At 53.1% G+C, this 121896-nt stretch overlaps 17 protein-coding genes across 17 annotated transcripts in view; 7 read left to right on the top strand and 10 right to left on the bottom strand.

Annotated features, from left to right (window-relative positions):
- Nucleotides 1–6748: 6748 nt before the first annotated feature.
- On the bottom strand, nucleotides 6749–12043 carry AP2VIII6 (AP2 domain transcription factor AP2VIII-6; the record flags this gene model as incomplete). The annotated part of the gene is made up of 1 exon (XM_002365728.1): nucleotides 6749–12043. One exon carries the CDS (start codon nucleotides 12041–12043, stop codon nucleotides 6749–6751), a length of 5295 nt encoding a protein of 1764 aa, XP_002365769.1.
- Nucleotides 12044–12370: 327 nt separating this feature from the next.
- Nucleotides 12371–12817, bottom strand: TGME49_271033 (hypothetical protein; the record flags this gene model as incomplete). Its single annotated transcript, XM_018781600.1, has 2 exons — nucleotides 12371–12538; nucleotides 12680–12817. 2 exons carry the CDS (start codon nucleotides 12815–12817, stop codon nucleotides 12371–12373), a joined length of 306 nt encoding a protein of 101 aa, XP_018636636.1.
- A 305-nt stretch (nucleotides 12818–13122) lies between these two features.
- Nucleotides 13123–14159, bottom strand: TGME49_271037 (hypothetical protein; the record flags this gene model as incomplete). Its single annotated transcript, XM_018781601.1, has 2 exons — nucleotides 13123–13198; nucleotides 13831–14159. 2 exons carry the CDS (start codon nucleotides 14157–14159, stop codon nucleotides 13123–13125), a joined length of 405 nt encoding a protein of 134 aa, XP_018636637.1.
- Nucleotides 14160–15873: 1714 nt separating this feature from the next.
- TGME49_271040 (hypothetical protein) lies at nucleotides 15874–16485 on the bottom strand (the record flags this gene model as incomplete). The annotated part of the gene is made up of 1 exon (XM_002365729.2): nucleotides 15874–16485. One exon carries the CDS (start codon nucleotides 16483–16485, stop codon nucleotides 15874–15876), a length of 612 nt encoding a protein of 203 aa, XP_002365770.1.
- Nucleotides 16486–17966: 1481 nt separating this feature from the next.
- Nucleotides 17967–19755, bottom strand: SRS34A (SAG-related sequence SRS34A). The gene has a single exon (XM_018781602.1). It carries the CDS (start codon nucleotides 19392–19394, stop codon nucleotides 18831–18833), a length of 564 nt encoding a protein of 187 aa, XP_018636638.1. The 5' UTR covers nucleotides 19395–19755; the 3' UTR covers nucleotides 17967–18830.
- Nucleotides 19756–23537: 3782 nt separating this feature from the next.
- Nucleotides 23538–31714, top strand: TGME49_271060 (Sec1 family protein). Its single transcript, XM_002365731.2, has 12 exons — nucleotides 23538–24382; nucleotides 24667–24978; nucleotides 25489–25792; nucleotides 26278–26384; nucleotides 26893–27015; nucleotides 27271–27343; nucleotides 28056–28133; nucleotides 28405–28609; nucleotides 28863–29049; nucleotides 29625–29691; nucleotides 30464–30567; nucleotides 31113–31714. The coding sequence occupies exons 1-12, from the start codon at nucleotides 24227–24229 to the stop codon at nucleotides 31341–31343; spliced, it is 1947 nt and encodes a 648-aa protein (XP_002365772.1). The 5' UTR covers nucleotides 23538–24226; the 3' UTR covers nucleotides 31344–31714.
- Nucleotides 31715–34608: 2894 nt separating this feature from the next.
- Nucleotides 34609–36210, top strand: TGME49_271070 (hypothetical protein; the record flags this gene model as incomplete). Its single annotated transcript, XM_018781603.1, has 4 exons — nucleotides 34609–34764; nucleotides 34942–35226; nucleotides 35372–35494; nucleotides 35731–36210. The coding sequence occupies 4 exons, from the start codon at nucleotides 34609–34611 to the stop codon at nucleotides 36208–36210; spliced, it is 1044 nt and encodes a 347-aa protein (XP_018636639.1).
- On the bottom strand, nucleotides 35868–38282 carry TGME49_271080 (hypothetical protein). The gene is made up of 11 exons (XM_018781604.1): nucleotides 38136–38282; nucleotides 37941–38076; nucleotides 37824–37884; nucleotides 37711–37764; nucleotides 37617–37661; nucleotides 37484–37559; nucleotides 37263–37427; nucleotides 36960–37208; nucleotides 36604–36904; nucleotides 36488–36540; nucleotides 35868–36423 (listed from the first exon to the last, which is right to left on the bottom strand). The coding sequence occupies exons 1-11, from the start codon at nucleotides 38250–38252 to the stop codon at nucleotides 36235–36237; spliced, it is 1446 nt and encodes a 481-aa protein (XP_018636640.1). The 5' UTR covers nucleotides 38253–38282; the 3' UTR covers nucleotides 35868–36234.
- Nucleotides 38283–41467: 3185 nt separating this feature from the next.
- Nucleotides 41468–47626, top strand: TGME49_271090 (hypothetical protein; the record flags this gene model as incomplete). The annotated part of the gene is made up of 4 exons (XM_002365734.2): nucleotides 41468–42428; nucleotides 43350–43576; nucleotides 44172–44408; nucleotides 45233–47626. The coding sequence occupies 4 exons, from the start codon at nucleotides 41468–41470 to the stop codon at nucleotides 47624–47626; spliced, it is 3819 nt and encodes a 1272-aa protein (XP_002365775.2).
- Nucleotides 47627–49866: 2240 nt separating this feature from the next.
- Nucleotides 49867–60255, bottom strand: TGME49_271100 (NUC153 domain-containing protein; the record flags this gene model as incomplete). Its single annotated transcript, XM_002365735.1, has 13 exons — nucleotides 49867–50415; nucleotides 50801–50881; nucleotides 51245–51373; nucleotides 52429–52665; nucleotides 53334–53450; nucleotides 54392–54470; nucleotides 55052–55236; nucleotides 55757–55907; nucleotides 56360–56598; nucleotides 57567–57645; nucleotides 57955–58280; nucleotides 58546–58815; nucleotides 59371–60255. The coding sequence occupies 13 exons, from the start codon at nucleotides 60253–60255 to the stop codon at nucleotides 50206–50208; spliced, it is 2988 nt and encodes a 995-aa protein (XP_002365776.1). The 3' UTR covers nucleotides 49867–50205.
- A 1227-nt stretch (nucleotides 60256–61482) lies between these two features.
- TGME49_271110 (hypothetical protein) lies at nucleotides 61483–76557 on the top strand. Its single transcript, XM_018781605.1, has 18 exons — nucleotides 61483–63452; nucleotides 64043–64176; nucleotides 64822–64918; nucleotides 65539–65664; nucleotides 65951–66196; nucleotides 66588–66686; nucleotides 67126–67230; nucleotides 67765–67950; nucleotides 68398–68558; nucleotides 69462–69573; nucleotides 70108–70230; nucleotides 70819–70971; nucleotides 71697–72524; nucleotides 72681–72806; nucleotides 73282–73537; nucleotides 74164–74807; nucleotides 75343–75794; nucleotides 76146–76557. The coding sequence occupies exons 1-18, from the start codon at nucleotides 61866–61868 to the stop codon at nucleotides 76291–76293; spliced, it is 5583 nt and encodes a 1860-aa protein (XP_018636641.1). The 5' UTR covers nucleotides 61483–61865; the 3' UTR covers nucleotides 76294–76557.
- A 2882-nt stretch (nucleotides 76558–79439) lies between these two features.
- On the top strand, nucleotides 79440–79928 carry TGME49_271115 (hypothetical protein; the record flags this gene model as incomplete). Its single annotated transcript, XM_018781606.1, has 2 exons — nucleotides 79440–79570; nucleotides 79832–79928. The coding sequence occupies 2 exons, from the start codon at nucleotides 79440–79442 to the stop codon at nucleotides 79926–79928; spliced, it is 228 nt and encodes a 75-aa protein (XP_018636642.1).
- A 1536-nt stretch (nucleotides 79929–81464) lies between these two features.
- On the top strand, nucleotides 81465–87881 carry TGME49_271120 (endonuclease/exonuclease/phosphatase family protein; the record flags this gene model as incomplete). The annotated part of the gene is made up of 7 exons (XM_002365737.1): nucleotides 81465–82932; nucleotides 83365–83472; nucleotides 84112–84209; nucleotides 84494–84569; nucleotides 84819–84977; nucleotides 85564–86694; nucleotides 87196–87881. 7 exons carry the CDS (start codon nucleotides 81465–81467, stop codon nucleotides 87879–87881), a joined length of 3726 nt encoding a protein of 1241 aa, XP_002365778.1.
- A 2036-nt stretch (nucleotides 87882–89917) lies between these two features.
- TGME49_271145 (hypothetical protein) lies at nucleotides 89918–114407 on the bottom strand (the record flags this gene model as incomplete). The annotated part of the gene is made up of 16 exons (XM_018781607.1): nucleotides 89918–94886; nucleotides 95011–95486; nucleotides 95971–96080; nucleotides 96684–96852; nucleotides 97520–97927; nucleotides 98219–98543; nucleotides 99726–102649; nucleotides 102926–103377; nucleotides 103654–104471; nucleotides 104834–105620; nucleotides 106217–106549; nucleotides 106946–107680; nucleotides 108285–109890; nucleotides 110251–110649; nucleotides 111358–111760; nucleotides 112387–114407. 16 exons carry the CDS (start codon nucleotides 114405–114407, stop codon nucleotides 89918–89920), a joined length of 16935 nt encoding a protein of 5644 aa, XP_018636643.1.
- Nucleotides 114408–115813: 1406 nt separating this feature from the next.
- On the top strand, nucleotides 115814–118587 carry TGME49_271170 (dolichol kinase; the record flags this gene model as incomplete). Its single annotated transcript, XM_002365742.2, has 3 exons — nucleotides 115814–118117; nucleotides 118304–118363; nucleotides 118495–118587. 3 exons carry the CDS (start codon nucleotides 115814–115816, stop codon nucleotides 118585–118587), a joined length of 2457 nt encoding a protein of 818 aa, XP_002365783.2.
- A 128-nt stretch (nucleotides 118588–118715) lies between these two features.
- On the bottom strand, nucleotides 118716–120336 carry TGME49_271174 (hypothetical protein; the record flags this gene model as incomplete). The annotated part of the gene is made up of 12 exons (XM_018781608.1): nucleotides 118716–119112; nucleotides 119167–119207; nucleotides 119269–119293; nucleotides 119352–119477; nucleotides 119536–119597; nucleotides 119661–119745; nucleotides 119806–119816; nucleotides 119877–119923; nucleotides 119984–119987; nucleotides 120049–120078; nucleotides 120139–120188; nucleotides 120242–120336. The coding sequence occupies 12 exons, from the start codon at nucleotides 120334–120336 to the stop codon at nucleotides 119035–119037; spliced, it is 654 nt and encodes a 217-aa protein (XP_018636644.1). The 3' UTR covers nucleotides 118716–119034.
- A 1284-nt stretch (nucleotides 120337–121620) lies between these two features.
- The window catches only part of TGME49_271178 (hypothetical protein), a gene marked incomplete at both ends in the record, with an annotated part of 399 nt that continues 123 nt past the window's right edge, over nucleotides 121621–121896 (bottom strand). Inside the window, one exon of the mRNA XM_018781609.1 lies at nucleotides 121621–121896. This exon is cut by the window's right edge and continues 123 nt beyond it. Within this exon, the coding sequence (XP_018636645.1) occupies nucleotides 121621–121896 (276 nt within the window).

The raw sequence follows: 121896 nt of genomic DNA, 5'->3' as shown, positions 1-121896 counted from the left end.
GGAGCCTCTTTGTAGGGACGGTACGGCAGTAAGGATGAAGGGCGATATGCCGTTCTCAGTGGCTGAGTCATTGGGAGACCAATAATCCATCGGACGCGGCGGTATCAGTTGCATGTCGCTCACCAGCTTGCCCGGTGCTGTTGAGAACATTCTATTGCAGGACGCCATGGTATGAGACAACAATGGGTTCGCTGTTTCATTTTTCGGGAGCGCAACAGGGAGCAGACCTCCCACCGGCGTCTGAGATCTTAAAATATTATTGCTGTCGTCTCCTTCCTCATAAGGCAAGGAACAACTGGCAGTTGCCGGCGCAGACAATCTGTAAAGCTCTCCGAACGCTGGCCCCGGTAGTGTCGCTGGGGGTGGCTGACTTCTTCGGGCTTCAGGTACACCAGCTTGAGAGAACTCTCTTCGAGGGTCTGACATCTTTCCTCCAGTCACGAGTCGTTGTAAAACCTGCTCGGAATGAGCCTGATTCGGAGACTCTTGCTGATGAAAACCTGACGCGGCAGCTGACAGCCGCGGTCTCAAATCTGAGACCTCTCCAGCGGAGCGGCTAGTCGCGTTTTCTTCCGATATCGTTTCGTTACTAATATTCCGGCACGAGAAAGGCAAGTTCTGTGGAGGAGAACCAGAAAGACGATGCCCACTCGGACAACGCCCTAGAGCCCAATCTGAAATCTCCCCGTCTCTGGTGTGTGTTCCCTTTGGCACGGAGGAAGAGGCCTGTGGATCTTCTACGCTAAGCTGCTGGGCTGATGAGGCCATCTGTTGTTTTGCTGGAGTATGCACATTGCTACAGCTATACCCTGACACCACATCAGGTTGACTGATCATGGCTTCCCCAAGCAGAGGGGAGTGTGGCGGAGGGTAATGGAGAGGCCGCCCTGTTGCGGGATAATTGACTGAAGCTCGTGGAGAGTCACACGGCAATCGGTGTGATCGGAAACGCGGGAGTGGCGATGACTCCCGGGGGGAAATTGCGGCTGAGTCCTGTTCCAGGCACCTGGAAGCTAGCAGACACGATGACTCGTATCCCTGCGTCTCTTGTTGAACTACGGAGTTTTGTCCCGACTGTAAAGTGGGAAATTGTGATGGAACTTGAGGCGAACTAGACCAAGGCGAGGGCGGTACTGAAATCATGGGCGAGCAATCGAAAGCGCTCCCGTACTCTCCGCTTTTTCCGTCCACTGGTGATTCCTCTCGTGTGATGCTTCGACGAAAGGAATGCCTCGCGGTTGGCCCAGTTGATGCCCGGGAGCTTGACGAAGTTTTATATCCCGAACGAGGAGCGACAGGAGACAAAAGAGAGGCAGAACCCATTGGCGTCTTCACCTCCATTTTGCTTTCGAACGGTGCAGGGCCGCAGGGAGTTGAGGATGAAAGGGCCGTTGCACTCCATGCCGACATAGAACGATGCGTTGGCGCAGCGAAGGGAAACATGGATATATCCGTACCACATGTGAATTTCTCAGCTGCGGGCTCCCAGCCTGGCACGTTGTTTCTGTACCCGCTTGAGATCGGATGAAGAGAGGCGCTGGCTGGTGTCCTACTACAAGTAGTGCCTCGCCCACCTTCTGCCCTGGCCTCTGACGGGCAACAGCAATCCATTCTCTGGAAGAGCCTGTGAGATTAAGAACAAAACGTGGCGGACCGAGCAACGCCTTCTCTGAACGCCAAAGTTATCAGATGCAGCGGCATTTGTAGCAACTACCGGTTCTCGCTTTGTTTTTTTTTCGAAAGAGCGAACAAGCTCAAGCTCGTAGAGTGTGGCAAGTAGCAGTTGCTGACACTCGCCAGAGGTCAGACATGTGATCCGGGAAGGACAGTCGTTATATGGCCGTACGTGGAGACGTGGCAGTGTGTCTTCCAAAGTCGTACTGTGAATCAAACAGGGAGGACAGCGTTTCCCGAGTCGTAGCAAAGGATCCGTTGCATATCATATACAGTTCCCTGCTGTCGGACCGCATCTGCGCTGGAGAGAAGCTGTCTGAAACTCGCAGACCAACTTGTTTATAAACAGATTCCATTGAACGACATCGCTCTAAAAGGAGCGGCAATCTATGTGCTATCATCGGTGGCGTAGCATTCTCGGACAAGCGACGAAATAATTCCATAATCATCATGCCTAATTCGCGTATGCCAATATGCACAAGAACGTCTCCTAGCATAGCGCTCACGAGCGCGCTCACCAGAGCGTCTGAAACCACATTCGATTCTTCATGGCCAGTTGCATACCCACACAAGAAGTACATGTAATGGATATCGAGTTAACACCAGCACGCCCGCTCGGACGGTAGATCAGCTACCCATATTTGCAGGCCTTGACGCTTTCTGATAGGCGTAAAACGTCGGATCTGTCTGTCACTGCCAGAAAAATGGCTTTCAAGCATTGCACTGGCAAGCTAGTGGGAAATTGAATTCCAGTTTGGACAATTTTGTGAACGGGAGGTTTTCCCCGATACGGAAGGCTGGAATGACGAAACCTCGCGCTGTGGCTCCGCTATCAGCAGCGGAGAAAGCTGGGGGTCGAGATTTCGATGCCTGAATTGTCAGAGACTCTGTAAAATGTAGTCGGCCGGTGAGCACAGCAACCGTCGCAAACTCACAGACTTATCATTTTGCGGGGGTTCGGGAAATCGCACGATAACAACAAAGGCTCTTTTTTTTCGTCTTTCTGGGCAACTGGCACAACACGCCGTAAAAGGCGGCCTTCAGGGTTCAGTTGCAACTGTTTGCAAATTCACTTGTTGCGAAGACATGGGATGCACTGAGTATCGCATCCTACTTTTCTTTTGAGCCCCAGGCGATCTAAACGGCAGGCGGCCTGTCATCAGTCTGTTTTTCGGTAGGGCAAGGTCAGGAGCAGCCGCAAGACGTGTGGCCTGTGATAGCAGTTTTTGACTTCTTGTTAACGTATCGGGGTTTTATGGCTACTCTGGAAAGAACCTTCTTTCTTTTCAAAAACTCCTGGCTCGTCGATGGACGAAAAAGTAGAGGAAGTCGACTATTGCAAGATATCGAGCAGGTGCGGAAAGACTCGGACACGGTGACTCTTTTTGGCAGACGACGAATGCACAGTCAACTCCGCATCACACCACGTTGCTCTCTATTGTTTTACATAAAATTAAAGCTCTTAATAGAGAGTGATCAGGCAGCGAATGAGCTGGGTTAGTACGCACAGACCTCGTCTCTGCACATTATCCTACCTCCTAAAGGACGGAAGTATGGGCACCCAGACGAATTTTGGAGCATGAAAACCAGGCCATGAAGTGTACAGCCATCACAAAGAATCTGGTTTATATCTCACAAGTGGAGTCATATTCAGTATCTTCCGAACCACGATGTATCTGCCTTAGGATTTAGAACCATCAGGCTAGCTCTTCATGGTCTTGTTTCAATGACCGAGGCAAAGTACTGGATTGTCACAAAGATCATTCTGTTCCTTTTCATTCTAGCGTGTCGACTTACTGCAGAAGCAGCTTGTGCATTTGTTAGCGTTCAGAACCCAGTTCACGAAATACCAGCGGGAGGGGAATTTTCGGATATTGCATGCACTCCAGAATAGCCACTTCCTTATTGTTGTATGTTTTAAAGCACGTGAGTCCAGCATGACACATTCGTAATAATGCAGAAATCCTGTCGCAATGTTACTTCTTGTCAATGTTCCATGAGTGTGCTAAGCTTCTGCTGGAGTTACACTCTCACTTCAGCTTACAACAACAGCCATTCTGTCGCCTGCTCTGTTACTGCCAGTTTTACCTTGGGCCTGTTTCTAACGTAGCAGTGTGTATCTAGAAGGCAACGCGTCTCTTACGAGGTCGAAGCTGATTCATCTGTTCGGATGGTTACGCATTCTTAGAGATTGCTTCTGACTAGAGACGTTCATCCGCGTGCATATTCGATGGCCAGGCCACCTTGACACGTGTAAAATCATCCGCGTGTGTTGTGCACTCTGGCACTGTGAATAAGACAATAAAATCTCGATAAATTGTGTTCTCATGTTTCTCCCCGTCATTGTTAGTACGGCACGCTTTGTCTGGCAAACACTATGGACACCTCAACAGCACCAAAGCGCTTTGATGATCGTAAAAAAAACTTTGAGTACGACATGTAACTTGAGTATGAAACCACAAAATTACCGAATCGCGACTACTATGCGTGACGGGATTGGAAAGAACCGACGGCACGTGCATCCCGAACCAGAAGCACGCAACGCCAACGCTATTCTGGCTTCGCATGTTAACGCAACCGAGCGAACCCAAAATGGCTTGCAGCAGACAGTGGCAGCTGTGCCGTATGCACGTTCACAGAAAAGCGGTTGGTCGCAGCACGCCGTGCCCGAGCTGCAGACGGCGCTGTGTCGAGGAAACTTGCCACAGGAAAATGCACGGCAAATTGTCGCTTCAGGGACCCGCACACGTGTCATTCCTACTGCACCTGTTCCACGCGGCCACCACACCTGCTCGTGCTGGTACCAAAACCCGTCGATTCCCACGGCAACACATTTCGCTGCTTGGATTAACGGAACATCCGAGCGTTATTCTGCCATGACGGGCACGACCGGAATCACGACACGCCACATTCGAAGAAAAAATTACTTGATTCTAGTAAACCACTGTTGTGAGGACCTAGTTCATGGTACCCTGACATTGCAGAGCGCCCCACTGGTCCACTGCGTTCCACAGCCGGCGCCATTGCACTTCCCTGCACGGTCACAGTTCTCTAAGCGGCCACCATCTCCATGTGGTCGATGTCAACCGCAAGGCAAACATGATGTTCTATTTCAGGACGCAGTTATAATCCCCTTCATATACTATGAACCCTGGAATTTCACTTTATCTGCTGACTATACGATTCCAACATTGTTGCGCGGACCCCCATGCCACCCCGAAAACCTCTCCGAAGGTCAACGTGGCTGACATAATCGAAGCACTAGTACCCAGGAACGGATTCATCCAGGCATGGTCTTTTACAAGCATATCGCTCAATTCTGTCAGGTCCCATCTGACGTACGAAGAGAGATGCGATGCCGGCGTTGTCCCGACAGAATCACTCAACATGTGAGACGCTCTGACACCTCTCTAGTCAGCCGTACACACTGCCATGTACCCATCCGCCGACACGCAAGTGAGACTTCGCGGTGTTACGCTTTCATTCTAGCGGCGTGACCAGCAAAAGGAAAATGACCCGCGAGACCACATCATGGAAACGAACATACACCGTAACTACAGTATGCGTGGTTACGTGAAGCAACCGACGAGACATGTCTTCCCACGGAACGTCGGTAGGTGGTGTGAAGGAGCGGATTATCCCCCAAAAAACTGCGAGAATGACGAACAGACAAACCGGTCTGCCACGAAATAGCGAAAAAACGGGTTGGGCCTTGGAGCGCGAAGTAGAAAGAACGGTTTTGTGTGAGTCAAATTGTTCAGAGGTACTTCAGAGCTTGAAAAGAAGTGGGATACCCTGCGATGGCCATGTTGCTGCACACACACTCAGTCCCATGAGGGAAACCTGATCAAAACCACAGATCAGGCTGTAATGTCATATCAGTGCGTGTCAGCGGAATCTATGGAGACCTTCCTCACAGCGACACCGGAACGGCATAGTCGATGAAGCGCCGACAATGTTGTCTGCAGCTGTCGAGTTGTATCTGCGAGTCCACCCGCCCCACAGTCCCGTTGAAAAATCGGGTCTTCCTTTCTCATCGCTGTGCACGCCACAAGAATTGACTGCATGTGGCCTTCACATCCACGTTGCTCACACCATCATACCGTACCACATTAATAACGCTGCTGGATACCCAACCACACTCTCTCCCAAAACTGCTTTCAATCGCTTGTGGCCGACGCATCTGTGGAAGGTCCTTTCGGGTTTGTCTCTTCCCCTCCACAAGATGCCAAGTTCCTCCTCCCACGCCTTGCGCGTTTCTGGAAAAAAGCTTTCCCCCAGACATATATGACTAGCAAGCACACGCCTGCACACACTTCCCTAAATGATGAACATCAAGAACTGCAACGAGCCCCTCTACGAGATCGCCTTCTTCCCGGTCACGTTGCAAGCACGTACGTCATGTTACGGGGCAGTGCCAACTCACGAGGGCACCATAAGAGCGTCGGCAGATACTGTACATCTTAGTAACATCGATTTCTAACTGTTTGTGCGCAGTTTTGGCATCTCTCGACGGAATGCTTGCCACTGAGAAGTAAAACGAACCCCACTAGATCTCCACGGAATCACCACCATAGGAGAGGGTGATCAGGCAACACTACGCTTCGACGTGGGCGACAGTGTGCGGCCACTACTCTACTTATTCATTTGATGAGACACGGGCTTCCTTTCGAACAGTCTCCTCTACAGCTTCCAGGAACATATGAAGCTCGATACTGCCAGCGATTGCCCTCGTTCACTGGGATACTATCCAATTTAAAGGCGCAAGCCAGCGTCTGAGAAGACGTCACTACCGTTCGCACCATCTGGACTCATATGTGAACTTCCAGTCGCCATACGCAAGCACAGACGGCGCGTCAAGCACGGCTGCTTCCCCCGCATCTGCCGACTACGTTCCAGATCGGTGGAAATCGACAGAGGACACAACCACCTCATGACAAACTCTCTAGCCCCCTGATTGACGGTTACACCATGCCCTCCTATCTCGAACCTTGCGTGTCAGATCACTGGGTGCAGCTGTGCCACGATAAAATGCATTCAGCTGTTTTTACTAATGGGGTTCCTCTCCATCTAGCTACTTGGCAGGCGAGACGGGGTTGCTGGTCTTCTCTCCCTTCCTAGCTTCCATCTCGAGCTTGCACTGGACAGCCATGTTCCTCGCTTCCTCGAATCCGTACTGTCGCAGACTGAAGCCTTTCGTTCTTCTCCGTTCTCCCTGCGTGAAGACCACTCGCCACAGGCGTCGACCGCTGTCGAACCAGATGCCTGAAATCTTCTGACCCGATTGATCGTAGAGAACTCGGCCGTCCCCGCCTGCACGCCAGAAGCGTCCGTTGCTTCCCCGCCCGGGAGGACTCGCCGCCTCTTTTTCAGCAGACTGGGTTTCGGTCTTCTCGCTGTCATCGAGAGACACAGGCCCGGCGCCCCCCTTGTCCCCGCTCAACATCCCTTGCTCGTTTCCTTCCCCAGGTTCGGTCTGTCCCTCGGGCGATTCTTCCTGCACGGCTTCCTGCGTCACCCCCCCGACAGGACCGGACAGCCTAGGCGCCAGCTCTTCGCCCTCTCTTACTGCCAACTCGTCGTTCGTGGAGCCCTTGTCTCCGCGTCGTCGCTTCGAGGTCTTCACACCTGGCGACACGCTTCCGGGCCTGCTCGTCGCTCTCGACGGGAAACGGGACGAACCGGTTCTGCGTCGACTGCTGATCACATCTGCACATGCCAGAGTTGACGCCGAACCCTCCGCTGGTTCGATGTTTCCTGACTCCGTGGATTGACGGCCACGAGCCAAAGCGTGGCGGCTCGCCTCCGTCACTAGGTCCCCAGCGTCACGCATGCAAGAGCCGCTCGTCGCGCTTCCGCGGCCTGGTTCCTCAGCTCCTCGGCGTCGCGAACAAGCGAATCCTGGAAGGTCTTGTGAGTTTTCCACAGTCGCACGACGCTCGCCCGCGCCTCCACTGCTTCCCCTCTCGTCGCCACCTAACTCGGACTCTAGCGACCTGGCTGGACTCCCGAACCGGGCTCCACTGTCTACCCCGCGGGGTTCGTTCACCTGACCCACCTCAGCATTCATCCGACTTCTTTCTGGAGAGCTCAGCCATGTTTCCTGCGGAATATGGGCGTCGCCAGAAACCTGTTTCCGAGTGCATCGCTTCCGAGACCGCATTGTCGTCATCTCCACTTTTCCCCTTTCGTCCGCCTCCAGCAACTGCTTCCGGGCCGCGGAGACACCGGGTTTCCCGCCCTCTGAGTCAGGTGGGATTGGCCTCCTCTGCTCGGTGTCACGCCTCTCGCCAGTGGCCACTGCTTGGCGCAAGTGCACGCCGCCGGTGCCGCTTCGCCGCGGATGGCACCGGGTCCCGTCATTGAAACCTCCCATGTCTATGGAACCCTCTGAGGTCCCAGGTCCTCGCCCGGGCATGACCCTCCCAGCTGGTGTGCCCCACGCGCCGGCGTCGCCACGGCTGTCCTTCCGCCCGGCTGTGGCCCGATCGACGCGCCTCCGCTTCGTCACAGCACTTGTCCCCGCAGTTTCCGCGGAGAGGTGCAACTGCTGATCTCGGAGAAACGCGCTGTCCGGCCCGTCCTTTTCGTCGTGGACACTGCTGCGCCCGGATGGACTGCTCGAGTTTGCGACTAGGTAACGGGTTTGACTGCATGGAAGGCCCTCCAGTCTCTCCGCGCTACCCCAGGACCGCTTCTCGGCTTCCCTAGGCTGGACTACGCCCCGCAACTGACCGGGATCCCGTCTGGGGAACGCTGCCTCGCTCAAGGCTTCCGAGCTCGGCCGCGGTCTCAGGGAGGGCAGCGGAGCGGCCGCTGGCGTCATCTGGGGCAACGGGTAATCACAGACTGGCGTTCCCGAATTGCCGTGCTGGTCAGGAGGGCAACCTGTGATGTGAGGGTGGGGCGCATGCGCCGCCAACGCAGCCGACTCAGCTAGGCGTCGCGATACGCCGAGCGCGTGGCCTACGTCCCACCGGAGAGACCGACCGTAAGGCCCCGACCCCGAGAGCATGCCAGCGGGGGGACCCGCTCCTGAAAAGACATCGGCCTGTGCCCGCTCTGCAAGACGCGTGTACTCGAGCGACGAGAAGCGGCACTCGGCTTCCGCTGCGTTGGCCAAAGTCCGGAAAGCTTCAGTCTCCAGCGCCACCTGTTCCTTTACCCCGGGGTTTTCGCGACCTGTCGGTAAGCAGTGCCTGAGAGACTTGGCTGCCTCGCCAAAACGTCCGCCTGCTCGCAATGTAGAATTCGATGCAAGACCTCCACTACAGCCTGCGCGATTCACGCCAGCAGTCTCCATGGCAACTTGTGAATCGGAGGTTTTTCCGGCAGACGCTTGCAAGCAAGCGTCTGCAGCACTCGACAGGGAAGCCCAGTCCCAGGAGTCCCGATACAGTGACGTCTGCGTTGTCGAGCATAGGTGGGTAGCTGCGTTTGCGTCGACTGACCAGGCTCCGGAGGTCGGCACCAGTCCTTGTTTCCACGCTTCTTGGGGGGAATTTGGCTTGCGGCTCGAGTCGGTCTTGGTGGTCTTGTCGAAGCGAAATCCACCTGGAATTGGAAAACGGCCAGCGCAAGCCCACGAATGCCTCGGCACCGACCCCTGTTCAGCCCCTCTGTCGACTTGAGGCGAGGTGAAAGTGTCTCCTTGAAGAGGGGCCATTCCCAAACTGCCAGCTCTCCCAATGATGCCGTCCAACCCAATCAGAGGCCCGCACTCGGTCAATCCTGCACTGGGATCGCCTTCAAGGAAAGACTTCCCCCGCACCACGGACCTACATGCTTGTCGCTGACACTGTGCGAAATGCCGCGCGTGGTGAGTCGCATGCCCTGCAGCTGCCCCTCGGAAGTCAGCTCCCGAGGGGGGGCAAGATGCCAAGAAACCTAGACCGTTAACAAGCATGTCCGAAGTGGAATGCGTTTGAGGTCCTCCTCCAAGGTCCATAATCCCTTGCTTTGTCTCCTGACCTGCTGTGCCACTGAACCAGGCCGCGGCAGTCTCTGGTTCGGCTTCCCCGAACTGCGGTGGAACACACGGGAAGCCCTGTCGGCACCCTGGGTTGAGGTTGAGGTACTGCATGCAAAGCGCGGTTGCACCCACCTCCGATTCGCGCCCGGAGCCCTCAACACCGTCCAACCCTTCCTCGACAGCGGCGCCGTTGCTGAAATGCCTTCGCAAGAGAGCGTCGGCAGGCCCTTCCACATCGGGACTTCTTCCAGCCAACCGATCCGACGCAGGGGCGCAAGATACCGAGACTGTCGCCTGCATGCGATACACACAAAAGCCGCAGTAAATGCTTTCTGCGCACACGCGGCACTGTCCTCGGGGCGTCAAGGCGCCAGACTCTCGCGCATTTGCGCCATTGCGCCTGCCGATAGTCGCCTTGTCCTGCAGCCTCTGAAGGCTCGAATTCGACGCTCCGTACCCCGCTGGCTCTATCCCATGGACGTCGCTCGTTGCGCTGCACTGAGAGCAGAGCAGTCGGCCCCCACAACATGCGCAACAAAACAGCGACGGTTCTTTCTCGCGTTTTCCGCGTTCAACTGGAAGTCGTTTCTTCTCTGCGAAGGCCTCTGTGTCTTCCATTCCTGGGCCTCGAGGCAAGGCCAGGACTGCGTTTCTCTTCTCGCACGCCATCGGCGACACCTCGCCGCGGCGGCTCCCCAAGTTTTGTATGTACACCACGTTCTTCCTCACAACTGCGGCCTTGGATTCTGGGGCGCCATCATCGCTGCTCATTCGTGATTTCTCGCCCGCTCCCATCACGGACGATATCTTCTGCCCCTCCTCCTGTGCCGCTTTACCGTTAAGAGTTTGCGGAATGAGGCGCCTGCCGAATTCCCTCGCTTCAAAGGCGGCACTTCCCGTCCCACAGCAGCTCTGCGGCGTCGATGGCTCCCTCGGGGATTGAAAACCAGCGAATCCGAGTTGCGTAGCCTCCGATACATCGCTGCTGTCCGTCGACAAGCTCGCGCCGGAGATCCGGAGCGCGGTTGGTGTACGTACAGCATCGCAGAAGCTTTCCAGTCGCTCGAATGAAATCAGTTCATCCTCGCTGCCTGGCGCATCTTCCCCGCCGCCATCAATCGACAGGATCAGACCAGAAGCCAGGGAGCGGAACAACTCGGAGGCAGCGCCTGGGCACGGGGCGCTGGGCGAGTCTACTTCATCAACGAAAGGATTCGCCCTCGGTGTGCAGCCATCGATCCCGACAGTGTGTCCGCGTGGAACGGGACCTGGAAACCATTCGCCTTCTCCAACCCCGAAGCGCCTAGCGTTTGCAGGTGTTCCCTCTCCATGCTCTCTATTCTTTCGCATGCAAGTCGTCAGATCCGTTCGCTGAATGGCGCGGATCGGAAGCATCACGGCCTTGGCGCAGACGGCGCCTACAGCTTCGGCACCCCGTTCCACACTGCTCTTTCTGCTGGCGGATCGGCTACTGCGAATCGTCTGACTCGTCGACACAGTGCTCTCCCCAGAATTGTCAGTTGTGTCCAGACTGACGTCGCCCTCGGACGCGTCCGGAGACCCCACGGCCGGAAGTCCCTTCCCTCCATTCGTCCCACTCGATGGGGTGACGGCGCCTGATGTCTGTCTCTCCCAGTGGCTCGAGACCAACTCCGCTCCAGCCTCAGTTGTTGTCGACCGGCTGCTGTCGCTGCACGAGACTCGCACGCTATGCATGGAGCGGCGAAGTCCAGCAGACGCGTTAGGGGAGTCCGTTCGTGGGGCGGCGCCCCCGCCCACCTTCTCCGCTGCTGCGGGTTCCCGTCCTCTTCGCCGGAGCATCCCAGGCTCCTTAGAGCCCTTCCGGGATGTATGAGGAACAGTAAAATGAGGAGAGCTGCTCGCACGCGATTCGTCGCAAGTGCTGTTCGCGGTGTCGCGAGCAATGGACACGCTTGCAGTTTCTGACACTCCTGCTGTCGTGTTTCTTTCTGCGGGCATTTCAGAGGCCATCTTCGCTGGCCCCTCCACGCTGGCAGAACCCCCGCAAGAGGCAGTAGCCTCCTCAGACGTCCCTAGAGGCAACGCAGGCTCGGGGGTAGCGTACGATACCGGCCAGGTTGGGAAGGCATGGGGGGTGGAACAAAGTTCGCGCGGTTGCGTCGAGAAGTCAGAGGCAGCAGAGACCGGAGACGACAAAACCGAAAAGGCCGAGGCGCAACTGGAGGCGCCCGGCGAGGTCAGAGGTGTGGGCGACAGCGAGGGGGATCCCGCGCATGTCGAGTCGCCTGCTTTGGCAAAAGGAGGTGGTTTCCCCAGAGTCGAGAGCTTGGCCTCTGTAGAGTGCCGCGAAGGTGAGAAACACGCAGACGTAAACACGTCGGGAGAAGTCAACACTGGCGGAGCGTTCCGAGCCATGATGACCAAACTCAGGTGTGCCAGAGTGTACAGTCGCGCGGGGACAAAAAGGCTGCCCTTGAAAACAAGATCACTACCGAAGAGCTGACGGGCGCCTATAGAGCCTCTAATGCATGCGCCGACAAAACACCGGGACCGGGGAAGTCGAGACAAAGCGGAAACCTGTCGCGGCTATCCGTAGGCCGGCGGGACATTCACAGAGAGACCCTAACTCCAGCTAAAGTGCGGCATTATGCATTCCACCGTTCCAGTCGAGTACCGGCTGACAGGAACGCTGAGAGGCTTCACTGAGGCGAACAGCTGTTTCTTTTCCACTGCACTTAGTCGCTACGCAAAGACCGGCCGTTGCCTTTTCAGACCCAACGATACCAAAGACCAAGGGCACAATTCCTGTTCTCCGGTGCCATCGGTTCGTTGTAAATCCCAGATAGCACGCGCCTTCCGCATACCACCAAGTCGTAAGCTGTGTCGAAACGTCAGACGCGAAAATTCGTGCTGAGGGGCAGGCAGCACAGGCAACAACACATCATGTCCAGGACGGGAGATGCCCTCACGGGTCATTCGCCTGCCACGAGACGCTGCGTAGACAATCTGAAGGCGTTCTCTTAGTATGGAGACTTAACGTCGGAAGCTCACTAGCAAAAATCTGGCGCACCTCTCTTTGGCGGCTTTCCGCACAAGTGTAAGCCTATCCCAACCGGTGGAGGAAGTGGCGAGGAACGTAGAAAGTCGAAGAAACGCTACAGAAAACGAGCCTTGACGGCTGCCACGCATGGCCGCCTTCGTGGCTGTACCGCCGACCTCACCGGAACACTGAATGCCCGCGGTCACTCTGTCACCATCGATCTCCTGGATATGGAAAATCCGCGATCTAATGTCAAGCGTTGTCGTAAGTCAAAAAGGCACGATCCCGCCCTCAGTGCCGGTCGACAAGCGCCGCATTCTGCACGTCCTCAACGCGTCCAGTATGAGGTCTTCTTCCGTGTGCGGACCCAAGCGACCAGCAGACAAGACGACGGCTGCACCGGAAAGAGCAACTGCCTCCGCCCCGCACATTTGGCACGGAGCCGCCCGAAGCGTCACGAAAGAACCTCGTAGAGTTCACCCGCAGATAGTCTGCGCCAGTCGCCGAAACCGCGTAGGCCAGTTCCCACCCTGAGAAACGGAAAGGAAATCGACAGAAACGACACGAGTTCGGAAATGCTGTGGCATGAACGGAGAAGGCGCAAATCTAGGCGGGTGGGCAGGTGAGCCAGTCGCCTCGTCGCATCCGCGCGGACGGGGTGCTAGGGAAACGTTAACAACACACACTGTACATACACTGCACGGCATTCACCAAGCAAGTCAAGAAAAACAATGCAGAACCACGAACGGGTTTTCCACCGACGGCTGCGTTATGGTAAGCAACCAGCCCCCCAGTCGGTGGCAAGGAAAGCCACGCTGTCCGCCACCGCTTCCTGCTTGTGGAGCACCCGTCCCAGGATGCACCCTAGCGTTTCGCGACCCCTTCCCTCATATCGCGATGGAGATGACGCCGCTTGCTGGCTGCGGTGGTTGTCTCGCTTCTTCCACCCGTACACCCCCCTTTCGTTGCGGGGTGCCGCCGCTCACGCAGCTAGAAAACTGCTAAAATCTGGCGAACCGACACTGGAAACAGCCAACTCCGGTCAGCCCGAGTGCGTCCGAGAACACCACGCGGTGTCGGTATTGCCCTGCGTCCGTTGTGGGTGATTGTGTTCTGCCCAACTGTGGGACACAGGTGACTGTGCGCATATAACAAGGCGCACCTGAAGTAACACCTGAACATTTGGAGACAAAGAGGCGAGGGGGATGGTGCCGTCACTCGAATGCTTGGGGAGCTGCTGTGGCGAATTTCCCCGATACCAGGGAGAGTGCACATTCCAAACAGTGTTAAACTCAAACAGGCCGGAAAGCGATAGCCGAGTGGGGGGACGGGGGTTTTCTCCGTCAGCAGCAACCACGTCGAACGCAGGGATGCGTTCCGGTAAAAAAACTGTCGTTTTTGGCGGCGGTCTGCGACGCACACAGAAAACGAGTCGCTGGCAGTGGCAACGCAAACTGTATATCGTTCAACTGCCCATTGCGACGGTGACATCCCATCCTGCCGTCTTGCGTTGCTCAGCGGCTTACAGACATTTCGTGATGACAGCTACATCGAATTCAACATCATCCAATACGTGCAGGTGGTAAATTCTGAAAATCAGGGAGATACTTTTTCCAGGGTGCCTACATGGATGTTCGGGCATTGGGTGCCCGTCTGTCCAGTGAGTCAATGGCAGGGCACATATGGCATTGTAGGAGGGCGATAAAGGTCGTTGTTAGAAATCCCAGAGTGCTTGGGCGAAAGAACCCGTACATTTAGACATGGTAGATATTTCTCTTGACGCCTCTATCGCGTCCAGTTCTACTTCCCATCCCGAGTTATCGTGGAGGTTCAGTGACGTGGCATGTACGGGAGAGAAGCGACGCTAACGTAGCGCTGCTTTTTTTTTCGGATGCAGCGGTGGTCCAACGTGCAGACAGAGAATTCTTCCATTCATAACTGATCGTCTGTCCGGTAGATCTGCTCGAATTGTGAGCGCTCTGTGATCTGCTAGAGGGAGAACCGTGTGACAAGGGGGAAATTGGCAGTTGCGTTCGAGAGCGCACGTTTGGATACAAACCCACCGATCAGGACCTTGCGGTACTGGCGCCTAGAAAGGGACAGAACGCTGAGTGACTGGCGCTGAATTGCTGCGTAAATGTACCGCGTGTCAGCGAGCGGAAACTACGGGGAACTGCGGAAGACTGCTTTTCTGAGTCACTGCCATCTACATTCAACAACGAGCGGTGATCAGCTCCAGCAACAGTCCCACAAGGTGAAAACTATTTCAACGAACGTTGTAGCAGAAAGTGTTATCCCCTATCCACAAATTATTCCGGCTGTTGGTCAAGCGTGCCCGGTACAAGCTGTGGTGACAGCGACGAAGTTCGTAGATCATAGCAAATAACTGGCCAACGAGACGCAAACACAGCTGAACTGAGTAGTTCTTCCCGCATCAGGACTGTGAGGGAGCACACAAATTGCCCAAGCTGTGGTTATTTCAGTAGGAAGAGTGACTGCGATCTAGTCTCAGACGTGTTTCGAGCATTTTTCAGAAGTAGACCGGAAGTGCATGAACTACGCTCTGTGGACGGACAGACTGAAGCAGTCACAAAGGACATCAGCAGCAGACTGACATTCGCACAGTCTAGTGAGTCCCACTCCGTCTGCTAAGCTATGCGTTGAGGCGGACCTTCACGGAAATTTTTAACGGCGCAAGTTACTCATGTACAAGAAGGGGGAATCCAAGACTGGGGTGGCCAGGCAGTGCACTCGCTCTTGCGTCACCAGTCTGTTTTGTTTAGAGTTTCCTGCAGTAGCCTAGCCCATTCGGAGAGCTTCTGTTCATCGACAGTGGGGTCATTATCTCACAGTTCATCTCACCATACAAAGCACTGCACAGAAACGGTAAGTTGAAGTAGCTTCAGACCAACATTTTCAAATGTCGACTGAGGTGCCGTCCCGTTCACGGGACAATACTAGGAACAGGGACGTCGACACAACAGGTAGGATTCATCCAAAGGTATGGACACTTCGTGACATCTAACGGAACTTACATATCGCCTTCGTGCTTCATGATAATACGGAAATCATGAAACATCTCGATGAGTGAAACCCGATAGGGTGTCAGAAAGATAATCGCCAATCGTAACAGCAGACTGTTAGTTCTTCAAATAGGAGGCACTGGCTGGCCTTAAGCTCACGTTTTGTGTCTGGATAAACTCCTTCAGAAGCAAAGACCTGTCAAAAATGCCAGCCCTACGCTCAGCGACCGGCCAATACTTGCTCCCAAAGCAGCGGCCAGCGTTTTTTGCGGAGCCGTCACGCGGATGAGAATTTTGCAAAGTGTGTCAGTCGGTATTTGACCACGATTTATCGGGTCGTTTTCCCCTACTTCTCCGTGTATACCACTGATCTCGGATGTCGTACACCTGTAACAAAGCTGAACGTCTTCCGCGAGAGTGTCACCGATTTTCAGACTATAAACCGGAGACAGCGTTCGATCTAGGGAGCGTTTTCCGATGTATTGTGCGTCTGCGGGAACCAACTGTGCTCCTGGGATTAGCCTGGCAAGTTCTGTTTTCTCTGTACAGGCTGGTCCTCTGTAAACCATGTTCGACGCAGCCTCTGGCGCCAAGGCCAGCATGAGACCACACTGAAAGTTGGTGGTGCTGTTTGCCGCCACTTGGAGTTCCTCAGTGCCGAAATTGCAAACGTGCGAGTAGTCTGAGCTCGACGCTTTGTCCGGGACGAATGTGAGCGAACCGAGCAAGACAATTTTGAAAGCAATGACAGCCATCAGTGCGGGCGGGCTTCCGCCTTGCTCCCACAAACGCATTGTGGCAAGCGACAAGCGGCACCATAGAAGAGTGCACCAGTACTAGCAAACCTCAAAGCCAGGATCCGAGTACGATCTCAGCTCTTGTTGCCCATCCACCTATCAGCATCATGTAGAGAAGACGCTGGTCAACAGTTGTTCAGACCAAAGAAGTCTCAAAGAGGCTGGGCATGGTGGTTGATAACTTGGACTGGAAGTGTCAGCCCTGTGACGACTCGGACCAGACCTGCATGCACATGTGATTTTGACCCACCTCTTTGGCAGCGATTAATACGCCAGCTGTCCAAGGCAGAAGCGAAAATTGTGGTCGTCGTTCACAGGGTTCTCGAATGATTGTACGTGGTTCCGCGTAAGACGGAGTGCTACCCTTTGCCGGGCCGAAGATCTTCGTGGCACGGTACCCCCCACTTCGACAAGGGTGTTCATTTTGGCTTAAGTAGCACACTGTTTCGGAGTGAGCCATTCCAGCCCTCCTCCACCAACCCTGGAGGCAACACATCTAGCACTCCCTGTATCCTAGAAAAATTTCAGGTCTACGCAAAACTGCTCGAAGGTTTTCTCTCACGGAAACTCTGCTTCCCGTCGTTGGTGAGAGAAAAGGGAATTCTGACTCCACCGCGTCTGAAAGCTTTGACGACGCAACTCTGGTGAACAGTAGGATAGTACAGTTTGCCGTATGTTCTGAAGCACCTATGGAGCGTGGGTGGGTCACCAATACGTTCGAAGCACTACGAAGTACGTGGCCTTCGCAGAGCAAACCTTTCTTATCCATTTCTCCCGAAAACGAGGCGTTTCTTTCCACAGCAGCAAGCCACCTCGTTGTTCATCGTAACTCTTGCGTCCAGGTTCCCATTGATCTTCCACACTAGATTCTGCTACGATGTTGTGTTCATTCTTGCTATGTCTTCTTTGCCAACCGTTGTGACGTTTAGGTAGTTTGCCGATACTCTTCTGAATATGCTGAGCCTGACGTATTAGAGACCGTGGCTCCCCTCCTCACTGAAGGATCAAGCAGATATTAGTAAATTATATCTTAGCACCTTGTTTCGATGGAGTGAACCAAGCTCTCCACATCAAAGCAAGCAACATCTGCTTTCGACATCCACCAGCGATCGATGCTACCTAGGGTGTGGAGGTGGCCAAGGTATCATAGTGTCGGCCGTTGTACTTTTTTCCCTCCCGACAACTGAAATACTAGCTCACGGGAACCTCGTATTTGTGCGAGCATTACCTGATGTATATAGGCAAAATGGCGTCACCAGCCTAAATCCGGTATTTTTCTTCCCTTCTCTTTCTTTCGACTTTTCAAGCAAAGCAACACTGTCAGAAGCAAGCTTCGTCGTGCAGTCTGCAGACTTTCCGGTGCTTCACACCCATCCCTTCACCGTAGAAAGACTATAGCATACCCTATCTAGATATCCAGACGCATTTGTCTCTGTGGGCGCTTGTTTCCCGACATCTTGTCCTGTCCACCTCTTAGCGTAAGTCTCTTACTGTTCTAGTGTAGGGGAAGACTTCTATGTCAACGCAACCCCAAATGTACTACCACGGTGCCGCAGCCACGGATATCACATTTGAGTTGAACATACGTTCACTAGAACATCCATCGCACATGGCTGTAGCCACTACGACGTTTTAGGAAGCTTCTTCAGTATGCTTGAGAGTATGTTGGCTGGGTTGTGGCAAAACTAGGCAGTGCCAGAATGAATTATCTATCAGCGGTATTCAAAGCGTGCATTATCGCGTCTCTATGTGTAGAACGTTTCACGAAGGCACACCCGCCGGAACACTGGTTGTGTCTGGCGGAAAAGCGCAGTACTGCAGCAGTGTGTCGGCAAACAAGTTCCTCTGTCACATAATCGCAGATCCGGAAATACATTTTCTCGCGTTCCTCCCAGGATCTACGCCAAGAACAATCGCAATCCCACCCCTCAACAACGTTTTCTTTGCACGACAATTTCGAAGCGGAGGCATGAAAATTGCAGGGTCGGACCGCTCTCACGAAAAAGACAAAAGCCGCACGGCCCACCTGGAGTCACTTCGGAGAACAGAACTGCGGCAGCCCCGGAGGCACCCATCCACCCCGCTACGGGGAATGATATCCCCGTTTAATTATTCCCGTTACCACCAACTTCGCTCAACCCCCGTCATGCGGAGAAACATTTTCGGAAGATGTATAGGAAGAGCATCTTCAAGCAAAACAACAAAGTGCACCCCTGAGGGCGACCACCGTTCACCGACTTTCGCAACTCTTCTCCGAAAGAAGGCCATTGACCCAAAGACGTCTCTTCAGGGGTGCATATCTTGGTGTGACCTTTTGACTACTTAATCATCAGCCCTTTCTTTTACACAAACGTGATCAACAAACCCGCGAGACCGGGAGCAAGAACCTTGCCCGTGAGAGACACAGGGTCAAACCCAGATGTGACACGGCCATCGGCACCCGGAACGCGAACAATGAGTTTGCAGTCTTTAGGCGTCGGAGCGCTAGAACCACCATCATTATTTCGACCAGCGGGAGCACCTGCTTCGGCAACGCACTTGTAACAGAGAACCTGAGGTTTCTCGGGAGTACCGTCGTAAGACAGTGTGTAGGTAGCAGGACCTTTCGGGGGCTGCTCGACCTTAGCTTTCAAGACCGCACCTGGAAGGACAGTCGTCAACTTCCTCGAGTCTGTGCATTCCTTGCCATAAAAGACATCACCTTCGCCACTGGGACTGATGGTTAGTTTATCCCCACATTGGAAGACAACGGAACCACTGGAGGGTGCCTCAACAGTCTTCGTTGCGCCGGCAGTGCACTCAATGGGCGCTGGCGTCTCGGTGGTGGACGCAAGAGCGAACTTGAACACAACAAACAAGCCCGTGAGCGCTAGCGACGCTAGGCTCGTGGTCTTTGAGAAACTCATAGTTCCGACAAGACAAAGATTGGAACGAGACAGAAGGTGTCACACCGCAATTGTGCACAATCACAACTCAGTTCCTAGAACTGCAACCCGTGAAACAACACACAGAATCGCAAGCAGCGCTCGTTTTCTTCGCAGATGGGTCACTGCAGCAACCTGAAACATTTCTGTTCCCTTTGTGTTCCTGTTCGAGGTGGCACATTCAGCAGTACCACTTCTCCGTACTCCCTTTCAAGACGTCGGCACAGAAAACCCTGGACAACAGTGCACAAAAACAGCACTGTTTGTTGGTATTATCTAGCAGACGGTGGTACTGACTCTCCGGAATTTTCTTCGACGGATGCAACGAAGCGTGCTCACCAGTGGCTGCCATGCCACCCGGGTACCACCACCTCGTCGCTGCCACTTGTAGTTCGGTGTCTGTCATCTGCGCGCTTTACGTAGGAAGCCTCGAATTGCGACGCAGCACGTCCGGCACTCTAAAGTAATCTCGTTCAGAGGCCGAATTGCAGAGCACTGTGCCGCTGCGGGACGAGCTGAACCACCATCACTGGGAGGGTGCCTTGTTGCCTTCCAGGCTGACACACCTTTCAAGAGAAACCTCAACTTCCTGCCAGACGAAGCAAGTCAACTGCTTTCGCGTCCGACAGTCCGTCGTTTGAAAACAGTCCACAATCTTGCAGTATTTTCACCATAAATAGCCACGAGTGCTGCAAGTCCCCGGGGCGTCGGGTACGGGCCACCTCTGTCGAAGGTGACTTCACGGTCTTTGTTACCGGATCCGAGTCCTGTTGTTACTATAGCATTGTTAAGGTGATCCTCGTTGCAGAAGTACCTCTCAGACAGAATAATCACTAGTTTGTTTTGGGGGAATATATAATACGAGCTGGACGACAACCTTAGATCGGAACACTCTTTTTGTACTTGTTCCAGATTGCCGCAGCGAACTTGTAGTTTATTGAAACCTTCAAACTTACATGCATCTACAGTGGACGTAAGCGGGAAGCCTACAGAGAACTCTGCAGAAGACCAAATGGACCGGTTGACTGGGATTGAGTTATGGATGCGGTAGTTCCGTCGAACCAGAAGCCGCAAGGCAACTTCAAACACGACACCTAAACCTGCAGACTAGCTAAAATTGTTTAAATAAGCGTTCTCCCGAAGGTTGTCTCAGTCCAGTGGACTTAGATGTCTAGAGAACGGGTAATCAGCCTCTATGAGCTGGAAGCTAGTCGGCAACTTGCCAGCGGAAAGGAGTTTTGTGAGGCTCCTACAACTCGTTTGCTGGTGAAACTCCCCAGGAGCTTTCGCTGTTTTAGCTGATGCCTGAAGGGCTTCATCCTAGAAGAATACCCGCCCTTGTGAGGCTGAGCAATACGTGAACACCAGCAAGGCGCGGGGGAAGTGCAAACGGCACTTTTTGTATTCGCGCAGTTCCACACATATAATGACGCAAGGAGGTAAACAAAAACAGTGTGCCAGGTTTTCTCCTCAGGTGCTGCGGGGACGACAAGAAAGAATGCCACGCATAAGTACATTTAACTGAACAAAACTCGCTTTCTCCAGACGTTCCTGTAGACTTCAAGCAGCGATACAGCTTTCCATCGGCGGTTGTCGGCCGGTGTTTCCCCAGTCCACCTGCAAGCTCTGGGTGTGCCGCCTGACTTTGACTCTCTTGCTGACTCCGCCGGTATTTTAATGGCTTGTTATGAAGATCTACAATCTCTTAAAATAAGGAGTTGTTAGGTTCAAGGCATGTATATCCTTCGGTGGCGCGCAACATGGCTTTCTTCGGAAGAGAGACTTTTTTTTACCGCCTGGGCAAGGCGATTCAACATTTTTTGAGGCTCTTTCTCCTCAGCTAAAGATGCGCAACTCCTTCAATTGGAAAGCAAGCACGGACACACCAGTGAGTACTGTATTGGGATGTAAGGAAATGATTTAGAGGATCCTTCGCTCTCTTCAAATCGAAGGAACGGGCGTTCAGTCAAACGAATAGTGCTACCAACAGAAAATCCTTGTCTTTTCGTGGAAGGCGCGGGAGGCAAAAACGTTCTCATGGAAATCAACTTATGTTGACCGAAATCACTTGCGTCCTTAACAGAAATACTAATATTCGTGTTGACTTGTAAGCTGTACTCAATAGCTGTGTTGATCCCTTATCAAAAGCGTAGAACCGTTCCGGTGGTAAGGTGTCAGATTGTAGCTAATCTATCATATAAAGTGTATCTTACTTGGGAACCTAGCATTTAATAAAATAATCAGAAAGTTAATGTCGTAGACTACTGAAATACAACAGATTTAGCTGTCCACTGGGGTGGCGGTATATATGACTCATGAAAAACTTGGTTGTCCACTCCGCGCAAGCGGCGTCCCCCCGTCCACTGTGTTTGTCAAGACGTGTCAGGGGATTTGGAGGAAACAACGTCGAGACATCCGTGGCGGCTTTTTACTGCAGTCTGGTTCTTTCGCTCATTTACATCCATAGGATGTGGATTTTTCTAAATCGACAGTAGAAAAGAACTAGAAATTTCGATGATTGCACACACCATCACCGCCTCGAATTTCGATAGAGCACCTCCTACTCTCTTGCAAAAAGATACAACGGGGGAGATTCTTCATGTCCTACATGTGGCAATGAACTCAGTTGCTGGAGTCGAAAGTCATCAACTGAATTGCTTTGAATGGACATGTAGCTATCTGTGTCGAGCTGAAAACAGAAGCATCTGCCTCAGCACAACAGTTTCTCTCCGTTCAACTCACATTCACCGGAGGGGCTTCACAACAGTTTCGTGTGATCACCGTGAAGCAACAGAGGTCAGCCGCTTTCTACCTCCATTTGTCTATCTTTCTCTAACCATCTCTTTTTATCTCCATCTGTCTATCTCCAACAGACTCTCTGTGTGTTCATCTGTCTACCACTGCGTACCTCAATACTGTCTCTCCCAATCCATGACCATCTCATGCTGTTAAGAAACTCCACTCCAGAACTTCCTGCTCAAACCAATTTAGTCAATTCTGTCGACATCTTTATCTAAAAAGCGACATAGTATTGTGTCACGGAGGAGAATCAACCGAGCTTCGTGGGCATCCCTCTTATATCCACGGTCGTTAACTCCTGAGATCAAAACAAAAGTAGTACCCCTTTCTTGAATGACCCATCCAGATTCGTTCTGCGACCGCCAAGATGAATAATCCACCCCTTCCAAGACCGCCTTCACCAATTGATCTTTCAGATGAGAGAGCGCTGGATCAAATAAGTACCACCTCGTAATTTCAGTTTTCCTCCCTCTCGGAAGCCTCCTCTCTGTTGAGGACGTGTGCTTTTTTCTCTCAAAGGACCGTCGGATTTTTCTCAATTCAGAAAGCGCCAATTTTTAGGGTGTTACAACTCGTTTTTCTTTAATTCGGTTTCCCTGTGTGCGGAAAATGGATAGAGCAAAAGGGTAATGCAGAACGCGCCCCGAGACATACATTTTAAGGACCCTAATTTTAGCATCTGGCGGATCTTGTGCATGCACACGGAACACAGCCCACCGTCCTCACCCTCCAGAAAAAGGCTGTTCTCTGTTCTCCACAGAGAAGAGAGTTGCCTCTGTCGCTTCCTCGCAGCTCACTTTGGGACCCTTGGCATTTCAACAGGCGACAGACGATTTCCTTCGAAGAACTTATATGAGTTTCTGTGTCCATAGGAGCGAAAAACTGGGAAAACATGCAAGATTGGGCGTTGATGCTTTTCTCGCGAAAAAAAAGCCAGCATGGTCGCGCATGTCTTGTTCAGCTTCTTGTGTTCTCTGCAGAACGGTATTCTGTTTCACTGGCGAACCATCCCTTTCTTTTTTCTCATTAGTGGCAGCTTTCGTGGAAATCCAATGCCCCTTTGTCGGTGATTCATTTCCCTTTGACCGTGAGGCTTTTTAGGTCTCTGCAAGGACGCAACTGGCCTTCCACGCGAGACTTTGCAGGACAGTCGCTCTACGTTTCCTCTCTTCTTTGCGCTGCTTCGTTTCTTCACTTTTTCGTCTTTTCACTCTCTTGCTGTGAACCCTTCAAGCTTGATAATGTCCTAAATTCGCCAGCGGTGATCCGCCGGTGTGAGCCTTCTCTCTTCTCTCCTGGCCAGAAGCAGGTTGTGTGAAACTTCCTTCTCAGAACGAGGAGCATGGGGCAGAAAGGCGAAATATTCAGGTGTATGCACACTCCACGTCCGTTCCTTCAGCTCTGCGTCTCCTACACGCAAAACCTTCTCTCAACCGGAAGACCGCCTCTACTTGTCTCTTGAAGGCTCCCGCCACTGTCGCACCGTTTGTTGCCTCTTCTGCCCGCTGAACCGGTCGTTTCTATTTTTTCTTTCCGGTCTTCACTCTCACCTTCTCCCTTGTGTCTTGTTCGATTTCTCCCCCAGAAGTGTCTGCTGTGATTCGCTTTCGGTCTTCAGAAATCCATTTTTTCCGCACTGTTGGAAATATCTGAGGAGGGCAGGGTGGAAAGAGTGAGTAGATGTAAAATGACACGAGACATTGAAGCGATAGTAAACTACTGGTTAACTGTCTGCAGATCCAGTTCGAAAGTGCTCGACTGAGCGTTCTTCTGCTGCTCTTCCTCTCGCCCTTCTCATCTTTTCTCTGACTGTCTATGGCATCTCCCTGCCACCGTTAGAGCTTTCCTCGACACTAACGCTCTTCTCTTCCCTCCTTTCTGTCTGTCTGTTCTCCATACGTCATTCGCTCGCTCCGAGTGCTTCTGTCGCTCTGTTCTCTCCGACGCCTTCTGCGTCGCCCGCACGATTCGTTTCTCGGGCCTTTCTGCCGCTGTTTCTCCCTCTCGTCGCCCCCATGGCAGGGATGTGCACAGACCTCGTTTCGCTTGTGAGTCAACACATTCGAGCGATCCTGGAGCGCGTACCGGGAGCCAAAGTTCTTCTTTTGGATCAGGAGACGACAGGCATGGTCTCGACGGCTGTCTCCCAGTCAGACATTCTTCAGAAAGAGGTACGGGCGACTACTTCGCTTGAGAACCGGGTGTCTGTACACCCCAGGCGACGAAGCCAGGAAGCGGGTCACTGCAGCGGGGCGTGCATGCGTCATCGCAGCTCACTTTCGGAGATGCTTCGCTGCGTTCCCCTCCATTTTTTGGATTCCTTGATCCTGCGAAATCCAGCTCGACAAGCAAAACACTCCTATGCATGTATGTACACTTCACCCTAGACCCACAGTCGGTCTGCGCGGAGTGCGGGCGTCAAGTCGATTTTTTCGATCTCTGTGCGGCCTTTTAGGTTTTCCTGGTCGACCGGATCGACGCGCTTCCCCGTGGCCGCTTCGAGCACTTGAGTTGCGTCGGCTTTCTCCGACCGACGAACGAAAACCTTCTGCTGCTCCTGCAGCTGCTGCGTCAACAGAGTCGAAGGCACAGTGCGAGGGATGCTCAGAGGAACGGACTGCCTTTGACAGAAGATCCGCTACGGACACCGCCCGAGCCTGTGGCGCGCTTCAAAGACATTTACCTCTTCTTCACCTCCTCCGTACATCAACAGCCGCAGCTCCTCCGACGCTTGGCAAAGCAAGACGAAGCCGACAAAGTCGTTCAGGTGACGCACGGACTGCTGCTGCTCGCGTGTCGCGTTCTGGGATGAGGGTTTCGGGTGGACTGTCTGGCGTCGATGCCTAGGTCGAGTCTCTGGTGTATCGACAGTCGCTCGGGTGTCGCCGCGAGTCAGTCTTCCCCCTTATTTGCTTTTCGTTGTGAGGAGGGCGTTCCTCTGCCGGAGAAGGCGTTCCTTCGCATCTCTTTCCACTTGCCTATTTGCTGTGCTCGGAAGCTGGTGCAGCGAAGCCTAGTTCCGCTTCTCACCCGGAAGAGTCGCCTGTCGTATTCGCAGCTGTGCCACAACATCAAGACGCAGTCAGTCCGTCAACGCCAATCTACACTCGACGAAAGTCCTTCTTTCTGGGGGCGGGAACTCACTCAATGTGAACGATGCGTGTGTCCGTCGCGGGTCGTTTGTACAGAACGAAGTCGCCGCCTCGTTCGACTCTCGTCTCTCCAATTTCTCCGTTTCCATTGATTCTCGGTCTCTCGCCTTCCCTTCTCTGCGCAGGTGGAGGAGTTCTACGTCGACCTCTTTGCCCTGGATCCCCATGTCTTCACCCTCAACATTCCGGCTGTAACGTCGCTGCAGGTCCAGGACTTGTCTCTGTGGACGCCGTACGAAGAGTCGCTCTTCCAGAGGATGGTTGACGGTGTTTTCTCGTGCATTGCGCTTCTGAGAATCTTCCCTCTTGTGCGTTTCCAAGCAAACAGCGTGGTGAGCAAACGGCTGGCGGCAGCGATGCAAGTGCGTCTTTCGGAGAATGCTGATCTCCTCGACAAACGGCCTCAGACCTCGTTGCCCGGACGTTCTGGTAGGACGCAGGAAGAAAACTCGAGTCAAATTTCCAATCGGACAAGTCGAGTCAAAGTCAAAATAGGGAATTCAGAGTCAAGGCGCAAATAAAACTCTCAGACTCAACTGAGGATAAAAATGGAAGCAAGAATTCGGAACCCAGTTGGGAACCTAATTCCGAGTTCAAGTCATCGAGAAACTGCTTCCTAGCGAGGACTTGCGTCCCGTGTGCCTGTTTTCTACTTGATCGATAAAAGAAACATTGGGATAAGATTGTCAGCGTTTTTAATATTCAAATAACACGCCTCACGACGTGCAAAAACGATTCAGAAAAGAGATTTGAAATGCGTTCCCCACGATGTGAACCTGTGGCAGACCCGCCCCTGCTTGGGCGCTCGCGCAAGCTGCCGGACTGTGTGTACACTTCAGAGAGTTCCCAGGTGCTTTTTCGCGTTCATCGCAGTTGCGGCAACGTTTTTCTGTTTTTCGCTTCTCGCGTTCCAGCAGATGCGTCGGGAGGAAGCTCGAGTGGCGGAAGCAGGCTTGTTCTTCTGATTGTCGATCGCCGTGAAGATCCTGTTACCCCGTTGTTGAATCAGTGGACCTACAGAGTACGTACACCCCATTTCAATGCGGAAGAAATGCATTTGTGTTCCAGCGTTGCTCTTCCTGGGGACAACGGGCTCAGGTGACGACTTCTCGATCTCTCATCTTTCCTTGTTTTTTCGTCTGTCCAGAATCACCGTGTTATCTCACTCGTGCGCTGGAGCTGAACAGGCCGAATTTGTGTCTGTTGGTTTCCCGTTCGGTGATCTGAGGCAAACTGCTTTGCCTTCGTTCCGCGTTTTCCCACTTGTCTTTTCTGGCCTCTTTCCACTTTTGCACCGTCTTGCAAGTGTGCTCTCTCTCGACAGGTAGAGGTCAAGTTGTAGCAGATACTCTTCCGAGAAAACTTTTTAAAACAGTCCTGTCTCAGAGAGTAGGATTCCTGCGGCCCTGATCCTGCTAGCAGTGCCTCTTCAAGGCATCGAATGCTTCCTGTCTATTTCTCAAGGCCGGAGCCTACCTCGCTACTCCTTAAAAGTTTCCCCGGCGTCCTGCGGTGTATGTACACCTCAGGCGATGCTCCACGAACTGATTGGGATTCGCAACAACCGTGTGGATATGCGGCGGATCCCCGGCACAACGGAAGATCTTCTTGACATTGTCATGAGTCCAATGCAAGATAAATTCTACCGGGAAGTGAGTTTTCTCCTTTTCAACTTTTACATTCAGGAAAAGAACTGGGATGCCCGTGTCGCACAGCTGGAGCCCTGTTCAGTTTGAGTCGTTCACTGAAACCTACAAACCTACACTGGTTCCCAGGTTCAGGGCCTCTTGTTTCATAGTCGCGAGTGTTTGCGGAGACATGCGGAAGAACGGAAGACTCCCGAGAGAAGGAGACAAGAGGCTTCGAGCCTCGATGTCTCTCCACACAAAGTGTGTTGCTTTTTTCAGAATCTCGATTCCAATTTCGGAGATCTCGGACTCAACGTGCAGAAATATGTGCGCGAGTACCAATCCAAGGCAAGTTGACAGTAAAGATTGAAAAGATTTCAAAAGTTCCGCAAAGCGACGAAAAAATGTGAAAGCAGGGGTCGAGTAGCCTGGGGACGTAGGGTGTATGTACACCGCAGACGCGTCCAGAAAGTTCAGGGAGTTTTCAGGGGATATTTCTCTCTTGTTTCAAAGAGAAACGAAAACGCAGTCGTCCGATCAGCATGTGAGAATCAAGACTGCGTCGTGGCATTTCAGAGAAGGGAGATGTCGATTGTTTGAAATGGAGCTTCACCATGCATGCGTTAGGCGCTTATTTATGTTTTTCTCCTCTCCACATGTCTCCACCAGGCACGCGCTCAGCTTGCGATTCACCCCGATTTCCATTGATACACGCTTTCACCGATACTCCTATTTCATTCTTTTGAATTCACATATTCTTGCTTTTTTCATATATATATATATATATGTATGTATATATGTATACGCTTGCGCTTATTACACCTATATATATATATATATACAAGGAAATCTGCATCTCTGCAGACGTGTAGACACGCACATATGTTACATGAATATATGTGCATATATATATATATATATATATATATATACCTGCGTGCGTCAATATATCTGCATACAAATTTATGCAAATATGTATGGACATGTGTATTTAAAGATATGTGAAAAACAACGGACACAACAGGAACGATCCTTGGTTTTTATGGTTCTTGGCTTTCAGACAGAGTCGACTGGACAACTCGAGTCCGTGGACGACATGCAGCGCTTCGTTGACGCGTATCCAGAAGTCCGAAAACTCGCAGGTGATTGACGTTTTTTATCCCTATATTTCGTTTCCACTCAAACGAGCAGAAACGTTTTTCCCTCCCCTTTTCATACTTCTACTCTGACAGACACACCACAGCAGCCGTTTTCAAAGACCCTCACTCTCTCACATTTTCCTCTTCACCCGCTTTTCTCCTGTTCTCGCTCTTCGTCTTGTGCTTGCCTTCTTTCTTCCTCTCCTTCGCTTCTCCTGGACTTCTGTCGGATCTTTGTTTCTCAGACACGCTCGCATGTCTGTATGAACTTCAGGAAATGTGTCCAAGCATGTCGCCGTTATCCACGCACTGTCAAAGATCGTGAACGACAGAGCGCTTTTGGACGTGTCTTCTCTCGAGCAAGAAGTTGCATGTCGAGAGTCGAGAAGCGATCACTTTGCTCAGGTGGCTGACATGCTTCGCAACGAGAGAGTCAGCAGCATGGACAAACTTCGTCTAGTACTCCTCATCGCGCTCAGGTACGCGCCTTGTGAAGGGACATGTTTTGGGTGGAATGAAGGAAAAGCCGGGTCAGAGCAGCGGGACGCTTCGTCTGAGTCGCTCGGTTGTTGTACGTACACCTCAGGTCACGCCGCTCCCCAGTGCCGATACACCCGAGAAGTTTTGGGGAAGGACCTTTTTGTTGGAAACAAGATTCACATGGTGTCTTTCTATTTCTCCCTAACCTTTGTCCCCGTCTGTTACTCTCGTCTCGTTTTCCCTCTCCTCCAGATACGAAGGAGATCCTCGAATTCAGGACCTCACAGCGGGCCTGAGACAGGCAGGAATCGACGAAGAAGAAATTCGGCTTGTTCGGGCGATGACTCAGTACGCGGGGAGACACGCGCGAAGTGCGGATCTCTTCTCAAATAGAAACTTCCTCGCTGTGGCCAAAAACACCATTCAGCGGGGCCTCAAAGTACGCAGAACTCTCCGATTGCCGTTCCTGCATTGGTAGATGTGATGTGCAGTTGGCACAGGTCCGTCACACCATCTCGTCTCTGCTCAGCGGGCAGAATCGAAGGCGGATGTGATGGAAACAAAACTCCGAGGCGCATGCTGTTTCTGTGTCAAAAAAAGCCTCGGTGCCACAGCTTCCCCTGTCACTGTCTGAAAAAGAGCACACATCTCGAGGGACTTCTGTGTCGCGCCTCTGTTGCTCGTGTTTTCGCTTTTTTCGTTTTTCCATTTCTTCTTGCGTTTGCTCTGACAGCCTCCGGCCTGTTCGAGAGGGTCCGACGAACCGCACAGGTTTCGTTTCTCACTCGCGTTTCAATCGCGTCTTGCCGAGTTGCGTCTGACCCCTTTCTATCGGGGTTTCGTTCTCGCAGAGAGTTGTGTGCTGCCTCTGCGTCGGAGTATTCTCTCTGTAAGGTGGACGTTTGGGGAGACCCGGCACTGTTTCCAAGAGTCAGGCAGATCCGCCTACACACCTAAATGCTCTTGTGTTACTGCGTTTCGAGTTTTATGTGCTCTCGGCTGTTGTGCTTTTAGGGAACGTCGAACGTTTATACTCAGCACAAATCTCTTCTGTGGTTCACGGTCGAGAGCCTCATCAAAGGTGCGCTGAAAGTGCCTATTCTTTTCATGTAAAGAGATTCCTTTCTTTTAGGAGGGGCTTCGCCAGACGCGTTGTCAAGAAACGTCATTGAATTTTACTTCGAATCTGTGCAAAGAACACGTCCATCGGTACCCGGCAACGGTTTTCCGACCTGAGAGGGAAAGGGCGCTGCGCTTCACATCACATGAGAGTTGGGCGCGTCACAGCTGAGTTTAGGCAGGGCGTTTCGGGAAATAGATAATCTGAGAAACTGCAGCTCAAGTGCATTCTGAAAAGTCGATTAGAAAAGAAAACGTACAGAACTTCGTTCTCCTGGGTTTTCTCGGCTTTTTCCTGACCTTTCTGGATAGGAAGGGGTTCCTCCGGAAGCGCTTTTCCCTGTTCCTTCGTTTCTCTCCCTTTCGGTTATGTCCTCCGTGTCCGGCCTCATCAAATGTGAATGTATACATATACAGATATATCCATGCATGTACACAGATGCGCACATATATACAGATATGTGCATATATATACACGAATATATACATATAGACATATGCATATATATATATATATATATATGTATACACAGCTGCATATATATATATATATATACGTATATATCTGTGTATCGTTAGTGTGTTCGATGTCAAATGCGGGGTTTTCGTGGCGCACAGAATGTGTTTTTCTCGGTCCTCCGTGTTCGGTTTTCTCCGTCCACTTTGCAACCGAGCAGACGCGAGAAGTTCCGCCAAAGCGAGACACCTTTACGTTTTATTTCTCCATCTGTCAGGCCGGCTGTCCACCGAACAGTTTCCGGTGTCGTCGCCTCTCGAATACGGAGCAGCTGCGTCTGCTCCCCACCTCCTTCAGCCGTCTAGGGAGAAGCCTCAGACGGTAGGGCGACGCGTTTCTGAAGTTTTGCGGAAAAAAGCACAGTTCGCATTTTCACGGAGAGCTGCTGAGAAACTTGTCGTTAACGTGTTGATCCTGCGCTAAGTTCTGAGGTTGTCTGCAGAGACAGTTGAGGAGAAACTTCAGCTTTGTACGACAGATGTGGCGGCTTCTTTGTGCGAGTTTGGTTTCCCTTCGAAAGTCGTTGGCTCGAAGGAATGCCGCCTCGTATTTTCTACTGGGACTTCTCCTGGTTGATCCGAAGCAGGCCAGACGTCGCGTGCGTGAGAGAGTCTTTTCCGTGGACGTTGTCGTCTTTGAAGGGAAAAGCAATGGAAGGGGACGTCTGCTGGCCCGGTCGTAAGGCCGTTAAACCACCGTCTTTGAGTCTCCTTCGTTCGCAGATCGCTTGTCGGTACCTCTCTCTGAGGAGGCGGTGCCCCCCGCTTCTCTGTCGTTTTCTTGTCTTCTGCGAGCCCTGTCTGGTTCTCCGCCACGCCTCCACGTGTATGTCGTCTCTGGCTGCGTCGCTGGTGTTTGCTCTGCAGGTGGTTGTGTTCATGGTGGGAGGAGCAACGTTCGAGGAGGCGAGAGACATGGCAGAACTGTCAAAGCAGACAGGCTGCACGATTCTTCTGGGCGGCTCCACCATTCACAATTCACGGTCGTTTCTCGCGGACTTGTCGCAGCTCGTCAAAGAACAGGCAGTCCAAGTTCTCCCCTCTCCTCTGCCGGTTTCTTGGCGCGCGTCGGAGGCCGACCTGCATGCGCGACCATGAGGACGTCGGAGGAGTCGAGAAAACGCGCGAGATCTGCGCCGCAAAGGGAAAACGACTGTCGATCACGGGATGCAGCACAACCATCCGAACACCGGTTAACTCAGCGAGAGAAAGGAAGAAAATACACGAGGAATGAAGGAAACAGAAAACGAGAACTGTCGCGTGTGTATGGATGTAGGAAGCACTGCACATGCAGAAAGAAGGAAGGGCCGACCGAGATCGCGTTTTTCTCTCTTTTAGGTCTTCTGTCACCTTCATCAGGGGTGTACATACGCAGGAAACCAGCAAATGAGGAATCACGTGCATGCTGTTGCAATTCTGGGGGAGTGAAGGGGAGAAAGGGGAGAAAGGGAAGAGGATAAAGGCGTCACAGGCTGTGGACTTTTTTTTCCGTCCGGGTGGAATTCTAAGCGGGTAGGCGTGACGAAAGAGGTCGGCTGTATTTACACGCAAACTTTCATGTAAACAGGAGAATCAGTGGTTCTCAAAAAGCGAAACGCCGCTCTCGTTTGTATGCCTTGGCCAGGCGAGAGTGTAATTCTAGGGACGTCTATTCTTGTGAAAGGGAACACGCCTTCAGATGTACAGAGAAAGGAGACACACAGAGTGAGAGAAGGCCTGCAAAATTCGACGGGTACGAGGCAGGACACATGCGGTGGAGGCGTTTGTTCTTTCACTTTTTTTTGCCAAAAAGCGTTTGTTCAGGCCCGTGTAGTACACGGCTTTAGCGGACTTGTTTCTCTTTGTTTTGCAAGAAGCGCCGAAGAAGTGTGGCGACACTCGAAACGTCCTGCGAAAACGACAGAAGACTTCCGCACCCTGAATTCGGTTGTTTCCATTCACCCCTTCGTGGGCGTGAAACCTGCACAACTCAGAGGCGTTCTCCAGTTTTGCGGCACAGACAACTCAGTTCTTTATAACTGCAAGCAATGCTTGTCATGTTGCTTGGATCTGCTTAGCTCCTTGTGCACTTAGGATCAGACCAACCGCACTTTACAGCCTGTAAACAGATGGTGGCTTTTCACGTGCACGCCGCGTACTGCCGCTGGTCGGTGCCTTCTAGTTTGTCGTTTTCCGCGAGCTTTGTAGCAGACAGAACATTGAAGATTTCCAGAACCTGGCATAGATCAGGGCCTACTGACGAGAAGCAGAAACTCGCAAGCAACTCTGACCCAACACTGTACATCGCTACACGCCTTCAAACAAGCCTGTGCAACTGTCGGATCCTGAAATCCAGCACGGCAGCTGTGACACGAATAGAGTCAGAGATAGAGATAAATTACTGTGCGTTCCCCAGTCCACGCTATTACAAGAGAACCTGGATCCTAACAGGCCTTCAATAGCTGCTCAACGGACCTCAGGATCTAGCCGGAAGTCCACCTTTTCTGCCACTTTGTGCGTCAAGGTACAAGGAAGTGGAAGAGTGCCTAACAAACCGGATAGAGAATAATGGTCAAAGTCTCCATAAGCTCTCCAGTAGGCATATAGTACATAGCGTTCAACAAGTCAGAGGCAGTGAGATATTCCTCATCATGCCAACGCTCGACACACAAGTGAGAAGACGACACATGCTCTAGAAAGTCCTGCCGTAAAAAACGTTTTCTTTGTGTGCTTTCTGGGCAATCCTGAAAAGAATGATGTTTGAACTGCGTCCGAGGTGGATTCTTCTTGTTGATTTGCAACGTCAACGGCCGTGATTTCAGATGAATCGATTCGGGATGAAGGCGCTGTTGCTTCAAGCAGCTGAACAGAGAGTTCCATCACAAGCTTGTGTTGCAGTTGAGTCGAACCAGAAAAAACTGAACGGGACTTGGATTCCAGTAGACCCCGACCAGCGGGACAAAGGCCACTTGTACTCTCTAGAAGAAAGAGACACATCGATATCTGTAGGCACTAGGAAACTTTGGCAGGCAGTTGATCAATTCAGGGTTTTGAACTGCGGCACTAGTTGCAGCAGCAAGAAGCCACTTGGCAGTGAGAGATCCCTTGTTGGAGTTTCGAGTTCCAAACGAATGACGGAAAAACAAGATTTCTTGCCGTTCTGCTGGAATACGAGTTTCAAGAGGGATGAGTAGGCAAGTCACGATGAGACATCGGCAAGTCAGTGCTTGCTCGTGCGTCACTCACATGAGGTATTTGTGCGACGACTGTTAATACATGACCACTTAAAACACGTCGCACCTTTATGCTTTTCGACATCACAACTATCCATTTAGACTGCACTTGAATGGACTTTCGTAACATGTGCGGTTTTACAAGTAATGTCATCCAAAACCCGTGCCAAACATATGCATATCGCTTTCTTCAACAGCGTTACACTCTGTAGAACCGTTACGTTGACGGGGAAAGGAATTATGTTAGTGGGAACCACACACTCATGTTATGTCGTTTATTGTTCTAGATCAAATAAATCCTGGTTGACCTCTGTGCTTCAGACGAATCTGTAATGAATGTGTGAGCTATCAGCTGCCCTTTGGCCTCTGTCGTCGATTCGAGCGCTCCAGACTCTACTCAAGGAAGCATCTCGCTTCACATATTTTAATCAGAACCTTGTCCCGTGTCGGAACCATATTTTTTAAAGTCGTTATGAATTGCGTCAGGACCAAGGGTGAGAAAAAAGAAGGCTTTGACCCAACATCGTGGGACGAATACGTAAAAAGTCCGCGTTAGACAAAATGCAAAGAATACCAACGATAGGTGTCTCGTAATTTCTGAGAGGTCGACAAGTCCCACGAGCGACAGTAGTAGGGGGGAACCGCGGCACCAAACAACCAATGCAGTATTCCTTTTCTTTGGCATCTCTGTTTCTTCCGAAGTGACAAAGTCCACAAAAGAATTCAATTTCCTGGAAGAGCTGTTTAGATGGCATGCGCTTCTGCCCGCTCGCTGGCTGGACGTCTGCCGTCTCCGCTATAGGGTCTGTCGCTCGTGTCTCCGTCGATGACGGCATGCGGTGAATCTTTTTCTTCCGCTCGTGTGACCCTTGTGTTCGTTCATTATAGAGCGTGGACTGAACCTATGTGTTTTTATGGTGAATTTCAGTTTTTTCAAAGCCTGATAGTCGCAGTACAGCGTCGTCAGGCACCATTTCTCCGTCGCGAATCGCACCTGAGTGACCATGGCACGAGAGATCTGCGTGGCGAACAGCTCCGTTTTTGTGAATACTCGCTTTACCACAAACCTTTCCGCGGCAACTTAGCAACTTTTCACTTCCTCTACGTGTTAGAAAGATCTCAGAGGGCAGTAGCCATGATGCTCGGATCTGATGGCTGGAGTTCCCGAACCTAGGATTCTCTGCGACACGATGAGATATCTTGTCACTGTCTTGGCGATTTTCTTCTTCCAAAAGTGTGCAGCTCTGCAGCCTCATCTTCCACCTCAGAGCCTGCGACTCTTCGTCGGACACGCTCTTATGCCACAGGTACGGACGTAAAGGTACACGCCGTCTATGTACAAGCATTGACCAGCGCTGATTGTGCCTCCACATCAGGCCTGCAATAATGCCGTTTTCCTGCAGAAACGGGGTGGAAACTACTTTCCCATGATCTTCTGAGTAATAAACGAAACGTTTAATGCCATGTTTTTTGTCTTTGTCCAGATGTTTCAATGGCAGCCTGAAACCTATGGATGGAAATCCTCCCCTAGAAAAACCGTCCGTGGACCGCATAAACAGAACAGGGTATTTTTTTCAGGCTCGTCCTCCGAGTTCGATACCTTGCAGATGGTCCGCCAGTACAGTTCTCGAGATTACGTGTCCAATGCTGTCTTGCGGAGGCTTTCCCGTAGCAGCCAAGGTGATACCGATTTGGATGAGTCTGACAACAGTCTCCTACCTGGATGCTTGGAAGTTCGGGACATGCCCTACTGCGTGAAAGCTAGAGAGGTGAGTGTTGTCGTTTCAGAATTGTAGCAAGCGCGCGCTACGATGAGTTGATTTTCGTTTTTTTTTGAAATCGACAACATAAAAGACGTGCGTGTCGACGTAACTATGTTGGTTCTGCCTGAAAATGCGTGTTTATCCGACTCAGGTACCCGGCGATGGCGCCTGCCTCTTCGTGTCAGTGGCTGCAAGCTTGTGGTGGAACGCCTTCGAGACGCATGCAGACCTTAATGATCCTGCATTCGTGGACATGGTCGGCTCTCTTCGACAGGTGAGCTGCGCTGGACAAGACAACGGACGTGATTTCTGCGGTGTTAAAAGTAAATCTATCCAAAACCGGTCCTCATAATCATTTCTATGTTACACCAGATACTTAGTTTCCTCTACGGATCCATGGTATGATGAGCTGAATATTGGTAGCACGTATCAGACTCCACGGATCCAACATAGACGTACAAGCTGCGCTCGTAGATGCTCTCCCCTTTCGCGTATGACTGTGTGCTTCAGCTGGCGGTCGACACGCTGCAGGACACAAATGCTACACCGCTTGCCCTAGAAGGCGACGAGGTGTTGTCACGGCGCACTCTTGTCACTATGGCTGCGGCGGATTACAATATGACTCCCGCTGCGTACTGTGAGAGAATGCGCCTGCCGGGCACTTGGGGTGGAGGCCCGGAGATCGTTGCTATGAGCCATGCACTCCGACGAGTTATCGTTGTCTATGAGAAGCACAGTCCGAGTATGCAGAGCGGAGACTCTCAAAGCGGCTCCGCTTTTGACACCCACCCCCACCGTCTTAGTCGTCCTCCCGCGACCGATAGTCCTTCCGACAGCGGACAGAACCCAATTAAATTAAAGGTGGTTGCTTGTTTGGGGTTTCCAGAAAACGTTGCGGAAGAACCCCTTCATATTCTGTTTACCAGCTCTGCGGGAGATGGCCAAGCAGCGGATCATTTTCTCCCTCTGTTCCCTGTTGTGTCACAGTAACAGTAGGGGAACAGTGTCCCGTCACTAGGTATTGTTTTTCGGAAACATGAAACTGGTTATTCTTGCTTGCCCCTCTGGCACTGAACATCTACTAGACAGTGACTGTTTCTGTGACACCGTCACGGACTGGTGGCGTTTTGTCGCCGCCTGTCCTTTGCCACTTGCCGCAGTTCGTGCCCGCTTTCGTTGTTGCTGCACCTCCCGCTTCCGAGCCTAAGGCGGCAGACAGGGGGGTTCCTAATAAGATACGCATCACGAACAGAAAGAACCCTCTTACTTGTCTTGAAAGGAACGGACGCTGCTTGGGATGCTCTTCGGCACTGAAGCGATCTACGCGAAATTTCAGGAAATCACTTCGTAAAATGTGGCTGTTGGCTAACTCGGGCTCCTTACACTGCTCAAAAGCTCTGAAGGCTTCCGTGGGGGCCGTATCTTTGTCGAATTCGCTGAAATCGAGATCGTCGACTTCGTTTTGTTCCGGCCAGTGCACGTGGTGGGGCGCAGCTGTCGCAGTGGCATTTTTGGTTTCACAGGGGGTACTAGTCGTGCAGGCCGAAGGGCGGATGTCAGAGTGACTCTCTCCGGGCCTACAAATCCCAGTGTAGATCCCAAGTGGCGTTGCATTTGTCGGTATCGGCGGCGGGGCCGAATTTGAAGCGTGTTGGGGAACAGGGGAACGTCGCCAGAATCGTACCTGCATGGAAGATTCTAGCACATTATGCATTTCCAAAAGTACCTCCATTCCGAACCTCATGTGGTGGACACGGAAACGTAAACGGAGGCAGGTTGAAGGATGGGTGAATTTCCGGGTTCGGCGCAGCGCTGGTGACCCTCTGGCTTTCTGTCTGACACTCAAATGGGCGGTGAGCGTGGCAGAGAATTTTCCCGGGCGAATCTGCTGGGGTGCAAAAAGAGATTTTAGGGTGTGTCAGAGAACGGATGGGCTTATGCGGTTGAGCCGCGGCTGCCTGCAGAGGGCCCAATTCCATCTCCAGCGCCTGGAGCGCTTCTGGTAAACCTTTGACGAAGACAATGGCGGCATTCTCCCGTACCTTTATCTCCTGCCGTAGGGTTTCATTTCTTTCGCGGAGAGTTTGCGCTTGGCGCCGGTGCTGCTCTGTTCTTGAAGCAGCGTCATGCCTCTGATGGAGTGAGCGGAGTTCGAGCTGAAGCTGGTGCTTCTCCCTTTTGACAGTTGTTGCAGTTTTGTGCAACGTCTGGAAGTGGTATAATCGATGGCGGGACTGATGAAATTTGAGGTCATGAGGCTGACCGCTGCTCTCTTTGTAAGGTCATCTCTCTCTTGGTTGAGCGCGTTGAGAAGGTGCAGTTGACTATCCAGTACTTTTCTACGAACATACGGCGTAGTGACGTAACAGGGGAAGCTTCAAAAAATGGCAGCGTACTGTTGGTCGTCAAGATGCCTTTGTTCCGGCAGCTCATGTATCCGGCTAAAACGAATGTAACGAACTCGAATGGCAACACGAGTGAACGACATACTTTTGCAGATCATTAACACACGCTTCAAGAGACAGACGTAAATGCGCGAACTCCCTGACCAGGAAAATGAGAAGTCGGTAAGAGCGGAACTTGTCGGCGGTTCCTGTGCTGACTTTTTTTCTTTGCTGTACGTAGCTTTTTCAGCGACCAGAGCCTCAGTGGCAGCTTCCAAACCTTCTCCGAATAACACCATAATGGACACCCCGCCGCCCAGTCAAGATACCGCTTACGTGTCTTTAGGTGCTGGGCTTGTTCTGTCAAACCAGGGGCTTTGCAGTCCATAGCCACTATTTCGGCCGTGGCTGCAGCAGCTGTAGCATCTGTGTCCGCTGCTCTGTGACGCAGCAGAGCTACTTCTTTGGCTTGCTGACAGGAGAGCGTGGATGAGCAGTTAAGAATGAGAGTAGCTGACGTGGAAGGCGTACTTCAGCCAGTTTGGTTTCCAATGTCGACACAGCATGCTGTAATTCGGCAAGTTTTGGTGTCCCGTGAAGGAAGCTAACCAACACGGCGGGCCCTCGCGAAGCAGAAGCTGGTGACATTTGCCTGGATTGTGAACAAACACTCGGACCGAGCAATATCCATGCACCGCACAAAAGCTGCAAATGAGTGGATCGAGTTCGACTGTCACGGCACACTGTACATACGCCAGGATGAACCGGGAAAATCTTGCTGTCCGACGTACACGACGAATTGGCGACTGCCTACTCTTCTTACACAAACTGAAATTCGAGCGAAGGCCAACATTCCCCCGCAGCATTCCAGAGGACCCACAGGAACGTCAAATGATAGTAAAATCTGGGACTCCATGTCGGAATATGGGATGGAAACACGCAATCTGTGCATTTTCCTGCTTCTTAGGCGACTCTTTACTTGCTGTGGCATTCCGATTCGTCTACATGAATGGTGATTTTTTTCAGCAGGAGATAGTGTTACGTGCTTGGAAGTTTCTCGGCAAAGAGATAAACACGCATGGCTCCAGCAGTTGCAGAACACACTGGCGACATGCACAGCGCTTGTCAGCAAGAAATGCGCGGCAACAAGACAATGAATCTAATGCCTGTTTATGCTTTTCACTGCGTCCTGTTACTGTCAATCGAGGGCTGTCCGGCGCCTTGGGGCGGCGAATATTTTGCGGTGAGAGACATACAACTTAATCGCTTTTCCGTTTAGAGGCATTTCGCTCCTGTTGCTTGAAGGAAACAGAAAATGAATTCTACGTATACGTCAGGAAACTGTGCATCCCCGGTGTATGGGAGAGGAAGTCCTGCGAGCATTTCAACATGGTGAGATCGGGAAGAGCCGCTCTGTCATGACCCTGTGTCTTCTTTCACAAGTGAAGGATACGAAACGCTGATGAGGCGTTTCTTTTTATCGCATTGTCGGGGATGGATATCTGCCGGCAGGAGTTCTTGTCTCCAGTTCCTGCTCTCGAACTCGTCGCTGGATAGTGAGCTACACCCATGTCTGTCCTACAAGGTTGTTAACATCAAGTCGACCAAGTTCTGTAAATAGAAAGGTCACCAAAAAGCCTTTAAAACTTGACCCCTGTTGACACAACATCTTTCATTTCGATGCGCATCCTACATCCGTGCATGCAAACAATTGGGGGGTCGGTATGAGCTGTGTTGCTGTCTCGAATTCATCCAGGAAACACGATGTTCGTCAGTTTCGAAAATTGCCTTACCCAATTAGCGTCTGGCGCCGCTTTTTCATACTCAACATGCATTTTCATTTTTCAACTGCTCGGGTCCTTCGAACGGCTCCTTTTATCTCAGAGATATCCCACTTCGTGAATCATTTTTTCTGTCGAGTTCTGTGTTCCCAGGTGCGCTCCCATAAATTCTCGATCTCAGTGTCCCTCCCCCGGTGCCAGAATCACCGAGCGTCGCAACAAGACAACGGGGAGGACGGGTTGGCGTTTTCAAGTCAAATTGCAGCTTCTGCAGGAAGTGTTCGCTCAAATTTTCTCGGTTTTTCCTTTTGAATTTCCAAATATTTCACGTTTTTCAGACAGCTCAACCGTCGTCCCTTACCTCCTCGAAGCGTCTACAAGACACCGTCCCTCTCGTGGCTGTCTGACCTTGCGACTGCGGGGGACGTGCGATCCTCGTTCTCAATTTGTTTTTCACAAAAAAAGTGTCGTTCGAATCGCGGATTGCCTTCCATGTTTCCGCCTCTTTTCAACGACTTCATTGTTTCGTCCTCTGTCGCTGTTTCCGGCATACTCCTAGTCGCTAGACAAACGGATACCCGGTCGGCCGCATTTTTGACCCCCTGCGAGTCTGCATGTGGGACATAGTACCGTTGTTTTACATTTCTGCTTTCCTCTTCGTCTTCTTCTGGTGAGCCTTCGACAAGCCTTCACACTAATTCCCATTTCGCCCTTTCAGTTTTCGGGAGCGGAGATCTGTCGCCCCATTCCTGTCACGATGTTTCGGCTGAGTGCTCCGATGCCGTGACGATAAACTCGTCTTTTTTTAGGCACTCCTCGTTCGCCGCCCCCTACCGGTTCACACCGAAGAATCTCCCCGTTCTCTGTTTCTTTCGTTTTAAACCCTAAATGCTTGCCCTGCGGGCCACCGATACAGGGGAAAGCGAGAGCGACTTCGGTACCGAAATATGTAGGTCTGGCACAAACGCGGGGTAGCAACGTAAGAGCATTCTTTCAAGGTACGGAGCCTACACAGCGCTTGTTTCCTTCTGGCTCTCTTTGTAGCAAAACAAAAGGGACGCTTCCTCTCATTCCGTCGACTTTTGAGTGAGCAGCTTCCTTTTCTAAGATACGTCTTGTGAAACGAGGTGCAGGAGAGGCTTGCAACAAAAGAAAGACGCTGACATGATCTCTGATCAGAGACTCTGTATCGCTGTATCTGTTCTTCCTCGCCATCGGCTTCCTCATTGCTAACGGAAACGGCATTCCTGGCATCACTAGACTCGCAGCCTGTCTTCTTGAATCTCTTATTCCATGTTCACCTTTGCTTCGAGGTCCTTCTCATCTTTCTCGATCACCTATGCGTGGAAAACTCACCGACAAGAACTGTGCTCCTCTCGTGTTCTCCACTCTACACAAACGCCGTGGACCTCTTTCCTGCGTTTGCGGCCTTAATTTTGAGACGGCAGTAGTCCCCGATTTCACCACAAGCCACATAGTTCAGTTGGCTTCAATTTTCCTTTGTCCAGATTGAAAAAAAAGGAGCCGCCTTCGTTTTTACTGCTGCCTGAACTCCAGGCCTCCTCACTCATCTCTTTCTAGTTGGTACATATATGCGCATAACATTCCTAGGATTCATAGATATCAATATGTATCAATGTCTAGACTTCAGTGGTATTGGTATCTATGTGTATCGATGTCTAGACATCTGTGCATCTCTCTTTGTGCTTAGCAGTCTATGTGTATCCGTGTGGGTATGACTAACTATCTGTGCGTTTGTGCTTTTAAGTCCCGGTGTAGAACTAACGCCTACGCACCTGGAAAGCTTCGCTTGCTTTCAACAACTGATGTTTTTTCACCTTCTCAGAGAATGGTCGTTCGTCGTTAACAGTAGAACTTCTTCGGTTTCCTGGGGACATTTCCCGTACGTCCACGCCGTGAAAACAGTATTCGAAAGACGCGATTTCTGCATCTCCCTGCGATGTTCATGTTCGTTTTGCAGACGATTCCAAGTTTCTTGGACCGTCTACCGACCCGGTGTTTACGAAGGTTTCGATTGCAAGAGACAAGGAAAGGCTTGCTCACGATGGTGCGTCCGCCACCATGTCGAGATCTCTTTCCTCCATCGCATACTCTCCTTACATTCCCTCTGTTCGAGAGGGCAGCATTACATCTCAAAAATCGTCGCATGTCGCGGCCTCTCAGGAGCCGAAGGTCCTCGACAGGAACTCAGCCTCAACAGCGAACGTAAAGGAACACTCCAGGCGACCCTCGAGACAGTCTCTGCCGCACTGCGCCTCTGGAAACGACGTCAGCACATCCCACACTGAGAAGTCTGGGAGCGCGTATTTCCCTTCAGGTTCCTCTGATCGTCTCCAGTCGTCTTCGGATGCCCTCTTGCCACCATTTTCTTCTGTCGCATCTCTCAGTGGTCGAGTACGTCCGAATCCGCGGCCTCCTGCTCCTGATGGTGCCCAACTGTCTCCTTTTGAGACTCCACTGCAGTCTCCTGTGGGGTCTCCGAGGACGGCGTATGCAAGGCGCTGGACGTCAGTGCCCGAGCAAGCCAAACGCGATTCGGGAAAGGGAGATGCACCTGGGTGGAGAGAGGCAGGCGCCGAGGAGGGAGGGGCGAATACACTCCCCAGAGACAGAGGGCATTCCTTGTTTTTCAGTCGAGTCAGTGGACACACTCCCGGCGCTCCCACAGCGCGCTCAGAGAGAAGCGAAGGCGGGAGGCGCCCTGCCTCGAGTCGGTCTTTGGGGGGAAGTGGAGAAGGAGACAGAGCCGCGAGGAGGGAGGAGGGTCGAGACAGAAATCGGATGAACGAAACGCTTCTGTCTGCACACGCTGCGCGAATCAAAGAGAACCTCAGACGAGGAAGCCGCGACGCGGAAACTGGCGATCTGGAGTCCTCGACCGAGAGGAAGTGGAAGCCAACAGAAGCTCTGGAAAGCGACGGTGTGGGCAGCGACCTACGACAGGAAAGTCTCAAACACCTCGACAGACGCCGAGACTCCGCTGCCGACTGCGGGGGCGGCGTGAGCCATCGAACTCGAAAAGGTGAGAGAACAGAGACTAGACAAAAAACAGGCGTGGAGACAAAGAGCAGGGAGAACGAGGAAGGCCGCGTTTACAGAGGCGCGTGGAAGAGGGAGAGTGAGACGTGGAAACGCGACGATGGAAAGAGGAAGGGAAGCCGCGGTAGGGCTGCTGAAGCAAGGCGAAGGAGAGGAAGGGACGCAGTGGGAGGTGAGCGTGAAGGAAGATGCAGACAAGGGAAAAGTGGAAGATGCCTCGAGTCGGATGAGGCGAAAAACGGAAATGCACTGTCAGGGAGCTGGAACAGCACTATGAAGGGAGAGTTCGAAGCCAAAATGCCACGGAATTCGGATATCGTCACAGTCAACGGAGACGCGCTTTCTTCGAACCTCTCGAGAGCGGCGCCCTGTGAGAGTGCAGCAAAATACGTCTCTGTGGTGCGAGGGCCCACATCCAAGAATCTTGTGTTTTTCACTTGTCCTTTCGAGAAAAGCTGCAGTGCCCACTAAGCTCGGGAGGAAAGTCACCGATGCGAGGAGAAGGCGAATCGATTTTTTTGACACTTTGCTTCAGATCTCTGTGGAGTTGAGACAACTGAAAATGCTGGATGGTCATTCGTTGCAGCCCAAAGCATCACGGGGTCTCCACGTAGTTGAGACACTCTTTTAACTCCATCTGCACATGCATTGAATCCTGTGAACTGAATTACACACACCCATATACGAAGAATCTATTTCTGGCATGTTTTCTCGGCCGTCTGAAGACCACAGAGATGGCGTGTCTCCAGCTTCTGCGCTGCGTGGCTTCACATCTTGCTCCGTCCTTTTTCGGTGATTACTTCCCTTGGAAAACGCCCTCCGATTGTTTTCTGTTTCATTTTCCGGCTGCGGCTTTTCGACACCTCCTGTAAATGTCTCTTTCGAGTTTTTCTTTTCCCGTCAGACAGCGCGTCTCCAGGGACGTCCCGACAGGGCTTCGCCGTCGGCGACCACTTGCCACCCTCTGCTTCCGCGCGGCTCTACTCTGCCCTTTTGGAAAGTGACGTGGAGTTCTGGGAGCGAAAGAGCAGACACTTGAAGGAGTTGCTCGACCAAAAAGACTCGCTCCTCCAACAGGCCCGCGCAGAGTTGGGAAAGAATGCCGGGAGACAAAGCAACGAGTTCAGAGAGGTGAGTCGGCGCTCGGAAAGCGAACACGAGAGCAGCAGGGGAGAAGGCAGAGGAAGCAACAGAGAACTAGAGAGGCCAGGAGAGAGGAGAGAGAGGAGAATTCGACTGTGAAGTGGAGGAGTTCTCGGCCCTGTGAAGAAGACGAAAATCTTGCTCCCGCAGATGAGTGTCTCGATGGACAACTGCTCGAACGCGTTCCGGTGTGCCAACTTGCAGGTCTCTGGTTTTTCTGTTTTTTTCACGGAAGAGGCTTTCTTAGAACGAGTCCGCTTGGCCAGATGACTACCGCTGGCTCTCACGGAGCTCTGTATCGTTCCTGCATGGTGTTTTCTCGCATTTTGTGCGGTGGCAGAAGTGCTCCCTCCAAGGAAAGCGCAGGAGCCGACCACAACAGGCAGCATGGCCTTGTGGTTCGCTGTCCACGAGCCTGACGCCCAGAGTGGAAGCCCCCGCATTGTCCAGGATGGCTTCCGGATGAAGGTCTCCTTTCTCTGTTCACGCGCGCTTGTGGGCGCCCTAGCGCTGGGACACACTCGTTCCCCCGATCGGTCACGGTTCACCAGCGTCTTGCCGCTTTCTTCGTTGCCCTTTGCAGCTCGTCAGCCTCAAGGAAGCTCTGGAGAGGCGGCGGGAAGAGCTGGTCGTTAGGGACGCCCGCGTGCGAGAGCTCGAGCGAGAAAACGAAGAACTTCTGGAAAGACTCGAGGCCTCAAGACGCGCAGCTGCGAGCCGAGAAGAAGACTTCAAGCGCCTGGAAAGACGCAGTGAAGACGAGTTTCGACAGTCTGCGGAGACGCGCTTTCGCCTCCAAAAAGAATGCGATGCCTTTCAGGTAAAGGCTTCTTCGGCTGCGAGGTCCAAACAAGACACCTGCTTGCACATGCATATATACATACACGCACACCAGAAAGAATGCAAGTCTGCCGGTGACAGTGCTTCTTCCTTCGCAATCTGGAAAGGTCACTTCACCGTCCATGTGCATGCATACATATCCATGTGTCCATATATGCATAAATGTATGTAGACATTTGCATATATAATATAGATGTATGTATATGTACATGCTTGTGTACAACGACAAGCTTGCGTGAGGGAGACGACCGGATGTAGAACGTCTTCTCAGTCCTCGCTTCTAAGGCTACACATGGAGGCGGGCGTACAGCCGAGACAGTCGGTGGCAGTTGAATGAAATTGTCCCCTTTTGGATGTGCCTTTCCTGGTTCCTTTGTTCTCTTCACGGACGCGGAATCCCCAAGTGCTTTTCTCTCCGATCTTTCCTCTGAGTCTCCCTGTTCGTCCCCGCCAGATGAAACAAGCGCGAGAATCGTCTAAACTTGAACGCAAAACGTTCTGTCGCGGATTCGACACTTGGTCTTCACTGGCCTGTCTTTCATCCGCTGATGTCTGTGTTTTTCGAGAGTGTCTTTGCTCCTTTCTCTTTTCCTCTCCGTTACACAGTTTCGCCTACCCTTTCGTTCCCCTCCAGTCTGATAGTCTTTGTCATTTGTTCTCTCCTTCTGACACGAACTCCCTGTGTCGCGCCTTTGCGTTTCGCCTTCACTCTTGAGGCCTCTGTGTCTCCTTTCCCCGCCACCGAAGCAGGGCTGCGCGTCGCGTAATTCCTGCGTTTTGAGGGTCTTTTCCTTGTGTCCCTAGACGGAGTTAACTCGCCTCCGAACGGCCTATGCGGATTTGGAGAGGCGCGAGGGGAGGACCGAAGAACGGGAGAAGGAGAGAGACAGGGAATCTCTGCGCCTGGAGACGACGCTTCAGTCGACCCGTTCAGATCTGGAAGCTGCAACAGCGCGACTTTCAGAAACGCACGAGCAGCTGCAAGCTTCGCGACAGTACATTTGCTACTTGGAGCGTCTGATTCGGGATCTACGCTTTTTCGTCGTCTACCACCTGGAGTTGGAGAAACCTCAGGAGACGTCGACCGCGGCTGCACCCAGCCTCCCTTCAGGGCCGGTGCCTCTTGCTTTAGAATGTCCTGACAGAAGCTGCGAGACTCAGGAGAAGCGCGAGGACGGCAAGGTTTCCAGGGCGCTGGAAGGCAGGTTGCCCGACTCGCAAAAGGCTACGAAAAAGCAAATGGGAATCGCCCACAAACTGACTGCATGCGCGTCTCCGCCGTGCAACGGAGAGGGTGAATTGCAAGGACTCTCGCTGGCTCTTCAGCGTCCAGAGGAACTCACCTCTCACCTGGTTTGTACGGCGCTTCTTCCTGGGGCCGCTTCCACATGGGGGGAGAAGCATGCAGTGACTTCGATGAAAGCGGGACCCTGGAAGAACGCGAACAGTGTTCTTCAGAGACGTGTTGCGGATTTGAAGAGCCAGGACAAACGAGACGAAGCGACAGTGTCTCCTTCGGAGTCTACCGCGCTCGTGGCGAAGCAAGTGGAGCGAGAGGAAGGCGGGGCCTGCTCGCCTCTCGATCGGGTCTCTGCGTCTGGACAGAGGCTTCGCGACAGAGACTCCGAACGCGCCTCTGCGCCCGGGATATCACGACTTCCACAGGCTTCGGGTGAGGACTCACTTGCACTATACAGGAATTTAAAACTCCCAGAACTGACAAAAAGGCGACTTGAACTCGAGCACCTCGAGCTACGATTAGAGGCCGAGAGACAAGCCGTCGACGCGGCCCTCAGAGTCGCAGTTCGAGAAGTCCCGACGTTTGGAGATGAAAGCGCGCTTCCGACGCTTGCAGAGGTTCTGCAAGAAGACGTCTCTGACCCGCGATTCGGGGAAGCGAAGAGACACAACGAGGAGCTGACGTCTCGTCTGCGCACTGTCGGCCCTCCCCGCATGCATCGCTTCGAAGAGGATTCTTTCCCTGTCTCTGTGCGCTCTTCAAAAGCGGATTCAGACGACGTCTGGAGAGAGCCGCGCAGCCGAGAGAGAGGCGGGTCGGGAACGTCTCCGCAGAGTCTCAAAGAGAGAGAGGAAAACAAGGTGTTTTTCGAAGGAGTTGGCGGCCTCGACTCTCTGGAGGTTTCAGACGAAAGAGCAACGCGCATCGACGAGACTCCATGGAAACGCGAAGCAGAGAACACAGACCCAGCTCTCGCGTACCTCGACCACTTGATAGCCTGCGCCCAACAAGACATCAAGGGAAGTCGAGGAGAAAAGCCGACCTCCCACAGCTCGCGACGCACAGCTGGGCTGCTTCGTCGCCGCCTCCCTTTCCATGCTTCTTCGCCTCTGAATGACATAGAAGGTTCTTCCTCCGACTCAGATTTGCATGCACGCGAGGAAGGCTCAAGTCGTTTCGCGGGTGGCCTCTCTCCGCTCGGTCGACCTTCTTCTCTGCGTTTCTTCGGCGACTCCTCAGACGCCGAGGACGCACTGCCTTCTGCCGTCACTTCTCCGTTATTTCCGCAGGGAAACCGTTATGCGTTTCAACGCGAAAACAACAACCTGAAGTTTAGAGGGGTGGGTGTGCCCCCTTTGAGCGTGCAGAGCAAGGCGAGAACGCGCGCAGAACGCCGGTCGTTGCCCGGCGTCTCCGCCCCGCAGAGTTCGGCCGAAAGCTTGCCGCTTCGGAAGCGTCCCTGGACGCCGTCTAGAGGAAGAGGAGTCTCACCAGAGACAGACAGCGAAGTGGATGCCCATCTCCGAGAAAGTGAATTCGCAGCCGGACTGGCGCCGAGAAGCGCGTGCCGCGAAGTTTCCTTTCCCGAAACTCTAAACAGTTCGATCATCCACGGCGACGGAGACCCGTCGACGTTTCGCCCCCAAGCGCAGAGGTGTCTCCTCTCGCCGCGGGCGCCTTGGGCGAGAGGCGGACGCGCCGGCAGCGCCTCTGGAGCTTTCGGCACGAGACGAGATCGAGAGAAAGATTTGTGTTCTCCCGCGCGTCAGATGGCGCCCTGTGGCCCACCTGCAGTCGTGAAAAGGAACGGAGAAGCCGTCTTGAACGCTCCGGGGGCAGCCGCGAGACTCGCGGAGGAACTCGGGAGTCTCTTGACAGTTGGAAAAGCCAAGCACAGCGACAGGGCTGTAGGGTCAAGAGACGGGACGCCGATCAGACCGCGGTGGAAGGTCGCTTGAACGCACAAGACTTTGACAGAAGAAATGTGTGTCAGGGCAGCGAAAGAAAACAGGTGGTGGAGAGAGAGAAAGTGAGGGGAGACAGACAGTGCGGAGAGGAAAAGCAAGAGCAAGTGGAAAAAAAGGTAGAACAAGAAAAAGGAAGACAATCGGAGCCGAGAGACGATGCAGAGACAGAGACCGAGGCAGATACAGAAATCGAGATAGAGGCAGAGTTAGAGACAGAGGGACATAAAGTAGAGAGGACAGTCCAGCCAACAGAAGAGGGGACAGATCGGCGAGGAACGGCTATCACGGTCAGCTTTGCATATAAAGGGACGCATGCAAAGGATTCTTGTTCCGTGATGGCGATGTGACGGAGGAATCGAAGTCGACGAGAAAGCAGATCAATGAATGGACATCTTGGCAACACAGCTTTGAATTTCGACACTATTTTCCTTGTTCCAATGATACTCACAAGTCAGGAACTTGGATATTGCCTTGCAATTCCCTGTGCCAACATATCCCTACACAAAATGTCGGCATTTATTTACGTTATTCAGGTGTTCACATGTATAACTGTTTACGCAGATGTGCACATACACTTATATATGTATCGATATAGCTTTACACGTATGTATATATATAGATATAGAAATATTTATACATATGTAGATTTATGGGTGGATACTGTGAGTCGAATTGCCACAGCGTTAGTATCTTTTCTCCAACTTTCCTGAGATTTTCTCGCAAGACTGCCGGGTTGATGGTTTTTCGGACAGGAAAGCTCGAAAAGTCCGATAGCGTTTCTTTTCTGTTTCGTGACTTCTGGAAATGCTCGGTTTTATCGAGTTATCACTTCGGCTGTCTTCAGTCCAGTGAGGCCTCTCTCTCGTTAGCTCGAGCGATGGGACTTCACATCTGGCGCGTAGGAAATAGTGACTGGCGTGAAATAAACACGCAAAGAAAATTTGTCGCGCCAATCACGAACTTTGGCAGAAGTCGATGCAGCCGCTAGCAAAGAAAAAAGCAGGCTTGCAAGCGAGTCGTAGCTACTCCTGCTGTAGCTCCTGATGGAAATAGAAGAGCATAACGGAGGGAAGTCCACGGACTTACTGTTCGTGCGGGAGTGTGCATAGCGCTATTGTTCGCTCCTCCCCGACTGTAGGTCGATCTCCGGTAGAACCAAACCCCGACATTTGACCGACTTTGTCTCTCCAGGAAGAGCCTCGATAGCACTCGACAAAAACAGCTTCATCCATATGGAAATAAAAGAGTGCAGCTGGTTCTGCGAAGATCTAACCTAATGCACGATTTTCTGTGTATCGCTTCGCGCGCCTTGCCCATTGTATGCGAAAGCGGACATTCCTCGCGTGCGGTGGAACATAAGTTTATTCAAAAAGAGCTGCATGCGGCATTCGCCGTGTTCCAGGTTCCAAGATGACCACAAAGAAATGCGGGCATGCCCCCGCAAACCCACCGCTTGTCACGCATAGTGTGTGTCGATTGAACTCCGCAGTTCACGTAGAACTCCTCTGCTTTTTCTACCGGGAAGCCAGTCCACCCAATCAATTGAAATGTTTCTTCATCCTGCCGATTCTCAAAGAGAACTGGTCGAGAATTCTGCATGCTGTTCACATGCTTTACTTGCGTACATGTCTCGGTTTCTGCACACGAAGACCCCCACCACGGAGCTTCGATTTATACGAGGCGGGAGCAGCTTTCTCACTCCAGAGTCTCTGCTTCAGAAGGTACTGACGGCCCTTCAGCAAACCGACGCCACCAATGCAGTGTACAGAAGGAGCGCACGAAAGAAAAGCGACTGCAGAAAAAAATGTCTCGGACCTAAATATATGCTTGGAGTAAGTGTCTTCGAGGAGCGACGTGAACTCGTCGCAAGTGTTGGATTTCTCGCATAAACAGTCACGAGCTGCGATGCCACAGTGTGCAAGAGCAATGCGTGAGGACCTCTGACGAATTTTGCACTCTCGTGGCTTTGAAGAAATGCCTTCATGTGAGAGCTGAATGTTTCCAAAGGAAAGTCTGCGAATGCCGACGGATCACCAAGGGGCGACTTCGGAGACCGCAGCTTGCGCATTTTTCGTTTCAACACAGTCAGCCTCCAAAACTGTCTCTACACACAAGAGATTTACATGCTTGAATCTCTGCTGCATTTTGCTGTCGAGTGCATGCGCTTTCGGAAATGTCTCTGGAAGCAAGAGAAACACAACACACTGAGAGAAACGAAAAAGCGACAAGACCCTCGAACCTGGCCCGCGGCCATCAGTGCAACGCATGCAAAGACGTCACATGGGAATGGAGAGCTTTTAGCTGAACAGATAAAAGCGAACGAGGGTGACAAAAGCAGAACGTGCGTTTGCTCTAAGAGCACCTGTCCCTTGAACGCATCTCTCGAGGAAAACTAAAGGGGAAAGAGTCACGTAGAAGACGGCAGCAGGAATGCAAAAATGAAGAACCACAAAGAGACTACCTCGTGCGCCACCACAGAATTCTAGCGGAACCTGAGGAATTGAGCTGTGATGACACGCATCGCTGCATGCGCTTCTCCACATTTTCCAAGCTCTCTTGTGTCGCGCTCTCTACGCGTTCTTGGCAAACAGCGTAAATCCCTTCTTTCCTTTCTGCTTCTCTGATTTGCCTGTCTTCCCCGGTCCAGCTGTGGAGACGAAACTCAGGCCACTGGGCTGCTGATCCTGCCCAGCGACGGCCTTCTGCTTGAGGCGCGTAAACTGGAGCTTCGAGCTGCGCATGCGTTTCACTCGTAGAAGCTCGTCGGTCGCCGCAGTTTTCTGAAAATCAAAAACATACAAGAAAATCGATGACGACTTCCTATGCTCTCCAAACCAGGCGGCAAACCATGCACCTTCAGGCAGAAGCTCAGCCTCGCGACATGCAGCTTCGAGGAATGCCGGTAACAAGCATGCGCGTCTAAAGGCTGGACGCGTTCCCCATGAGCACACAGGGATAAAGAAGTAATGCTCACGCAGAGCAGGCTGGAGCTGTTCACATTAAACGAGTCCAAGTCCACCGCATTCGCGTCCAGCTCTGAGTCAGACAAGAATCCACTTTGTAGCATACGCATGCAATTTTCGAGCACTCCATTTGGGACCAGCGTTCACGCTGCGACTACGCGAGCGAGAGAAGAAGGGCAAGGAGAGAAAGCGCATCGCATACCTTGAAGTTCGGATTTGTGGGGTCGATTGCGAATTCCGGATTCGAGAACAAACGGGAGAAACGATCGTCATCCACGTCGATCTGAAAAAAGAATACAGAAACCGCCACAAAAGAAGTGACAACGAAACGCCGGAAGGTGTCTCAGATTTGCGAAAATCCGAAGAAGACGTCTAGGACGACCTCGCGCCAAGTCAGCTTATTCGTAGTCCTGCGGCTAGGTTAGATGCCCTTAAAAACTACTTCACAAAATTCGGCTTATATTGGAATCAAGGTCTATATGAGACAGCGAGGTAGCACGTAGAATATAGGCGAATAGCGAGAAGACAGCCTGTAGAAGAAACGATAGTCTGCGACACCGAAGTCGAACGAGGTTCAGTCCTAGGTCCGCTCGGGAGTGTGCTCCAAGTCATCAGAGAGTCATGTCGTTTCAACGTCCTCGTTTACCTTGAAAGAGGATGCTTCAGAGGGATTTGTCGCCGCTTCCTGCTCGCGCATGCGCTTCATCTTTTTCGCTTTTCTCTTGCTCGGCCGATTGTGGAGTTCGTGTCTCAAATCGAAGTGCCGTCGCGTTTCCTGCAAGCCAAGAACAGCACCAGTCGCGCGCGTTTTCGCCTCGATGTTTGGAGTAAAAAGGTGGATTTCCGCTTCCTCCACTGGCATGTTAACTTCCCCGCCGGCGGCGCGTTTTTGGCGCATGCACTCGCATCGCGGTTCAACAGGACCTTCGCTGTGGCATTTTCGCCTTCCGAAAGACTTTTCCAAACCGAGCAGAGAAAACGCGCTTGCCCCCTGTGGAGGACGTCGTCATTTACGTATTTTTCTACCTTACAATCACTTGATGAAAGTACCGTACAAAACCATAACAAGTATTCTTAGAACAGTTGGAGGTTTGGAAGGTACGGGACATCGGCCTGAAAATAGATTGGCTTGTAGATTGCATGCGAATAAATTACATGTCAATGTGAAACGCATGGAGGAAAGGGAAGAAAGGGGGACTGCCTGAGACGAAGTCAGAGAGGACGCAGCAGACGACGAGAGAAGAAGACCGGCCGGTGTCTTGACACCTGAAAGAGAACGCCTATCACGAAAGCGATTGCACGCCTCGAGGGAGACCAGAGGCCGCAGTGAAGGGAAAAGAGGAAACTCAAAAAGCGTCGAAGCAGAAAGGAAAACCACGGGAGACTGCGGGCAACTCTGCACCAGATAAAACGCGTTGCAGGCCAAACGAGAACGTATGCCTGAAGAGCTGGTTAAGTCTTGAGAAGACATTCAGCTGGTCTACGTCCGAGACTGCTTCGAAACACACACAATACACAGACACGTTGACATACACAAATACCATGCCATCGAAACATGTGTATAAACTTCCCTACTTTTTGATATACTTGCATGTATATATATACTTATATATAACTATATATAGATATAGATAGATATAGATAGATATAGATAGACATACGTACACGTACGGGTCTGTAAGTTCGCATTCACATCATTATCTATATTACTACATACACTGAGCATACACTGAGATGCATGCTCTCATATATAAGTATACATATATATATATATATATAAATATATATATGTCGACTCATACGTGTTTACGATTTTTATTGAATTCTTACCTCATCATGCCCAAGAGTGAGGAGTTCGAGTTCGGCCTTTGTGGCCTCTTCATTTTCGATTTTTCGTTTCGTTGAGGCATCGTTTTTGTCTCTACGTTTTCTCTCGCTCGTGGATGTGTTCGCGTTCGAAGACTTCTTTCTTCCTCCCTTTCTGGAGCTTGAAAGTGCTCGGTCAGAATCTTCCTCTGAGGCCGAGGCTTCGTCCTCGCTGCCGCCTGCCCCAGCGAAGATTGGGAACTGCGAGGAGACGCCGAAAGTCACAGTTCGAGGAGAAGGAAACGCGGTAAGCGTGTCAAAGAGGTGAGGGGAGAGACAGCAGGTCTTCGCGAAGCCTGGGTAATCACGAGTGAGGGTGACTGAAGGCGGCAGTGATGTGCGAGAGAGACGCATTCTACAGACGCAGAAGAGAAGAAGACTCTAGAGAGGGAGCAGTGCACAAAGAGGTCTCGAAACGCCGCTTTGGCTGACGAATTCAGGAAGACCGGGCAAGGCAAAAGACCCAAGAAGAAACGGAGAAGTTCCAGAGGAAGGCGAGACAAAGGAAGAACGCTAAAAGGGAACGACATACGCCAACGAGTGCTCGGAAGAAGCAGAGAGGGAGGGGGAGAACGGCAGGCGGATATCCAGCGCGCCGACGAGAAGAAACACAAAGACTCAGGAGCCACAAAGAGAGAGCGAAATACTCTTGAGACGTCCACGACAACCGAGAGAATCCGGAAGTGGAGAACGGAAGCAGGACTCAAAAAACGAAGGACACTGCTCCAGCAGAGACACGCAAAACGAAGAGAGCAACGCATACGAGTGCAAACTGTGATTCAGACTGAAGACGCGAGAAACAGTGAAGACAAACGACGAGTCAGAGAGATGAAACGCAGACAATTCCCTGTTGTCGTCCACTCCCTTACTTTCTTCCCTTTCTCTCGACGTCGCTGCTCGGTCTTCCGCTTGCCTTCAGCTCGTACTTCTTCGGCTTCTTCGGCTTCTTCGCCCTCCTCGTCCGCGGCGGCATACGCAGCCTCCCACTGAAGAACCGAAGAAAAGTTCAGGAAGAAACTCTAGAAAGGAGGCAGCAAAAGAGAGACGCAGTGGCGCGGGGACGCGGGAGAAAGGTATCGCCGCATTCGCGGCATTTGCGTAGGGGAGCAGAAAGACAGGCGAAGCGTTGCCACCGACGGCAGAGCGAGAGAGAGAGAGAAAAGGAGGAAAGCTTCGTTTGGATGTTCGTCTCTTCGAGTGGAGAGAGAAAAGGAGAACCGAGAAACTAAAGACCCTGGCAGCGAACAGCACAGCTTCAAGCGTCGACAAGACAAGACGAAGAACAGAGCGAAAAACACGCAGCAAGCAAAGAGAGGAAGAGACAACGGCGGGAGACACAGAAATAAACATCGCTGTCAACCACAACGGACAAGACAGGCGAAGAGGAGAACTCCACACATATCGAAAGATCCACTGTGGAAGTTTCGCGGCCTCACGCAACGCTCGACAGAACGAAGAAAAAAGAGGACGTCGACAAACGAATCTCCACTGATTAACATGGACGCGCCCCGGCGTCGAGCACCGACGCGAACATGACAGGAATGGATACCACTACGCGGGATGAGATCACTGCCAAATCCTCCATTGTTAGTATACATATATAGATCTCAGTATGGCGTCCTTCCACCGTCACTGCGACCTGCAAATGCCCATGCTGTAGATAGCAGAGACCGTATCACAAATTCGCCTATACATCTGGAAGCATAAATGACACCATGCAGACCCACAAACATACATTTACGTACATATATATATATATATATATATGTATATATGTATATGTATATATATATATATGTATATATGTATATGTATATATATCTCTGTGTGTATATGCGTGTTCATTTGCACAGATACTTGTTTGCTATCGTTTACACTAAAGGTCGTTGAACCGTCTCATGAGATTCATCTTGTTCACAGCAAGTACCTGCCGGGCCTGGCGTCTTCGCTGTTCCTTCCCCTTCTTCTTGCTTCGCTCGACGTACGCCTTCCAGGTTTCCTCATCCCTTCGGAGAGACACCGGAAAGAAACAACACAGGACAGTTGGACACCCCGCAAGCGGCCGGGACAGACAGACATACGCATACACAGCAAAGCATGCATACATACACACATGAATTCATACACAAACGCATATATATATATATATATATATATATATATATATATGGATGCACTTGTATGCGCATGAGAATAGATGCATGTCGGCGCATAACCGAATGCTTATATATACATATATTTATAAACCTGGAGGCACCTGTATGTGTACAAATATTCAGGCATGTAGGTACACAGATATACATATGCATCTATTTACATTTACATATGCATATTTTCATGTATATATGAATTCTTTAGACAGCAGAGAAGCAGTCGTGAATCTCCTTGCGGTTCCTCGACAGCGCGCGAGACTTCTGTCTGCGCATCGAGTCGCCCATCCAACATCTCCAAGCGCGCATGGAAACGCGAAACAAGAGGAAAAGGAGCCGCAAGAGAGCTGCTTCCACCCTCGACGACGCCGGCCGCGGAGGCCAGACGCAAGAGACAAAAGAACTTTACAGTGAAAGTCGCGCCCTCCATCGCCTACTCCGCCGTTAGTCCTGCGGCGTTGTCTCCCTCGTCGTCGTCGTCGTCCCCGGAGGAGCTCCAGTCTTCCAGTTTGCCCTCGAAGCTGATTTTTACGTTTGAGGAGGAAGGGAGAGAAGCGGCTTTGCTCTTCGACTCGTCGCCGGACTCGACGTTCTCGCTGTCGGACGACAAATCGGCCGCGTCCTGGACGCCCAAAGAGAACGTAGGCAGTCAAGAGTGACAGTTAAAACACAGAAGCAAGGAAGCAGACCACAGAACAGGTGCGAGAGCGTAGGAAAACAATTCAGGAATGTCGCAGAAAACCGTTTGAAGCGAAACCGAGAGGGGGGTCCAGAAGGCGCAGACGCTGAAAAGCGAGGGGAGTCGAAGCTTCGAAGGAACCGCAAAGAACGAGCAGCGTTACTTCGACGGATGTGGAGGAAGACACAATCGACATGAAACGAGGAAAGAGTGAAACCGAGAAGAAGGCCAGCTAAGCAGCGTTTTGGCGTTGAAGGGAGCAGGAGAAAAGGAACGCAACGGATACGAAACAACAGGCAAAAGAAATGCAGAACGCGATGGCGCCGCCGTCGTGAAAGGGCACAGGAAGCCGTACAGAGAGAAGCATCGAGGACGAAGCTGACTGTCGTTTCCTTCACAAAAAGAGTGACAGTTAAAACACAGAAGCATGAGGAGAAGACGAACAGAGCCAACATTGTCTTACTCCAAGAAGCTGACGACGATACTCTTGGAGGTTTGACTCTGTGAGCTTCCATCGCTTTCCTTGTGTACAGTCTCCTTCCTCGTCTTCTGACGAAGAGGAGGACGCAAGGTACTCCTTCAGATCCAAGTCTCTCAGTTCTTTTTCCGTGAATCTGTCACACACAGCAACGAGATCCGAGAATGAAAATGTAAAAAGGAACGCATGCAACAAACGCACACCTAGCCCAAAAATGACCTCTCCCTCTCCACCTCTATCGATTTGTTTTTCTACGCATGCATCCATTTATCGGAATAAATACAAAAATGAATGTACGTCCACGACTATGTATTTATAGTCAGTCAGTCAATATATATATATATATATATATGTATAAATAAGATACTCATAGATATGCGTATACATATATATATATATATATATATGCATATTAGTGTGACTCCAGATATAGGGGTATAATCTACAAGAATGCGTGGAGACATTCTTTCGCATCCTTCATTTCCCTGTCTTTCTCATATCGACTCTTCTGCACCGTTCTACGGCTTTTGTTTTGTGTTCTGCGCAGCAGGCGTCGCGCGTTCGAGAACTCCAAGACGTCCTGCTCACCTCTTGGTCAACAACTTTGTTCTCTCGAGCGGCGTCTCATCCCAGGTGCACTTCACTCTGCTGTGTCGGAGAGCTGTGCTGGCAGCGGGCGGCGGTTCGTAGCGAAGAAGAGCAGCCTCGCTGGCGACTCTGCCGGCCTCGCCTTTCTTGTCCGAGAGAGAAGAAACAGACGTCGGAGGGTGAGGAAACTCTAAGTCGTCTGGAATGAATCGGAGATCCAAGCCGTCAAGCGCGAAGGACTGCAGAGGCGAATGCAGCACAGGGGCAGACAACTCAGAAATGCAAAGAAGACCTCCGTTCCTCGACGGCTTCGAGGTTGCAGAAAGAGACAGCGGGTGCCGATCCGACGGAATTGGTGACTTAATGTGAAGCGAAGAAGACACTCAGAACAGTGTCGAAGGTTTGAGGTCCACAGCTCAGGAGAGCAACACAGAGGGACGACATGTAGCGCGGAGAGGACGCGCTGGAGTGGAGGTGGAGGTACTACGAGGTTCCCTGCTGATGCTTCAGAAAAACAACCAGTGGGCAGAGAGGCGAGACACAGCAAAGACTAGGAAGATGGAGGAGCAGACCGAACGGGAGACGCGGGTGACAGACAGAGGCCCAGAAAGGTGCAAATGAGGCGAAGAAGCGCCTGAAACACACTCAGAGTTCAGATGCATTCCTGTGCTCCCCGAAACCGATAAACCAGACGAGCGAGCACAATGAAAAAACAAAGGTAAAAACGATCCAGCCAGACGCGATGAACAGGCGGCACACAGACGCGGAAAAGAGAACGCAAGGAAATACCACACCGGCGGAGACGAGGCGCACCGCGAGACGAAGAGACAGAACAGCAAAGAGGGAGGAAACGAAGAGACAGCAGACGAAGGAGAACGCGACGACGGTACAGAAGACAAAACGCGCTATCAAAAAAACAAGAGACAGAGAAGGACAACGCGCGAGCGATAAGGATTACAAGGGAGGGCGACAAACGGGACCGATGCCGAAAGAGACACCAAGAAGGGAAACGAGACGATAAAAAGAGCGAAGCTCGTGGCGACGGGGAGGAAACCCACAGAAGGCGAAAGTCGACACTGCCGGGGATAGGCTAGAGAAACGAGTAGACCTTTCCGGCTGGGATGCGCCTTGCCGGAACAAAGTGAAGTCCCCGTTCAGGCGCTCGCCGGAACAGATCTCGTTGAACACACCAGGTCATTGTCCTTACAATATCGCAGCCGTCCAGCTCGTCATAGAAAAACTTGGCGGAGGCGACACAGTCAAATTCGACGACGGCGTAGTAATATCTGTGCACACAATATAGGGGCAGAAACGAGACTAAAACAGACTCTTTCTAAACAGTGCCGAAGGCCGCAGAAAACATCAAGTCCTTTCTCACGAAACCGCGGTCGATCCGGACACAAGTACGAAGAACGTCTCTCAATATTTATCCGTCTTATATATATATATATGAGTGGATGTATTTCTACACACATGTCTTCTCTATCCGGGTACGTTGATGTGCCGTGTTTGTTTCTTTCTATCTTTGCGTTCATTGTGTTTATTCTAGAAACATGGCGAGCGTTCCGTCGCTTCGCAGTTTTGGCGTTTGCTACCTCGATCGTTCTATTTGGTATTTGCGGAGAGCCTCGTTGTAGCGCAGCTCTTCTTCGTCGGTCGGTTTAATTTCGTCGTCGTCTGTGGAATCGTCGAATCCTTCCGCGTCGCTCTCCCCTTTCTCCTTGGCTCTTTCCTCCTTCTCCTCAAGTTCATTGTCCTCCGCCTCTGCTTCACTCGCGTCGCCCGCTTCATCCCGTGCGTCGGTTGCATCATTTTCGTCTTGCGTTTCTTCGTCTTCGACTTCATTTTCGTCTTCGCTCTCGCCGTTGGCTGCCGCCTCTGACGGCGAGGCCTGGCGCCGGCCTTCTATGCGTTCCCAGTCCTGAACCGGAAGAAGAGCGACGGAGAGGAAGCAGCAGCGGAAATAGAACGAGAGTCCCCGGAGAGAAAAAAAGGATGCCAGACGCATGCAAGCGAGCGAAAAGGGTGCAAAGGAGAAAGAAGGCGAAACAACGAACGCGCTGCAGGACGCACATTGACAGTCGCGAGCGATGCAGCGTCACATACACCAGTTCCTGGACTGAACGGCTGTCCGCGCGCTTCGCGTTCGTGGAGTTTGCAGGCTCACAGGAGCGCAGTACACTTACAATACAAGGCCCTTTGACTGCCTCTATCTTCATGCGTTCGAGACCAAAGTCGGAAGGATAAATGGAGACGCGTTCGACAATGGTCTCAGGCGAGCCTCTGAGCGTTGCCGTCTGCGCCTCGCCGGACTCGCGCGCCTTCTTTGCAGACCGTGAAGCGGAGCCGGAGGCGAAGTCTCTAGCGAAGGAACGAAAGACCAAAAGGATGTCGTTCGCCGTGACGTTTTCCCACTCTAAGCCCATGACCGCAATGCGCCGAGACGCCTCCTCGCTCTGAAAGAAAAGGAGCGAAACGCAAAGACGTCCGAAACAAAGAAGAAACGATGGCACAACGGTCAACACGCAGTGCGCGGCAGTTGGCGAAAAGAACTCAGGGGATCGCTCGAGGTCGACGAACGTCGAACGAGCGCCGGGGAAGATAAAACGTCTTTCTGTCCACAAGCCCCTGTCGTATTTGTCGTGAGTTGCTTCACTTAAAAGGACGCGCGATGGCCTACTCATCTGTGTCAAGCAACCTGCCTTTGCTCGCTGTGTTCAGAGCAGCGAACGCGAACGTCTGGCAAGAAAGCACCGCGAGAACGCGAGAACCTAGACCTCGAAGACGCGAAGGCGACGCGGAAGCGAAGGGAAGGTGGAAGAGACAAAGAGAGCGCGCAACAAAGACAGAAGGCGACAGTTTCCAACGATGCTCAGAAGCACAAAAACCAACAGGGGAAATCGGAAGGAACTCGCGACTGAGCGGCCAGAATACGGACTCGACGAGATGAAGCAAAAAAGAAAAGTCTTCGACAAAGGAGACAAAGAACGTCTGGACGCTGCACGGCTTACCATTACTAGATCTTCACCTTCCTTGTCCCACACCGAAGGACCTTCGTCCTCTTCATCTTCGTCCTCAGTTTCCGACTCCGACGAATCGTCCTCTTCATCCTCCTCGTCTTCCGCAGTTTCTTCTTCATCGCCTTCTTCTTCTTCCTCCTCCTCTGCTTCCTCTTCTTCTTCAGCAGTGTCTTCGTCGCCTCCTTCTTCCTCTTCCTCCTCCTCTCCCTTTGCTTCTTCAGCTCTTTCGTCTTCTTCTTCTTCATCTCCTCCTTCTTGATCGTCTTCGCGTTCCTCTTCTTCTCCCTTGCCTTCTGTTTTTCGTCTCTCTTGGAGCTTCGTCTTCAGTTTCGAACGCGCTGCGTCTTTGTCGCTTTTCTTTGATTTTCTCGTCTCGAGACTGCGACCGAACTTGTCGACTTTCCCGATGGTGCCTCCTTTAGCGAATGCCTCGTCGGTGAAGATTCGCGAGAATCGTTCGTCGTTCTCCCAGCTGTCTGCGAGTGACGCGCGGACGGAGAGCTTCGTGATTCCTTTTCCATTGTCGCTCTGTCCTCTCGCTTTCTCCGCAACGCTTCCCTTCTCGGTCACGAGCGTCGCGCTCTTCTTCTCGAGCTTCTTCTCCTTTCGGAGAGGCGGAAACTCCCTCTGCTTCTTGTGTGCTGCTCCTCCTTTCTGCGAAGGCAGCAGCTTCTCGAGCAAGAAGCGGCGATCTGCATGCGCACAGAAGCGCGGATCCTTCTTCTTCGAAGCAGCCGGAGCTGAGGAGGTAGACCAGGCGGCGAGAGAAGACTCGGAGGACTTCTTCGAAGATCGTTTAACTTCCTTTCTGCCATTGTCGCTTGAAGGCCTGCGGGAAGCTGCGCCGCCTTCCGGCCCTGCGGCTGCCCTTGCCATAGAGAGGGCGCCGCGGAAGTTTCTACACGCAGCTCGAGGAACTGAAGAGAAAAACGAGGAGAAAGAAGCAGACGGAGAGTCGAGTGAGTGGCGAGGCGCGAGAGAGGAAAGATAGAAAAAGCGTGGATAAGAGACAAAGGCGAGGCGCCGGTGACAAGCCTGCTGGATGGCTACGGCAGGCGGGTGAGGGGGAGAGGAAGAAGAGAGAAAGACTAACAGAGGGAACGAAAATCGTGATGTCGAGGACGGAAAGTTGACAGACTTTCGTGTGAATCGGGAGTCAAGCAGGCTCGCACTGTTGTGTCACCGTCGCGGAGAGAAACTGAGGGTGAAATTGACAGTGAAAAACGAGCGATTGGTCAAAAAACGCCTTCCCAAAGGGGCGAGAGCGACCTCTCTTTTCCTTTTCTTTTTCTCGCGTGCATGCAAGAAAAATTCTTGCGAAATCCGCGTTTTCCCCGCGCATGCAGAGACACACCATGGCTCTGTGCCCAAGTGCTTTCTCGACTTTCCTTCCCTCCTTTGTTGGCAGACGGCGAAAAGAGAATCTTTTTTTCCTCGCCTCGTATCCCGCAAACACTGTTTGTCGAGGAGAGAGAAGAGACTGTTTCTGCTGGAAGACGCAGAAGGGAAGGAGTCTTGCCTCGGCGCCGCCGCCATGTCGAGCGCGGCCCAGGTCACATGCACTCAATCGACGCTGGGATTCACGACGCCAGCTGGATGGCGTTTTTCGAGCGCTCTTCGGACGAGCAGAAAATGATCGGAAATCTACAAAGGCGTCTCGCGCCTCTCACCTGCTGCAGGGAGAGACGCTTCGCCCCCAGAGAGGCTGCAGAGCGTCTTGAATCGTCGTGATGATCTTCGACATTCGACAAGAAGAGTGATCTGCGGGAGAAACATGGCGTGTACGTACACCTCAGAGTTCGTCGCGCTCCGCGGCCGTCGAACCGGCAACCGAGTTTCTTAACAATAAAAGCTCCTGGCGTTCGTTTCTTCTCTGAAAACCTTTTCTCAGGCCTCCTGCCCTCTCTACTTCTTGCCTTTCTAGCTGTGCGCTCAGGTCAAGACCATTTTACTGCGACTGCTAGCAATGCGCGTAAAACCTCTTTTCGACCTCCCGAAATTGTCGTCTCCTCCTCAGTCGTTTCCTCTTTCTGTCGCTGTCTGTCACACAGGTCGCTCCTCTCCAACTTCCCGTCTTTCGGCGGTTGCCGTAGACTTTTTCGTCTTTCTTTGTTGTTTGCAGACATTCTTTCTCATCCTTCTTGTTTCTCTTCTGTTCGCCTCTTCCTTTTCGAATTTCCTTCGCCAGGATCTCGAGCACCTCTTCCATCCTCTGTTTCCTCTTCCTTACTTTCCCGCCCCCCGTAGTTTCATCCGTCCCCTGCTTCTCATTCTTCTCGCCTTCCTCTTTTCCCTCTCCTTCCCTCATCTTCTTCTTCTCCCTCATCTTCTTCTCCCTCATCTGCTTCTTCTTCTCTCTCTTCTTCTTCTCCCTCATCTTCTTCTCTCTCTTCTTCGTCTCCCTCATCTTCTTCTCTCTCTTCTTCGTCTCTCTCTCTTCTTCTTCTCTCTCGCTTATTCTCCTTTTCTCTGCGTTCTCTTTCACCATGGCACAACGCGCTCGAGGCTTGGGTCGGCACCTCGCGACTGCGTTGCCCATGGGCGGACCTCTGCCGGGAAGTTGCTCCCTTGCATGGCCGTCAGACTTGCCTCGCGAACCAGGCAGAGTCAGGCAGGAGACGCAGCAGGCATCGATCCGCCTCGCGCTGCCTGAACCGCCGCAGTGCGCGTCGCAGGCGAGGCGTCTCTCTCTCGCGTTTTCTCTCGCGCGACCCGCGAGGGAAGGACGGATTCACCAGCGCAAAGAAGTCCTCGACTTGGGAGAAACGCATCGCCTGCGCGAAGGAAACGCTGCAGCCTCAGAGGAAGCGAGAACCTCTGGGGATCAAGCGAAGAAAGCAGGAGAACTGAGGAGGCAGACTGCCAGACCCTCTGAGATGCTGCGAGAGGCACCGGCCTGTGTCGAGTCTTCGTCTTTACCTGTCACCACGTCTTTCAAAAGTCAACTCTCTCATCTGACGCATTTCCAGTTCTATTCATCGTGCTCATCCTCTTCCCGCTCTTACCGAAAGCCGTCGTTTTCTTTTCTACCTCTTTCTTCCGTTACAGTTTCTTCGTTTTCCTCTCCCTCCTCGTCGGATCGCCCTCGTTCTCCTTCTGCGTCTCTGTCTCATCTCTTGCCCTCGCCTTCGATTTCTCGCGCCGACCGAGAGACGCTAAAGGCTGCGTTCCCTCGAACGGCTTCTTCGCTGAGTTTCCACGGCCAGTCGCGCTCTCTCTTTCTTTCCTCCTCACCCCCCTCTCGTCCCTCTTCGCCTGTCTCTCCTCTCTCGTCTGCACCGTCCCGCGCGTCGCGTCCGTTCGCTCCTGCTGCGCCTGCCGCCGTCGCTTCGTCGCGACTGTGCCTCTCCCTTTTTGCGCGCGGCATCCACGCTGGGCGAGAAGAGCTTCTCCACGATCCACGACCGCCGTCTCTTCGCGACAGCGCCACTCGCGAGCGCAGCGGCGCCGTTTCCAGGTCGGTCTTTGCCTCTGGGGAAGGAGCGAAGTCCTCCGCCAGTGCCCGTGAGAGACGCGAACGAGACGCCGAAGCCGCGCGCGAGAGCGAGGCGCGAAGGACGTCCATCGACGGACCGAGAGAAACTGACACGAGTGAAATAGAGGAGAAAGAGCAAGTTCTGGCGAGTCGGTTGCGCGGGAGCTACGCGGCGTCGTCCCTGCCGCTGCCCGGCCGGGAGGTCGCTGCTGCTTCCTCCACTTCCCCGCTGTCTCTCTCACAAGCAGAAGAACTGAAAGTCCTTGAGGAGCTTGAAACCCAGGAGAGACGGGAGAAGGCGACAGAGATTCAAAATGCGATGCAGCATCTCTGCCGTCTGGTCATCTCTCGCGGCTCCGCAACTCTCGACAACTCGACCGTCTTTGCGTCCGCGAGAAAGGCAAACGAGGCCGACCGCTCAGAGGCCGCGGGCGCGTCCATGCCCGACGCGCGAGGCGACGGCGCGGCCGACGAGAACCACGAGCGAAACGCTGAGATGGAGAGTGAGGAAATGCAGACGAGAGTGAACAGAGGCGCCGCGGACCTGCTCGAAACGCATGTCGGACGACCACGGGAGAAAGAGCTGAGACGAACGCATGTAGGGCCAACCGTCGAGACACTCGATTCCGTTCTGACGTGGAACGGCAAAAAGAGGCGACAGTCGTTCCGCCGTCTGTTTTCGCCTTCCCTCAGAGTCAGGCTCTTGTTTGTCAGGAAACAGAGGAAATATCTTCGCTCAGCTGCACTTGCCAAGTCGCACTGCGTCTCTGTTTCTCCGGGTGCCTGTCCTCAATCTTCTCCGTTCCTCGTCCCTGGCGGTGTCTGTGTTTCGGGATGCTTCAGTGCAGCGCGCGTCTGCGAAGACATTCATTGTGCGCGTCACCAGCGGGTGTTTCTGTTTCGTTTCTCTTCTTCCTGTCTCTCTCGCCTGTTGTCTCTCTGTGCGTCCGAACCCTCAGGTCCTTCGCTCTCTCGTTCCTTGAAACCGATACGCCTTTCGTTTGCCTTCCGCGGGGGGTCTCGTGATTCGCGGCTGCTTCTCCATGACACGAAGCGCTCGTCTCTCGCGGCTTTCGCTGTCTGGCTTTTTGGCTCGGCTGCCTCGCTTGGCTTGCTCGCTCTGGACGGACGCGTTCTCTGGAGGCATGCAGGTGGACTTGCCTGATGTCCTCACTTTCTTTCCTGCAGATGCGAAGTCAGTTCGCGTGGATTGCCGCGACAGTCGACTTGCCGACTTTGATGGCAGAAGACGAGAAACTCTCCGAGGCCGTCAATGTCCTCGCCTCCATGGAGTGTCCGGTCATCATTCGCACCAAGAAACTGTGAGTTCGCCCATCCCCGCGCTCTCGTCTCTGCGCAGCTGATCGTCGTCTCGCTTTTTTCAGTCCCTCCTTTCCTCTCTCGCTTCGTCTGTGTTATTGCGTCTCCAGGCCTCCTCATTTCTGCGTCTGCCCGTCCGTTCCTCTGCTAACGAGCGTCCTCTCACCCTCTGTCCGTCAGCCTACATATGTGTACACATCAGTACATGCATACATATCTGTGTGTGTATATATGCAGGGATACGCCTGCATATATATATGTATATATATATATATGTATATGTATATATATATACATATGTATATATATGTATATATATGTATATGTATATATATACATATGTATATATATGTAAATATATGTATATATATATATATATGTATATGTATATATATATATATGTATATATATGTATATATATATATGTATATATTTGTATATATATGTATGTGGCGTCGTAGATGCACGCGCGTGGCGTGTCGAGGCGCTCTTTGCTAGCATGTTTGTTTTCTTTTCGTCTGGTCCTGATCATGTCTCCTCTGCTTTGTTCCGTGAGTATTTCCACCCACATGCGAGTGTGTTTTCTGCGATGTCGTTTTTCTGTATTCCCTCTACGTCGCCTGATTTGTTGGTGCTCTCTTTTCCAGACAGCAACAACTCGTCCCCCTTTCTCACGGCAGCACAGCGCGGATTCGCCAGGCCTCCAAGAAGCTACGCGAGGCGCTTGGAATTCCGGAAGTCCTTGTAGGAAACGTTTCATTAGTTTACTGACTTTTTCTCATGAGACGCGACAAACCGTTTCGACAAACGTATGCAAGTTCGCGTCCGACCGCGAACTTGCACACGTTTGTAACTTCACGGAGACGAACCTCGAAGAGCACTGCTCACCCTGTTCTGTGTCAGTGCACAGACATCGAAAAATGTCAACAACTTCACATATTCAACCAGATGTATGGGGGCTACATCGATTCCTCTCTCGATCTGTCTGTCTACGTTTCTGCATCCCTATGTATCTGTCTACCTTCCGTCCTGTCTCTCTATGTATCGACGTACTCATCTGTTATTCACATATATATATATATATATATATTTATATATTTGTCTATGTGAACATAGACAAGGAGGGAGTTTTGTAGGTGTGTTCCTGTTTGTGTGTATCTAGTGCATCATGAAAGAGTTGGTAGACGGTTTTATCTTTATTTCCATGTACCTAAGTGTTTCGCCTGCATTGCAGAAATGAGTATCAACAAAGGAGGAATTCGTTTCTGCTGGGATCTGTCTTGCGCTTCTTCCTCGTGGAGCCAATGCTCCGCGACGAGGTGGAGATAGAAGAGGGTGGAACGTTCTCCTTTTCTGTTTCTCAGGTTTGCCGAGGATGCGTAAAGAAAAGCAAATGTCCTCTTTATCGGCAGCCGCCTTTTCATGTTCGAAGTTCAGGAGCAACTGTCTGCACTAAAGACCTTCTCTATGTGCTCTTTGGTCAATACATGGTAGGTGGCTTCAGGCCTAGAGTCGATACTTTCTCTCGACTTAGTTACGACTTTGTCTCGTTTCCTCGTTCGCCCTTGCATTCTCTCTGCTTGGCGTATTCTTCTCTCTGTTCCTCCTGCTTCCTTTTTGTTCACTCTCTCGCTGTCGTTCGCTCTCTTTCTCTTGTCCAATCCCTCGCCTTCTTCCCCTCCGTATCGCGTTCGCACTCTCGCGCTTGCAATCCCTGCCTCCCTGCACGGTCACTGCCATTTTCGCCTCTTCGCGCTTCGCCGGGTGTCGCCGCAGGTCTGTCGTCTGTACACCCGAGGCGTTGATACGAAGACGGTCTGGGCGGAGAGCGACGAGAGAACTGCGTACAGTAAACAACTGTCTCTTTCGCTTTTGCCTTCGACGATGAATTCGCGCGATCTCGACATGGGCCTCTTCGCGATCGAGAAAATCACGGAAAAAGTCAAGGAACGACTCCAAGAAGAGAGACAGAAAACCGCGCGAATCGCGGCCGCCGCCCAGCGCGCAGGTCTCGGGGACGAGGTGAGGCCCCCCCGCTGTACGTACAGCGGAAGGTTGAAACAGCGGTGCTTCGCTGGTGGATGGACTTGCTGTTTCGACACTGAAGCCTGGCTGTTCAGTGTGATGATTAAAAACGACGCCCTGCGCACATACTTTGGAGAGGCAAAAAGGGACAGACGGAAGAACGACTTCAGTTTTACTCAACGCCACTCTGTGTACTTGTATACATCGTGGCTGCTTCAGGTATACTCACGTGCATCTGCATAAAAATTCATACATATGTATATATATATATATATATGTATATATATACATAAATGGTTATGGTGTTCTTTATCAATTGCAGATATCTCACCCGGCCCGTCTGTGCGAGATGCAGCTCTGTTTTGTTTAGTCTCGTTTCCTTCTCCAGGTGCAGTTCAATCCCTTATCGCTCAAGGCCTTCCGCGCCTTCATTGAGGACGGCCAAGCGCGCAGAAGTGAAAAGCAGGAAAAGCTGAGGGAAGCTCGGGTATGGGGAAGGTCCCCCTTCTGCGTTAGTTTGTTTTCCTCCACAGTTGTGCGAGATCGTCTTGAAGCGTCTAGCTACGTGTATGGCGAAACCTGTGGAGAAACATCCAGTGCATCGCACTCACTCGGAAAAAAGGTCCATGTTGCAAATACCACTCTGAATACGCCCTTCGCTTCATCTGTGTCTTAGCAGATGCATGCGTGTGCGAGTCGCCACCGTAGAACACAGTCCATGTCGTGGACGCGTCGCGCCGTCAGCTGTACGCCGTTTGGGTGTTTCGACAGTGGGTGAGCAAGGACTTGTGCCTGGGATGGCAGGGTGAGCGGACAGAAGGTTTTTCTCTTTCATTCCCCTCCAGTGCGTCCATGATTTCCGCGCTTCGTCCTGGGGTCTGCCTGACTTCCAACGTTGCTTCTCTCCGTCTGCTGGCCTCCCTCAGGCTCTGAAGATGCCCCTGTGGGTGCGCGACTCGGTTCGGCCGCTTCCCGACACACAACTGACAAAGTTTCAGAGAAAGGCAATCCAGTTCCACCGCCTCGCCGTAGTAGGTGACAGCATGGCCCTCGCCACTGAGGAGAAAAAATAAAGAGAAACGCTGTTCCTCGCGTTCTGCAAAACTCGCGAGAAACGGAAGACGCAGGCGCGACCATCGCAGGACGCAACTTTCTCTCTTCCGCGTTTCTCTCCTCCGCGTTTCTCTCTTCCGCGTTGCGTTCGTCTCTTTGTTCCTGTCCCCGCGACTCCTGTCGCCGTGTCTGTTCGGAGTCGGCCTTCACGAAACCGCCATCGAAAACGGGCGTTGGTTGTCTTCTTCTGGGAGTCCAAACACTGCACGTCCTGCGACTCTCGCCTGTTCTCGCGGCTCCTCGAACGTTACGTCCTCTCTTCACTTACCCTCACAGGGCTTCGCGCCCTGGACTGTGCAGCTTTGCAGGCTTGCAAACCAAGGCGAGCGGAGCGTCTCTTTGCGCCTTTCCTTCGTTCGCAAGTCTCTCGTCTCTCGTCCTGCAGAGAGCGAGAAGAAGAAGCAGAAGAAGCGGTGCAGGCAAAGCCGTTTGCTTTTCTTCGCTGTGCGCAGGATGAGCCTGAACCGGATTGTCCTCTGGAAGAACGCCTGGTGTGGGTACACGAAAGTGAAGAAGCTGCTGCGAGCGAAGAGCGAGACGACGAAAAAGAAAAATCCCAAAAAATAAAAGAGGAAGAAGATGCACAACAGGCAGTCGCTGCGGAAGCAGCCTCAGCCCTCCAGACACGCGAACCAGTGGTACGTCTGCCGGTTTACAGATTGTTCCGCCTGTTGTCAGGGAGCAAGATCTAGACTCAGCTGGCATGCCACTATGCATGCGTACACAGATGCATATATATATATATATATATATATATATATATATACATATATACACATATATATATATATATATATGCATATGCATCTTTTACGTACATATCATTGTACGTATACGAACGTATATATGCTCGTGTGCATGCATGCCTATAGACCTACAGTTATATATATATATATATATATATATATATATATATATATATATATGTTGTCGACATAATGAGGGCGGTTCTCGAGTTTGCCTCTGCCTGTGGCGACATATCTGTCTGCATGTATAAGCATACATATTCGGCTGCATGGGACTTGGCTGAGCGTCCACCTTTAGGCTATCTGTGCCACAGCGCGCATCTGTATTTCTATTTTCAGATGCTCTTAAGAGAGCGAGGAGCGCGGGGCGACGCGGGAGTGTCTCTTCCTTCTCTGGAAGATCTGCCCCTTCAAAGGCGTTTCGCCTGGCGCGCTCCAGAGGGCTTCCCGCTGCGGCAGCGCACACTTCGGTTCAATCTTCTCTACCACTATTATCTCGAGTGAGTCCGAACAGTCAAAACATACAAACATTCAGTTTCCTCGAGACCAGAGCTATAGCCATATGTATATATATATATATACTATAGCAATTCGACGATATACATATATATATATATATATATATGTATATATATATTGTGGGGGTATATCGGTACGTTTGCAACGGTGTACGTATAAGTCTTTTCGTAGGAGACTATTTAAATGCATGTTGACAGACGTCTGTTTAGGTGAGAGAGACTGAGGGGCATCTGAGGGACGCAGCGAGTGACGCATTTTTTTGTATTTCTCTGAACTTGCTCGCATGCGAAAGGCGTCTACTCAGGTCGTCAGGCCTCGTCTGATGGCTGGGGTCAGGGTGTAGCTGGGAGTGAACACAGCCGAGAAGCGAAAACGACTGCGACAGCACCGCCGGCTTTGGCACAGTAAACAGAAGAAAGTGAAGAAGGAACATCTTTTTTGGTGGCGGCGAACACGAGCCGCAGCAGATCGCAGGAGAGCGGGAGCGAGATTCCGTGGTTCACAGTCTTTCTCTCGGAAGATAGACGCTCAGCTGAGGGTGTTTTGTGTCTCTTGTAGGATAACGGGAGAGACATGAACTCTTCGTTCTTTGAATTTGCGTCGGAGTCGCGCCATGTGCGTTCGTCGCTTGTTCTTGCGTGTCTCTTGTTTTCTTGTGTCGTCCTTCGTTTCGGTTCCTCTTCCTCGGCCTCGGTTTTCTTTCAACGTCTTGTGTCATCTTCTGTCCGATTTGTCTCTCCTCGACTTCTCTCGCGTTCTCTTGCGACCATCTTCAATCTCGCCGTTTTGTTCCCTTTTTTATTCCTTTCCTTTGGTTTGACGTTCGTCTCTTCACGCGTTCCAACATTTCAATTTATTCTTTCTTTTCAAATTGTGTTTTTCAGTCGCCTCAAGTCCGAGGCGTCAAAGATTCCCCGGTTCGACTTGTCCGCGAAAAACGAGGAAGCCGGCGCTGCGGCAGCCGCGTCAGCCAGCGGCGCCACCTTCGCAGAAGCCGTGGGTGGAGCCGCACTGTGTTGCGCCTAAGTTAGCGGGGAACCTCGGGGAAGCAGGTTTCGTGTCCAGAGTCAGAGTCTGAAGAAAAGAAGTGCAAAACGTCTGAGAAGACGAGAACAAGATCGAAGGATTCCTCGGAAGGTGCCGGCAGCGCGAGGAACGACGAGGGGAGCCGAAAAGAGAGGAAGCGTCTGCAAAGGAAGGAAACGAAAACGCGGTAAAAGGATTGTAGAAATTGATCGAGACAAGACAACACGGACACAGTGTGGCGCAAAAGACAGAAGGAAAAGAATGAAACCAGGGGAGGGAAACGAGGGACCGGAGGGAGTAGAGAGCGCCTGCGAGCGTGAACGAAGGAAGACGCGAAAGATGCGAAAAGGGAGGATAGAAGAACGGGAGTGCACTCGCGAAGAGTAAACTAGGGGGAATCCTCTTTCTGTCGCATGAGTCCGCTAACAGCAAGGAAAAAGACTTTTCGTCTCAGTGTTATCTCTTCGCGTTGTGGTCGTGTGTCTGCTTCGTGTGTCTTTACAGCTGAACGCACCAGAGCCGCCGACGCTTCTTCCCGCGCCCCAGGGTGGCTACTCCGCAGTGCCGCTTTCTTCGTTTTCTTCCGACGACGATGGCGTCCACCCTCTTCTGCATGTCGATCCCAAGGTAGGACACCCGAGCCTTTCGTAAAACGTTGGAGAGCAAGCAACTCACGAGAACCATCGGAGAGAAAGAAACTCGAGGGAAGACGTAGAGCGAGAGATTCGAGTGCATCTGTTAAGCACCTGCGTCGGGTGTCCACGTTCTCTCGAGCGTCTGGAGAGTCGCTTGAGGAAGCGTCTGGCCTGGTTGCGATTCACGATATGTACCAGTGCGCGGACCTAACCGTCTGGAGGCGAAACTACTCGAATAAAAGGTCAGAATGAGCGCTCCCGCTGCCGGCTGCGAGTGGGCGGCTTGAGGCAGAGCCGTTGTCGATTCGTTCGTTGCTTGTTTCGTGACGTCTGTGGTACGATGAAATGACGCCGTAGAGCATGTGAGGAGTCGCTTCCTGTCGCTCACATCACGCGTACCCACGAAGCGTCCAACACAGAGAACAACGTTGGCGCCCTCGGTTCGGGTGAAAACGAGAGGGCGTTCAAAACGCACATTCCCGACCCCAAACGGAGACAAACAGTGGTGGAATCAAGAACCGCCTTTCATTCTTCTTCTCACTTCTGCGCTCCCCTCGCACTCGCCTCTCTGTGGCCGCAGTCGCTCAAGGGCGTTGCCGTGTACAGACACCTCTCCGTGCGGCAGATGGTGGAGAGCCAGCAGAGGGTCGAGCGCCTCTGGAGGACTGCGGCGCTCTTCGAGGACCTCCCCGTCATCCATAAACTCTCCGAACGGGAGGAGCTCGCTGATCAAGTACGGGGACATGCACAGTGCGAATTGAACCGCGAAACGCCGCGCGGTGACTCAGAGTGAAATTGGAGGCAAGGGAACCTGAAGAGGAACGGAAAAGGGGAACTCTGAGGATACAGCGTGGAAGTGGAAAAACGCTCGTGCCATCTCGACAGTCGAAAGCGACATGTGAAGTGGCGACAGAGCGGACACCGGAGTGCGTAACGCATGCAGGTGAAAAGCAAGAAACAGCTACGGAGAGGTAGAAAAGAATACCCGAACGCTGCAACGGGAAAGGCGGGCAACTGATGAAGGGTGAGAAGCAAAGACAAAATTTGTATCGTTACAACCAACACGACATTCAGCAACCTGACCAAGGTCCGGGTGCTCGCACTTCACTTCCGCCGCATCTTGAACCGGTGCAACGCGTGGAGCGAAACGACGACAAACAGACGAAAGTTAGTTCCTTCTTTGTTTTCGAACTTAGAAACGCGCCGCATCCCTCCCAGAGTGTCTGTTGTAAACAGCGAAGAAAGGGCATCACAGGTTCGTTTGCGATCTTCAACCCTGCCAGATTCGTTTTCGTCGCTTTTCTCGTCGTCTTCCTGCTCGATGCCCCGCTTTGTTCCTCTGGTCGCCCAATCTCCTTCCCTCTTGCGTTTTGAGAACCGCCTTCGCGTGTCAAGGCTTTGTCGATTTTGTCTCATCGCTGCGCGCCTTTGTCTCTGTTTGCCGCGTTGGGTGTCCAGTCGTCAGGTGACTCCGCGTCTCTGCTTGCGTCCCTGCCGCGCCTGCCGCACAGTGCGCGGGCGCATCTCCGGGAGCTGGAGAGATCCCGAGCAGAGGAACTGCGAAGCGGGGAGAATGCGCAGATTGGCAAACTCTCGTCGCCGGCAGTCCTGGAGGGAGCTACACGAATGCAGCAAACGCTCTGGACGATCCGCCCACCACCCGATCGGACTCGGCTCTTCGACGCCTCTGAGGGCGACGAAGCAGCGCGAGGGCCGCCAGACGAAAGCGAGACAAAGTCGCTCTTTGAAGGCGGCGAAGGCGAACGCGCTCGGGGAGACGAACAGAGGAGCTCAAGTGCAGAAACGCGGGTGAAACGAACAGAGTATGGCCAGGTTCAGCTCCTGAACGATACGGTGCCAGAGTGGCTGAAACGGGAAGCAGAAAGGTGGAACAAGGACGGAGATGCGTCGGAGACAGACGCAGTGATCGACGAACGTCTAGGCGATATTAGAGCAAGCGCAAGTCGAGGCGATGAAGGAGAACACAGGGGAGCGAAAGATGAAGGCCGCAAGGGATGTGTGGGGACGGCTTGTGGAACGCGAGCGGCCACTGAGAGACGGATGTCTGCAGAGGTGAACAGCGATCACGAGAGGGGAGATGAACCAGAGAGGGGAGAAGACGAGAACGACGAGGCTCTGGACGAAGTTCTTTGGGGGGCCGAGCAGCGGCGGTCGCGCGAAATGTGGAGAGCAGCAAAGAAAGACCGAGCAGCGGAAGACGCACGAAAAGCCCAAATTGAGAGAGAGTTCGAGGTGCCGCCTTCAATCGCTGACATCCACGAGCAAGTGAGTGGCGAGGTTGTGAGAACGTCAAGGCGTAATAAGATTGTTTAAAAGAGGAACCATAAGCGTTTTGTATGCGTTTCAGTGTATGTGTCATTCCTTGCCGCAGAGGCGCGAAAGGCGAAGTCTTTCTGTCGCTTGTGCTCTTCATTGTTTCAGGCACAAAGCCTTCGTCGAGCCGCCGACGGAGACGTGAGACGCGCCAGAGGTCGAGGGCGGCGTCGGACAGTCTCGGAAATGTTAGAGGATGCTGCCGAAGAAGAAAAACGTTTTCAGAGATGGCAGGTGAGGTCGCAGGTTCCAACGTTAAGTTTGCAGTATCCAAGTGAGAGATTGCCTTCGATCTTGTTACAAAACGCGTCTTCTTAAATGATGTATATATATTTATATAGATCTGTGTATACGTTTCTGTATTCGTGGAAGGGATATATTCTTCCGTTGTGTGCGTACGTTGGGTACTCGCAATTCTTGAAGGCTTCACTTATGTTTTTCAATATACTCAAGTAACGGATCTCGAGTCTCTGTGGCCGGTCGCATCTGCGGGATGTGGATTGCCTTTTTTCGTTTGCTTTTCGGGAGGTTCGCAAATCTTTTCTGCTCGGCGCTTCTCCACGGGCGCTTTCTCCCGTTTTCTCTTCTTCGGATCTCTCGGTGCATCTGGTCTCCTTTCGTGTCACCCACGCTCCTTGCCTTCGTTTGTCCTCGATTATTTTTTCGCGATTTGTTCGTCTTGTCTTGTGCTCCGTTTCGGCTCTCTCAGGCGGCGCGGCGCCAAGGGCGTGAAGCTGCGGGAGACGCGACGGAGAGCGAAGCGAACGAAGAATACGGCCCAGGGAAAACAGAAGAGAAGACAGAGGCAGCGGCCAAAGGAGAAAGTGGCAACAAGCAGAAACTACAATGCAATCTAGACCGAGATGAACCATTCCACATGGGCGACGAAGGCGGGTTCCACGTTTCTGCGAAAGGCGCAAGCGACCGCCTCCGTTTTGCTCGCTCGACCTACACTTTCGTCGACTGTATGTACATCCGAGAGACGTAGTGGGTAGGGGGGAACTTCTCAGGGACAGCAGCACAAGAGCTCAAAGTGACGGCCGGAATCGAAAAGGCGCTGCTGCATGTGGTTCCCCTGCGGGACATATGTTAATGACTTCCGTACCCTCAATCCCGCAAACTCGTGTCTGGCCTTTCATATATATGTATATATCATTATATATATATATATATATCATTATATATATATATATATATATATTTATCACACGTGCTCCTATTTAGAGCGGCGTATATATACATATAGCGAATATATACATATATATATATATATACATATATATATATATATATGTCTGTGTATAGGTGCAGACTGTGGCATAGCTTCCTGAAGGGTGAGAACACGGATTCAAATAGGAGTCGTCAGGTGTGTCTCATTTCTGCAGCCTGTCCCTGTTTCGTCTGTTCTGTTCGGCTGGTGGCGTTCGTCTGTTTTTCTGCTTACTGGTGTCAGGCCGTCTGGTCGTTCTCTTATCTTTCAACCGTGTGGGTCTCTCCGTTATGTCTCTCGCTGGGCGAAGCGAGGGAGTCTCTCTTTGCTCCTTTCCTCTGCGACATCGTTTCTCCCCCTCACTTTCTACTCCGTTCCCAGGCACCCCCTCTTCACCGCGTTCCCCTCCATCTCCGTCCTCAACACCGTCTGCATCATCCTCGTCCTCTTCTTGCTCTTCTCGCTCTGTCTCCTCTCCTTCCTCTCCCTTGCCCGTCTCTCTTCCGCTGCTCTCTCGTCTGGACATGCATGCGCGGTCGGCGGGAGAGCGACAGCCCAGCGCGGACGGGCGCGCTTTGCAGGAGCTCGAGTCGCTGGATGAAAAGACGTTTGAGGTGTTTGTGAAACCCGGTCGACTCGAGACGCGCGGCGTCTCTGCATCCTCTTCAGGGACGCAAGGGGAAGCGCCAGAGAGCCTGGAGACGCGTCCGCGCGTCAGGGCAGCGGGCGACTCTGCGGAGACTCGCGACTCACGCGGGGAACGTATGACGGAGGCAGCGCACAGCGCCACCGGAGCTGCGACGGCGGATGCGCGTCTAGGCAGGGGCGCAGGACGGGAGCAGAACGAACAGACAGAAGGGCAAATGCGAGAAGAGGACGACACGGACGATGAAAAAGACCTCGTCTTCCGGAGCACCTTTCGGATTCCGCTTGAAAGCGACGGAGGCCGACCGCTCGGCGTCGACCGCGAAGAAGTCGCTCGGAGCCACATGGAGTTGGCGCGCATGCAAAAAACATGGCGACAAGTGAGAGAGACAAGGAACGGGTTCCTTTCGTTTCTCGATGGAAGTGAAAGTCATAGTTTTCATAGCACTAAACTCCAGGCTTCCCCTGCTTCAAGGTGGCTTACTGTCCACCGGGGATGTCAAACAGAACCGTCACAGGGAGCCGGTGGTTGTGCTGCATCTCTGTGAATTTCCATCACAGCTCCCATCGAGGTGGGTGTCCGAGAGGCTCTATGTTCAACCTCAAAACCGCGTTCGTGCTAAAGGAAATCAGCCTCATATATATATATATATGTATATGTATATATATGGATACTTGTATGAAGACGACACTTGCGAATACGTAGAGCAATTCGCGTACAGTTGTAGACGTTTAACTCTCCTTCCAGTGCTTCTTGCACACTTTGTTTTATATGCTGGATCTGTGTTTTCCGTTTGCGGTTCTGAATTCTTTAGAGGGTGGGGCAAATGCGCAGGCACTTCTTGTCTGCTTGTGTGCATTTCACCGGCGTTTGCTCTGCATGCCCGCGGTCTTGCGTGACTGTTTTGCTTGCAGAACGAGGACTTTTTGATAACGCGGAACGTGCTGTACCCGAAATTCGTCGACCTCTCTCAGGACGCATACAGTGCCCATTCGCCAGAGGGGAAGGAAGTCAGGAAACAGCAAATCTCAGCCAACAGAGCAAACCCGCGGGCGGCTTCGGTGGCTTCGCCCACTCGTCGCATGCCTGTGTCTGGCCTCATGCAAGCCACTTTACCGGACGTGACGGCGCTGATGAAAGCGACAAATGGCGGCGCGAGAAAAAAAGAAGAAAAGGGGAGGGTCCCACCGCGGCCCCAGCCGCGCGAGGTCGCGAACAGGGTGCAGACCGAGGCAGAGACAGAAGCGCATTTCAGAGACAAATACGGGGTCGTCAAAGATATGGCGAAAGTCTACCACGACAAAGTCAAGAACAACGAAATGGGAGGCACAGTTGTCAACCCCGCAGTAACGGAGCTACAGCGAAGGTAAGCGCTGCACTTAACAAAGCGACATGGAGAGACTCTACGGACTTCTTACACACCCTCGAACTACAGAACGAAATGAAGCCCAGAAAATCCCCAGACTACCCTGAGCATCCATGTTGTGTTAATAGATGCTTTTCGCGAGGCGATACGTGCACAGACACCCCTACGCTTGCAGGTCGTCGAGCGTTTTATGTGGTTACATGGCACAGAGAAGGGGGCATGCATATATTTATATGAGGAGAGGTTTTCACTACACTAAGGGACTCTAGAGGCGCGGAGACAGACACAAGCCCTTTAGATATTGCTGCATCCGTGTTTGTTGCGGGGTTGTTTTTTTGGTGTCTTCTGCAGCGAAACTCTCCATCGGCTCATCCTGAAGAAGGAAGCAGCACGCGAGCAGCGGCGACGATCCCATCAGCCAAAGAAGAGAAAGCCTGGGCAGTCGAAACTGGATGAGATCCTCAGACGGCCCCCCGTAACCAGCACGACGAAGGCCTGAAAGGAACAGGCGCCCGCATAATTAAGCCGTATCGATATGGGCCGCCTTCCATAAAACGCACAACCCTCCACCTAAAGGTTGCCATCCGTTTACGAACTCATCTGTCTTTGCACCCTGCAAACTCCACCTACGCATCTATGCGCCCACGGGGATCCGGGAAACACAAACCTTTAAGATCTACACGATGGCTGAACTCGTAGTGTATGGACGTTGCATTCAGGCGCCTATCGTTAATTGCAATTATCTTACATGGTCAATCGAGCATGTGTCGATGTCTCCATGCTCGACAACATAGTGACACCGCGGGTCGAGTGCCGAAGGGTCTGAGGGGGCAGCGCATGCAAGATGAGCATTTCTCCAAAATCTTCTGAGGACCAATGGCTGGTAGTTACCAACTCTTTCGAATGGACGACCCGTTCCGGTTCTCTCTGTTCAGAGTGTTGCTGGACTATCTGACCGCATGCTGCGAATCATCAGGATCCGTTCATCATTTAGTCCAGACACCGCAGCCCTACGACCTCTTCGGTTCTTGTCGAAGAGCACACCATGGAAACAGCAAATAGTGCGACTACGATGCTACTCGATGTTAGGAGTGGCAATCGGGTGCCAGACCCTGGGCGTGAGTACCCGTGCTTCAGAATTACACTGTGGCAGCCTGAAAGCCGTTCATCAAGCTCATAACCCTCTGACTCCTCTTTTGTTCTGCATTTGCTAAAACATCGAACTCAAAGGCTATTGGCTGCAAGTCTTCCCTTTTGGGTTGCGTACTTCGAGTTGCTTCTCTCGCACTACTCGTTCGATAGAAGCGCATTCGTTGAAAATAATTGGCTTTTGGTGTAAAGCCTCCCCGTCTGGACTGTCATTTGATCACAGCTGTGATTTTCATGATCTTCTAAGAAGAGGTTTCTCGTCCATATACAAACGAAGGGGAGATTATTCCAGTGTAACAGTTTAGGACGAACATCATGTCTGGGTAGGTTCCTAGGGTCAGCGAGGCGAATAGCAAGATGCATGGGAAAACGGTAACGCCTTTAGCAATGCAAGTAACTATTCTGAGATGAAGACGGTAAGGGCTTTAGAAATTCGCGTAAGTATTCTGAGAGCCAGGCCGATATATCAAGACGGGGGAAAAAAGCTGTACTTGGTCCTTGGTGTCTAAGGCAATCCGCGAAAGCAGGGTGCCCAGGCAATTTAATATACATCAGCACTCAACACCGCGTCGGCGACACAATATGAGAAAACCAGTTTCACAACCAGAACCTGCCAGACGACAGCATCGTTGAACAATAAACATGATGCCGATAAGAACATGAAAAAACATGACTGTCACAGTGGAAAGTTAATGTGGTCTCAATAATAACATTTGGAGGCATGATTGTTACGGCAGCGGCCGTGACCTTGTCCGCGCGTACGAGAGCCGTCGTGACCGGTCTCACGTTCTCTGTGGTATCCCCGTTATGTCCTATCAGACGCTTCTACCACGGGAAAGATGTTTCCGTAGCAAATGTTCACCGGAAAATGCTTCTGTTCGCACAGCCAAGAAGGGGTTCCAAGACTAGATGTTGTTACAGTTTACTGGCTCCCGGTCCTGATGTCTGCAGTTTCTGTCTGGAGCGTTGTTCTACGCTCGTTCTCAGAGACCGCCAACAAACTCGATCAAGTAACCCGATTGAACGCAACAGGAAACCCTATGGAGTGGAACTATGCCATGGTACCTCCGGAGGGGATAGAACATTTCAGGACACCCGATGAAAAAAAAACATTCCACTTTGAAATCGATGCTGGTGCTGTGGCTCCCAGTTGCTAGGAACGAAGGAACCGCGTCACAGAACTCATTATTTTGCGGTTTGTTTGCAGACAGACCGACACGTTCGAACTGAAATTGAAAGAGGCACATGTCTCTCTCTCTCTCTCTCTATATATATATATATATATATACATCCTGACAACAATTGAGATCGTGGCACTCGCTTCTGTTAGTAACTATCGATGCAGAAGAGAGTGCTCTGCGGTCCATTACACAGTCTGCTTACCCTGAAAAACAGATGCCTCAAATTGTCTCGCGGTGGCGTCTCATGTCACCTGCGACGCCTAAGCCAAGGCACTTAACAAAGAGTAGCTCTTTTTTCCAAGCTCGAGATGAATGACATGTCTTACTGTCGTTATAGCAGGCTGCCAGTTCGTCTTCTGCCTTAGTCTTTTTTGAATCAATGAAACCGTTCTGAAACGACTTTCTGAATGCCGAAATACGGAAATGCCATCAACTACAGGTTCGTGTTGGTTGCTATATGTGTTCTGACAAGGTTAAAGTGTTTCTGCAGTGTTGGGGTTTCTTGTCAAGACGTCGAAGAAGATGCATGGTAGTGGTCGGATCCATGAGTTCAGTTCTAACTTTTTCGCAAATACACAGGGCCTATTTTACCAACGAATTTGCGGGGCGCCAGTGGGGGCTACGCAAGTCTGTTTCGCGTACGCTTTGGTCTGCCACGCAACTGCTCGCTCTTCACACGCGGCCTATCTCTTCAGCCATCCAACTGTCCGTGGAAGGAGCAGTTCTTGTTTACACAATATCTGAAGTCACAGCAACGCCACCGTAGCTGGAAAACGAATCCATTTTTGTCCACCCGTCGCGCTGGCCCGCGTGCAAGAACGTTTGACTTAGTACCTTGCGAAAAATCGAGCAGGAAACCGTGCATGGTTTCTCGAGTGTTCGGCAGCTCCTTCCGTAGCACTGTTCCTCGTTAAATTCTACGCTTCTCAATGACACAAGAAAGACATTACCAGGTGGCCTACAATGCAGAAGACCGCCGAAATCATAGCACGGCGCCTGCGGACTACTCTAGCATCCCGCTCAGGAAGAAAAACCCGCCAAGCTTTCTCTTCTCAAGATCATTTTCTGACTTTCTATGCTCATATTGACGCAGGATCACTCGATGGTTCCAGCAAGTGCCCAGGAGTAGATATGAAAATGCGCTTAAAACTCTCTTCTACCCTCGCAGATTAATTGCGGATGCTAAATGTCTACGTCCTATTCAGTTGTCGACTCCCCTGAAAAGCGGTTTTTGGCTTGAACAGTCACGCCCAGATAAGCCAGTACCCGTTATGTGGACTTAACATTCTGTCGCTTCCTGTGGTTCGTCTCACACATGATACATCCACCTATCGCAGGTTCGGGTCCTGAACGTCTCAACCGCCCGCCAGGCTCTCGCCCTCCTCGCGCGCAGATTGGTCCGAGACCAAATGGCCCACGGACTCGAGGCTTTTCGACCGAAAAAACGTAGGAGAACCGCCCACGCACTCGATGACCAGCCACTCGCTCCTCAGTTGGAAATTGGCACGGACTGCGTTTATCGTTGAGGTGTATATACACCACAGAGGTTGCGCTAGACGTGAAATCGGTTCCAACTTTCTTGCGCAAACGCGGAGCTGGCAGGGACGGCAAGTAGACTCTCCCTGTCAGCGTACCAGCGTCTTCCGTCTTGGCCTTTCGCGCGGTGGACTTTTGTACAGAAGACTCCACTGTGCCTTTCTGTCTCAGAAAAACGGCTCCTTCCTCCGCCGTTTCCCGGTTTCTCGTTTCGGATCCGGTTGCCATCGACAGCGCTCCTGCAGTGACCTTTCCATCGAGACCGTAGAACGAGGGCTCTTCCGCACCACTCCTCGCGCATCTACCTGGAGAGTCTCGCCATCGCTGCCCAGCTGCGCATGTTAATTTCCATTTTGGTAAGTCGAACGGCTCTGTGTTTTCCGGTGTCTTAAAACATTTTGCGCCAGGACGTCTTTGATGACTTCCTTGTGCGCGGAAGCCTCGCGAAGAACTTGGTCCCGTGCCAACCGTTTCCACCACACCAGGACCTTGTTGCTCGCAGCGACCGACTTTTCCACTCACAGAGTGTCTTCTATTGTAGGTTCTTGTGCGCATTTTCCCGGCAATTAACGTGTCTGGCGGATCGAAACGTGACAAAGTCGCTGTGATTTCGACGTTCTTCCGCTTCAAGCGGTGTTTCCACCGCCATTTTTGTCCAGGGACTCTTCGAGGTTCCGGAATAACGCTGTATACTGTCTAACGACGCATGACCTGTAGCGTTTTTGTTGCCCCGACTCTGCGGCATCGAACTGTTGTTTTCAGTTCATTTGCAGTGCTTTCACCGCCAGAAAACCACTGCACTTTCCTTGCTCGTGGCGTCTCCCCTCCGCCACTCTGTTGTCGTGCTCGGCCTCGGCTGTCTCTTACCTCAGCTGTCCTGAAGAGTCGAGTGTTACAGTACAAAGGGAATCCCATTTCCCGGTTTTCCTCGCTGGTTTTGTCTTCTTGTTCTCGCCTAGAGACCACACAATTCCTTCCGTTATCCCCTCTCATAAAGTTTCCCATCTGTCTGTTGTTTCCTCTGTCGTCAGCAGCTGAATCTCCTTTTGTCTTCGACCACCATAGAGATTAGACGCCTACATTTAAACGCGTGGGCGAGGGGAAAAGTCTCGTCTCTTCGATTCGTATGTTTCTGAAAGTCTGGCGTCTTTGCCTGGTGAAAGAGACTGTTGTGCCCTTTTCTCTACGACCACAGTGGGCTCGTTGGCGCCTTTTTGTTAAGACTCGCGATTTTAAGCGAGGCCACGGGTCAGCTGGTATCGTCTCCATCTAGCTGCTCTCCGCAGCCTTCCCTATTGAGCATTTTCTCTACCCCTCGAAAGACAGCGAGGCAGTCGCAGGCAGACTGCGCCAAGACCTAACTGGCCTTGCCTTTTCTGGTAGCGCAGAAGGAACTAAGCGGCAGAATCTTTCTGCCGTACACGTTTGGGTGGTCGCCAGCCGCGTTCCGGAGGAAGGCGACGACACGGTGGCTTGTTCCAAACAGAGAGGAACGCTCGCGCACCTTTCATGTGGTGTACGGACGGCCCGTGTGTCCGTTGGGATCTGTTCCGCGCATCCTCTTCGGAGCCTGTTTTGTACTTTGTGCTCCTGCGTGGCATTTTACGGCGCTTCTTTGTTTGAGGATGTGGGCGTCTGTGTGGGGTGAGCATGGCAAATGAGGAGCCGGTTGGCGTTGGATTTGTGGTTTTTCTGAGTCAGAAAAGCCGACCACACTCACCAGGAAGTCGAGAGGTACAGTAAACAGTGAGAAGCGGGTGCAAAGATCCCGGCGCCCCACACTGGATTCGGCTTAGGCGACGACATGGAGAGGACTGAGGAGCCCTGCTCTTCCTCGTTCGCGATGGAATTCCACGACGACGGTGCTGGTCACAGGGCGACCGCGGCCGTCGGGTCTTGGAACGAAGAGAAAATGTCCTTTCCTCGCCAGCCGTTGGCGGCCGGCTTCGATTGGCACGCAAACCGCGCGTTGACTTCAAGTGTATATACAGCGGAGGAACGGACTTCAGTCAGCGACATTCCTCGCGAGGCTTCGGCGTCCGGTGCTTCATCAGGGTCAACGTCGGCGGCTCCTGACGGGGCTGGTAGCACTCTGAGAGTGATGGCAACCTCTTCTGTCAGGTCTGTCCCTCCTTCTTCAAATTTCAACTGTCTCTCGTACGAACTCGAAGCGGAGACAGTTGGACGGGAGAGCGACCTCGACGCGTCAAGCAGAAGACTTTATTCCGCGACGCGTCCCAAGCCTGGAAAGGATATCGTTTCTCCTCTGGAGGTGGGTGGATTTCCTTTGTGTTCGCGTTCCTGTCCAGCCGCCCGAGGGCCGGAGGAGACCGACCGTCTGCGCAGTTCACTTCCTCGGACTCCGACTCCGAACGATGCCTCTGCGACACAGTCCGTCGACTCCTCGGGTGTATGTCCGCCTGAGCCGGTTCAGCCGACTGCCGAGCCGCGACGTGGACCGCCGCGTCCTGAACTCCCGCCTGACTCGCTTCTTTCTCTGGGAAACGGCTCGCCTCCCTTGTCCACTGAGAACACAGTTTTGGCTTCCAGTCAGATCGATTCGTCTCTCCTCCTTGAGGGGGGCGCACCTTCAGTCTCTGGAAATGTTCTCTCGTCTTCTGCGTTTTCCTCATCGGCGTTTCTTCCCTCTTCGCCAGCAGCCTCCTGCGCAGACGCGTCTCCTCCGGCCCTCCCCGGGATCTCGCCTTCTCTCGACTTCTCGATTGTCCCTCCCGCCTCGCCCCGAGCCGCGTCTGTCTCCTTCGTTCCCTCGTTCTTGAGGACCAATACAGACCACTGGAAATCGACTCTCGCGGAGCCTCCCCTTGGTCCGTCTGCTAACCCGGTCTCTCCTGTCCCCCCTTTGAGCCCTCCGTCTTCGCCTTCGTCTCTCTCTCCTCCTTGTCGAGCGAGGATCGCCGCCACGCCTGTGCGTTCGTCTCTGTCGGATTTTGCAGTGTCACCGAGGCGGCCGTGCTTCTCTGTCGCCGCTGCGCATGCGGTTGCCTCAACGCCCAAGGCGCCCGTCGACGCGAGCAGAGAAGCGCTTTTCTATCCGTCCTACACGCGCAGAGAGTCTTCCTCAACTGCGTCTCTGGGTCCAGTGTCCCGGCTGGACAGCGTCGTCATCGGCGAACACCCTGTCGACTTTGCACCTGTCGACTCCATAAACATTGTCTCCTTCAACGCGGGTCTTCTCGAGTACCGCCTCTGTGGAATCCAGATCTACCAAAATCCTCCCTTCACGCGAAGGCGTCTCAGCCACATTCCCAGTAAGCGCGCTGGAGAAAACGCACAGTCTACGTTGAAACACGGAAAAGGCGCAGTGGTGTGAGGCGCGGATCGGGGCGAGGTTCAGTCGCTCTCTGTCAAGAGGAAAGGAACCTGAAAACCTTTCCGGTCAACAGCTGAGCGTCTTCTCTGTCGTCGGGTACTTCTCCTGGATGTTTTCCTCGTCTGTAGGACATCGAAATGGAGTGTCTCTTTGCACATTCCCCCTGTTCCTTGACTCTGCTGAATTTCCCCGAATCTCTGCTCTGCCGTTTCTTCTCGCTTCCCTCCTACCCTGAGTCTGTAGCAGTTTCTTGGGAGAAGCGCGCTTGTCGTCTTTTCTCTCCGCGCCTCAGTTCTCTTTCCTCTCTCTGAGAGCCTGACTTCCTCTCTACTCTCGTCTTTTCGTGTCGATGTCTCTCGCGGCTTCTCAGTCTCTCTCTTGGACACCAACAGCGACATCATTTGCCTCCAAGAAGTCTACGACGACCTCCACGCAGACTTCCTCGTCGACTCCATGCGTCACGTCTTCCCCTACGTTGGTAGGCGAGGGCGAGAACGAAGGGAGACAAATATTTCGAAAACAGTTGCTTTTTCCATTCCATGCATCTTCCTCTCCTTGGTTCCTTTTTGTCGACACCCACCTAAGGACAGTCAACTCCATCTCTGCTCAGACATTGTGGTAGAGTAAGTTTTCCAGCATACCCACATATGCATGCCTCTGTATCTGTCCACTACTATATCGATAATATCTCTGCGTGTGTCTTGACCGCTCCCAGTGCATGTATCTTTCTCCAAGCCTCGTAATGTTTGTCCCTCATATATATATATATATATATATTCGTGTGTGTATCTCGAAATGTCAGCAGCTCCTTTCTGAATAAAACCACTGTTTTGTATCTATCCCTATCAAAATAAATGCATATATACATGGAGACGCAGGTCTGTATGTATGAGAATGCCCGGATGTTATGGTTGTGTGTATCGCCTGACCGTTTAGGAATGCTTTGAGATGTGAATATTTTTCGCGGCTGCGAGCGTCTTTGAGAGCGTTTTTTGAGATTTCCGACCTTCCACGAAACGCATGGGACAGAAGCATTGTGTTCGTTGTCTTGGTTTCAGAAGGTTTCGTCTCTTGCTGGCAGTTTTCGATTTTTTGAGGCTTTGTCTTCTTTTCGCAGGCAGACGAACCTCCGGAGGACGCTTCGCTCTGCACAACGGCCTCATGGTCTTGAGCCGATTTCCAATTCGCCATACTCAGTTTCACCCGTTCCATGATGTAAGCCGTTCTTTGTTCATATCTGTTCAGTTAGTTCTTCTCCTTTCTGTTGCTCCAGCACACTAACGTTCTCTGTAAACACAGATCTCTGCTTGTCTAGCCCTCTGTTTTCTCTCTTTTTCTCTTTATCGGTCGGTGTAGTTCTATTTGAATATGTATAAATACATATCGATGCTTATTTGTATATATCTATTGTAAATTGTGTATGCCTGTGCAGGCTAGTTGTCGCTCATTGGTTGCGTGAGTTCCTTAGACTCGTTTCTGAACATTTTTGCGCTGTTCAGGTGACGAATATCGAGAGACTCTTTGGCTCAAAGGGCATGTTGGAATGCGGTATCGACATTCCCGGCGTCGGCGTCGGTGAGCAACTTCCCTCTTCTTTTTGGTCTCTCATCTTCTCTTCTCCCCATCGTCTCTTCTGTTCTTCTCTCTTCTTCTCTCTTCTCCTCTTTCCTGTGGGGGTCCCCCCCCCTACATCCCGCATCCGCGCCTGCAGACTCGTCTCTCTCATCTTCTCTTTTCCTCTTCTCTCTTAAAGCCGCCAGTTGTCTGCGTCTCCTTCCCTCTCGAGTCCTTTTCCCTGTCTGTTTTCCTTTTTTCGTTCTCCAGTTGCCATCTTCAACATCCACTTGGCTAGCGGAGCGGTCGATCCAGAGTCGCCATACGTGGAGGCTCTGAGGAGCGCGGAGATCCAGCAAGTTTTGAGTGCATGCGAAGATGCAGGACTCCGAGGCGAGATTCCTGTGGTTGTGGGAGACCTCAATGCAGGTGAGGAGAGCTCGGGGGTCCAGAGGCACTTGAAGTTTCATTTGAAAACTCCGGCTTTTCCGGTGGCGTCTTCGCGACCTCCGGTCCAAGGTGCTCCACGATCGTCCTCTTTGAGTTGTTGTGTCGAGTTGCGTTGTTGTCTCCGTTCCCTTCTCTTTGGTTTCAAGGCAAGAGCATCTCTTCTGTTTTCTCTCTCCCGTCCTTGGTTGTTTTTTTGTGTTGAGAGGCGTTTCCCCGCCGTCCTTCTCTTGAATTGTTCTCGACTGACGTCCTTTCCTCCCTTTTTTCCTCGAAGTGGAGCTGCGTTTCTTCTCTCTTCTCTTTCCTCTCTTCTTCATTTCTCCTCCCCTTCTCTTGCCATATTTTCTTGCTGCTGTCTCACCTCTCCCAACCGTTCTGTCCGTCGTCGCTTCTCTTCCCGCGGCTCTTCTCTTTCTTCTCTCCGCCGCGTCTCGTCCTCTTCTCGCCCCCACTGCGTCCTGCGTGGCTGGCAGTCTGAAGGGCAGTTCGGTAGATAACTGGACTGTTGGACGAGACAAGTTGTCTCACGCGTCTTTCGAGTCAATGCCCTCTCCTTTTCTTCCAGCTCCAGACTTGTGCGCGAGCAACTACAAGTCCTTCGTCGAGCGCGGGTGGCGGGACTGCTGGCTGCAAGTCCACGGCGACAGAGACATGCTGCTGCGACATCACTTGGTACATCAGCAGCAAATGCTTCTCCAGCAAGACCTGCATCCGGACCTGCTCGAGGAGAGGCAGAAGCAGGTCCAACTCGAGCTCGAGCACCTGCTCCACCAGCACAAGGTTCAGCAGCGCATGCTCGCGGATGACTTGCGCCTCCGGCGCGAGGCGGCAGCTCTGCGCGGTCGAGAGCAAGCCCAAGAGCTTTTGGAAAATCCAGACGCGAAACTCCACGTAACGCCTGCAGCTGCGCAGCCGGACAGCCGCGGACGCGTGGAGGGTGCTTGCGAACGGACAGACAAAGTCGAGAGCGGCGTCGGGGGCTGTGGCGTCGAGCAGGGAAGGGAGCTGCGAGAGCTGGGCGAAGAGCGCGTTGAAGAAAACGACGCGTCCACGAAGGGATCGGGATCGGTGCGAGAGCGCGTCTTGTCAGGAGGAGAGAGAGCACGACAGTTCCTCGAAGCCGAGGTGAGCGACGGATACCATCCCCTTCCTCCCAACGGAGACACTGGGGACGGTGCCTTTCGGGGAAGGGCAGGGGGAGAAGAACGCCGCGCTCTGTTGCCGACAAGCTCCGGCGCGAGTCACCCTCACGTCGTCCTGGAACTGGGGACTTTCTTCGCGGGCGCTGCTGCCTTCGACGAATCCAAGCCTCCCGGCGGAGTTCCCGCGACCCCACACACCACCGCCTCGACCTGCGCGCAAGTCGCCGGGGGCCTCGTGGAGACAGACGCAGACGCCAGAGACGCCTCCTGCGATGCAGACGCGCAGGTCATCGGTAAAGAGCGAGATCTGGAGCAGGGAGAATGTGAGAACGGGGAAACCGGAAAGGAGACAAGTCGAGAGCCACAGCAAGGAAAGTTCGCGTTCTTCGACAGAAGAAATACGTCAGGCGACAACAGAGCGCAACGCTTCAGACCGGAGTCGCATCGCCTTCTCTCACAGGCTCTCCTCACGACTCACCAAGTCGAAATGCGAACTCGACAAACACGCAGATCTCTCTCAGGGTGGGAAATCAACTCTGGGCTAGGTGGATCCGGTAAGACAGACAAACATGTATACACTTAGATATATATATATATATATATATTGGTTAGAGACATCCTTTTTTTGAGGGTCTATATCTAGTAAACCCTCATATATATATATATATATATATATGCAAAGAAATATACATATACAGATATATGATGTGTTTTCTGTTTCTTTTTTTTAGTTTCCCCCTTTTTGGTTTTTATTTTGTTTCCCTCTTTGCTTGTCTCATAGCTCGTGGTTCCCCTTCGTGTTTCCACGTTTTCTTCTCTTTCTCCATGTTCTTCCAATGCATCGACCTTTTCTCTTGTTTTTTCTCACTGTGCCTCCGCGTTTTGTCCTTGTTTCGCTCTTCGCTCCCGCAGTTCCTCTCCGGTTTTTTCTCATGTCGTCTCATCTCGTTCATACTCTTTCTTCTCCCCCCGTTCTTCTGCTTCTCCTGCGCTTATGGTTCACCACCGTCTGAGTCTCCGCTGTTTGCCGCGTCTTCTTTTTTCGCGGTCGCCAGCGATTGCAGATGACTCTGAGGCGACGACGACCGACGATGCGGAAGAGTGTTTGCTCCGTCGGAAAGGAGATCGACCGTCGATGACGCGCTCGGCCTTTTGCGGTTCTTCGCTGCTTTCGTCTGCTGCGGTGGTGCGGTCGTCGACGCCTGGACCGGAGGAAGATTGGTCGCCGAGAGAAGACTTCACCTGGGATCCGCAGAACCCTCTGAACTCGATCGGTCCGCATGCAGGCTGTCACGGCCTGAGGTGCGACTACGTCTTCCTCCCGCCTCAGCGACTCGCCGGGGCGCTCCGCGACTTCGTTCCGGTCTCCGGAGAAATTCTTCTGCGAGAGCCGCGCGTGATGGTGGACGCCTGCTGCTTCGGCTGTCTGGGGCAGGTGATGCTCGTCACGCTGAGCGATCACTACGCGCTGAGGATCTCGCTGAAGAGATCTGCCTTCGACGAGACGCTTTCCCACAGTCCGAGCATGGTCCTTGCCCTCAAGGAAGCGAATCTCTTCTACGAACTCCCGGGGGCTGTCCTCTCGGACGAAGCAGAAGACGAGGCAGAACGAGCAGAAGGCGACGGGGAGGCCGGCCGCGGCTGTGGAGAAGAAGCGCGAGAAGAGAGGAGCTGCGAACGTGGAGACGAACGGTCGAGGCCTTCGTGCTTGCTGACAGGCGAGAGGGAAGACGACATCTGAGAGCGAGCGAGCGAAAAACGTGCAGCTGTGGAGAAGAAGGCGAAGAAGAACCGGTGAGGAAGGCGCGAGCGGTTTTGCACCTGAGAGGAACGAGGATGGACGAGACGTCCTGTGGAGGAGGGCAACAGAAGGATCTCGAAAGCGAGGGAAGAATGCATGGTTTTGGAGGCGCTGAGGTACGTACACCGTTGGAACGAGGAGGACAAGTAGAGTCGAGAAACAGAAGAACCTTCGAGACGGATGAGAAAGCAGCAGATAAGAACGGGTGGAGAGTTTACGAGCGAATCATGACACAGAGGAAATCCACTGCTCGTGGAGAAAGTGGCGGCCAACAAAAAGAGAGAAGGCGAAGAGGAGCAGCGGTGAACGGCTCTCGACGACTCCGGAAGAGACTCTCGGGGGAACCGTTGTGAGGTCGGGATAGGAGGGTGTCTCCTTGCTTTAGGGAACAGATTTCTCTCCGTTTTTCTCAGCTCGTCTCGCTTCTGCTGGAACGAGCAAGCGGAGAGGACGACCTGGCGGTTGTTGCAGAAGTGCACAACAAGACCGAAACAGAGAAATCTGGAAAAATCGACATGACCTCAACGCTGGATCTGCGCGTTGCTCGTTTTCGCACTCGCGTCCTGCCGTACCCCTCCTCTCCTGAGTTGTCATAAACTCTCCACCGATGTCTGTGGTGTTTTTTACTGTCTCTTTCCACCTGTTGTGCAATCAAATCAGTATGTCTAGTGGACGATTCCACGTCTGTTTGTCCCCCCACAACGGGGAAGAATCCTTGCTGTAAACAAAGGCATGTTCGTTGAAGTTGCATCCCTCGAGGACGCTGCTCTAACGAAGCGAAAAGCGCGTAGAAAGGGTATCAATGCCGCGTTCCCGTATCTCCTTTTTCTCTTCTCTCTCATCCAAGTTTTGTCGCCCCTTTCAGCTTTGTTTTCTCTCTCGGCGTGCTACTCTCGTCCTCTCGTTCTGTCTCTGTTTTTCTCCCCCTGTGTTTCGCTTCGTCTCTGGCTTCCACCGCCTTGTTCTCTGTCTGCTCCGTTCTCTCGTTTTCCATCGCCTCTCCTCCTTCCCGCTTTTCTCTTCCTCTCGCCCGTTTTCTCCGTCTGCCTCGCTCTCCTGCTCCTCCTCGTTCGCCGTCTCTGTTCCTCTTTTGTGTCTGGGGACTGTTGCGTCTTCTTCCTTCTTTCTCCCTCCGTCTGCCGCTCTCGCGTCCTCCCTTCACGCGCAACCTGCAGGCTTCTCCTCTCTGCCTTCCTTCTCGCACTCACACTCCTGCCCGCCGCGCTCTTTGGGGTGGCTCTTCTTTTTTATGAAAGGAATTGCCCTCCCTCCCAGGTTTTCTGGAGTTCATCGCATTTTGCTGGCCTCAGCTCTAAGTGTCTGCTCTGCTTGCATATCCCTAACCGTAGCGAGTTCCGCGCCCGCGTTCCTCCCCCTCTCCCCTAGAGAGGGCAACGCATTAAGAGCTCTCGGAGTTTCGCAGAAGACCTGTTTCTCCACCAGGCTTGACTGAACGAACGGCGTAGCCGCTTTGCTCCAGTTCGTATGGAAAAGAGGATTTCTACGAACACTGGGTTTTTCAGGTCGAACTTTCGGTTCTGGGTCTTCAGAGAAACTAGCCCTGTCTGTATGTCAGGAACACTCAGAGAAGACGGAGTCTGCAAGAGTGTAGAGACACAGTCGCACAGCCTGTGCATCAGTCTTCTCCGTTACGCTGTCTCACGCATGCAGAGTCCTGAGAGCTATTCAACATCTTCCTTGGAGACATCCGTCCACGAATATGTATGTATATATATATATATATATATATATATATATATATTATGTACTTGCACTGAGTGTATGGGATCGAGAAATAACGAAAGTTCACGAAAGTCTACAGGGGGCTCTGTAAGCGTGTCTATTCTCTTGGACAAGGTGCATTTGTTCGACAGGGAAGCTCGTGGACTGGAGTGGTTTTCTGTCGATGCCAGAGGCACAGCTTATGAGTCCTTTTTTACGAAGCACTGGGTTCGCTGACAAGAAGAACGTTGCTTTCAAAACGGCGACACGAGAGCGACAGCTCGAACCGCCGCGAGACATTCTTCGACAGATCCCGGGCAAGAAGGCAAGAGGGGGAGGAGCTCTTCGAGTTCTCTCTCTGCCTCGACGCTCAGAGAAGCGAGAGAGCTGACAAGATCTAAATCTACACAGACTTGCGCTCCACTTTGTTCTTCCTCTTCTGTCTCTACGTGGGCTGGAGACACCGACGGAGACCCTCGCTCTTCATGCGTCGACTGTCTCCTTTGTCTCTTTTCGCTCTTCTCCATGAGCACTTCCGACCCCCTCAAACTCTCTCCTTTCCTTCCTGACACAAGACATCCCCCTCTCCCCTCTTCTCTGCCTGCTCGTCTCGCGCGTCTTCCCTCTCCTTCCCATCTGTCTCGCGCTTCTCTCCTGTCTCGGCTGTTTCGTCTCTCCTGTTTTGTCTCGCCTCGTCTCCGCGCGCGTCTGCCCTTCCTTCTCTCGCTTTCGCCTGCCCTGTTCTCCCGCTCTCCAAGCTCTTCCGCGTCCACCTCCTCCACGCCCCAAAACAGGTCCCAAGCGTCCTGCTCCGTCCAGCTCTCCTCGCTTGTGCTGCTTCCTTCTTCCGGTTGTGCGTCCCCGTGTGATTCTCCCGCTTCTTCTGCTTCCCTGAGTCTTGCCCTGCGCGCGGTGCCTCTCGACATCCTCAGCAGGGTCGCTCCTCGAGAAGGCCGTCCGCTGCAGACCCCAAGAGCGTCGCCTCGGGGATCGCAAACTGTCGCTGCGGCTCTGGCCTCTCTATCTCTTCTTTCTCTCTGTTTTTCGATTCGCCTCCGCATGCCGTCTCCGCAGCCTCTCCAGCTTCCTTCCACTCTCTCCAGTCTCTTCCTCGCACGTTCGGCGTCTCGCATGCTGCCAGCCAAGACACCCCCGTCGGTCAGGCCGCGCAGCTCGCGCGCTCTGTCTCCACGTCCCTCCGCGCTGCGATTTTTCTCCAACCTGTCTCGCTCTCTTCCTTCTGCCTCCGCTTCCTGAGAGACGCGGCTGCGGCAGAGAGGACATGCGGGCGCGCTGGACCCCCCGCCGCGTCGTTCGGCGCCTCCGCCTGCGACAAAAACCTCCCGTTTTAGGGCAGACAGCGCCTCGGGTGAATTCGCTGCAACGGCCAGCGAGGAAACGACGAACCAAAACAGCGGCGAACCTCCGCGCGCCACAGCCGCCTCTGCAAGCAGGACTTGGCCCTCGCGCAGACGCCGCAAAGTCGCTTGGCTCTCGTGTAGGCGCACATCTGCCCTCGTCGCCCAGAGAGGCTCGAAAGCTCCCTCGCCGTCGCTCGCTCCGTTCCAGGCAACCCATTCTCGAGAAGAACCTTTTGACTCTCTCCGGCGTCCACAGGCTCCTCGCTGCGGGGAACTGGAGGCTCCACTGCGAGACGCAGAAGAGGCACATGAAGACGTGGAGACGCCGCGAGCAGACGCCGGAGACAAGCGGCACAGCAGCGACGGCAGTGAGTCGCTTCGCGCGTCCTTTCGGCTAATACGGGAGGGCGAAGTGGACGCACACGCGAGCGAAGACACAGGGAACAGCAGCGGTCTCTCTCCGCCACGTAGCAGGCCAGATACCTCACGCATGCAGTCGACCACTGCCTTCACTTGTCGCGCAGTCTCGGCTTCCAACAGAGACGACCCAGTCCTGTTCGTCGCGTCTCTCGCACTCCCGGCCTCTGTCACCTTAACGCAGGCTCCTTGCAACGATGCTCCAGTCCTCGAAAGCGAACACGAAGAAGACGCAGAAGACAACGCACAGACTCCGGATGCAGGAGAGAGGCGAGCGGTTCTCTCTTTCATGTCTTCCTCCTCGTCGGTCGCCGTCTTCAATGATGAGAAGCTGGAGAGAGACCAGACAGACTCGAGCTCAAGTCCCTCGTCAAGATCCGAGAAGTCTCCTTTCCTCCCTGTTTGTGTCTCGATTCCCCCTCCCTTTTTGATTGGCCCTCTCTCTCGATTCCGTTCTGGCTCATGCGCTCTCTCCCTCATCGCTTCTCTCCGGGTGCAGCTCCTGTCCTCTCCACACTCCTCATGCGCCAGGAGAACGTCTTCGTCCGCTCTCCTCCCCGCTTGTTCGCTCTCTTCTGCGTATGTGCCGCCCGTGAATTCGTCTCGCTTCTCTAGGTTCTTCGCTCCTTTCGCCTCCGTTCTTTCGCGGGTATCGTCCTTTGTCATCGTTGCGCTCTCCTCCGCGTTCGCCTCTCTCTCTGCTCTTCCCAACTCTGCTAGCAAGAGGCGCGCAGTCGTCAGCTGTCGCTGCAGTCTCCTCAGTCGACCGTGTTGAAAGTTTACATCTCCTTCGGCCAGTCCTTCACTCACGTCCTGTGAGGCAAAATTCCCCATAGCCTCTCCTCCTTCCCCTCGTTCCGCTCTGGCGACTGCAGATTTGGTCTCCGTTAAATACCCAGAAGGTTCTTCGCGTTCACTTCGCTCTCGCGCCGAGTTGCCTCCGCCAACGCCGCCCGGAAAAAGCGCAGGTTGGTGACCTACGACCTCCCCAATCGGGTGTACATACACCCCCGCGTTCCCGCCGTGAGGCGCTGTTGCTTTCTCGTCGTTTTCAATTTCTTCGAGGAGGGCGAGAAGCCGCCGGCGCACGCGGTTCACGTTCTCGCTCGCCTGTGCTCCAGGCGCTTCGTTTCTTCTCCCCTTTGGGTCACCTTTTCCCAATTGTTGCTCTGCTTGACGACGGTGACTGTCGTCCTCACTCGACGCTTCCTTCTCTTTCTCCCGTCCTGTGTCTTGTGTTTGTGTTTCCTCTCTGTCTGTCGCCTCTGCCTTCTCTTGCTCTGCTTCAGCTTGTCCGCTGCTGTCCATCGTCAGGTGCCCTTGCAAGCCTATGTTCGTCTCTCGCTCGACCTCTCGAGTTTCGCATCGCTCGTGCGACAGTGCGTCCTCTCTGCCGCTCTCCTTTCGTTCTGCAGCGCCTTCGTGTCTCGTCTCTTTGCCTTCCTCAACGGAAGCAAGTTTGGCGCGAAGAGCCGAAACGGCCTGCAGAGCAGACGCGCGGAGGTCCGCCAAGAGAGTCGATTGAGCGGGGGTCGTCGAAGCGGGCAGAGGCAAAGAAGAAGACGAGGGAAACGAAGAAGAGGAAACACAAGAGGGAGGCGAAGGCGAGGAGGAAGAGATGGCGGACGACGGAGAAGCCGACGCAGAGGACGAGGGGCAGGAAAACGGCAGAGCAGCAGAGGAAGGGTCCGGAGAACGTCTTTCTGGCTTGTCGTCCTGTATTTGAGACATTTGCTGTGTGACATGCGAGCAAGAAAGCGCCGATACAGTCGCAGCGCCAGGTGCTCGTGGAGCAGGAAGAACGGAAAGGTCTCTGGGCGACGAAGAAGTATCGAGAAGCGCGACCTTTTTGAGGTGCATGCGTTCAGCCAGCTGACGCCACTGCTCCTCCTGATGCCTGCTAGCCATCCATTTGTGGAGGGATGCTCGTACCGCTCGAAGAGAATCGACGAACGCGACAAGTCCGTCTGTGAGAGCTTCAACAGACCCTGTCAAAGATGACGGCGACGCACGACCGACCGTCCTCTCTCCACTCCACCAACGTTGCGAATGGCGAAAAATAGAACCTCCCGCGCGTTCTCGTTCCTCTGTCGTATCCAGCGCTTCGCCCGCCTCGACGTCTTGCAGGGAAGGCAGTGCGTGGAGGAGCTGCGCGGCAGAAGCTGCTCCGGTGTCGATCCACTTCAGACAGTCCGACATGTCTTGGAAAGAAGAGGAACAGAGAACCGATGAAGAAGAGGAGGCCGAAGAAGAGGCAGGAGAGGCACAAGTTGGCGGCGAATCGAAAGCGGCGGCTGTTTCCTTAGAAGAAACGAAGTAGGAAATGCCTTTCGTCCACTTGAGGGCGAGGTCGTCGAGTGCCGCATTCACCGTCGGGAGACTGGGCACCTGGGACTGCCTCTCAGAATCTTGGATGTGCACGCGTTCTGAGTTTCTCGCTCTTTCAGACTTTGTCGGCGTCTCTCCCGCTTCCTCTCCACGTCTTCGTCCACTTTTCTCCGCTTTCTCGCCTCGGTTTTCGTCCTCGCCTCTCCTCCCTGTCGTCCGTTCAGTCGCGTCCTTGCTCCGCCACTGCTTCTCGGAACTCGCGTTTCGCGCTGCCTCTGCACTGGCAATCTGCGCGGCTTCCATAGCAGACGCAAGCGCGCGAGACGCGCGGGAAATCGCCGAATCAACCGTTCGCTGAAGGCGCCGCGAACGCCGCGCCAGGCGCCCAGCGACGCGCGCAGGGTGGCGGTACACCGGCAAAAGGCGGAAGAACACAAATCGCTCCCACAGCAGCCATAGCAACTGCTGTTGAGTCAGCGAAGACGCAAATAGGAACTCGGGTCTGAACGTGGAGCGAAACGGCCAAAACGAGGAAGATGGAACGCAAGACGACAAGGAAGCCGAGAAGGGCGAGGGGCAAGAAAACGAAGCAGAGATAGCGGACGAGACCGGCCTCGAAGGAAGCGAGGAAACACAGAGAGGACAAGGGAGACCTGACCGGAGAAGTCTCAGAAAGATCGAGAGATCCGCGCAAATTTCCGCTGCTCGGGAGCGAAAGCGTGAGGCAAACATATCCCCAAAAGCCACAAGCGACCCATGGCTGCTGGAAGCGTCGACAGTCTGCACGGTCATATTGTCCTTCTGTTCTCCCTCCTTCGTTCCCCCTTCGTTTGCTTCGTCTGCTTCGTCTGCTTCGTCTGCCCTCCTCTCCAGCTTTCTCTGTGTCTTGTCTCGTCCTTCAAGAACAAGCCGTTCGTCGGCGTCCGTCGCTGCCCGTGCTACTCCTCCCCTCAGGCCAGGCGTCGAGACAGAAGCGTCGAAGGCGTCGGGAGAAAAGGCAGAAGCAAACAACGAAGACGCAGAAGAGCGACGCACATGCACAGGCATGGCCGGGGCGCAAAACACAGCTGTTAAGCTGCCGTCGAGGCCGGGCAGAAGCGCCGTTGACGCCGCAGGCCTGCAAGAAGAACGCAACGAGACGAAAACGAACGTCAGGCGCCCAGCAGCTGCGGATACACCCATTCACGGACTTTTTAACGAGCCATGAAGCACAGCTGGTTGTTTATCCCAGCATCACTTACTGTCTTTCGTATAATGTCACAACATTCGCTTCGTCATGCAGGCTCTCTTCACCCGCTGGTGCCCGTCCGGCTCCTGCGTCGTCTTCTTCATGGTCCACTGCGTCTTTTTCGCTGTCTTCATCAACCGCCGTCTCTCCACGTTCTTCGTCGACTGCGTCGACCGTTTCATGGCGTCCTTCCCACGACGGCTTCGTCCCCGAGCTGGGCGTCTTCGGCGGCTCGGGAGACAGCTCCGCGCGACTGCGAGAAGGCCTTCGTTCACAGAGATTGGCGGAAGCCGGCGAGTTGTTTGCGAGAGCACCGACGTTCTGGGGAGGCCGCGAACGCGATGCATGCATGGTCGACGACGTAGAAATGCGCGATGAGGATGAGGACGCAAGACACATCGACGACGGCGAAAAGGCTGCAGGAGAGAAGAACGCCGGTGCCGGCGAGATCGCGGAGACGCAGGGCGACGGGAGGACAGCTTCGGAGTGCTGAGGCATAGAGCACAACGACACCAGAGGCCTCGTTTTCTCTCGCAGAAGGCGGTGCACACCAGAACCGATGCGAAGAAATATCACCGGCGTAGGGTACCAAGTCTCGCACGTCGTCTTTCCCAGGTCCGCGCATGCACCCACAATGCGATGTCGACACGAGCGCGGGGCGAGGAGAGAGGAGAGACAAGGAGAAGCTGTGGGGAGAGCCGCGAAAGCAGTCCAGTGGGGTGGTGGTGTACAGCAATCATAAAGAACTTGGTTGTCTGTATCTCATAACTGGAGTCATATTCAGTATCCTAGGTACTATAATGTCTCTGTTTATTCGATGACACTGGACGACGAAAACGCAGATGTCGCTGCCTCAGAGTCGAGGCGTACGAGAGCGTGGAGAAGACGATGGCGAAGCATCGGGAAGACACAGAAAGCAGCGGTATTTGTTCGCCGCTGTGGCTTGATTCTCTGATATGCGTTTATCCCTCACTGTGGCGAGAGACGCGAGATCCGAGTCGAGTTTCGTCGCATATACATGCTTGCCGTCTGCCGTCAACGCGAGAGGGAATCGCGGGATCCCAGCTACCTCCAGAGCTGTGCCTGCATGCAAGGACGAAAAAGCGTTTTCTCTCGACTCTGAAGTTGTTTTGAATAGCCACACAACCGTCCGTTTAGTCATCGACCAGGCAACGTTTTCTCTGCATGCGACGCGAGGCGCTGTACCTTCGACTGCCTCCTCCACGCGCCCCAGTGTCCTCACGTCTCACTCTGTTCTCGTGAAAGCGAGTGTTTGTTCTTCTTCCTCTCGAATGATGTAGTTCGTTACGCCTTTTCCCCAGTTGCACACTGTATTTCTGCTTCTCTCCCTCATTGCCTGTTTCTGTTCGCTTCTCTAAAGTAAGCGTCGCTTTCACGTATATACATGTAGACAGGTAGATCAGGAGTTCGAGGCCTGGGCGTCGAGCGAGCGAGTTGAACAGATATCGCCGGGGGCAAACGTATAGAGACACATAGATAGGTAATGGTAGAAGTATGCACATATTGCACTTCGACGCAGATATGCACGTCTACGTCGTCGATTGATGTACCGGCGGCGACGTATCGACTAGAGGATTGTGACCGCCCTTCACACTCGCATGCGGAGTTCTGGAAGTTGCGAGAGCTTTGTCTCGCTGCTGTTGCAAAGCGGGGAAGAGCACGCACCTGCGCAGAAGGCTCGGTCTTCCTCGTCGGCTCCCGACGCAACGCAAAGAAGTTGCTGAGACTCTGCACTCCACCGAAAAAGGAGCATCCGACCACCCCCGCCAGTCTTCGCAGCGAAGGTCGCGGTGAGCAGTCCCGAAGGCTCCGAGACCGAGAGGCCCGTGACCCTCTGACAGAAGCGGCAGCGCCCCAAAAGCAGAGAAGACATGCGAAGCAGATGGCACTCGTGACGAGCGGGGAGCAAGCAACAGAGCAGACGAGGAAAGAGCAAAAGAGAGGAGGGGAAACAGAAGGACGAAACGAAGGCAGAAGAGAGAAAGGAGAGACAGAAGAAGCGCAGAGAGAACGGAAGACAACGACGAAGGCGGCAAGACGCCAGTCACGAGCGAAAGAGAGGCGAGACAGTAAACAGGCAAAGACTCAACGGCTGCGCGTCGCTGTTTCCCATGGAACAGTCTCCACACCCTTCTCTCGAAAAGTCATGAGTGTCGCTTCTTCACCTTTAGAGTTCGTTTCTCTGGCGAGAACGTGGATACAAATTATGAATCGAAACGTTCTCACACCACCACGTGTGATTTGTCTCTGTTGTGCATTGCGCATCCGACGTTCGCGCTTCGGGTACTCTTCCTTTCTCCTTTCCGTCAGCCTCAGCTCGACCCTGTGTCCTTCTTCTTTCCTCGCGTCGCTTGTTCCACCCAGTCTCCCTCTCCTCCCACTGAGTGTTCCTGCGCTTCTTCTCTCGCGAAACGCCCTTCTTCCTGAGAGTTTCTGTCTGTGCCTTCCGCGCCGTGCCGGCTTTCCCCGCTCTTCTTTCGCCTTCCCGGATTCCGACTTACGCTGTCTGATGCGTCTCCAACGGTGAACGTCGCGACGGTCCGCAGGCGCCACTCGGGGAGTCGACAGGCTCCACAGTCTCCTTCGTCGATGTCCTTCGAGCCAGGAAAACCAAACGCCTCCTTCGCAACGTCTGTCGTCTTCGCACACTCGGTCACCCTCCCATAGCCTGTGCTCTCCTGGAGAGCTGTCGTCGCCTCCGGTTCTTGTTCTTCATGCTCTGCCTTCTTGTCAGAAGCCGTCTTCGTCAGACGACCTGTCTCCTGCTCACATGCTCTCTCCTTGTTCACTTCTCGCTTCTCGCGCTTTCCTTTCCGCGCCGCCTCGCGCATCACCCTTGCTGGCTTTGTTCTCTCGACAGCCAGCACTGCAATGGTGGCGTCTCCCCCGACCGCGAGGAGACTGCTGCGCTGAACGGAAGGAAGAAGTCGACAGGCACTGTAAAGTCCGTTTGCATTCAGCGACAATGACGCCGGCTCTCAGGCGAAAGCGAGAACGCACACCCCACACCGAAGCCGCCGCCAAGATCTCGCGCTCCGCCGCTCCGCTCGAGGAGCTTGTGAATCCCCAGCGCAGCCGGCGGAACGCCTTTCTCGATGAACGTAGGACGGCGACTCTGCGGCACCGGGAACGAAACGCGACAGTTCTCTCGAGCTCGGAATGTCAACTGTGACGCGCACTGCATGCAAGTGTCTCCTCACCTCGAACGGCGTCACTGCCTGAACTGGGAAGGCCGTCGGTTGCAAGCAAAGCGGCACCAAGGTGGAGGAGAGAGAAGCGGGAGGACAAGAGGGAGAACAACGCGAACGAGAACAAGAAGCCTCAGAACCAGAAGAGGAGAAAGAGGCGAATCCTCTGGAAGAGGAAGGCAGAGGAGAAACGCAGAACCCCAAGGGACCGCGCAAAAGCTTCGAGTGTCTCTCTCTCTCCGAACGCTGCTCCTCCCTCCGCTCGTCTGCTCCCTCGCGGCTCGGCAGCGCATGCAGGCGCGCAGACGCAGCTGTCCGCTCTTCTCGCCTGCGCTGACTGGACGCAAAGACGAACACCAGAGAGAGAGGAAGACACACAAGGAGACTGGGAACCGCCTTCATGTGCTCGTACGTCCTTTCACGCATTCAAACGCTTCTCCACAGTTGCGCCGTGAGCTCTGTGCATCTACGAGATCCAGAAAGAAGTAGCTACAGAGAGGCCGCGAACAGGCGCGCATGCAGAGCGACAGGGCGACCTCGGTAGCTGGACGCGACGCGAGAGGCGTACAAAGGCGGTAGACGCATGCAGATCCATACAGAGGAGGTGGAGAGTCACATGCATAGACAGAGGGAGAGATGGAGAGATGCTTCGACAGGTGGAGAGCGAGGTAGAACCAAACGGTTTGCTGGAGGCGGCCGACGGCCAGGCCTGCACTGAATGGCGAAATGTGCGGTGCCCTCGACTGGCTGGTGAAGACCAATTGTCCACGCCTCCAGCGAGGGCGCGGTTCAACCATGAAGAGCGCGTCGATGCAGAACAGAGGCAGGAGAGACAGCATCACGCATCAGCAGACTCCGCAGATCAAAACTCGCCAGTCGAAACCGAGCGTCGCTTCATGCGCGTGAGTCCACATGCATGCAAACGCGTATATGTAGATATATACTGACACACACAGAAACGTATACTGAGAAATGCATCTGCACATACACATACATACTGAGATACATATACCTACATACACACATACATGTATATATAAATATATATATATATAAATATATATATATATATATATATCCACACACACACACACACACACACGCAAGAATATATATATATATATATGTATGTATGTATGAATATAGCATGCATGTCCGCTGATCTGTTGTTGGAACATAGTGGGGTGTGGACAGTGACACTTTGTTCGTTTGTTGTTCTGGCAAGTAGAGCCGTTCTTTGACTCTCCGCCTCAGATCGTCAAACGATGAGCAGTCGCTTTCCTTTTGTTCTTCCTCGCGCTGGCCTCTCAGGCGCCGAGGCGAGTAGAAGAACCGGGGAAACGAACTTCCAGTGGTCTGCGCGGCATGTAGCTCCTATTCGCCGAGACAGCTGGGAACAGGCGTTGACTACCGCGGTCACAAGCGACGCCGCGAAGGCGGCAAAGCGAGAAAGATGCACCATGTGTGACGCCGAATTTCCTCAGGTGCGGTTCGTCGCCAACGCGGTGCTCTCGCGTACCTGGAAACGCTCAGGTTCCTGCCCTTCCTTGACATCGCGCGAAGACCTCTGCATGCACTCTCGGTAGTTGGCGCTCCTTCGTTACCTTGCTCCTTCTGATCACCTGTCTCTTCTTCGTTGCCTTGCGCTGTTTCATCACTGTTCCGATCTTGGTTGTCTCTGAAGGTCTCTCTTTGTGGCATCGCTCTCCGCCGCCTTAGGGCCTCTGCTTCCTCTCGCTCGAACGCCCGGCTTTCCAGTTGCGACGTCTTGGTCTCGCTGTCGACGTCTGTCTTTATCTTTTCGCTTCGCTCTCTTCCGAGTGTAAGACAGGTCTGCGCAGCGGAGCATCTCCGCCCTGTCGACGCGTCCTCGACGGCGAGAAGAAGAAGAAATCCCCTGGGTGCTTTTTTCAGCTCCGGTGGACCGTCGGCGAGTCTGGCGAGGAAGGAAAGCAGGTGAGAGTGGAGATGTCTTTCGTACGCCAGTCGTCCGTATCGGTGACGAATTTCTTCAGGCGAAAGTCCCTCTGTGTCTTCTTGTTCGCCTTCTTCGGATGCGTTCGCTGTCGATTCCGCGCATGTTTTGTCCTTCTCCACGTTCACCTCCAAGCCTTGTCTGTCTCCCCGCCCTTCAGCATCCCATCCAGTCCACTCTCCACCAACAACAAGGTAGTTCTCCGTTCGTCTCTTTTCCGTCCTCATCCACCGCCGACTCTCTCGTCCTTCACACACACATCTCTCAGCGCCTGTTACCCCCAGCTGCTGCCGTTCTTCCCCTTCTTCCTCTTCTTCTCCCCCCTCTTGGTCGTCTGCGTTTTCCTCTTCCTCAGCGTTCGCTTCTTCGTTGTCCGCGCCTTGCTCTGCCTTGCAGTCATTTCCAGAGCCGTGGTCTGCGTCTGAGAGACGGCAAGCTTTCGTGTAGAGCGCGCGCACGAGTCGGAGACTTTTGAGGACACCCTTCATCAACTCTGCCGTTCTGCGCACCTCTCTCAACGCGCGATGGAGGCCGTCCAGCTGCGCAGAAACTCGCGAAGAGAGGGCAACTCGCAGCGCCTCCAAGGTCTCCAGAGCGGCTGCGTCTTCAGCGCGATCGAGAGGCCTCGACGGCTCGCGACGCGGCAGCGACGCCTCGCCCAGAGCCGCAGAAGGGTGGGAAGCGCGCAACGCTGCATGCGCAGCAGCCGCCGAGTCTGTCGGTGGTCGCGAGCTGGCAAGCGCGTCCGCAGGCGAAGGCGACGCAGAAGGAGACGAGGACGAAACTGAGTAGAATGGAGAAGAAGAAGACGAAGACGATGAAGACGACGAAGAAGACGAAGGAGATGAGGATGATGGGGAGGACGACGACGACGATGAGGAAGAAGAAGCGGCAGGTGCCAAAGAAGCAGATGGAGGGTGGTAGTCGCCTTCGTCGGCTGAGACGAATTCATTTTGTGAAGAGGCGGAATCCCCAGGTTCGTCAGGATGGAGAACATCCGCCGGGTGACGCGCATCGACTTCGTCTCTTGACCGTATAGACTCGGAAGCCTCCGAGCGTCTCTCGCCCGTGTCTGGCCAGCGTCTCAACATGACTCTTGCATCTCTTTCTCGGATCGCTTCTGACTGTCGAGAAACACACAAGTCGAGATCTCTCTGTTCTTGCAGATGCTGGATTTCTTCCTCGCGGCTGCGCGCCTCGTTAGCGAGCTCGGCAAGCCGCGTCTCCACCGCTGCATGCAAATGCCGGAGTCCTTGTAGCAGAAAGAGAAGCCTCTCGCGTCGTCCCCACTCCCCCGCCGTTGCGCCCAGCCGCGACAGGCCCCGGAGGCCTGCGCGGATCCGCAAGTGACGGCCCAAAAACACAGAGAGAAGAAACGCGAGAGAAGACGAAGACGAGAGAGAAGACGAAGACGAGAGAGAAGAGGAGGACGACGAAATGATGAGGCGAATGAGTCTCTTGACTAATTCGGAAGATATATCGCCTCGCGTCGAGTCTTCGCGGTGGCATCCAAGGATTCGCAGGCTGCGCGCAAGAGCTGTGAGTTGCGCCTGAGTCACGGGCGCGAGAAATGGCGAAGCGGAGATCTTGTACAGCAGTCTTGAACGCAGACTGGTTTTCGCGTTTCTTCGTCTCTTCACAACAGACGTCGTTCCTGAGGACGCCGAACCCAATTGGCGAGAAGGCGATTCAGGCCGAGGCGCCTCAGAGAACCAAGACGCGTCCACATACTGCGGAAGCGCCCAGAAGGAGAGACACAGGGGCCGGAGGCCTGTGGGCCGCCAAGGCGACGCCGGTCGAAGATCTGAAGAGCGCCAAGAACTTCCAAGTTCTCCCAAGTGTACCCCACTGCTTCCCCGATCCGCGCCGCAGGTCTGAGGACCCGCGCGAAGCTGCTCGCTGCGCCGCTGTGTTCCGGACTGTACGCAGTGCGTTTCGTCTCGGGCAGAGGCACCCGGCGAGCGCATTGCGGCCTCTGCAGTGAAGACCGAGAGAGGCAGGAAATGCAGGAGACGCACGCCTCCGGCCTCTTGCGAAGAGAAACACGAGAAGCAAGGAGAGGCTCGGGAACGCGGCGAGAGAGCCGCCTCTCGAGACGAAGCCACAAGAGGACAGCGGGTGCAAGACGAGGGAGCAGAAGGCGAAGACGAACGAGTACAAGAGGCTCCTCGCGGAGGACCGACGGCGAACCTTCTGTGTGCCAGCCGCGATAGGTCGGGAGCTGGGCCGCAGAGAAAAACGGCAAAGTCGCCATATGCATCGCCGCAGGACGACGGAGAAAAAGCAGAGAGAGACAGCGAACACGGCGAAGCAGCAGGGGCAGATGAAGGAAGAGAAAACCAAGGAGAGGTGAGGGTTAGAGACCTCGAAATGGGAGAGACGCGCCCAATGAAGGCGACGAGGGGAGTTGGACCTCCCGGGTGTACAGCCATCTTGTTCGCGACGAAGGGCAGAGGCGCGATTTCCGTCTGTAGAGGAAAAACGAAATGGTTTGCCAAAACGAAGCCTTTTATGAACAGTTCAACGTCCCCCTCCCTCCAGAGCCCCGATATGTTGCCGCGCTTTTACGCAAGCGTTCGCTTGTTTCTCTCGTCACCGCGTGCGTCTTTGGGCGGTCGACAAGGCGCTGTCTGTCTCTCTGAGTGTCTCCGTTTCACGGTCGCGGTTTTGCTTTCTGCTACCCTTTGCTTCTTCCGGCCCTTGCAGTCACCGTTCCCTCCATGTTCTCTCTGTGAAGGACTTACTGTGACGAGGCTTCTCCGCGCGTCGACGTTCCAGAGAGACGCCAGCGTCGATGTCTCAGTCGCCTCTCTGCTGTACAGACACAGCAGTCGGACGCTTCTTCTCGTGCTCGTCCTCCGGCTCCAGCTCTCTCTCTCCTCCCTCGCGGTTTCGTCGTCTCTCCTCGCTTCTCCTCTCCTCTTTGCTTCTTCGTCCACCTTCTCTGCTTCGCTCATCTCCGCTGCCGCACTCGCTGTCTCCCCTCCGTCTCCCTCGTCAGCCCACCAGGCCACAGCGACAGCCGCCGTCGACGGATCCAAGGCTTTGTGGCAGAGAGAAGAAAAACACGCAGAAGAAGCGAAGGAAGAAGAGAACGGAGACGAGGACGAAAAGAGAGAAGCAGGAGCAGGCGGCGGCGAGAGGCAGGGGAAGCAGCGCAGCGAGGGAAGGAAAGACTCTAACCGAGAGAAGGAGTCTGAGAAACGCACAAGACACCCCACAGCCAAAAGGAAAACGTAAACGAAGATGTAGCGAGCTGTAGATAGATAGATAGATTAAGACATAGAAACAGAAAGGGATGGATCGATCCAGTGACAGATATACAGAGAGACGGGGACAAAGAGACCCATGTCCCACTGGACTACGTCGACACGATCATCGTCACGAGGGAGTCTTCTGCCCGCGCCTTCAGAGTCCGTTTCATGTTCTCCCAACGTTTCTCCTCTCTTTTTCTCTTCTCGTTTTTTCTCACCCTCTGAGTCCGACAATGCGTCTCCGAAAAGAGGGAGAAACGCATCGCCGTGCATCACCGGATTCAGCTCTGTCGGCGCTCGATGTGTGTCTTGAAAACAACGTTCTTCTCCTCTCCTCGTGGGTGAAAAAATGTCTCGAGTCGAACTGCGTCGCCTGTCTCTCTTTCTTCGCGTTCCTCTCGCCCCTTCAGGAAGCAGAAGAAACCAGCGATTCCCTCTTTTCCAGTGGCAGGTCTGTCCGCCGCCGTGACGAATCAAACAGCCTTCTGGGAGCTCCCCCCAATCCTCCTCCTCCCCCTCCTCTGTCGCTTTTTCATGATCTTCTGCTGGTTCAGCTTTTTTTATCTCCACAGGATCGCCTTCATTGTGTGCTTCATCTTCTCGCAACCGGTTCTCCAGACGCCAGTGTCGTCTCGGGAGAATCGGTGACAAGTACAGGGGGAAGGTCCCCACACGCATGCACCACACGGGAGGCGCCAGGCGACGCCCCTGCTGCCTTTCTCTCTGTCCGCCTTGCTGCCTTTCTCTCTGTTCGCCTTGCTGCATCGTCGGAGGTGATGCCTTTCGCGAAAGCGGATCTCTCAATGCCGCGTCCGCCGCCACCCTTGCGGGAGGCTCACGAGGCGCGGACGGCTTGGCAGCATCCTCTAGAGACGCGCGCGAGCCATCAGCAGCAGCAGCCGGCCGGGCAGCAGGAGCGGGAGCGAGAGCCGAGGACGCAGGGGAGGACGGGAAGCGACACAGGAGACTCGCGAGCGACCATGCAAAGAGGCGGCCATCCTGAGTGCCGGCGACCAGAAACGCCGGCGCGAGGACGCTGCAGAGAAACGAAAACAAATGCCTTCTCTCCCGGATAGAGCGGCGACGCGGTCTACAACCACCGGGCGGATGTACAGCCGAAACGCACGCAACGGTTGACACGGGAGCAGGAACGCGCAGCAGGTGTACATACACTGAGGCGGAGATTTGGAAGAAAACAGTTGAAGGTGAAGTTGGTGTCGCAGCGTCTGTGACGATGGAGGAACTTTCAGGAAACCGGCAAATGCAGTTGAGAAAATGCAGTTGGGAACTCCACCGAACTCTTCTCGAATCAGTGTCTATGTGCTCTGACGACGGTGTCGGTGGGCTTCACCTTTTCAAAAGGGAGGAAACGGCATGTCGGCTTTTTCTGCTTCTTACCTTAGAGACTGAACTGCATGCGGAGCGAGAGAAGTGCACCATCGCCACAGCTCTGTCTTCGGCTCCTCGTGACACTCTTCCCGCTTCTCCACGCCATCATATTTCTCTGTTTCTTGTTTCTCTGCTAAGGTCCGGCTGTCACTCATCAACCTTTCTGCATGTCTTCCTCTCGTCTCGCCAGGCTTCTCATCTGCGCTTGTCTCCTCGTTCTCTGTTTGCGCTTCTCTCGTCTTTTCAGTCTTCGTCGTTCCTCTCCTTCTGCTCTTCCTCATCGCCTCCCGCCGCCAAATGCCAGGCCGCTCAATTTCCACGAACAGTCGACCGTCGCTGCATGCGGCGGCCCAAAGGAAGCAGCGCCTCTCGCGAGGCTCGCGCTCGCGAGCGGCCGCAGCCGGGAAAGGCGACGCGGCGGCCGACGCGACGGTGGGGGCCGCGGAAGAAGAGGAAGCAGAAGAAGACACCTGGAAAGAGGAAGAAAAGGAAAACGAAGAGGCCGAGGAAGCAGAGGAGAGACGCGGTGCGGGAGGTGAGACAGCACCGCTTGACGGAGCAGGGAAGAGGGAAGGTAAAGGCGTGACAAACACAGCTGTGATTATCGGATTTTCTCGCGACAAGGATAGGCCATGTTCTCCAGGATCCTTCGAGTCCCGAACCGAGAAAGTCAAGGAAGGAAAGGGCGAAGAGTCGAACGGACTGCTTATCGTTTGGAGACACGAAAGCCGGTGCGCGAGGAAGCGCGGCAACGCGCGTGGGGTGTCTCGACACCTCAGCTCGAAGGTGAACAGCCCTGAGAAAACACAAAAGCGTCGTCAAAAAAACATGTATTGTCTCTTTACTCGATTTGCGTCTGCTCCTGAGAGTAACGACACAAGCTGCAAACAAAGGTATCCTTGACCTAAACTCAAGTGTCAAGTAGAGACAGCTCTTAGACGGATTAATTATGTCAAAGAACCAGTGGAGGCGCGAGGCCACAGCGAGGCGAAAGCGAAACGAGACATACGGAAAGACAGAGAGAAAGAGCGGCAACGGAACTGAGCAAGAAGCGAGACGGCGAATGAGGCTCTCAAAGTCGACTTGCGTTCCCAGAGAATGGAAAAGAAACTCAAACATCGAAGAAGCCGTCGGAACGACGACGTCGCAGGCATCCAAAGAAACAGCCGAACAAAACCTTTGAAGACCACAGTGGTCAAACACAGACGTTTTGGGCCCAATAGCAACGTAAACGTCAATATATATATATATATATATATAAAATATAGAAATATAAGCGCATGCATAGAAAACATAGAGGCATGCATATGCACATCTAGGTTGTTGCTCAGGTAAACCACTATGACATACACAACAGGGCTGGAAATCAAATGTCACAGTTGCTTGCCTTACCTCCAGACGCGGTGAGGATCCAGAAGCGCGTTCCTGTTCCGCCTGCTTTGACGGCTTTATCCTTGACAGGTGTGTCTTCGTCCTTGTCTCCCATGTCCGCTTCCATCGTTTCGCTTTCTCTCCAACCTTTTTTGTTTTCTTCCCCGCGATCTCCCAGTTCCTGTTTCTCGAACGCGGTTCCCTCTTTCTCCTTCCGTTTCTCCTCTCTCTCTTGGTCTCGAGCAAGCGACCGCAAGACAGCCGCTTCTGTCCGCGGACGCCCGAAAGTCACCAGGCAAGTCGTGTGCTCTCCTTGGTGTACGTACACCGCATCGGGAGTTACTTGCAGAACACCTGATAGGAACGTCGAGAACCGGAGAACGCGGGAAAACAGTTCGGAACTCTCTTGCAGTTTCGCAAGCACAGCCTACGCACGAGCTGCAGATGCAAATATACACGTCTGCCTATCTTTTTAGTAGCGAGAGGCACCGAAGATGCGATATCTAGAGACATACACACATACATACAGAGATAGGGAGATGCAGAGATACAGATAGATAGACAGATAGATAGACAGATAGATAGACAGATAGATAGATATAGATAGATATAGATAGATAGACGCAGACATAGATAGATGGAGATCGACAGATAGGTAGATCCGAAGGTAATTAAGTAGATACGGAAACGCTTTGCACCCTGTGGATGTGCGAGTGCCAGTTCAGAGAGTCGGAAAACGCGAGGACGTACCTGGCTCCCAAGGTCGTTCGCTGCAAGCCACAGACGCCACATGAAGCGTCCGGGCATCTCCTCGTAGTGTAACTCCTTCACATTTGAGCATGACCTGTCTCTCTCCCCTCATGTTCGTCTCCACCTTGCAAGCTGTCCCTCTCTCGGCACTCCTTCCCCCGTTCCAGGAGCGATAATCGGTTCCGGATGTCTCACGGTCTCCTTCTGTCTCTTCCACCTCTTCTCCACTCTTTTCATCCTCGCCTGTTGGGCGCGAAAGCCGTCCGTCACGGTCAACAAGTCGCGCGTCCGTTCGGCGGCAAAAAGACTCGACGAGGATCCAAGAATCTCGCCTCGTTTCGTTGTTCTCGCGCTCCGCCTCTTTTTTTTCGTTGCGGGGCTCGCGGCGCCTCGAACCCAGCGGCGCCGCTCGACGTTCTCCCGCCGCCGCCGTGTTTCTCGGAGGCGCAGGAAGCAGCCAAGCCGCCAGCGGCTGTTCCGCGGGAAGTCCTCGATGACGAACAGGCGAAGGGGAATCCAGAGCCCGGGCAGGCGACTGAGGACAAGGCGCGGACGAAGCACCTGATGACGACGAGAGAGAAGACGCCGATGAAGAAGATGATGAAGATGAAGATGATGCGCGAACGGCGTTCGAGGGGAAAGTGGAGGGAGCCGTTTGGAGACTGGAGGAAGACACGAGCTTTTGCGGAGGTTGTGATTCTGAACCCAATAGCGCGTGAGGTGAAACTCGATGTCCTGCGAAGAACGCATGCACACAGCGCCGGCAGACAGCAACGGGAGGTGAGAGTAATCGTTACATGCATTGTTTGCCTTGGTTCCCAACACTGAAACAAAAGGCTTTTTCGATGTGCCCTCTCTCGATTCGACTCGCCGCTCATGGCACTCGAAACCGTTTTTGGTGAACAATTGCGAGACCTGAGTCATTCGATCAGCTGCCACAATCTGGTAGCGGGCGTACGGTCTTTTCGCAGCTGACTGCATCTCTCTCTTCTTCGCTCCTCTCCACTGGCGACTCGGTGTTCGGAGCGGGACCCACTGCCTATAACTACACCTGTTAAATTATAGTTTCTCGAGTAGATGGTTTGCTGGGTCAGACCTTAAAGGTCAGGTCTAGCGGATGCAGGCCGCTCTTCAAGATTTAGACCAGACGCCCAACTGGAAGTACGTATCCTCCCAGGGAAACGACGGCGCCTCACCGACCGACCTGGAAGTATCGTTTTGCGTTCTCTCGGCTGAGTTCCACTTTTCTACACCCCTCTGCTTTGCACCTTGTGTCAGTCGTCGGCCCTCTCTTCACGTTCGCTGTCTCTGTCTTTGATTTTCAGTGTTCTTCTCTTACCGACACGCAGGCCAAAGAGCACCGAGTGTGGCCAGCGCCCCCCCGTCACGTACACCGTTCCGCCTGCGTCCATGTTCTTGCCTTCGAGGATACTTTTCAGAGGATGCCGAAAGGACGAAAGGGAGGAGACAAGCAGTCTCGGAGGGGAAGTAGAAGCGGAGGAGAATGCGTTCGAACAGAGCGAAGCGAGAGGAGGAAAGACGGCCAGAGACAAATCGCTAGGAACTTGGAAACGAGTCGCGTGCGGCAGGACTTCGCTTGGTACGTACCCCGCATCTGTCAGGTGCGTTCGGGTGTGCATACACTCCAGCGGCACGAGTCTCCAGCGTTCGCACTCGGCCTCTCCGAAGTTTTCACACGTCAAGGCCAGAAGCCAGTCGCTCGCGCGTTCTGTCAGACCCAGCAAGAGCCAGACGCGCCTCTCTTTTACCACAGTTCTGCTCACTTTCGCTGAAGGATTCTGTGTCTCGTGCTGAGTCGCACCCTCGTTTCCCGCGCCTCCCACTTCGGGTGTACGTACACCTGGCTGGGGGTGGCAGGCGGAGGGCGCGAGGGAAGGCTGGACGAGCAGAGACTCCTTCCTCCCTTCCGGAACATCGGCACCCGCAATGTTCGCTAAGTTGGTGGAACACAAACTCAAGGAAGAAGCGAGAGAAGCGGACGAGGATGGACCACAAGCTGGAAAGGACTTGGCAACGGCGAGCACTGGTGTGATGGAATGGAAGAGCATGCAGCCGGTATCCGTCTTCCCCACACAGAGTCGTGGGCTTGACGCGTCGCCTGGCACATCTCGATTTGTCCGGTTCTCGTGGGAAGACTGAACCCGACGCAAAGCCTCCAAGCTCCTTTTTCCCTCTTCTTCCGCTTTCTCCCCACCCCACGACAAAGGGACGGCACACACTCTGGTTGCGCAGTTCGCTCCTGAAGACGAGAAAAGGTTTTCTGTGCACTTCTCTGCGAACGGTTGCTGCCTGGCCTCTGTCCCGTCCCCATTCGGAGATCCACCAACTTTCACTTTTTTCCTCCCAGACAACGAAGGCGGAGGGTCCTCCTCACCCCCGACGCGCAACACCCGTTGCGCCCGGTGTATGTACACCACACTCGCGAGGAGGAACGCAGACTCTCGCCGATCGTGGAGAAGCAGCAGAACGCGATCTGACCCTGGAGGCGAGACAGGAGACGGCAGCAGACAGCCCACCCCAGGAGCGAAAGAGGACGCGGAAGAGGATGCGGAAGAGGACGAATCAGCGAGAGGAGAAGCGAAACACACACGTGACATCGTGGTGTCTGAACATCTCAACGCACAGGGCAAACGTGAAGAAGATTCCGAAGAAGCAGAAACGGAGTCTCTCCAACGCAGTCTCCACCCGCAGCGTGGACACGGCCTGTCCTTGCCAGTTCCTCGTTTGCTCTCCTTCGACACAGAAAAAGAAGCACAGGCATAAGGCAGGGATGCAGCAGAGACAGAAGAGACAGAAGAGACAGAAGACGAAGCGGGAGAAGCACGGCAGCACCAAGAGTCGCAGAGGCGGTGGAGCACGCGAAAGGGCGAGACGGAAGAGGAAGACGCCGCCTCCCGAGAAGCCCACGCAGTATGGGAGATCACCTGCATGCACACAGCGGAGACAGCCGAGAGACTGCATGTGCATGCAATACGCGGCCCCCCTTTGAGACAAACACAAGGAATCTGACCCCACAATGAACAAAATCTCTGGGGAACGCCTATAAGTGATCCGAAACGTCACGCTACAACTGGCGCCACCTTTGAGAGGTTATTTCCAACAACCGACGAAGCAGGACGACCCCGACAGAGGCCGAAAGGCTCAGGCGCACGAGGCACTGCGACAATCAAGAGGCGCCAGTGTTTTCACTATGCAAAGAGAGGCGCGAGATGTCGGCACAAACGAATGCATGCACGAACGTGAAAGCAATAAAAAGAGTGCCACGACCAAGCGGCGAAACGAACCTCGCAGCGAACGCCGAAGTGCGGGCAGACGCCGCCGTCGTGTCGCTCATAAAACGAGGAAAACGCAGACGAAGAAGACGAAGAAGACGAAGAAGACGATGACGAGGAGGAAGAAGACGCAGACGAAGAAGAGGACGAAGACGAAGAAGAAGACAGAGGAGAGGAAGAGGAAGAAACACAAGAGAAGGAAGACGACGATGACGCGGAAGAAGAGACGAAAGACGGGACGCTGGGGAGAGAAATTCTCAGAACAGACAATCCGTAGATCGAGGAGACGAACAGCAGGCCAGATCCGTCTGACGCAGTTGTCGAGACGATGGAAGTGAAGGCATCTGGAGGTCGCTTCATGTCCGCCGCGGTCATCGGTCCTGCCGCCGAGAGAAACTCGACGCATGCGCCCTGAAAGTGCGAAGTTGCAAGAGACACAACACCGACGGGGCGTGGAGACCCAGAATGCCCGCGCGCGCGAACGAAGTGTCAAAGAGGCACAACGCCGGAAAAGAGAGGGAAGTTCTCGCTCAACCGGCGATCATGCAGTGGAGGCATCTTCCACAGAAACCACAACCTTGTTGGTGTCTGTCGGTCGTCGAAACGGAGACAGGAAACCGACGACGAAGACGCGGAAACCCAGCCGATGCATGCGCATGCACCCAAGCACCCACCGACGGGTTCGCAGACACGCAGAGTACGCCAAGGACGTCGGACGCATGGCGAAATCGAACGCTGTAGCAGAGTAACAATCTCTGTTCGAGACTCACGTGGAGCTAGCCGCGACGGTGTCGCAGAGACACACAAGTACAAAGTCGCAACAGCAAACGAGTTAAAACTCTCTCGTCACTCATCTGGGAACGCATCCACACCTGGAGGCGGCACCCTCACTCAACACCCCGGTAACCGCGAAGCAAAATTAGGAACGTTTTACTGCAGTTGGAGACTCAAGTTGAATTTCAGCGCTCGAGTGTAAGTGTGAAGTCCATGCTACCAGTGAGACACCCCTTCAATCGTCTTCAATTTCCACAGTCGCTTCTCACGTTTTCTTCTACTAACCGCACAGAGATGTCTTCCAGGACCGCGTCCCACTGCCTGACCTTCCAACACTGTTCTCACCGGGAGAAACGACGAATCAGAGTCGCAAGACGAAGAGGAACCCGATATGCCAGCCGCGTAGGCAGACGAAGAAGATGAAGAGGAAGATGGAAAGGAAGCTGGAGATGAAGACGGCGAAGCGGCAGATGAAGAAGATGGAGAAGAGGAAGTTGCAGGAGACGATGAAGATGATGCTGATGAACGAGAAGGAACTTGCATTGACGACAGCGAAGCGCTGGAACAACAGGCAGCGGGGCGCTGAGAGGCGCGCGACTGCGGAGTACCTCGAGCGTCTCGTTGGGGCCTCAAAGCCGAGAGAGAAAAAGGCAGACGAAAGAGAAGCAGTGAGTGCCGACGAGAAGCTGCCGCCTCGACCGCATGCACAGCGAGAGCAGGGGCCTCGCGCAGAAGCACCAGTTGGTCTCTGCATGCAGCCAGAACGAGAGTTTGAATGGGACAAAAATGGGAAGGACTAAAGTGCGACATCTCATCTCTGACTGTGGCGCCAAGAGGTTCGGGAGCAGAAACGACAAACACGTTCGCGGACAGCAAGCGAGAGAGACTGTCATTCGCAAAGTGCATGCACGCCTCGAATCCTCCGGGGTCTCGTCAGAGTCGCTATCTGGGAAACGAAAAGTCTTTTTCTATGCGGCCCTGCGCCCCGTGCATTGAGTGTCTCCTCACACGTTGCTTGACACCGGAAGAAAAAAGAGAAGACACGCTGGTAGAGGCGGAACTGACTGCCTGGATTTGCGCGAACGCATGTGCTGAAGGTTTCCATTCCTTCGTTTTCTCTGAACAAGCAAAGTTCTGGAGTTAAGCGTCACAACGGTGTTCACGTCTTTTTGGCGTGGAAGCTGCAGTGATAACCGTGTTGGTCCGCTCTACGTCTAGAACCAGTCTGGTAATAACATCTAAGGTCGTTGCGAATCTACCGTAAACGGCGCACGACGGAATCCGTTGTCTTTGACAGTGACGGTTTCCGATGAGCGTGAAACCCATCCGGGAGAAAAGTATCAAATAGACGCTGATATGCCAACCGAAACGCACCTGCTCTCCACCACGACGAGGAGCACTGCAGCGGCGGAACGTTTGACCGTGGGCGGGCACTGGTGCGCCTGGGTCGTTTTTCTCCTACAGTTTCCAACATCTCTACTGGTGTGGAAACGCGAAGACGAGGAGCCGAAGGTGACTGGGGAGGACGGCGAAGAGGGAGAACAGGACGAAGAAGAAGAGCACGACGGAGAGGAAGGAGAAAACGAAGGACCAGAAGACGCAAAGAGCGACGCGTGACCACGAGGCGGGCGCCTCTTTCTCTTCCTTTGGGCTGGCTTCTCAGCAAGCTGAAGAGTGCTTCGCGGATTCAAGTTTTCGCTTCCAAACTGTTCCGCTTCGTCGCATCTTACTGATTTGTCTTCTCCAATATATTCACCTTCTTCGTCGTCTCCACCGTCTCCCTCGTCTCCATTACCTTCCTCTGCGTCCACTTCTTCTCCGACTTTGACCAGCTGGATGTGGCGAATGGTGCCGGCGAGACGAAAAGAAAAGCTGCGCGCACATTCTTGGAATCCCGGCTCGTCGGGGTCGTTTTGCTCGCCTGGGCGCGAGAGCGGAAAACGAGTGAAACTCCCTCTGAACTTTTCCTGGTGTCCATCTTCTTCACGTCTGCTGAGTCCTCCGCCTCGCCGCGCGCCCGTCGCGCAATGCCCTCTGTCTCCGCCTCGCTCGCATGCTCCACATTCAGACCTCGCAGCTTCCGCGGCTCTTCTCGCGGCTGTGCTGCAGTCAATGGTCTGCCCTTCCTCGACGCTATGAGCCGCGAACGCGCCAACGACAATTTCGCCAGTCGACGCGTCCCGCACGACTGCAAAAATGTGTTCAAGGACGGCGAGACTCTCAGGGGCCAACTGCCCCAGAGACAAAAAGAGAGGCGAAGAAGAGCAAGAACTACGCGGCTGTACCGGGCTGTCCCCGCGTTGGTCCCAGAAAGCGCTTGGCTCTGCCAGCGATCCCGCCACTTGTGGGGAATCGGAAACGGTGCGCGGAGGCAGGGAGAAAGCGGAGCTGCTTCCGACCCCGCAGGTACACAGCGTGGAATCATGCGGAAAAGGACAGGGTGGAAGCGACACCCTCTGCTCGACTACGAAGCGTCTCGTTTCAGGAGACAGACACAGCAGATGGAGGTGCCCCTCTCTGGAGAGAAGAAGAAGACGGTCCGGACTCCCAGTTCGCAAGTCCGCGTTACTACCCACACAGGTCCGGCAGTGAGAACGAGGACACTCAGAGACAATGGAAGAAGCAGACGACGCAGCAGAGACGACCGAAGACTCGCACGACGCAGACGAAGAGGGGAGAGACGTACAAGAAGAAACGGCCCTCCTGTGAAATCCTCGGAAGGAAGGTACACGAAGGCGGCGGATCGCCCGAACGGCGCCGAATGTCGGCTGCTCCAGACACAGGCCTTCGCACTTGGCCAACACCGATAACGCATCCCGTGAGTCACACCAGGCGCTGGAGGAAGCTCCAGATGAGGGGAAGAAGACCTGCACGCGGTCGCACTTCTCCCGTGACTGTCCTGTGGGTTCTTTTTCGCCTCCGATGCGCGTCTGTGGAGGCGCGTCTCGAGTCTGTACATCTGGTCCTGAATTTCCTGAAAAATGCAAACTCGCCTCGCGCTGGTCTCTTATGACGTCTTCCTTGGATGGCCCTGCCGATGCCGGTGCCAGCATCTCCCGTAGCCACCCAGAGTTTCGATCGCGGAGGAAGGCAGTAAGGTCTTTGAGACAAAGGCAATTACCCCGATGCCACACCAGCTGGACGTGTTCCGGTGTACAGACACCCGGAAGGCTCGTTCCGACACCGACTTCTCCAATCTTGCGAGACGCTGACGCGTCAGAATATCGCGTGGAAAAAGTCAATCCCCCTTGCCCACTCCCGGCGCAGACTGGGCGCGCTGCCTCTGCGTCGCTGCCTACATCTTCGCCGCGACATCCGATAGAATCAGGGAGAAAGCTCCCAAAGACGACCTCCCGCGAACGCTCTGGTCCGAGCACAGTTTGTTTGAACAGCATCGCAAAGCGCATGTAACGGAGAAAGCGAGTGGGACAGTGTTGAATGGCAACGCCAGCCGACTTGCAGCCTCGGAGGCACGTACTCAGGATGAGCTGTAACGCAGGGAAGAGAGTAGCATGAAGAGGAAACGAGGCCAGATAATCGTGCAAGGAACAAAGGAGACGGGAAAGCACAGAAAATCTCGCACCTTCTTCAAGGAGAGGCGGTGACGACGGAGAGAAAATCTAATCGGCAGCTGGAGAACAGCGAGACCCATGATCTCCGTTGTTTTCCCATCGTTTTTACAGCAGGTTGAACAGCAAGAAAAACCCAGATTTCTGCGACGGAAACCCGGGGGGAGAAAAGACACGACCCACGTCCGTAGTCATGGTGCTTCGCTGTTGTTCAATGAAGCAACGGAATAGACGAGGGCAGGGATGATTGGCGGTGTTTGAAGAGAAGGGCCCTACGTCTTTTTGATTTGAAGCCGCTTGCAGAGCCGAGCCAACACGTTTTTGGCAGTTCTGAGCTGAGTCTACGCGATTCTACAGCGGGAAAGCGTACGACGGGTATGACACCAGAGTGTCGATCGATTCCTTACGTTGCGAAAGGGGCATGAAGGCACAATTCCCTCTTACCGGCAGCCTCAAAAAGCGGTTTCCAAGCACGACGCCGGAATTTGGAGTGGAGAAAGGAAAGAGAGCTGCAAGAAAACGAGAGCTTCATTTGCTGTTTTATGCCGGATGCGGTCGCCCCCGCTGAGTAAATCGACGGCTCCCATCGCCGGTCGCGGTTTTTGACATTGTGTGCACGAATCCCGGCGGCACTCACCACTGTCCTGAATGCAGAAGGCCGTTGAACGAGCGAAAAAAAAGATTACTCTGCAATTGAGTCACGATGTGGAACACCGTGGCACCGAAGAAGAGCATCGACGCTGCCGCTTGGAAATCTGTTCACAGCTGCATGAAATGGCTACTCGCATGCAAGGAAACATTTCTCGCAGTCACCACATCTGATGAACTGAACAGAAGACAATGAGACGGCAGCTGTCGACTGAAGAAACCGGACCACGGAACTTCTGGACCCACGAGGGATCCAACCCGGGCGGTTCCCAGAATTGCTGTGCTTCAGAGTGGCTGCCGATTCCCAGAAAAAACGACCGACGGGTTCTGTGGCGGGCGTACAGACACCAGATCCATCCTGCCTCGCATTCATGCGGCGACTTTTCGTTGAGTTAGCGGTTGGGAGTGCAGGTCTTCCAGGCACTGCTTCGTGTCATTCCGGTGGTAAATTATTGAATTTCTTGGAAGACACTTCTTTGGAGTAGTTCTCTTTTCTTTATCCTTCGTTCTTCTGCGTCCACCCACACGTTTTTTCCAAATGGGAAGGAAGAGGAGGGGCTTGCCAACCGGGTCCGACTTGCATCATGACGCGATCCGAGGCACCTCGAGCAGCAGGTACACGACCTTCCTCGATTCGATTTGCACACCTGAACCGCATTTTACTGGCCCCACTTGCGAGGGTCGCTGTGTCTGATTACTTATTGATATGGTCCCACTCTCTCTGGAGTGCGTGTCGTATCGATGGCCTGCTTCTCGTCGTCGTGTTTGCATTGAGCCCCGGTTTCTGCCGGGCTCTCTTTAACCCTCTCCTGCCTCTTATCGTTCTTGCAACCGCTGCTGCCTTCGTGTGTATTAGGAACTGCGACCATGCGTCCTGTGTGAGCTCCAGCCAACAGCCCGTGAGGGAATCATCTGACAATGAAGAGAACCCTCTCGTGCAGCGTTCGGTGTCTCAGCAGGATCGAAAGGGAACAGTTTTAAACGCACAGAAACAAAAGGAGGGAGAGGAGGGTGCGATTGCAGACTGCGAAAAGACCCTGCTGGCCAGTGGAGTTGTCTCGAAGGTCTCCTCAACTGTCTGCGGAAAATACTCGTGGATATCATGTAACGGCAACGCCCTGCTCTCCTCTCAGTTCCTTTCTATTTGGAGAGTGAGAGTCGGGTCGTACGGCTTGGTAGAAGTAGCATGTCACTTCCATGATTCGCCGATGTCAGACTGCGCGAGGAGATCCGAGCATGCCAAAGATACCTGTGGAGTCAATGTCACGGACGAGACGAGGTGCTGTCGTCAAGAGCGTTCTCGGCGCGACGAACGACCAACGTCTATGCATTTCAGGACCAATGTAAAGGCAACTATGTTTCGTTCGAATGCTGTCAATGTGCCAGGTTCTTCTCAAGTTGCCTCTCTCGCTCGCAGGTACTCTCCCGCAAGCAGTCGGCGAATTCGTGACAGCTCAACCGTGGTGGCCGCACTTCTTTTCCCAGGCCTTATTTGTACTTGCCTCCTGGAGTTGCAAAGACGCGGCATATACTTTTATGACGGAGCACTGAGCGTAGACCAGTCCCTGCAGCTTCGAGCATGCGTCATGCTCGTCCCTGGTCTGCTCGGAGGGTCGCTTCTCGGTCGTGTCCTTTGGACGCACTCACTCTCGCTGCGTAGCATCGCAGTGCTAGTCGCTATCTACACTGTTGCCTGGCTGAGCTGGATATCTTTCGGCGCCCTTGCCCTCGATGCAATACCTGTGTCTTTCTACATCTCCGTCGCAATTAGTTTTTTTCTGTTCATTTGCTTACAATTGCTGGTGTTCCACGCGTGTTATTTTAACAGAAGTCATTGCTTCACTCTGGTCGAGGGTGTCGTCCTAAGTCAGCTCATCAGTGTCATCGTTTTTGTGTCTGCATCTGACTGTTTGGAATCCATTCACTCGACGCGGGCTGCGGGTGTCTCCATAGCCATGTCGCAGACGCCAGCGTGGCTGGTTTTCGTTTCGCGCATGTTTCTACTGCTGACTGCTGGTCTTGCCTGCGCTTCCTTTGTCTCCACTCGTTCCTCGCGGTGCATGCAACCTACCCGCGCGGCATCGGGAACCAGGGGAAAGTCAGTCCTCCTGTGTGGCTTCGTCGCTGCAGTGGGACTGTACCTGTTTGCAGGTTGCAGCCCGGCTGTTCAGATGAGTGATGGCATTCTACGAAACAGCAGCCGAATGCCACGCCATACTCCTTTCGAGTGGATAATAGCCCTCGTATTTGGTGACAGTGTGAACGCGGGTGTGTTTTGCTTCTGGTTAACTTCATCTTTTGTTGGTGTCGCATCTATTATAGCGTTCTGGTCTCACAGAGACACTGAAAAGCAGCACGATTATGGTTTCAGTCAAAGCAGTCCTCATTTGATTGTCGTCCGAAAGTTGTATCATTTTCTTTTTGCTGCAAACGTTATTGTTGGTCTGGTGCTACGGGTTGATGAGCTTTTGGTTGTCGTTCTTTGCGGAGTCGTGTGGGTCACTGTCTTTTGCGAATTTGTCAGGACCGCTGATGTTGCTTCGCCTTTCTCACAGCATCTTGCATCTTTGTATAATCAATTCGCAGACGACCGTGACCAGAATGGCCTTTTCTTGACGCACATATACCTAGCTCTCGGAATTACGTTACCGTTTGTTTCGACTCCGGTGACCCGCGGCGTCCCGTTCTCTTCACGGCATCTCCTAGGGCTGTCTCTAGTTGGTATGGGAGACGCCTCCGCGGCTGTCGTCGGCGCTCTGTTTGGAAAACGACGTTTACCGATGAGCGGCAGCAAAACGCTTGCCGGCTTTATTGGTTTCTTTATCGGCGCCTTGCCAGTGGTGATCTTAGAGCCACTACATTTGATTGGTCCCCAGCAGCCTGGTTCGGTAAGCTCCAGCGGGCTGGTGGTCTCGGTCAAAAAGCAGTGCGTGTTTTGCTGCGACAAACTGGAAGGAAAACAAGGCGCGTGTGTGCTTCACAGCAAGCGGGAGTCGGCAATGGGCAGATCGATGTCTATGCATTAGAGCAGAATATGGATTGATCCGATTTCTGTGTCTGTGACTTTTCTTCAGGACCAAGTCACGTCGTTCGGAGCAGCAGTTAGCGCAATAGGACTCGGTGCGCTGTTTGAGGTGAGAACGTCTTCGTTACAGTTGGAACAATTTCGATATTCATTTCCTTGCTTTTGAGTCCGGCGGGAGACGGTTCTCTGTTTGCCGGTCTTGACTGTTTCGTTTGTGTGTGTCATCTGCGATTGCTGCAGGCGTACACGTCAGATATTGACAATTTGACTCTTCCACTTTTTGGGGTTATTGTTTATGACAACGTTTCTGCGGTGCTTCGAAGCATACAGTGAATGTTTTATTTGCCGTTGCAACCGGAATCGTCAGACGGGAACGAAAAAGGAAGCGCGACTGCTATTCATCGTTGTGTTGTCTGCTCGAGCAGAGTTACAACCGTTACGTGGTGTCCGACACGTGACAATTTGTATTTCGTAGCTTCTCATTATTGTCTTAAACGTTTGGAGCGAATGGTTCTCCAAGGTGTCGTTGTGTGTTGAAAGACACTCCAGTTGATCCACGAGTGGCTGCAGCCGCATTAGAAAACGACTGTTACGTTACAGCGAGAGCAGGCAGTAACTTCGGTGTGGCATGAAATAACGGCAAGCTACAGTTCAGCGCTATCGACCGTGCAAGCACAAACATGGCGGAGAGAGAAAGGTTAACACAGACAGATTGCTGGCGGCCTTCTGTGAGACGCGGGTACCTGGTTGAGTTACAGCAAATGTATCGTCCTGACTAGTCTATTCGAGCAAACTCTTTTGCTTGTCCCGCGCTTGCTGCACTGCATACCCTCCCAGCGTCAGAGCTGTCCACAGGGCCTAAATGGAAAGAGTGTATTTTACTGATATGCTATAACGCTCGTGGCAGCTCACCAAAAACACGTAATTTGGTGCCTTGGTGTACGAAAAGTGGCCTGTCAGTGAGGTTTTCCTTGACAGAACCTCGAATATTCATTAGTAAGAAATGGTGTTTACTGGGCATGTCGAAGAAGCTGATGGGCTGAAAGCACAGATGAGTTTTTCTAGCCAAGCGGCACGCGAACCTGTAATTGCCTCACCTCCAAGGGCGTCGGTGCCACCAGTCCGCTGATAGCGCTGGTGTACGCTGCTGACGCTGTCACTATGAAGCCCGAGATGAACGAAGACAGCAGGTTTCGGTTAACAACGGGTGGGCATTTGTGCTCCTGATGTTGCACAGTGTTTCTTTACAAATGACGTTTGGGCATTTGTTGCCACGCCTACTTGGCCCGTATATATCTGAATCAAGTACAAAAGACAAGCCACAAAGAGAATGGTGGTAATGTCTGAAAGCAGAATGCTCCCCGTCCGATACACCCGAATCAGTCTCGGCAACAAGTCCGACTCACAAAAAATCAGCTGGCCTTCTGGAGGTGAGGCGGTGAACCCGGGTACCCAAGAGAGAATCCCGCAACTTCCAGAGAACATAGGAACCTGTACGGGTGTACGTCACGGTATGGAGAACGCCAGGAAGGCTCCGACAGGTAAAAGTACCGTCAGGTTATCTAGGGGACGTAGGTGTTTACTGTGCGTGGGGGGGTTGTACAGTGCATGACTGCTCTTACAGACGAGCGCAACGAGAAAGACATCCGCTGCCAAAATGGTGTTAGTCCTATTGAAGGAAACTGTGTGTGCCAGTGACACGTGGCATTCAACTGTTGCAGAGCCTCACCATCCTGAAAGCATGTGCCACCGGTGTTATACATGAATGAGGAGCTTCTTCAGGAGTTCACTCACCAAAGTACTCCGGGAAAAGAAGACCCAGAACTGAAGAAGTGGCGCAAGCGTCTGAGGGACAACACAGAACTTTCACGCTTTCCCATTTACCGAGTGCAGCGCCGAAAAGAGGAAGGGCGACAGAAATTCCGATCTCTGGCCTGTAAAAATCGACTTTTGCTATGAAATGTGCAGTTGATCAGTAGCCACTTACGTAGAACGCAGGTTTATTAAAAGGCCAATTGATAAATAGAATACGAATATTGCAGCCGTAACCGCGGCAAAAGCAGCTTGCAACTGCAGATCCATGAGCACGTTGCTGAGACTGCACAAAGACTGCTGGATACCTGTTTCGCATTCCCAGCAAACTGCAGTAAGATGTGTAAGCGTACCCCAGTGTGCGTTTCGAGTTTATCCGTACCGCAAACCAAAGATAAAGCAGGCTAAATGGGATAGCCATGCCCAGTAACACGTAAATATACGCAGCGTTGGTGTACTGTAGGCCCAAACCTGAAATTGCCTCCGGTGATACATGAATCGCGGGGGGCAAAAATGCGAGAGCTGGAGTGCTGCTGGTTGTTACAATTTCAGCATAGGGTTCTAACGGTTGCAGCACCCCATGGAACTGCGCTACCCGGACGCCCCCGGCATCGTCCCGCCGCGCTAGCGCCAGGTCGAATGCCACAACACCAACGAGTAGTAAAACAAAGCGTCCGTCCATTTTATCGAGTCGAGTAACTGAAATGAGCAGCGCAGATGGTGAGGACGCACAGAAGCTAAGGAAGGAGGTCGTGCCCCAATTGTCCAGGCGGCGCCAGTGAAGACATCACGGAGGTGTATATACAGCCCCACTTAAGCACGAGCATCTAGGTGCCACATGCTTCAAGTGTGACTCCAAAAGAAGGTGCCAGTGTCATTGATACTCTCACACCTCAAGCATGATTGTGAGTGCTCAAGGCAAAAATCGGGGCTCTTGAAGGCGTTGGTGCCTACAAGTAACGAGGTTGAACGGTGTCGGCGCGTGGCCTCCACGGCTTCCTGTTTTATTTCCTATTGAATTTCCCTTAATCCTAAAAGGCATTGCTGCCTCTGCGTGCTGGGAAGTTGTCACTGTTAGGAACCGAAACAAAAAATGCTTGTGTCGTTTGTGTGGTAGAGCCCCGATCGCTCTCAAACTGCAGAACACAACCGCGGGTCATGGCGCTCCTCGGGCCTACAGCATCTACACAAGTTAACATCCCCGGTCCGGCAAAACCGTAACCTCAAAATCACCCCCGTGTCGATGTGGACTCGGCATTGCGACCATAGTTCGTCATGTTTCACACAGATATTTAGAAGTGGTTGTTCAGAAAACATCAGCACAGCAGTAAATTAGGTGTCGAGAACGGTGTGGAGAAATTCATCTTGCAATACTACAAGGTATCGATTGCACGCGCTGAGCAACACAGCGAAACGACAAAACGCAGCAGCACATGAATCACAAAATGTTTCATATGAACAAAAACTTTCGCTCTGTCGCAGCGATTGGGACACTGCTACAAATTCCAGGTAGCTCTGTTTTAGGCCTAGAGGCGCCGTATCGCAAAGATACTCTTAGAATAGAGAAGATGTTTTCATCTTGAAGGCTAGCCTCTGCCGGGGAAGTGGCTGGTTTGAGGATCCTGGTTCCTCCTTCTCCTCCAACGCCTTTTTTCGTCTCTCTTCTTCCCTAGCAACCTGCAGTTTTTGTAGCTCCATGAGGCGAAGTTCGTCTGCCTTCGCCTGTTCCTCCGCTTGACGCTGCTGCTCCAGTCGGACTTTCCGTTCGTTTTCTGCCAAGATATCTTCCAGCTTTTGTTTTGACCGTTTTTCCTCTTCCTCTTTCCTTCT

Source organism: Toxoplasma gondii, chromosome VIII (genome assembly GCF_000006565.2).
Source record: "Toxoplasma gondii ME49 chromosome VIII, whole genome shotgun sequence".
NCBI classification, from domain to species: Eukaryota; Apicomplexa; class Conoidasida; order Eucoccidiorida; family Sarcocystidae; genus Toxoplasma; species Toxoplasma gondii.
Note: the sequence above shows the minus strand (reverse complement) of the source record. Positions and strands in the feature narration are given on the sequence as shown.

Coding starts and splice junctions, on each gene's coding strand:
- SRS34A (XM_018781602.1), bottom strand. CDS start 19,394: ATGAGTTTCTCAAAGACCACGAGCCTAGCGTCGCTAGCGCTCACGGGC.
- TGME49_271060 (XM_002365731.2), top strand. CDS start 24,227: ATGGCAGGGATGTGCACAGACCTCGTTTCGCTTGTGAGTCAACACATT. Junction 27,344..28,055: donor CGAGTACCAATCCAAGGCAA/GTTGACAGTAAA, acceptor GCTTTCAGACAG/AGTCGACTGGACAACTCGAG. Junction 29,692..30,463: donor GGTCGAGAGCCTCATCAAAG/GTGCGCTGAAAG, acceptor TCCATCTGTCAG/GCCGGCTGTCCACCGAACAG.
- TGME49_271080 (XM_018781604.1), bottom strand. CDS start 38,252: ATGTCACCAGCTTCTGCTTCGCGAGGGCCCGCCGTGTTGGTTAGCTTC. Junction 37,209..37,262: donor CCCTACGGCAGGAGATAAAG/GTACGGGAGAAT, acceptor GAAGCGCTCCAG/GCGCTGGAGATGGAATTGGG. Junction 36,541..36,603: donor CTTCAGAGCTTTTGAGCAGT/GTAAGGAGCCCG, acceptor AATTTCGCGTAG/ATCGCTTCAGTGCCGAAGAG.
- TGME49_271110 (XM_018781605.1), top strand. CDS start 61,866: ATGGCACAACGCGCTCGAGGCTTGGGTCGGCACCTCGCGACTGCGTTG. Junction 64,177..64,821: donor ATCATTCGCACCAAGAAACT/GTGAGTTCGCCC, acceptor TCTCTTTTCCAG/ACAGCAACAACTCGTCCCCC. Junction 72,807..73,281: donor AACGTTTTCAGAGATGGCAG/GTGAGGTCGCAG, acceptor CGGCTCTCTCAG/GCGGCGCGGCGCCAAGGGCG.